The sequence below is a fragment of the Oryx dammah genome, unplaced genomic scaffold, assembly GCF_014754425.2.
Source record: "Oryx dammah isolate SB20612 unplaced genomic scaffold, SCBI_Odam_1.1 HiC_scaffold_18, whole genome shotgun sequence".
Taxonomy (NCBI): Eukaryota; Metazoa; Chordata; class Mammalia; order Artiodactyla; family Bovidae; genus Oryx; species Oryx dammah.
In genome coordinates, this window is record NW_024070202.1 from 117,169,885 (window position 1) to 117,312,024 (window position 142,140).

The 142,140-nt window shown below is 47.4% G+C and overlaps 1 protein-coding gene across 1 annotated transcript; it reads left to right on the forward strand.

The window, feature by feature from the left end:
- Positions 1 to 13,804: 13,804 nt before the first annotated feature.
- RBM33 (RNA binding motif protein 33) lies at positions 13,805 to 120,844 on the forward strand. Its single transcript, XM_040260527.1, has 19 exons — positions 13,805 to 13,926; positions 25,598 to 25,676; positions 32,354 to 32,402; positions 37,806 to 37,882; positions 40,036 to 40,345; positions 43,942 to 44,058; positions 56,768 to 56,939; positions 62,229 to 62,437; positions 66,631 to 66,913; positions 70,288 to 70,346; positions 87,957 to 88,089; positions 88,475 to 88,818; positions 90,026 to 90,298; positions 91,472 to 91,759; positions 95,035 to 95,712; positions 109,856 to 110,065; positions 111,527 to 111,715; positions 118,029 to 118,117; positions 118,241 to 120,844. Exons 1-19 carry the CDS (start codon positions 13,884 to 13,886, stop codon positions 118,287 to 118,289), a joined length of 3,651 nt encoding a protein of 1,216 aa, XP_040116461.1. The 5' UTR covers positions 13,805 to 13,883; the 3' UTR covers positions 118,290 to 120,844.
- The last annotated feature ends 21,296 nt before the right edge of the window (positions 120,845 to 142,140 follow it).

A 142,140-nucleotide genomic window follows, 5' to 3' on the forward strand; every position in this document is an offset into this window, starting at 1 on the left:
ATTCCCCAGGCAGAGTCTTTCCCACTAGCGCCACCTGGGAAGTCCACACTTTGGTCTCATTAGCAACTTTTGTAGGGGAAAGACGGAAGGTCTTTTAACTATGTGTGTGAACTGAATATTTCTTAAAAGTTAAAAACTGTAAAAAAAAAAAAAAAAAGTCCTTACCTCTTAGAGCCTCATTTCCTGCTCCTGTGACTAGCACCAAGGCTGCTTCAACCCCAGGACCACCTCACTGGTCCTCACACCTCCAGGCACCATCCTGCCTCAGGGCCTTGCACTGGCTCTTCCTTCTGCCTGAGGCATCTTCCCCCAGATATCTCACCTCCTCCAAGCCTCTGCTCCAGTGTCGCCTCAGTGAGACCCTCCCCGATCACTGGTTGAAAGCGACAGCCACGCCTCAGTCAGCCTTGCCCTGCTCTCCATCTGCCCTCGTCGTCTCATCCGATTTAGTGAACTTATTTGCTGCTTATTGTCTGCTTGTCCGAGTTAGATCATAACTCCAGAAGGGCTGGGGTCTTTCTGTCTCTTCACGAACACCTGGAATAAAGCAGCGTCTGGAAGATACTTAACAGGCACTGATGGAGTTTCTTGAATATTCTCTACAGATTAGAATGGGTGGATAGACGCTTCACATTGTATCTAGTCTGGTGAAGAGAAGCCGGGCCCGTGGCTCTGCCCTCACCCGAGCCCCTGATTCTCAGGTTCAGGCCGACAAGATGCTTCTCAGAGGGCGGGCCTGGAGCAGAATCACTCACCACGCTCACCACAAAGGCAGGTTCCGGGACTCACCCCAGACCTGCTGACTTAGACTGTCTAAGGGCCGGGCCCAGGAGTTTGTATTGTAAATAAGCCCCATTCCCCACTAACTAGCTGTTTGGACTTTGTGGTTACCAGCACGTCATCCGACTAACCCAGACTTGTGCGCACGCTGCTAGCAACAGCTGAGTCACGACGGCAGTGGAAGTGGTGGTCACGGTGGGGGCGGGGGGGGGGGGCTGAAGCTGGTGTTGGCGGAGGAGTAATCAGGCTGCAGCTGGTTAATACCCACCCAATGCCGAGCGCCACCTGACGCAGTAACTCATTTACTCGTCTCCACAGCCCCAGAGAGCAGCGTGTTACCACTCATCCTAAAAACGAGGAAGGGGGCAGAGAGCAGGGACAGTTTGTTTAAGGCCATGGGCCAGTCCAAGCGAAGCCACGTGTGCTGATCCGGTTTCCTGAGTGTACTAGTTCACTGATAGAATTTGGTTCCAACTGCTACTTCTTTAAAATAAAAATAACATGGAGAGGGGAGGAGAGAGTGAGATGTATGGAAAGAGTAACATGGAAACTTACATTACCATACGTAAAATAGTTAGCCAACGGGGAATTTGCTGTCTGGCTCAGGAAACTCAAACAGGGGCTCTGTATCAAACTAGAGGGGTGGGATGGGGAGGGGGATGGGAGAGAGGTTCAAAAGGGAGGGGACATATGTATACCTATGGTTGATTCATGTTGAGGTTTGACAGAAAACAAAATTCTGTAAAGCAACTATCTTTCAATTAAAAAATAAATTAATTTTTTAAAAAGAAGGAAAAAAGGGAAAAACAAATTATTATATTTTTTGCAAAAAAAAAAAAATCTACGGTGAGGTCAAATAAAATCAAGAAGGAACTATTCAAAGAAGGCCAGTGCTTGTAAACGCCCACGAGCCCACGAGAGGTGGCCTGGGTCTCCTGCCCTACCTTGTCCGAGGCATGCAGGCGGGTGGGAGGCGGCCCCGACGCCCTCTGGCTTGAGGAGCAGCCATGCCGCCAGGCCGCCTGGGCCCTTGGCGGATTCCTTACCAGCTGAGCCACCAGGGAAGCCCAAGAACAGTGGAGCGGGTAGCCTATCCCTGCTCCAGCAGATCTTCCCCATCCAGGAATCGAACCAGGGTCTCCTGCACTGCAGGCGATTCTTCCCCAATCGGGCTATCAGGGAAGCCCTGGAAGATGCAGGTCCCTTCAGTTCTCGCTACCAGCTGAGCTGATACCTGGACTTCAGGTCTGAACAGACTGTACCTGGACACCCCCGCCCGTCTTCACACCTCAGGGCCACCTGGGGGCCCAGACCAGCACTGGCTCACCCCCGAGGCGCAGCTATTCCAAACTCCCCGAGGGCAAGCTCTCCACGTGGGGCGATGGAAGAGCACCCCCTACTGCGGTGTGCGCTTCCTGCCTCCCTCCGCTTGCCAGACCCCACCCCGGGGGCCTTGGACTTCCCTGAGGGACACTTTCAAAGAGCTTAGGGCAGCCGCAGTAACCGGCTCCCTCCATCCTTCCTTTGAAGACATCGTATCCATGCTCACAGTTTCACGTTTCAGTAGGGCACGAGGCCTGTGGGCTGAGAGCGGTGTGAACAGCATGGAATCGTGAAACTGTGTATCCAGCTTGGGCAGAGGGTGAGGACGTCCCTGGCACTGACTAGCACCCATCTGTTTCTATCATTCCACAGGAGAACTTCAAAGATAAAGGGATTTCTTCTGGAGCATTTACTCCCCTGTTTGGAGCAACCACATGTTAATGGTCCAGCCGCCCACTGCAGCTTTCCCATCTCAAAAAACCCTCTGTGCTCCAACACGACCCAACAGTGACAACGATCGAGGTGAGTGTCCAAAGGAAACAGCCGAAGGAGCAGACCCCAGGCCGCCACCTACCCCAGGGGCAGGTGTCAGCGCTGCTGACAAGTCCCAGATGCTAAATAACACAGAGCGCCAGCCCACGAGAAGGAGAGAAATGGTGTGTGTGTGTCTATACGTGGGGATCCCTTTATCTGAGAGCTAAGAATAAGGAAACACGCAAGTTGTCTGTTGCAAAGTAGAAACTGAGAAAAGGGAAGTCAGAGACCATTGTAGGGGATGGTGAGTATGGGGTGCAAAAGATGGGGGATATGGAGGGGTGTCAGGGATGGACAGCGATACCCCGCTGACTATGCCCTTAGCAGGCTTGGGCTTAGAACCAAGTTCATGTCATGTCAGTCAGTAAGAATGGAGGGAGACCTCCCATGAGAACCGAGAGAACCAAAAGGTGTGCTACAAACAAATAACAAAGCAACACAGAAGAGGCGGGACAAGGAGAGAACTAAGACTAGTGTTCTCTAGCTCATCTCGCTGTCCTAGCAGAGCGGACTGCTGTGATAAAGTAGGGCCGGACTGGGCAGCCTGAAGAAAACGTTTGTTTCTCTAGGTTCTGGAGGCTGGATGTCCAAGATCAAAATCCGGCCTCGCGGGTTCTTGATGAGGACCCTCTTCCGGCGGTCAGACGGCCGCCTTCTCGCCGCGTGCTCACGTGGCAGAGAGGACATGGCCTGAGCTCCAGTGTCTGTTCTCCTGAGGATGCTGACCTGTCGTGACCATCCTCACGACCTCACCTAAACCCGATCGGCCCTCAAAGTTTCATCTCCTAACATCACCACGATGCCGGGTGGGGTTTCAACCTAGGGGACTTGGGGGTGGGTGTGAGGTACTCTGAAGCTCAAGGCGAAAGGACACGGGGTACAACTTGAAGGGTTTTCGAATGGCCAAATCTGTGACAATTTGAGCAGGATGAGTCATGATAATAATAGATTATGATCCATAGACTAGCATATGATTTCTTGAGTCTGTCCTGACATAAACAAATAAATAAAGAACCAGTAGTGAAAGGTCTTCCTTACAGCAGTGTCACAAGGGATAAATGTAGAATGTGGAGTTAGAAAAGCATCCTTTAGCACCCAATGTCTTCAAAATCAATTCACCCAAGAAGAATGATGAACAGGCAGGGTTTGAATGGAGACAGCTGATAGTCCCAGAGTAGCCCCTCCAGGCAGCTATCAACTACAGAGGGAAGGGCTAGTGGAGAAACCTGAGGACGCCTCTGGGGTGGACCAGCTGGGCAGTTTCCTGAGGTGTCAGTCTACTTGGGACACACATATCAAAAAGCCCCTCTAGAAATGTAGAGGTGGGCTCCAAGCCACTCCCTCCCTAATCCCAAAGACCCGCAAAGGCAGCCCCTGATGGGGAGGGGTGGGGAGGGGTAGGGTGGGGGTTTGTGGGGGAAGAGTAGCTTCAGTTCAGTTCAGTTCAGTCGCTCAGTCGTGTCTGACTCTATGCGACCCCATGGACCACAGCACGCCAGGCCTCCCTGTCTATCACCAACTCACGGAATCTACTCAGGCTCAGCTCCACTGAGTCAGTGATACCATCCAGCCTTCTCCTCTTAGGGCTGCTCCAAACCCCAGCCGAGAAGCCGAGTGGTCGCTCTCAGATCTCCATCATGAAGACCGCAGTTCCTTCTCTCAAAACATTATTTTTAAGCACTGAAAAAAATATTGAGTCACACCTACTGTCCAGCACAAGGAACTATATACAATATCTTGCAATACCCTATAATGGTATTCTTACTTCCTATAATGGACGAGAACCTGAAAAAAAAAATGTATGTATAATGAATCACTTTGCTGTACGGCTGAAACTAACACAACATTGTAAACTATATTTTAAAATGGTTTAATAATAATAATAAATTTTTAGAAAATAAGCGAGGGAACTAAAAACAATTGGGTCACAGAGGCAAGGAATGAGGACATTGTCCCCATCTGTCCCTGCATGAAAACCACCCCCTCCACCCCGAAACCGCTCATCCGCCATCCTCAGGGATTTCTGCAAAGCTTGGTTCCCATGTGGCCTCCCTGGCTGCCCCGGTTTGGGTTGGAGTGTCCTGTTCCCATAGAGCTCTGCACACCACCCTCCAGACTTCTGATCCCTCATTTCCTCATCTGTCTTCTATTTGTCTGTCTCCACATGAATACAAGTTTCCACTCCACTTCCCACTTAACACCCATGCAGGCGCAACTAGTTCACACCTACTCACCAAACACGTGCTCAGTAGGTGTGTACGTGCCACTCTGCTGGTGGAAAAATACTAGGACCTTAATGTTTTTTGATTTTTCCCCAGAGAAAAACCTAAATGCCCTCTTTTGGGGTTGCTTTTTAGTTGAAAGAACACTGAACAGATCTTTAGTTTGAAAAATAAGCTGGAAGAATCCGACAAAACTCAACCCAACCTAGAGAATGTTCTTCGGCAGTTCTGATTCAATAAAACCTCTCTTTTTTGATCAATTACATCTCAAATTAGCCTTAAAAATCAGCATTTGGGTGAAAAATCAGCAGCTGACTTCATTCTGTTTCTATATTTAGCTCAAAAAACAATTTCTAATAGAACACTACTCTGATTTTCAAGGGTGAAAAATTTCAGACCAGTAAATCTGAGGCTTTTGATATTTACAATGTCAATGTTTACAAGTAAAACGGCTCAATGGAAATTAAAACATTGCAAGAAGAAAGAAGTCAGAGAATTCAGAAGATTAAATTACCATATGAGTGGGAAAAAAGCCTGACTTATTATGATGTGATCTGTCGGATATTCAACACATTTTAGAGACGGAAGTTCACAATATGCCCAGCACAAAACACATGGGATTCCGCTGTGACTGTGCAGCCCTTCCCCCGCACCCTGTCCACAATATTTGCCACATGTGTGCATGTTTTTATACCCTGGCTTTAGAGGAAAGTCTTCTCTATATACATATTTTAATCTTTATTCTTTTTTTGTCCAACTCTCTGATCTGAGGTCTTTCCATTTTGGCATGTTTAGCGCTGGTTAACCACTCTCAGTTCATGAGTATATCACACTCTATTCATGCATTCTTTTTTAAAAAATGTGCATTTCACAGAGAACTATAGTCAATATCTTGTAATCACCTATGCTGCTGCTGCTGCTAAGTTGCTTCAGTTGTGTCTGAATCTGTGTGACCCCATAGACGGCAGCCCACCAGGCTCCCCTGTCCCTGGGATTCTCCAGGCAAAAACACTGGGGTGGGTTGCCATTTCCTTCTCCAACGCATGAAAGTGAAAGTGAAGTCGCTCAGTCGTGTCCGACTCTTAGCGACCCCATGGACTGCAGCCTACCAGGCTCCTCCGCCCATGGGATTCTTCAGGCAAGAGTGCTGGAGTGGGGTGCCATTGCCTTCTCTGAGTAATCACCTATAACGGAAAATAATTTCAAAAACAACATATGTGGATATGTATAACTGAATCACCTTGCTGTGCACCTGTCACGTGATAAGCCAACCATACGTGAAGAAACGTATATATTAAGAAACAATGTGCATCTGAGCCTGTGCTTGTTTGGGGTTTTTATTCGTTTGGAGTTCTGTTTGTTTTTGCTATAATCAACAGTGCTGCAAGCACATTCTGGTCCTTAATGCACATGTGTGAACATCTCTCTAGGGTGTGTACCAGCAGGAATATTGCTGAGTAGAAGAGCATATTCTTTTCTTCACTAATTAATAACTTTATCAGATACCGTCAAATCATTCTAAAGGGCGGCTGTTCCACTTTATTTTTCTATCAGCAGCAGCAGCGCTTGGGATTATTTACCTTTTGAGTCTCTGCCAGTCTGGTGGGTAGGAATTTGCCTCGGCGTGTATACCTCCTGCACGGTTAGGCTTCCCAGCTCCTTGCATTGTCATCTGCCATTTCAGAATTCTCATCTGTCCTCTGTGTGTTCACGCGCTGAGCTGCTCAGTTGTGTCCGACTCCTTGCAACCCCAGGGACTGTGGCCCACCAGGCTCCTCTGTCCATGGGATTCTCCAGGCAGGAATACTGGAGTGGGTTGCCATGCCCTCCTGCAGGGGATATTCCCAACCCAGGAATCGAACCCAGGTCAGCCTTTGCCCATTTTCCTAATGGGCTATTGGTTTTTATTATTATTACCGATTAGTGTGTGTGTATTCTGGGTACTAAAACCTTGTTAGTCATACATGTTGCAAGTATTTTTTCCTAGTTTATTTTTCCTAGTGTCTTTTCACATTTAAGTGACATTTTTAGATGATGAAGCAGTTTCAAATTTTAATGAGCTCCAGTTTACCAATCTCTAGCTGCTTTTGTTTTATTGTTTTTTCCAATTTTTGTTTTTTTAAGATCATTTACCCACTGCAGTAATATAATTCTATGAGACAAACATTTATCAAAGCGTTATTTTTTCCTTCTAATTTCCAGTGTGGCTCAATAAGAGAGATGTGCCAGTGGCTTTCAGGGCTTCCCTGGCGGCCCAGGCGGTGAAGACTCCGCCTGCAAAGCAGGCCTGCATTTGACCCCTGGGTCGGGAAGACCCCCTGGAGAAGGGAGTGCCAACCCACTCCAGCATTCCTGCCTGGAGAACTCCATGGACAGGGGAGCCTGGCGGGCTACAGTCCAAGGCGTCGCAAAGAGTGGGCAGACTGAGCGCCACTTTCACTTACACTCTTTGCCCACGGATGCACTTCGGTCGTCTCCACAGTCACGTAATGTTCTAAATGGCAACACTCTTTCTAGCAGCAAAACCTGCTTATAAGCATGTTTCAGTTCAAACAAGATATCCTATATATGAGTGATTATTGTAAAAAAAAAATATCTTTGAAGTGCTTAGGGACCTGATTCAATACTGAGAGCTTCAAAATTAAAAATAGCTTAGTGTATGCTCTTAGATACGGTGACAGCACAAACCAGGACCTGTTCCCCTGGGTCCAGACAGGCTGCTATTCCCTGAAGGCCTCCCCTCCCCGGCTCCTGGCACCGATTTCTGTTGCTTCACATCGATTTCTCCCTGGCCTGTTTAGCCGTGTTTAAAACTCCCTCTGGCCAGAGGGAACGTAAACTGCTCTTCCCTCCCAGCACTTAGTGTCGTAGCTTATAAATGGCAGGTGGTGAATGAAAAATTGAACAAACATTTGGGGTACGCCATTAGGACAGGATTGTTTAGGGTTTATACAGCTGGTGAATGTTTATCTATGGCGCACAAAGCAGCACTCTACAGTCCTTTCATTTTCTGCTGATGAAGATTCCTTCCTTTGCATTGCGTACTATGTCAGCCTGACTTTGACGTGGCGAGTCGTTACTTTTGGACTCAGTCATTCCTGACTCTTCCTTCACATCTGAGCCCAAGGCTCAGAAGGACACAGTCACTGGCATCTCTCAGGCCACCTTATTCCAACCTCGTTGTGTGGAAGGACGAACCCCTCCAGGTTAAGTGCCCACCCCTGGGGGCAGTATGGAAGACAGAGGGCGTGGGAGAGAGTGGTAGTGGCTTCTGTTCTCTGCCGCTGCTGCTGCTAAGTCGCTTCAGTCGTGGCCGAGTCTGTGCAACCCCATAGACAGCAGCCTACCAGGCTCCCCCGTCCCTGGGATTCTCCAGGCAAGAACACTGGAGTGGGTTGCCATTTCCTTCTCCAATGCATGAAAGTGAAAAGTGAAAATGAAGTCACTCAGTTGTGTCCAACTCTTCGAGACCGCATGGACTGCAGCCTACCAGGCTCCTCCATCCATGGGATTTTCCAGGCAAGAGGACTGGAGTGGGTTGCCACTGCCTTGGAATGGGCCTAGCGTTCTGCCCTTTTTAAGCCCTTTGCAGGACACTGATCCTTCCTCCCATTTCAGAAGCTACAGGAACTTTGTGGCACATTTTCTGTGCTCCTGATACAGCTCTCAATGCCCTTTGTTCATAAAGGAGGAAATGAAGGTCTGGACATGTGCCTGCCACCAGGTTAGACATTTTCTCAGGGTTCAAAATGCTCAGGGCTCAGGCGTGGCTTCATGAGATTTGTCACTAGTCAAAATGATAAACAGCAATTTAATTTTTAGTTGCAATACACAATGACCATATTTCTTTTTCCAATCTGCAGTCAGTACTTGAGGATATTAGCATTAATTGCCAGCTTTGCAACAGGGGGATGGATGTCTAACTTCCTTCAGCAAGAAAGTGTTTTAATAATTTGGTCTTGTAGATTCGCTCTGGGCCTGGGCTGTTCTTATGTGAACCACCTAGAACTGTTGGTGGCGTCAGACGGGGATCCCTGGGGCAGGGCAGCATCCTGGTCATTTTTGTGCCTCCACTGCCTCACCCCATGCTGGCACACCTCCTCTCGTGGTGGCTGGTGGGCAGCTAATGTTAGCAGGAAGCAAATAAGCCAGAAATACGGGTCCTTCACCCTCAGGAAGGTAACCCTGAAGGTGAGGAGGGCACACCCCAGCGACTACTTACCAGTTGGCACAATGGGACAGTGAGTGTAAGGATGATGGGTATTCAGACAACACAAATCGTTTGGACTTGGAAAGATTAAACAATGTTAGCAAGAAAAAAAGATGGGAGCTTGAACTCACACTGAAAGCTAAGGTGTAACAGGGACCAGCAGAAAAAGATGAGTTCGATTCATAAGCAGCTAAATTAAGAAGAATTAATTTAGAAACTTAACGTTCCCATTTCCAGGAGCACTGTTTTTTGTTTGTTTGTTTTTTTTTGCTTTTACACAGATCTCAATTTCATTATTCATACTGTGCAGTAACTACACAAAGCTCTCCACAACGTGGGGGAAGGATCAGACTGGAATGTCTCCTGGGTGGACCGCTTGGTAGTGAGGGAGCCCTGTGAGTTTCATTCTCTGTTAAAACAACTAAGGAAGATGGTAGCAAGGTTGGGAGGCCAGCCACTGCCAGCTGTGATGCCCACGAGCACTGTCCAGATCGACATTTTAAACACGTTTCTGAAGTGTGATTGAACAACAACCAAAACAGCTAGGGCTTTTTCTTTCTCTGCCCCCTTCCCACAGTGAAAATGGGTTCCCTGTTTCCTCAAGGCCACGCTTTTGTTGCTTTTCTGCCCTGAAGATTATAGTTTATTTTGGGGGGAAGAAGAGGAGGAGTGTGTGTGTAGGTGTGTGTGCAGGTGTGTGTGTAGGTGTGAGTGTGTATAGGGGTGTGTGTGTGTGTGTCTGTGTGTGTGGTGGCTGTTCCCTTTCTCTGTGCTCGGGACTCTGCCCATCGTTCTGGTCAATGCCTGATGGGGTTCATGGAGAAGGTGGCTGCAGGATGGTGTAGGTCTTTCTGCCTCTGCAGCTCTGAGGGGCGTCATACTCTCATGTTAGCCCACATGTGGACTTTGGATGTCACTGAACATTTCTAGCTGAGTCTTAGTTCCAGCTTCTAAGATACCTTGACTTGTCTGCTCCAGGTAAGCAAAGGCTCAGGTCCTGCTCTTCCCTGTAGATGTCTGTGTCTCCATTTCCTGTTGGTGGCTTTGGAACACCTTGGTTCTCTGATGGATTGAGAAAATTGCCATTGGTTGTAATTTTTATTGTTATGAGCTTGTCAGTGATGTTCTTTCCAGCTCTCTGTATATCTGAGATGAAACTGGAAATGTCTCATCTGCTTCTGTTGTTCTCCACTGAGTAGTTAATTTCAAACATCGCATTTTCACCTTTGGAAGTTCCACTTCACATCTTCTCTGTCCTTCCTCATTAGGGCCCTATTTACCTTAAGTCCTTGAGCATATTTACATCAAGTCTTAGGAATCCCTGGGCTGATAATTCTGTTGTCTCTGTTACGTATGTTTCTGTTTATTACTTTTTCTCCTGGTATTGGTCATATATTCCTGCTTCTTCCTTTCATTAGTAAATTTTCTTTAAATGCTGGCCTCTGTGAATTTTACTTTATTGAGGGCTAGGTTGGTTGTTCGTTAAAGAAAACTGAAGTTTGTTCTGGTGGGCCATTAAGTTATGCGCTGATTAGCATAAACCATTTCAAGAGTTGTTTAGAAGCTTTGTTAGGACATTCTAGTGCTCCTTTGTCCTAGTTCTCATGCACTGACCCTTCTTGGATCTTTCTGAATGTCCTGGGTGGTCAGCCAGGGTTATCCCCTCTGGGTGGCTGAAGTTTAAACGTTGCCCAGCTCTGCCTGAGCTCCAAGAATGGCTCCGTTTACAGCTTTTGGGTTGTTCTGGTCCTCTGTTGATCTTCATGGGATTTCTCCATGCAGCAGCACATTCAAGGTGTCCCTATGGGGATTCTTGGAGCTCTTCCTAAGCATCGCTGCACTACCACTCCCCACAATGTCCCATGTTAGCCCTCTAAATTCTGGTCTGTCTCAATTCTTTAAGACAGTTGTGTTTTATTTGAGTGTCCTCTCCTGCCTCATGGTCCAGAAACTGTTTTCAGGCAGAAAGCTGCACGATTATAAGGTTTCCTTTCTCTCAGTGCCCACAGGCCTGTGCTGCCTGTGGCCCAATGTCGGAAAGCAATTTTATTTTTGCAAATGTGTCTTTTCAAGTTATGGAGTGAGGGGAGTCTGTCCCTGTGTCTCCATCATGACCAGAAGCAGTTTCTTTTTGTCTGTGTTAAGATCTCTCTTGTGGATGCTGTTCAGTTTCACCATAGACGTCTAGGTGTGGCTTTCTTCTTCTTGCTTGATATTTGTTATGCTGCCTGTATTTGTGGGTTTGTATCTTCCATCTCTTTTCAAACATGGCCTCTTTTCCATTCTCTTTTTTCTCTACTTTTTGCAATGCAATTTCTCATGAATTTGATTTTCTCATTCCAAGCTTCCAGTGTTCAAACCTCTCCTTCACGTTATCCCTCCGCCCCATCCCCCACTTTTTTGGTGGCATATTCTGGGAAATCTTTTTCTGACTTTTTCTCAAGTCTCTTTTCTGTTTTTCTCTTTTGCATTTTTCACTTCAACAATGAATTTTTTTTTGCAGTTTTATTGAGTTATAATTAATATACAAAAAAATGACATAAACTTGATGTATACAATTTGATGTTTGGATATACGTATATACCTGTGAGACCATCATCACAATGTCCTCTTTGGTTCTCTCATTAAATATTAACTTGGAGTATAATTGCTTTACAGTGTTGTGTTAGTTGTGCTATACTGTTTTGAAGCAAAGAGAATTTTCTAGAAAAGTTTCACAGAGTAAAAGTAAAACCTTTAAATTCTGAACCACTTGAGAATAAGTTCCTGACTTGATGTGCCACTGAGTACTTTTGTAAGAAGGAAGAACAAATCTGAGTCCATATCGGATCTGTTTCTTTTAATCTTTGTATTCTATTGTTTTTGCTGTAGTTAAGAATGTTGCCTATAGCCTGAAATATTCAGCACAGCCCATTCTCAAGGGTCTGACCTTAAACTGTATAGCACTTTTCCATTTGTGTAGAGATAAAAAAGTGGCAGAACAGAGTAACATTTGTCTTGCTGGGGTGGTTTACAGGAACACTGTAACCAGACCTTTGCAGAGAGCTGCAAGAACAAAGGATTCTAGACCCAATAAGTTTGTAATAATCACTTCCTCCTCTTTAATATAAAAGAAACCTGAATTCTAACGCATGGTTCTTTGGGACACTAGTCGATCATCTTCTTAGGTCTGTAGGCTTTCCAAATAAAGTGTTAGTCTTTGCCCCAACACCTTGCCTCTTGATTTATTGGCCTGCCAGGCAGCAAGAAATACAAACTTGGACTCTGTAATAGTATTTCCAACAAAGACTTTCTTCCTGCATAGTACCGGCAATCATCAAAATAAGGAAGTTAATTCTGCTACATAACTCCCATCTTATTTTCAGACTCTGATTTTTGCAAATTGTTCCAATAATATTCATTAGCGTGAAAGGATCCAGTTCAGAATCATGCATTCCATTCTGCTGTCATGTCTACTTTTTCTTCAGTCTGAAAAAATTCCTCAGTCTTTTCTTGACTTTCGTGACTTCCAACACTTCGGAAGACCTTTGCGGTACGTCCGTCAATTTTTGGGGGGTCCTTATTTCTTCAAGATTAGACTCAGTTACGTATATGCGACTGGATTAGCACTTAAGTGAGACTGTTTCTTCCTGTTGCATCCTTTCAAGTGGCACAAAATTCTGATCTACTCCGTTATGGGAAAACGTTTACTATCATCAGTTAAGGCGGAGTTTTCTAGGCTTTTCCACCATAAAGCATTATTTTCTACTAATAGCGTTCACGAGTACTGCTTGGTGATTCATATGAAGTCCTTTGGCATCTCTGCGCCTATGTTCAGCCTTCTCTTCCTACCTAAAATGACCCTTTTCTTTCCCCACATTCTTCACATTCCTTGTTCTTGCACCAACGTCTGTAGCTTGTCTGTACTTAAAGGCCTAGTTACATTCACCCCACCCACCCGCCGAGTGAGAAGTCGTCTTCAGACGCCTTCTCCCCAGTAGCGCTCAGCCTCCTCCGCACCCTGGTCCCCTTTCTGTCACTCGTTAGCACCTCGCTCGGAACCCTTCCCGCTCCTCCAGTGCAAACTCTCGCGCACGCGTTCAGCGCAGTCTAAGAGTCTCAGGGCCCACCCGCTCGGCGAACCTGCCGCCGCCCCGCAGGCCGCAGAGCGCCAGCCGGGTGCCGTCCCGCCCGCCCCCGGCGCCCTCGCCCCCCGCGCCCTCGCCCCCCGGCCCCTAACGCCGTGACTCCGCCCCCAGCCCGCGCCTCACTGTCCAAACACAGAAGCCCGGCTGCCGCCCCGTAGCGGGGCGCGGGGCCTCTCCCACTTCCAACGGGACTTCCGCCGGGCGTAAAGCTCGGCGCCAACTGCTGCAAAACGCCTTACGACAGAGCTCGGGGCCGCACTACGGCCGGCAACCGCCGCAGCCCCCGCGTTCAACACTTGGGCTGTCTGGAAGCCCGGCGAGGTGGCCGCTTGCGAGTTTGCCTTCCGCGTTCGGCCTTCGTTTCCCCGGGGGCGGCCAGGAGCCGCCGCGGCCGGCGGGAAGGGCCTGCGCCGGCGCCTCCCGGCCGCCATCATCCCGGCGTGCACCGCGGCGGCAGGCCGAGCCGTCCGCCATGTTGCGATAGTTGGTTGTTTTCTTCCTGCGGAGGAGCAGGCCGGAGGGCCCCCACCCGCCGGCCGCGCCGCCTCCCGCACCCAGGCCCGGTCAGCCGCCCCCGTCCCCAGCCCTCCCCGCGCCCCGCCGCGCGTCCCCGGGCCCCGGCTGGCCCGGCGGCCCCCCCCAGCTGGCTTGGTGGGGCGAGGCTGAAGGCCGGGCCCAGCGAGCACCATGGCGGCCGCGCTGGGAGCGGGCGGAGGAGCGGGCGCCGGAGGTAAATGAACGGCCGCGCGCGGGAGGCTCGGGGGGTCGGGGTCTCTGGTGCCCTTGTTCTCGCGGTGCTGAGGTGGCGGGCGGCCTGCGCGGGGGGACGGCGCCCGCCGCCGGGCGCTCCCGGGGAGGGTCGCGGCCCCGCTGGGGTCGGCCGGGCGGGCTCGGCGTGGTGTCCAGCCCCTCACTGGACCTGGCTGCGGCGCACGTACCTGAGGGGAGGTGTTTGCGGGGCATTTCAGAGAGTAAGGAGTCTGAAAAAAGAACCTCCCGCGACTGCTCTAGGTTACCTGAACTCAGTTGTCTGAATCCGGACCCATTAGTGCTTGGTTGTCAGTGTGTTGCAGAGCGTGGAACTGGGGCAGAAACGGTTTAGATACTGATGCGTTTCCTTCGGGCCATTTTTTGTCTTGTCTTCCAAACATAAATAAGTTTGACAGAGCACCTCACTCACACCTTACCTGTTTTTTTTTTTTCCCAGGTAGAATCACTTTCTGGTTGAAATCACATTTTTGTTGACTGAGGTTGTTTTGTTGTTTTTGAGTAAAACACTTGGAAGTGAGTTTTCTGATTGTTCGGAAACTCTGATAAAGGGGACCCTTAAGGTGGAAAAGGGTGAACACCACCCGCATTCGGGCGGAGTTCTCATTATTGAAACGTTAGGCCATTCTGCTGTATACTCTTCAGTGATAATGCTGATTTAAGACTACATTGTAGCGATCCTGTCTAGGAATTTTGGCCAGAGTATCAAAGCGTTCCTGTGGCAAAATAGAAAAACCTGAGACAGGCGCTGAAATGCGACTTCAGGCAATATGATCCGGTGCCTGCCTTTTTTCTCACGTGGTTCGCCCCGCCACCCCGAGGCTTTCTAGTTAGGGCTTGAAAATATTTGCTTTATTTTCCTTATTGGTTACTTGCTGGAGTTTTGTATCATTTTCAAAAGGTAGGTAGTCTGCATACTCCTGGGTCAAAACTATTTTCATTAATAACACTAATGTAGCTTGGCATGTGTCACTCTTGACTGTAGTGCAGTTTCCCAGAGGCTCTATGTGTCACACGTGAAGACGTTATCATGCTGATGGCTGATGTGATGTGTGCTTGCGTATTTTTAAAAATTTCTCATGAAAATGGCAAATACCATTGAATGCAGTTGACATAAACAAAAGCTGGTTAATGTCCTCTAATAAGTTTGAATCCAGAAAGTTTTTGCGAGTTGCCATTTTAGAGGATTAGGCTTTATCCTTGATGATTTGGAGTTTTTCCTTCCATTTTGCGTGCACATCTGTTCTCCCATTGTTAAAGCCAGGCTGCTTACCAAGGTTTGTGAGTTGTGCACGGCTCAGCCCCCAGCCTCAGCCAACTCCTGTCAGCCAGCTCATCTCCTAGGTCTCAGGCTCCCTGGAGGCCTTCCTTGAGCATTCTTTTTTTTTTTTTTTTTTCCCCTTGAGTATTCTTCTTTGTGTCTGAAGTATGTCCATCTCTTGCTTATGTGCCTCCCTCAGATATCTTTATTTTGTGGCAACCTTGTTTCTTTGTCCTGTGGCAACCTTGTTTCTGGAACATTTGTTGGAGTTTGTGATTGTATTTGGTTACCTGTCTGCTGCTTTTTCAAATCTCTCTTCCCTAGTAGCCTGTAAGCCCCTTGAGGACAGTAATGCTGCCTGTTTTACCTGCTGTGTACTCCAGGTTCCTGGCATGTAGTATATGTTCAGTAAGTACTTGGCAGCCACCCCTTTCTGTGCATCTGTAAGTCGCACAGTTACAGCTGTGTGGCCTCTTATGGTATGAGTGGAGTCACGTGGTGGTCTCCAGTTTGCTTTGTGCACTTAATAGTAGGTCTTGGCAGTCTCTCCTGGGTTAGTAGGTGAGAGTTATGTGGTTCTACCATTTATTGATTAACCGTATTATACTGATGGACATTTCAGTTATATGTCCTTTTTTACTACTGTTGAAGATTCTGCACTAAACGTCTACAGACACAATCGTGATGTGCTGAAGCAAATATTTAGGGAGGATTGATAACTCGCGGAGTGGAAATATGGTGGTGTAAGCTGCATATATTTTAAATTTTGGTAGTTATTTTCAAGTTATCCTCAAAAAAATTGGTACCACTTTATCCTTCCAGCAGTACTGTATGAAAGGACAGTTGTCCCATGCTTTGAGAATCTTTGATATAAGGCAGGAAAATAGCCTCAGTGTTGTAATTTGTATTTCCCAGATCTGTTGAAATTAATCATCTTTTCATGTATTATGTTTATTTTTCTGTGAATTGTTTATATAATTTGTTTTTTATTGAGTGGTTGACTTATTTTAAAGAATTCTTTGTGTATTATGTTATGATTATAGACTTTTTATTTATTGTGCTTGCCCTGTGAAAAGTGGAAGTGAAGTCCCTCAGTCGTGTCCAACTCTCTGCGACCTCATGGACTGTCGCCTACCAGGTTCCTCTGCCCGTGGGATTTTCCCGCCAAGAATACTGGAGTGGGTTGCCAATTCCTTTTGTTTTTTTAAGCTTTTGATTATGGAAGCTTTAAAATTTTACCTTGTGAAAAATGTCATTAAAATTTTTTTTTTTTGGCTCCTCCTCGTGGATTGTGTGATCTCGGTTACCTGAATGGGGTAACCTGAGGTCAAGGTAGTGAAAGGCTAGAATCATAACTACTAGGTCACTAGGGAATGGTGATCCCCTCTGCCCTCCTCCCGCCAAAATTTTTTTTATATGGACGTCTAGTTGATTTACAAAGTTATGTTAGTTTCTGGTTTATAGCAAAGTGATTCATTTATATATGTATCTGCTTGTTCAGATTTTTTTTCTTGTCACTTATTTTCCTAAAATTTTTTTCCTAACGTTGTCCCCATGCCAAGAGTTCCCCTGTGCTTTAACATTTTATGTCTGTGCTTTTTTATGTTTAGCTTTTACTCCATATGGAATTTTATTTTGGATGTGGTGTGAATTTAGGGCTTCTAACAGCTTTAATACAATTTATTGAATTCTTTCTTTTCTATTTTATGATACATTTAAATTCTCATTCTTTCTTTTGTTGTTCAGTGTGTCCCACTCTTTGTGATCCCATGGACGGCAGCACATCAGGCTCCCCTGACCTTCACTATCTCCTGGAGTCTGCGTAAATTTATGTCCATCGAGTCTGTGATGCCATCCAACCATCTCATCCTCTGGCGCCCCCTTCTCCTTCTGCCTCCAGTCTTTCCCCTTATCAAGGTCTTTTCCAGTGAGTTGGCTGTTCACGTCAGATAGCCAAAGTATTATAGCGTCAGTATCAGTCCTTCAGTGAATATTCAGGGTTGGTTTTCTTTAGGATTGACTGGTTTGATATTCTTGCAGTCCAAAGGATTCTCAAGACTCACCTCTAGCACCATGGTTCAAAAGCATCAGTTCTTTGGTGATCATCCTTCTTTGTGGTCCATCTCTCACATCTGTACATGACTACTGGAAAAACCATAGTTCTGACTATATGGACCTTTGTCAACAAAGTGATATCTCTGCTTTTTAATACACTAGGTTTGTCATAGCTTTCTTTACTGAATTCTTTCTTTTCCATTTCGTGACGTATTTAAATTCTCATAATTTTAGAAAATTACTGTTTCGTAGTGTGTGTTTGTCTATATATATTATAGATTTTTTTCAGACATTTCTTGATTAGCTATGCATTAAAAAAACTTCAGAATTGTCACATTCTATAAAGGACTCTGCTGAAATTCTTTGAGGTTGCATTGAGTTTATTAATGCAATTGGGGTTTCCAGGGTGTTAAAGAATCCACTTGCCAGTGCAGGAAATGCAAAAGATGTGAGTGTGATCCCTGGGTCAGTAAGGTCCTCTGGGGGAGGAGATGACACCCCCCTCCAGTATTCTTGCCTGGAGAATTCCATGGATAGAGGAGCCTGGTGGGCTACAGTACATAGGGTTGCCAAGAATCAGACACGATTAGCACACACACAGTGCACCTTGGGGACGATGGATATTTTTACAGTATGTATTTTTTCATCCAGCAATAAGAATGTCTCACTGTCAAGCTCTTTTTGGTTCATCAGTTATCTATCACATTTTTGAGTATTTCCTCCATGCTAAGCACTGATCTAAGAGGTTGGGATATATAAATATTGGAGTAGAAGAGATTGCAGATACGAAAACAGTTTTACTAAGGTAACTTCCAGAGGAGAAGGGATCTCTGCCATCCGTCTAGTCAAAGCTATGGTTTTTTCAGAAGTCATGTACGGATGTGAGAGTTGGACCATCAAGAAAGCTGAGTGCCAAAGAATTGATGCTTTTGAACTGTGGTGCTGGAGAAGACTCTTGAGAGTCCCTTGAACAGCAAGGAGATCCAACCAGTCAATCCTAAAGGAAATCAACCCTGAATATTCATTGGAAGGACTGATGCTGAAGCTCCAATACTTTGGCCACCTGATGCGAAGAGCCGACTCATTGGAAAAGACCCTGTTGCTGGGAGAGATTGAGGGCAGGAGGAGAAGAGGGTGGCAGAGGATGAGATGACTGGATGGCATCATGGATCCAATGGACATGAGTGTCCATAGACTCCGGGAGATGGTGAAGAACAGGGAACCTGGTGTGCTGCAGTCCATGGGATCGCAAAGAGTCGAACAAGACTGAACAAATGAACGACAAATGGAACTTTTTCGTGAGATTTTCTTTATGTAGTTCTTCTATATTTCTTGTTAGTGTTATTCCTAGATATTTTGTATTTGTTGTTGTGGATGGTATAATTTTTTCCTCATACAGTATTCTGGAATTTTTTGCTGATTTGCTATAGAAGAACTGTTTTCTTTTGGTCATTATATATAACTGGCTTATTGGAATTTTGTTTTAATATTTGATGCTTTCGATTTTCAGACTGTTGTATCTGCAGTCTCCTCTGTTTCAGTATTTATGTCTCATTTCTTCTTGTACTTTTTGTTCTAGAAGTTTTCGTTGTCAAGTCCTTCTATATAATGTTTGGTGGTGGGCTGATGACAGGCATCTTTATCTTGCCATTTTGTTAGGAGTTTAACGAGTGTTTGTTTAATGTTTTACCAGTGCGTATGGTGTTTGCTGTAGGTTTCTGATAGTTATTGTTTGTTTAGCTAAAAATGTTTGTATTTTGAACTAGGGTTTTGATTTTATCAAATGCTTTTTCTGCGTCGTAATCATGAGGTCCCTTTTTATTTTTATTTAGTTATCTGGCTATGCCAGGTTTTAGTTGCGGCACATGGGATTTTTGATATTCATCGTGGCATGTGGAATTTTAGTTGCAGCATGTGGGATCTAGTGTCCAGGTGGCCAGTGGTAAAGAATCCATCCACCTGCCAAGCAGGAGATACATGTTCAATCCCTGGCTTGGGAAGATCCCCTGAAGAAGGAAATGGCAGCCCACTCCAGTATTCTTGCCTGGAAAATCATGGACAGAGGAGCCTGGCAGGCTACAATCTGTGGGATTACAAGAGAGAGAGTTGGAAACGATTTAGCAACCAAGCAATGACGTGTGGGATCTAGTTTCCTGACTAAGGATCTAATTGTGCATTGGGAGTGGGTTGTCTTAGCCACTGGACCACAGGGAAGTCCCATGAGGCCCCTTCTTTAATACCTTATTGTAATGCTTCGATAGATATCCAGTGCTGAATCAGCCACACGTTCTTGGGTTCCCAGTCTTCTGGTTCTTCAGGTCTTGTCCTTTTTGGTATTTGGCTGCTTTTCACTTCAGGACTCTCTGATCATAGGAGAGATTGGCTTATACTTTCCCTGTGTTTGTGCTCTTCTTTGTTTTTGTGAGTTTCTAACTACCTAGAGTTGTGAGAGTTGTGAAATTTTCTGGATATTGTAAAAATCTCTTTGCTAAATGTTAAAAGAACTCTTGTCTGCAAAGCCATTTGGGTCTGTTGCCTGCTTAATTTTCGGTTTCTTTTTATTATTTGGTCTGTTTAACTTTTTTAAATCCACGGGTCAATTTTGATAATTTTTTCTGGAAAAATTATTCTTTATGTTTATATTTTCAATATAACAAATTATAGAGTTAAAGGTTTCAGCTTCCTAAGAGTGGGTGTGTTGAAGGTAAATTTTTTGAAAACCCATGCATGTCTGCATGAATTCTTATTTTATTTTCAAACTTGATTGATATGGTCGTGTCTTCCAAGTCTAGCTTTGACTTAGATTCCTTTTCAGAGTTTTGGTGGTACTGCTGTGTTGTTTTCCAGCTTATAGGTCTGCTCTTGAGAAGTCTGAAGACATTCTGATTCTCTTATCATTTGTGTGACCTTTTTTTCTCTTCCTGGAAGGTTTTCACAGTTCCTCCTCATTGTTACAGAATTCATTAGCACAGGTCATGCTATGGTTTTCTTGTACTGCAGTTGGTGGATACTTTGGTCTGGAAATGTGTCCTTCAGTTCTGGGAAATTATCTTGTGGTACTGTTTTACTCTCTTTCTCTGTTCTCACTTTCTGAAATTTTCATTATTAAATTTTGATGCTTTATATACAAAGCATGAGCATGATGAAGCAGTTCATTGAGAATCTTTTGGAAGGATGGGTAGGTACTTTGGCACTTCACAGACTCAGAAAGAGCTGGGCAGCTCAGGCTGTGGAACATCAGACGTCAGGGCTGTCTGGGCCCCTTGCAGGCTTGCGGCTGCTGGCGGGGCTTCTGCGCAGGCTCTGGCTGCCACCTCCTCCTCAGTCCCTTTTCTTACGGATGCAGGAATGTTGTTCGTTTGGCCGGGTGCTGAGCATCTTCACCAAAGTGTGGGTCTACTTTCCAGATCTTTTGATAAGATTTTTTTTTGTTTTTTGAGAGAAGCTGTAACTCTGGTAGTTACATATAGTTACATTTTAAAAATGTTGAGAATCAAGTTGATTAAAAAAAGACAACATAATTCAAAGATAGCATGTTCCTTATGGGCCACAGGATTCCAGCCTGTAGGTTAATAGGTTAACAGTTGATTCTGCCTTCATGATTTTGTAGGTTCCATGGATTAGTGATCTTTCTACCTAAAGACTGAGGAAGTTATGGCTAGCTACCCTTTAATATTTTTATGTATCAGAGGGTTTGTTACTATGCGAAGTGAAAGTTGCTTAATCGTGTCTGACTCTTTACAACTCCATGGACTGTAGGACTGTACAATCCATGGAATTCTCCAGGCCAGAATACTGGAGTGGGTAGCCTTTCCCTTCTCCAGGGGATCTTCCCAACCCAGGGATAGAACCCAGGTCTCCCACATTGCAGGAGGATTCTTTACCAGCTGAGCCACAAGGGAAGCCCAAGAATACTGGAGTGGGTAACCTATCCCTTCTCCAGAGAATCTTCCCAACCCAGGAATTGAACCGGGGTCTCCTGCATTACAGGCGGATTCTTTACCAACTGAGCTATTAGGGAAGCCCCATTGTTACTATAGTTGCTTCCTAAATAAACTCAAGAGCATTATACTTAGTGTTTGGTAGACCTGAGTTTAAATCTGATTTTGCTGTTTCCTAATTTTTGGTTAGTCTTAGTTTTCACATCTGTAAAAGGAGAATGGGGATGGATTAAATAAGAAATGAATATAGCTAGCTTGTTGAAGTACATTGAAGCTTCTCTTCAGTGCTTCAGTAGTGCTAGACTTATTGGAAGTTTTATTATTAGTCTTACTTCAGTTAGGAAAGAAGCCATGCTTCGCACTCCAAGTATGAAGGGTTTTAATACAAGAGTTAGAGGCTTCTACAGCCCTTGGATAGCATCACCGGCTCAATGGATGTGAGTTAGAGCAAACTCTTGGAGGTAGTGAGGGACAGGGGAGCCTGGGGTGCTCATGGACTCCTGGCAGGGGAGTCCGTGGGGTCGCAGAGTCTGGCGTGACTGGGCGGCTGAGCAGCAGCATCATCCCTTGGTGGTCAGGAGTGCTTAGTCTGAGGACCAGAGCGTGACGGTTCAGAGTCTGTCTGGAGGCTGCTGGCACTGAAGACTCCTGTGGAAGTGCCAGTGGCCAGCCTCAGTCTCCAGCACTGGGCGCTGACTTCTGAAGGTGTTGAGTCTCAAGAGCCCCTCTGACTGTCACAGCCCCTCCAGCCAGAGCCACGCATGGTTTTCAGGAGCCCGTTCTGGCCTCTGCGAACCTCGTATCTGTGAGGGGGGTGTGTGTGTGTCTGTCTTTCTGTCCTGTGCCTGTCTCATGAGAGTAACTGAGATAATTGTGACTGAGACTTCGGTGACTGCCTTGCCTCGCGCTCTCACTCAGAAGCGCACAGGGAAGGAGGCTCTGGGAAGTGTGTTCCTTGCATTGCCTGCCCTGTTGTGGAGAGTGATGGGGACCACAGTCTCAGCATAGCTGTGGTTCTCTCCGTGGAAGGAAGAACAGCAGTTGCTGGAAGGACTTTCTCCCTTTCTGTGACATTTCTTCCTTACACTTCACGAAGTAAGCAACTAACCATCAGCATCACTTTTAGAAAGAGGGTCTAGATTTTCGGGAAAAGAAATGGGGCGTTGTTTCCTCTAGATTCTGAGTCATGATGGGAACGTTCAGTTGGCTGAGCTCAGACCATTTTCCTTTCCCAGGTTCCTCAGGCTAACAGAGGACCCGAGAGTCTAGCTTTTATGGCTTGCATATCAGAAGGCAGCTGTCTTCTTTCAGGACTCACTCTGATTGATTCCCAAACACAGGAAGAGACATTGAGTTGTAAGACAGGCAAACAAATGGTCAGTGTGTACCACACTTCAGAAGCAAAGTACAGTGTTTATTTTAGGGAAACCTGTCCAGGGTCCCATGCAAATAAGAGAGTTTTAAAACAGGACTACAAATTATTTTTCAAGTAACATGATGTATGGGCTGTTTCTGAAAATGTCCCTGGTGGTTACTCAGAATTTGAGTTATTTTGTAGGACAAATACGCTTTCTTTGAAAGTTAGTTTGATTCTTTTTTCTCGTTACTATAAAGTTTAAATAAATACTGTTTAAATAAAGGGTGTGGATTTCCTCACCTATAAAATACGGAATTTTGAGTCAATGATTCAGAATATGAGGTGTATACATGAGAATGATGTTGAGGCAAAAGAAGGAAGGTTGAGAACCTTTGGACTAGAGCAAAGATAGGAACACTTTGTAAAGCGCCAAATGGTGAATATTTTAGATTTTGCAGGTCATAAGGCTTCTGTTGCAATTCTCTGCTCTGCGCTTGTAGCTTGAGAGCTCTAGACAGTGTGTAATTGAATTAGCATATAGTGTTCCAGTAAAAGCTTATTTACATAAATCGGGCAGTAGCTAAATTTGGACTAAAACAGGTGGCAGAACCTACATATCAGGGAGGCTGTAGTTTGCTGATTCTTGGATTAGACAGTTGGTAGAACCCTGTTCCAGACAAGTATTGTATAAAGTTTCAAATCTTAAATTCCAGGTTCCTGGAAAAGATTAGAAAGTAATAAGAATGCTAAGCAGAGGACTTGTGTTCATTATAGAGACCTAATTGCTGTGTAATTGAAAATTGTAAAAATTCTAATAACTGTTTTTAGTCTTGCTGATGGGGAACACTGATTCCCTTAATAGCATGTATGTCTAGTGTAACGTTTGCCTTTGGGGTTTCTAGATTTCAAGATATGGATCACTCTTCCCCTTGGAATCCAATCCCGTGCTTTCTTCCTTTAAAACTTTGGACTAGTGTGGACACATTGTGTTTTCTTGGTTCTACTCAGTATGACAAATAGAAACTTAAAAAGGCCTTGTTTGCATTCTAAATAAGAACAGAAGGGGGATGATGCAGAAAATGGAAGAATAGAAACAGGCGCGCAGAGTTCAAGGTCTTAGTTTGTTTCTTAGGGCTTTGCGTTAGGCTTCTTTTTTATTTGTTTTTGCATTCCATACTCCAAGTGGAAAGAGTATGTTTTGTTTTTCTGCTTTATCAGGTGTTTTTTTTTTTTTCCCTTTGCTTATTGTGCTTTTTGTCCAAGCACAAGGTTACCCAAATTTGCAATCATTCTTGTCTCCTTTGGGGAATTACAGTGATTTTGCACTTTAGGTATTTAGTTTCTCTCAGCAGTGTTTCATAGTCCTTAATTAACAGGTCTTTCTCATTTTTTTATTATGGTTATCCCTAGTACATATTTCATATTTTTATGTTATTGCAAGGATTTGTTTTTTAATTTCCAATTGCTCATTCCTTGTATGTAAAAAAAAAATTGTTGACTTTTAAAAACTGATCTCATATTTTACAACCTAATTCAGTTCACTTACTAGTTTTTGTACTTTTTTTCCATAGATCCCATGTGGTTTTCTACATAGCTGATGATGTTTGCTGTGAAGAATGGTGGTTTTTTACTTCTTCCTTTCCAGTCTGAGTTCCTTTTGTTTTCCTTGTCTGGTTGCACGAGGTAGAACTTGGATTACAGTGCTCAACTGCAGTGTTAGGAGTCACAGCCCCAGTCTTGTTCCTGATTCTAGAGGAAAGCATTGACTCTTTACTTGCGGTGGTTGCTGTAGTTTTTCCATACAGATGCCCTTTGATCAGGTTGGGGAAAGTCCCTTCTATACTTAATTTGGTCAGAGATTTTAGGAATGTGGCTATTCGGTTTTGATTAACTTTTAAATTGATTTTCCTCCTTATGTTGAGATGATAATGTAATTTTCTACTTTGTAATATGATCTATTACATTGATTTTTAAAAAGTACTGATTTTTGAATGTTACATGAACCCTTTATTCCTGGGATAAATCCATGTGGTTGTGATGTAGGGTATCCTTTTAATATATTGCTGAGTTCTATATGCTAATTTTTAAAAAATAATTTTCATATATGTTTTGTTTTTCTCGTCTGTTTCATGTGCCTCTGCTCTGATCTTTATTTTCTTTTGCAGTCTTCTGGTTTAATTTCCTCTTCTTTGTCTGGTTCCACAGGATTTAAAGTAAGGCTGTTGATTTGAGTTCTTTCTTTGTTAGCGTAGGCAATAAAGTCCCTCCCATGTACTGCTTTTGCTGCATCCCGTAAACTTCGGTATGTTGTATTTTTGTGTTCACTTTCCTCAAAGTATATTCTTATTTACCTGGTTCTTATTTCTTCTTTGACTTATTGGTTGGTGAAGTGTGTTGTTTAATTTCCATGTACTTGTGAATTTTTAGTTTTCTTTCTAGGATTGATTTTTAGCTTTATTATTGCAGTTGACCGTTGAGCAATGCAGGGGTCAGTTGCACCCCTCTAACTGTTCTATCAGCGAGCTTTCATGCCTAAGAATGTTCAATAAATTGATTTTCTTTAAGTAGATGTGTAGTTTAAAATATTTTAATTATTAAAAATGGCTAAAGTATTTATGGGCTTCCCTGTTGGTTCAGTGGTAAAGAATCTGCCTGCCAATGGAGACGTGGGTTTGATTGCTGGGTTGGGAAGATGCCCTGGAGAAGGAAATGGCAACTCACTCCAATATTATTGCCTGGGAAATCACACGGACAGGGGAGCCTGGTGGGCTCTAGTCCATGGACCTGGCTTAGTGACTAAAAAACAAACAACATGTTGCTCTCTCATGTCTGGCTCTTTGTAACCCTATGGGCTTAAAAAAAAAAACAACAAACAAACAACATTTGTAATTGTTATATATATGAAAGTTTAGTATTTTAAAATGTCCTTTTGGGAATCCTTAAAAGAAACAAATTGTTTCAGTATTTGAATGTGTCTGTTTAAATTGAGTAAGACTGACTCATGGCCTCTCCCTCACAGATGATGACTTTGACCAGTTTGATAAGCCTGGTGCGGAGCGGTCCTGGAGGAGAAGAGCTGCCGACGAGGACTGGGACAGGTGCGGACCCCCCTGGGTACATGCGGGGCCCTTGCCGACTCATCTCCTTCTGCCTCTAGGCCGAGCAGAGCTCTTTCCTGAGAACACTGTTAGCTGCCGATGCTCTTTGCTGAGTAGGTCTGTCCTGACTGGGCTAAAGAAGGGCAGGGGTGGGCGTTCCAGGCAGAAGGCCTTGTGCGGAGCCCCTCCCCTGGCTGGCGCTGCCTGCAGCTGCCAGTGGAGCTGTCTGTGTTTTTACACAGTGATGGTGTTGAGTTGGTGGGCACTGGGAGCTATTTGGAGAATCCTGTGCCCGCAACAACAGCAACAGAGCTCCTCTACACGCTGTGTTGCTGCGAGGACCGCTCTCCAGTTGCGGCGTGTGGTTTCCTGTCGCGGCGGCTTCTGCTACCGAGCACGGGCTCTCGGTGTGTGGACTTCAGTAACTGTGTCGCCCGGGCTCGTGGTTGCTGCTCCTGGGCCCAGGGCACAGAGTCAGTGGTTGTGGTTGGGCTTGGCTGCTTTGCCGCGTGTGGGATCTTCCTGGACCAGGGATTGAACCTTTTCCCCTCTGTTAGGTAGGTTCTTTACCACTGAGCCACCAGGGAAGCTGGATATCTTGTAGTTTAGTTTTATATATTTCTGATGACTAGTAAAGATGGAAAAGTGTGTTTGGAAATCATTTTCAAACTTACAGGAAGATGTAAAAGTAACACAGAAATTCTTGCAAGGCCTCCTTGATCAGACGTAGAGTTGCTTTGTGTCACCCACCCACCCACCCCACTTTTTTCTTTTCCTGCACCATTTGACAGGAATTGGCAGGTATCATGCCACTTCTAAATCTGCAGTGGTTACCCAGGTTTTGTCAGTTTCCAAATAATGTCCCTTTTAGCAAAAATGAGTTTCTTTTTCTCCTCCTTGTTTCTTCATCTGGAAGAATTCTGTCTTTAAAGGCTTCTGTAAAGGCTCTGTAAAGCCTTTGTGTTTAGTGACGTCTGACTTCTTTGAGGAGGGCGCACCATTTCCCTGTGGGCCAGCCCTCAGTGTGGGTTTGCTGGTGTCTCCTCAGGACTAGACTCAGGATGTGCTTTTGGTCAGGAGCACTTTTTGGTGACACTGTGGCCTTCCTGAGGGCGTCTCTTCAGGAGGTGTATGAAGTCACCTAGCTGCTTTCTGCCTTATGTGGGTAAGAAATTCTTCCCTACTCGGTATTCTCTATGTTCCTAGGGAAGTTTTGAAGTGTGTGTATGTTTTTAATAGTTACATATATAATCTACCTGAAATTGATTTTTTTTTAAACTTAGAATTCGAAGTGTGTATGAAAATAGAGTAGTACAGGGTAGGTAATGTACCATCCTTCAGCTTCAGCAGTGTCAGTATGTAGCACAGTTTTATCTATGAGCTCTGTAATTCTCAAATGACAGTCATAATTTCATCTGAAAACATACCAGATTGTATCTCTCTAAAAAATAAACGATTTACAAGTATAGCCATAATAGAGTTATATCTTAAGTCGCTCAATATGAGTGTCTTATTAACGTTCACACTTAGCTGTCCGTCTCACGTATATATAGTTTCCTGGTGGCTCAGACAGTAAAGAATCTGCCTGCCATGCAGGAGACCCGGGTTCAGTCTCTGGGTCAGGAAGATCCCCTGGAGAAGGGCATGGCAGCCCACTCGAGTATTCTTGCCTGGAGAATCCCATGGACAGAGGAGCCTGGTGGGCTACAGGCCATAAGGTTGAAAAGAGTCAGACACGACTGAGTGACGAACACTTCTACACTTTCATGTGTATTAAAATACGTCCCCATGTGCACTGTGTATATGGCTCTGTGTCTTCTCTCATGGTTTGGTTTGGAGTGCAAAAGATCTGTATCCCGTGAGTTTGGGGCTCTGCAGTGCTGTCATTGGCCGTTTGTTTCTCCCGCAGGAGCTTCACGGAGTCTTGCTGACTTCTTGTTGCCCTGTTATCAGCCGTTATGTGGTCCAAGTGATGATGCTCTCGTTCTGTCACTCCTCCTGTTTCTGTTAGTTGCGACAACTCTGTAATTATACTTGGTTCTTTTGAGGTGTAGAGTAAGTGCTGGATTCTTTATTTTTATTTACCAGTTTTCAAAATAATGGGTCAGTTCTTTAGCATCTGCCAGAGGTGTTTTGTTTTTGAACCATTTTGAATTCATAGATCTAAATACTGCATGTGCGGTTTTATAACCCATTGTGATTGTTATCTTACTGATGCTTGAATTGCCCCAGTGTTTGTTCAGTGGGGATTTATTTTGGCTGTCATGACGTTAGTTGGCTCTCTGCTGTGCTGGAGCTGGGTTTTGTTTGCAGTGTGAGACAGGGCTCCCTTGCCCTTTCCAGGGTGACGAGCTCTTGCTCCAGGGTTGTCAATGAACAGTCTCCTTTCCTTTACTTGTCCTCAGTGCATGTTTCATATGGAGGCTCAGTACCATGCGTATTTCCTTATTTGATTTTGCTAAAGCATAAAATAACCTCTTCCCTGTACTGGGTGATAGAGGGTGAATTTTGAAAGTTAGGGAGAAGAAAGAGTCAGGAAATAGAGCAGGCTGTATATTCACATAGGAAGAGCATGTTCAAAAGGTTTCCACTGAAGGTCATTTGATGAATGGTTTTTTTAACGGGGTAGTGTTAAATAAGCAGGGAGAGTCGATGAGGTGTCCAGAATATAGCAGCCGGTCTCACAGGGGAGCAGTGATGTCCCAGGATCCAGCTGGAGCCGCTAGCCAGTGTGGGCGGTGCTGGAGCAGTGCAGGTGGGAGGGAGCGGCCGTCTCCGCCGCCTTGGGACATCTGTTGAGACCTCCGTGGGCCAGGCCTATCCAAAGAAGGGCCAGAGCTAGGAGCCCCTCTAGGGCCGGGAGCTGGCCGGGAGGGAGCAGCTGCGGCGGCCTGGAGTGGGGAGGCGCGTGGAGACTGCCCCGGTGCAGTGTGGTCACTCACATCTCTGATTCTGAAAGGCTGCAGCCTGGTGAAAAAAAGTGAGAGTGTCAGTCACTCAGTCATGCCTGGCTCTTTGCCACGCCATGGACCGTAGCCACCAGGCTTCTCTGTGCCTGGGATTCTCCAGGCGAGAGTACTGACCCCGGGATCAAGCCCTGGTCTCCTGCACTGCAGGCCGATTTTTACCATCTGAGCCATGACTGCCTGCAGAATACCTGTTTCCTGAAAAGTTTCCCATGTAATTCTGTCGGTTAGTAAACATGTACCTGCTCCCAAAGGTCTGATTGTCTTCCTCAACTAGTGGTCGCTGGCAAAGCCTCTCAGGTGCTATGCAGTGGGACGCAGAAAGCCGCCTAGTCCTTTCGGTACTCCTGTCACTTTCTAAGTACCTCTATTGTCTGTGAGCATTACTGCTCACCCTTTTGAAAAGAGGCGATTTGGGCCACTCACTCTCATTAATTCGTTGTTTTTGGTGACCCATTGGTGTCATTTTGGTAGTGTTTCATATTTTACAAATTTCTTCCTTTTTGTGTACCTCTTTATAAGGATCCTGCTTTATGATAACAGTGGAGAAGTACATTTAATTTTTGTGTGCGTAGTAGGTAGGATTTGGACTCTAGCGCTAGACTGTCTCAACTCATCTGGTTTCTGACTTGGTAGCAGGGTAATCTTGGGCCAGTTATTTAACATCTTGAATCCTTGTTTTCACATGTAAAAGGTGGAGAATGACGTATCTGCTTGATGGGGTTGTGTTCTGGTTACGGAGATGTATGTGTGGGGGGTCGGGCTGCTTACCGCTCAGAAGTCAGTAAACAAGCCAGGCTGGTGGAAAGGCAAGTTTGCTTTACTTCAGGTGCCGGCAGCTGGGGTGGGGAGGGTGGCGGACATCTGTGCAAAGGCCGACTCCTCCCCCTGCCCAAGAAGCAGCAAATGAAAGCATTTATAGACAGTGGTGGTGAGGGGGGTTGCACACAGAAACAGCACAGTCCTCTCTAACAGTCATCTTCAGCTGGTCATCAGCGGTCTGAGTAGCATCATCTTGGTGGTTTTAGGTACACTTAATCTTCAGTTCTGGGTGTCAGTTCAGTTCAGTCGCTCAGTTGTGTCCGACTCTTTGCAACCCCGTGGACTGCAGCACACCAGGCCTCCCTGTCCATCACCAACTCCTGGAGTCCACCCAAACCCCATGTCCATTGAGTTGGTGATGCCATCCAGCCATCTTATCCTCTGTCGTCCCCTTCTCCTGCCCTCAATCTTTCGTTCCCATTTCTTTGCAATCAGTTCTCAGAATTATGGCAGCTCAAGTCCTGCGTACAGTCTGGTCATTGTGTAGTTAACTTCTCCACCTGGGCTTTTAGTATCTATAAGACAGCTTACAAGATATGGCTCGGAATATTATCTATAACCCTTGAGAAAGATTCCCCGGTGGCTCAGACTGTAAAGAGTCTGCCCGCAATGCAGGAGACCTGGGTTCAATCCCTGGATTGGGAAGATTCCCCTGAAGAAGGAATTGGCAACCCCCTCCAGTATTCTTGCCTGCAAAATCCCGTGGATGGAGGAGCCTGGCAGGCTATAGTCCATGGGGTCACCAAGAGACAGGACTGAGTGATTTCACTTCACGTGAGGAAGAGCTAAAGGTCCTGACTGTGCTTAGTGACTGCATTGTTACCATTCAGTCTCCTCTGACTGCTTTCCTTTGTTTCAGCATTTCTCACTTCTCTGATTAAACTTACTCTTTGACTAAAGTTTTGCACAGGCAAAAGGCGGGCAGAGGGCATGGTAGGGGGCAAGGGCCATGCGGTCCTGCTCCGTTTCAGTGTGTCAGCAAAAGAGTGAGTATGTGTCCAACGCCTAGAGTGATTCTTGCCATGTAGTATATGGAATGGATGTTAGTGATTGCTTGAGCTGCAGTTGATGCATATTGTTATTTGTGCGGTTAATCTCTCCTCTTGCTTTCTTATTTGACGCTCTTTCTTACTACCTTTGTTAGTCATGGAAACAGCTCTTCATCTCTGTATACTCTGTTCATTTGTAGCTGATACAGTTTTCGTTTATCTTTTAAAAAATGCTCTTGTTTAGGGAAAATAGTCATCAAAGTCACTGATTACCTATTTCCATCTATTTGTCAGCAAAAGACCAACGCTTTCTAGATTTTTGCTTATGTGATTACCAGCACGTGTTCCTAATATGGTTTTGAAGAGTTCTTCCCAGTTAGTGTCCCCTGCGCAAATGATACTACCTTCCGTTTTCAGTTATTTGAGTGATGCTCCAGAGGGGTGCTTATCCTCAAAGAGGTGCTTATACTTTTTGGGTCATCTAGAATCAAGTTCTCAAAAGCAGTTATTGTAAATATTGTGACTAGCAAGCGTTTATTTCCTCACCATTGGAGAGTGAATGTAACAATGAAGATACAGAAATTGTATCTGAAAGATGATTAGATGATTTGAGGATTGAAAATGTTGAAAGAAGTCATACATTGTTCTCTGACAACTGTTGTATTTATGCAGATCCATGAAAGATTTTTTCCATGAGCAAAGTTCTTGTCCTGGGTTTGTCTCTGCTGTGTGACCTTGGGCAAATCATTTAATCTGTTGTCCCTATTTTCTTTATTTATAAAATGATGGTATAGGATTTATGTAAAGTAACTTAATAAAAGAGATACTCAGTGCATGAATGAAATAATTTGTTGTTTCTAGTTCTAAGAGATAGTACATTGAATTTCTGTTGTAACTTCATATGCGCATTCCAGGATATTCTGTCATTCTGCAGAGTAGCGCACTAGAAGTAAACATGCATTTTGGGTAAAATAGTGCTCAAAACCTATAGAACCTATAGAGATTTGTAACCAGAACTCTTATGAAAAAAGTAACAATTGTAATAACATTGGTGCAGTTGAGTCTCCATTGGCATTTGTACCTATAATCATAATCTAATTGTGCTTTCTCTTTCTAGATGTTTGTGCTTAGACATTTGCTTTAAAAAGACATAACTTAATAAGAATAAATACAAAAGTAAGAAAAAAAGGACATAATTTAGTGGTCGCTATCTTCTATCAGTTTAAAAAAAAAAAAAAAAAGGAAGCAGTGGGAAATGTCTCCAGGTTTCTCATCTGCTAAGGGTTTCTATCTTAATTATGAGAAAACCTGCTTTTGATCACTTCAAAACATGAGCATGCTGACCATAAATTGCAGAGAGCTGACGTGACTTCGATGTTATAGAAAAATAATTCCTTTAGTTATTATGATACACTTGGATGTTCTCATAAGCATTGATTTTTCATTTTTAAAGTTTTTGCAGTTGATGAGTGTTAAATGGTCTCCCAGTGGTTTTGGTTTTAATTTTCCTAGTTAATGATACTGGGGCATCTGTCTATTCCTGTTTCATCATAGGTTTTGAAAGGTAAGAGAAAGCATAGATATTATGTATGGTTTCTTATTTTGCTCATTGATGAACAAGTCCAAAGAAATGAAGATCTCGTATTGAGGTGAAAAACTAAGATGAGAAGTCTAGTGAGAGCTACTAGTTCTAGCAAAGACTCCCACGCTCAAAGGGCCAGATGTTCCCTGTGTATTTGAAAATGTGTTTTCATTATTGATAAAGATAAAGGAAAAGATAGCAAACTTAATGTGAAAGTACCCTAACCCTAAAGTCCTGGGTAAATTTCCCCAGTGGTCTGCAAACTTTGCAGTGTTGAGTAGGAATAAAACATTGTCATGGTTTTTATTTCCCCCACAGTGAACTTGATGATGACTTACTTGGAGAAGATTTGCTGTCTGGCAAAAAGGTAACAATACAGGACTTCTTGAAATTAAGTGATATTTAATTGCACTTAAAATAAAGAATACATCTTATGCATGGGATGTGTTACTGGAAAGTTGGGTATAGATTAAAATTTTGTGAATTGATTACTTTTTATATACACAAAGAATTGACTGTATATCCGTAAATTCTCTGATAACTTGTAATTCAGGTAGTAAATCCTTTGAAGCAAACGTTTTAGTTTCTGGCATGTCAAGGCATTTTAGCAGGTATTGAGTGTATGAAAGTTGTAACAAAACTACCACTTGCCTTGAAGGAACTTAACATCTGGTGGTTAATATTTTGAATGCTGAATCTGAAATTTACTTTTTGAGATTCAGAGTAAAGGGTAAAATTATCCTCAAATATGAACTTCTTTGATCAAGTAAAAACTTGGAAGATGTTATTTCCAATGTGTATATTTATGTATCATGTGTTTATATGTATAACGTATCTCTGCTAATATATTTTGAACATTATGAAACATACATTAAAAATAGAAATAAAAAGCCAAATATTGAAGTGAAATATTAATTTTTTTAATATTAACAATTTAAAGACACTTGTTATTCTCACTAAATATCAAGCTAGCCTTGTATGCTTCAGTTCAGTTCAGTCGCTCAATCGTGTCCGACTCTTTGCGACCCCATGAATCGCAGCACACCCGGCCTCCCAGTCCATCATCATCTCCCGGAGTTCACTCAGACTCACGTCCATCGAGTCAGTGATGCCATCCAGCCATCTCATCCTGGGTCGTCCCCTTCTCCTCCTGCCCCCAATCTCTCCCAGCATCAGAGTCTTTTCCAATGAGTCAACTCTTCACATGAGGTGGCCAAAGTACTGGAGCTTCAGCTTTAGCATCATTCCTTCCAAAGAAATCCCAGGGCTGATCTCCTTCAGAATGGACTGGTTGGATCTCCTTGCAGTCCAAGGGACCCTCAAGAGTCTTCTCCAACACCACAGTTCAAATGCATCAATTCTTCAGCGCTCAGCCTTCTTCACAGTCCAACTCTCACATCCATATATGACTATAGGAAAAACCACAGCCTTGACTAGACAGACCTTAGTTGGCAAAGTAATGTCTCTGCTTTTGAATATACTATCTAGGTTGGTCATAACTTTTCTTCCAAGGAGTAAGCGTCTTTTAATTTCATGGCTGCAATCACCATCTGCAGTGATTTTGGAGCCCAAAAAAATAAAGTCTGACCCTGTTTCCACTGTTTCCCCATCTATTTCCCATGAAGTGATGGGACCAGATGCCATGATCTTCGTTTTCTGAATGTTGAGCTTTAAGCCAACTTTTTCACTCTCCTCTTTCACTTTCATCAAGAGGCTTTTTAGCTCCTCTTCACTTTCTGCCATAAGGGTGGTGTCATCTGCATATCTAAGGTTATTGATATTTCTCCCGGCTATCTTGATTCCAGCTTGTGTTTCTTCCAGTCCGGTGTTTCTCATGATGTACTCTGCATAGAAGTTAAATAAGCAGGGTGACAATATATAGCCTTGACATACTCCTTTTCGTATTTGGAACCAGTCTGTTGTTCCATGTCCAGTTCTAACTGTTGCTTCCTGACCTGCATACAGATTTCTCAAGAGGCAGGTTAGGTGGTCTGATATTCCCATCTCTTTCAGAATTTTCCACAGTTTATTGTGATCCACACAGTCAAAGGCTTTGGCATAGTCAATCAAGCAGAAATAGATGTTTTTTTGGAACTCTCTTGCTTTTTCCATGATCCAGCGGATGTTGGCAATTTGATCTCTGGTTCCTCTGCCTTTTCTAAAAGCAGCTTGAACATCAGGGAGTTCACGGCTCACGTATTGCTGAAGCCTGGCTTGGAGAATTTTGAGCATTACTTTACTAGCATGTGAGATGAGTGCAGTTGTGTGGTAGTTTGAGCATTCTTTTGCATTACCTTTCTTTGGGATTGGAATGAAAACTGACCTTTTCCAGTCCTGTGGCCACTGCTGAGTTTTCCAAACTTGCTGGCATATTGAGTGCAGCACTTTCACAGCATCATCTTTTAGGATTTGAAACAGCTCAACTGGAATTCCATCACCTCCACTAGCTTTGTTCGTAGTAATGCTTTCTAAGGCCCACTTGACTGCACATTGCAAGATGTCTGGCTCTAGATTAGTGATCACATCATCATGATTATCTGGGTCGTGAAGATCTTTTTTGTACAGTTCTTCCGTGTATTCTTGCCACCGCTTCTTAATATCTTCTGCTTCTGTTAGGTCCATACCATTTCTGTCCTTTATCGAGCCCATCTTTGCATGAAATATTCCCTTGGTATCTCTAATTTTCTTGAGGAGATCTCTAGTCTTTCCCATTCTTTTGTTTTCCTCTATTTCTTTGCACTGATCGCTGAAGAAGGCTTTCTTATCTCTTCTTGCTATTCTTTGGAACTCTGTATTCAGATGCTTATATCTTTCCTTTTCTCCTTTGCTTTTCCCCTCTTTTCTTTTCACAGCTATTTGTAAGGCCTCCCCAGACAGCCATTTTAGTTTTTTGCATTTCTTTTCCATGGGGATGGTCTTGATCCCTGTCTCCTGTACAATGTCACGAACCTCATTCCATAGTTCATCAGGCACTCTATCTATCAGATCTAGACCCTTAAATCTATCTCTCACTTCCACTGTATAATCATAAGGGATTTGATTTAGGTCATACCTGAATGGTCTAGCAGTTTTCCCTACTTTCTTCAATTTAAGTCTGAATTTGGCAATAAGGAGTTCATGATCTGAGCCACAGTCAGCTCCTGGTCTTGTTTTTGTTGACTGTATAGAGCTTCTCCATCTTTGGCTGCAAAGAATATAATCAATCTGATTTCGGTGTTGACCATCTGGTGATGTCCATCTGTAGAGTCTTCTCTTGTGTTGTTGGAAGAGGGTGTTTGTATGCTTAGTTTTTTTTAAAGTCTTCAGACTGTGATGGCTCCTTACCGTCAGCAGTTACACTCAAGCTTATTGTTCTCTTAGGTGACTGGGTCAGATCAGTTCTCTGATTGTCAGATCTGATGAGATTTTCCTTTTCATCTCATTTATAATTCGGTTGATGAAGGTCCAGTCCTGGCAGGAGTGCCAGCCCCACCCCTTTCCTGTCTCTCACTCCACTGCCTCTGCATCTTCTCTGACACACGAGTTGCTGTAGCTGCTCTCCTTTCCTGGCCTGCCCCCAAGGCCTGCATGTGTCCTGGCTTTGGCTTCCCCCAGCCTTTCCTTTGTCATCCCCTATAACTCTAAAGAAGAATTTGTTCTGTTACCTGTAAACCTGCCCGGTCAGAATGACTGCAAGGGAAGAACCTGTGAGCATGCCCCTCAGCCTGCCCGTTTGTGAGCTCGGGCTGGCCTCAGGATGCCTGTGCGTGGCGTGATTGGGATGGGGGCAGGCCCGGGGCCAGTCCTCCCATGGGGTGGTCACAGAGGGAGAGGGGACTGTTGCCTGCCTCTGGCTTAGTTTGCACCGCCTTAACGTGCACTCCCTGTATTTGGGAGTTCACATCCCTTAAGGTAAACACGTGTTTCCTTTGTAAGGATTTAAAATGGGTTTTTGAGGGATACCGGTTAGATGCGAAAATGTCTACATGTAGTAAAATAATTTTACATACGGTTGGAGTTCTACTCTTGGGCAAGCCTGATGGAGTTTGCCCTGTGTTTCTGTCAGGGAGCCCACCTGGCCCTAATGATTTCACAAGTGTTCACGGCCAGTTTCTCACTCTTCTTGCCCCGCTTTCCTGCCGGCCACCCTGAGCAGAATTCTCCCTAGCTGTTCCCCTCCTGCCTGAGGAGACGCCACTCCAGGTCATCGGGACAGAGTAGTTAGGAACCAGTTGTCGCCTCGGCTTAGTGTGGCCCTCCATTCCAGCTTTTCAAGTAATGTCGGTGTTTTGGTCATTTTGATCGTTATTTGTGCCTCCTGTGTCTATTACTCATTAAGTTCAGAACCGACATAGAAAGTTGAATCCTCAGAACTCAAAAATGTGAGATTTGATCACCATCAGAGCCTACTGCAGCATACATTCTTCTTTGTTTGGTGTGTGATTTAATTGATTTCGACCAATAGTTAGAAGTTTTACTAAAAACCTGATGGGAACAGCCTGTTATTGAATGAAATTTAGCTTTATTGAATTGTTAATTTTTAAAGATTTCTTGTGCTTTTCTTTAGTGATCCTGGGCACCTGAATTTGAGTTCTCCCATAGCAGGCCTGGGCTTCCCAGGTGGCGCTAGTGGTAAAGAACCCATCTGCCAGTGCAGGAGACGTAAGAGACTTGAGGTCGATTATTGGGTCGGGAAGATCCCCTGGAGGAGGGTGTGGCAACCCACTCCGGTCTTCTTACCTGGAGAGTCCCGTGGACAGAGGAGCCTGACAGGCTACAGTCTGGGGGGTTGCAAAGAGTCAGGCATGACTGAAGTGAGTCGGCATGCACACGTGCAGAGCAGGCCAGGCTTGTCCCGTTAATGGATGACAGGTTCTGTGGGAGACTAATAAAAACTACAAAGAAGATGGGTATTTTTTGGCTTATATCAAAATTACCTTAAGGAAGAGTAAATGGAGGTATGGTTGAGAAGCCTAAGTTTATAATCTATAAAATGGCAGGAAAAGATTGCTGGTTTATTTCTTTCATCCTTAGGTAGAAAATCAAGTCTTTTTTTCCCCCCCTTGCGTGCATGTTGTGGAGGACTAGTAATTTATATATACCGTAGAAATAATTTTAACAAGGTAGGAAAGTGTGAAGTTCCCTATCTTAAATCTAAGATACTGGTATGTATTTAGCTTAACAAAACGTGTAACTTTAGAAATTTGACCAGTTGGCACACTCAGTAGACTGCCTCTGCTTACTCATAATATGAGTAGACAAACCTGTCAGGAACAGGAGAGAGAATCCAAGTTGTACTTATTTTTCATGTATCCGTCTACAGGACTAACCAGAGTTTTATTTTAGTCTCTTATCATTTCAGTTGGGCAATCTAGTTATTTAAAATCTGCTTTTTTCTAAAATTCCACTATTTTTTTCTTTTGTTTACATTAAATTTAATCAAGTCTTAAGGATACTATTTTTTTGGTATGATAAGAAAAAATTGTTTATATCATACTACCAAAGGACTTGTCCTTTTTTTCTCCTTTGTTAGAGTTATAATGTGATTCTTATGCCTGCTCCTTCTATATTTACGTGACTGAGCATCTAAAAATTAGTCTGGGGTAGTTAGCTAGTATGCCATATGTAGAACCTTGACTGTCACTGGTTATGTCAAACTGAGAAAACTTTGTGAATGGCAAATGTTTTAATAACAAGGTCAGAAATAATCCAGTCAATGTAATTTTGCACTTTTATAACAAGTTTTCTTATGGAAGTGACATGTATTAATTAGATTTCTTGCTTTAATTAGAATCAATCGGATTTGTCAGATGAAGAGCTAAATGATGATCTCCTACAGAGTGATAATGAAGACGAAGAAAATTTCTGGTACTGAATATTATCTCATTAAAAATGTTCTTTGTTTAAATTTCTAGTAACTGCTTTCTAATTATAGTGGGATATAAATGATAATGTACTGTATCTTTATCATATGATTATATTCTAATATAATTATATTAATAAACTATATGACTATATTAATATAACTGATGTGGAAGCCGTATGTCTTTTACTACAAATAGATCAACTATTTAACATCATTGCTGGTCCTACATTTAATAACCTGTGAACTGCGTTGAATGCAGGTTATAGAAGTTCCAGATAGGTTGTACTGTTCTTGTAGAGAATTCCTTTATTTGGATGGATGGGGCAGTGGCCTCTGACTCAGTAATGTTGGTTGCAGTTTGATGTTGCTGCTTTTGTTTTCAGTGTAGACATTTTTTAATTATGCGTATCAATTGGCTAAATTGTCATCTTGGAAATTCCTTTGGACTGTGCTTTTTCGTAGCTATCTGGATATAACTGATGTAGTCAGTTTGGGCTGCCATAACATGATGTCATAACTGGTGGCTTGTGAGCAGCAGACACTTATTTCTCACAGGTCCAGGGTCAAGGTGCCGGCCTGGTTGGGTGTCAGTGAGGCCCCCGGCCCTCTCACTGTGTGCTCACGTGGCTGGTGGGTGTGCGGGAGCCTTCTGGGGTCCCTTTTATAGGGCACTGATCCCATTCATGAGCTTCCACCCTTGTGGACTCGGCATCTTCCAACGGCCGCACCTCCAGACACCATCACACTGGGTGTTAGAACTCAACACATGAATTTTGTGGGGGATACAAATATTCAGTGCATAGCAGTAGAGAATATCTTTCTCTTGACTAAGAGCTGATAGTAGTAAACTCTGTTATAAAAAGAGGTATTTACTATACTCTTGTTAAGTGAAATAATTTTTTTAAATTTTATGAAGAAACATTTATTGTGAAAATAAAGACGTCTTGTGTATAAACATAATTAACAAATACATGCTATTTATTATTGCGCTGTAGATGTGTAATAGATGTTCTTTAACATAAAGTAATTTTTATGGGTAACAGTAAGTTTTAAATTATTTATTCTACCAGTTGTTTCCCAATTTCATTCTCTGATATCATTATTAGATTTTGATCTTTTGAATTATGTTGCCCTTGAAGTTTACTTTTTAGGAGTTTTTAGCCATGTAGTATCTTCCCGTGTATGTGGAATGTTGAGTTTTTTTGTTAGGATTGTATACTTAATGGGTGCAAACTTAGATTTAGCCCTAAAACCTTGCCCTTTAAATGTTGTTATTATGCGTCTTAATTGTTTGACATTTGGCTGTTGTGATTTAACAGGTGGAATATGATTTTTTTTTCAGTTTTAAAATTGCCTTTGTTTATTTCACTTAGAAATTAGCCAGTTTTTTAAAAATTTGAGGCCAGTATAAACTTGATTTAGTTAAACATTGAAATGTATTTACATGCTGACTTTTAATGTTTTGAATTTTTAAAATACGAGTTTATAGTGTGCATCATAGATTTAGAAAAGCTCTTAAAATTCCATCGGTGTGGGGAGGATATATGTAGACTTAGGGCTGATTCATGTTGTATGGCAGAAACCAACACAACATTGTAAAGCAGGTATCCTCCCAATTAAAAAAAAAGTTCAATCTATGAATTTCTATTTATAGAGTAGTACTCCTAGTTTTGGAGAAGGAAATGGCAGCCCACTCCAGTATCCTTGCCTGGACAATCCCATGGACAGAGGAGCCTGGTAGGCTACAGTCCATGGGGTCACAAAGAGTCGGACACGACTGAGCGACTTCACTTCACTCCTGGTTTTACTTGGATGTCTTAGAAAATGGATACCACCCTCATTCTGAAAGATAGAATGAAAAGTGGTCTATTTTCATTCCTGGACTTTGGCAGGTAGACCTGTTTCTCACAGTTGGTCTGATGGTCCTGCTTGGGCCCCCAGAGTGATGGCAGAGCGGGCGCTCGGTGCGGCAGGAGTCTGGTGCTGGCTGAGTGTGTAGCACATGTGTTTCACTTGTAGTCACTCTTGTAGTCAGTGTGCATTGATCAGTCACTGGATTAGCGTTTCACTGGTCTCTGATAGTAGTTAACTTACGTGATGATTTAGTTTTGAGCTCCACTCCAGTTGCCTGCCTTTCTATTTTTGTCCTTTGTAGTACTCAGGATGTCACGATCAGTCTGACTGCCACGTCAGACATGGTCACGTCGTTTGAGATGTCTGACACTAACGACCAGTCTGCAGAACAGGAATCTGAGTATGAGCAAGGAGAGGACGAACTCCTTTATCACAAATCGGATGGGTCTGAACTGTATGCTCACGAGTACCCAGAAGAAGGGCAGTATGAAGGCCACGACGCTGAGCTCCCAGAAGACCACATTGAGTATGTGGAGGAGCCCGAGGAGGAGCAGCTGTACAACGACGAGGTCCTGGACATCGAGATCAATGAGCCTTTAGATGAATTCACAGTGAGTCATTCTCCTTTGTATGGCTGAAGATAACATGGCTGCCTGGGCATAGGTTTCTAGACTGATTTGAAATCTATTTCCCTCCCCTGGGAGGGAGGGAAATTAGACCTTATTATCACTGTCTGCCAGTTTCTTTATCTGAGCTATGACAAAGTTTGTGTTGACAGCTTGTTTGGCCGGAGCTAATGCTCCTTTGTCATTCTGGAAGGCTGCACAGAATTGTGACCTTGAGGATTGCACCCTAAGGAAGAAAACAGCTTTGTGTGGTGGAGATACACTGTCAATTGTTGGAACTACTTAATGCAGAGCTTTTATCCAGGCTTTAGACAAGATCTGATAAAGTCCTTCTAAGGTGAAAAGATTATTGACCTGCTAAAGACATCTTTAAGGTGCTAATATTCCAGAGTGATTGATGTCCTGCTCATTCATCCTTTTTTGTAACTGAGAACTGTCTAAACATGAATAAAGAGATTGGAGGTTAGTTTAGGAAATGTCACACACAATTTGTTATCTAATCAGGAAGCAGAGATGGTGCTGATTTTTATTTCAGAAAGGTGGTTTTAGTAGGTAGGTTTTTTTTTTAAGGTTGAACAGTCAAGAAAGAAAAAGGTATTAGTGAAAGATCATCTGTCTTAATGATTCATTATTGGGAGAGATTTGTTTATGAAATAAGCACTTAGTGAAATTTCTGTTGAAAGGGCGAGATCGCCATAGATGCAGTGGAATCTTAAGGTTTTCAGCATATTGGGCTCCTGTGGTACCATGTTGGGGGCTGCTGGGATGGGGTGGAGGTCAGCAGATTTAGGGCAAGAATTCTGCCTTTATGTTTTCATTCAGAGTAAATGATTTTTCATTTGAGAAAAAAATTTGTGTGTGTGTGTGTGTGTAGTTTTGAAAGAGATTGTTTACATGGAGCCTTAGAATATTTAGTTCCAGACACAGTTGTGTTTCCGTATCTCAATAGTTATTTTTAAGGTTTGATTCTTTTTGAATGGTTTCTGTTTAGTAGACATAATCACGAAAAGATGTGTGTAGTTTTGGTAAACAGAATCGTATAAAAGGCATTATGAGTCCTTGTTCTTTCGATAACTCTGTAACGGTTTGTTTTGGTAATGTGGACTGGTGATCTCTGGTTTACAGTGTGTTCATATACCGTGTTAAAGTGAGACACTGTAGTTTAAAATGCTCCTTAAAAATTAGGCCAAAATCTTTTAAAATTGTGCCCAAGTATCTGCGGGTTAGTATTGTGTTATTTCTACTACTCATCCCTAAGATGAGGTCGTTAGTCAGTTGTATCCCTTGTAAGTTCAGCATTTCAGCAGATCTTTACCAGTGTGGAAGCAGTGGGGCCGTGAGAATTGTTGAAACATGAAGCATGGCCCCTGCCTTCTTAGAGCTTAGAATTTTGCGGAACAGTCACCTTCTGGGAAGTGCTTGGTAGTACCTACACATGGTCAAGGAAGAGGCCCCCCTCTCTGGTGTTCTCGCAGAGTTTGTTGTAAAGAGGATTTGTAGCAAGTGAGGAATTTCTCTCTCTCGTTTCCAAACTTGGGGTTACATTTAGGCTCCTCATTGTATAAAATCCAACTTAAACCATCTGACATCTTGTGCCTAAGAGTCAGGTATTGGAAAAAAAAAGTGCAAATTCAATACAGTCACAGTACTTTTCTACATTAAAATTAATTTTTTCAGAATTAAAAAAATCTTGAAGTTTACTTAAGAATTCTGAATGTATCTAAATATTTTTATAGAGAGTTATAAAGTTTAAAGGTGAGGTGAAGGTCAGTATCTTTTGGAGCAGTGTCAGCCACCCTCAGGATATCCAGGTTTATCATCATGCTCTTTCTTTTCTTCCCTGTTTAGGATTACCGGTTTCTTCTTTGTAGTTATCACAGTGGTAGACACAGGCACTGCCTGCCACTTCTTTGCATGGGGAGAGAAAAATGCACTTAAGCTGTGAAATACTTCTCCAGCTCTGCAGTGAGGGCCTCTTCCTGTTTTCTTAGGCTGTCACTGGTGCACAGATTAATTAATTATTCATTACTAGACTAACGGACATATGAGTCGATTGTGTCCCTGTATGTCCCAGAGGTATTTTAGTTTATTAAATGGTTTATTTAACTGTGATTCGTGTCCTGGTTAGGCCGTGTTGACTCATACACTGGAGCTGGAATTGAGCTCTCTACTGATCCTGAGTATGTTCTGTTTGAGTTCACGCAGGCCAGACGGAGGATTCTGTAACTGGGAGTAGAATTATAATATTGCAGAATGTTACAGCCAGCAGGGACACTTACCTAAAAAGTTGATAGTAAACTTTAGTGTTCTTTGCTGTTGTACTCAAAAGCAGTTTTTTGACTTTTGCTGTCCTAATCTTGAGAGTGAATTGAGATTTTATATAATCTTGTATTCTTATGTTAGGGAGGGATGTAAATTCTTTATTGTTCAGCAGGGTGCTTGAACATTGTTGGGTCATTTGTACTTCTGAGCATAACTGGGTTTACTTAGTGCCTTTAAAGTTAACGTAGATTGAGATTTTGTAAAGCAGTGTTCTGTAAAAACAGCTTTAGATTGGTAATTTGTGTAACAGCGGATTTTTGTTTCCTGGTGAGAGTCCCGTGGTGTGGACTGTTCTCCCTTGTGTGTTTGCTAAAAATGTTGCCTGCCTCTTACGGCTTTCTTTGAACTCTGTCAGTTCTGCTCTCAGTGAGTCTTGGGTAGTGGTGGTTGCTCTTGTGGGGGGATGGCAGCAGTTTCCTTGGGGAAGTAACTGCAGTGTGCAGGGGCCGTCTTGAGAGACGGTTGAGGGGCCTCAGGCAGTCCACCCCGAGTGTGCTGCTGCTGTGCTTTGCGGCGAGACTGCTGGGCCCCGAGCGGTGAGCTGTGCAGGCCCCGCAGCTTGCCTGCTCTCCCCCTGCCTTGCAGCTGCTGATGGCTCACTTCAGCTGATGGCCAGGGACGCTGGGAAGTCCAGCTCCCCTGGAGGGAAGCGGTTGCACGTAGTAATGCCTGCAGGTGCTGTTTCTAGCCAGTTTGCCTGTTTCCTTCCCTGTGCTTTTAAGAGCTGCCTGCCTGCTGCCATGCTCCTTATATTCCACGCGAAGCTGAGACTGTCCTTCTAACTGAAAGGAACGGCTGATGGAGAAACCAGCCCTAACATGCAGTTTTCACACAGCTCCTTGTTGAGCTGAATTGGCCCTACTTTTGTTGTCTTCTGCTATGAAAATAGTTCAGGTTGGGCATGATTCCAGCCCCAGTACTGCTGCTGAGCTCCTCTGTGCAAGCACATGCACGCTTTCTTTTTTAAGATTACATCTCCTTGTTGTTGATTTTGAGAAGAGCTATGTGTCGGGTCCTTGGAGGTAGAGACAGAGTCCGTGTCATTGCCCGTATCGACCAGGCTGGCATACTGCACTTTGCTCTCGGTAACACTCAGGGGAGGTCCCATCCTAGTTTTGCGCTTCGTGCTTTTCTGCTCAGTCTGGTGATTGTCATAGTAAAGTGTGCTAACATAGCTAAGCATGAATCATGAAGGTGAGAAGTGCTTAAAAGCCCCGAAGCAATAAGAGAAAACTTATTTTCTGTTTAATGGCTGTTAGGATGAAGAATACTTGCAGGCTTGTGGGCAACAAGGGATGAAAGAGCAGGAAGACTGTGTTGCTGAAGAGGAATTAGATGAGATTACTGATTCCCAGGTTGATCCTGAAACCGAAGAGGTATCTATTCATCTTTTTAAAAAGAGTCCAAAAGTTTGCTGGTTTTTTTTTTTCTCTTCTGTATTTAAAATGAGCATCTTTTTAATGTTGGTGAAAAGTGAATACATCTCCTCTTTGAAGTATGAGTGTAGTTAAAAAAGCGGAAACCAAAATCCCTGAGCTTGCAAGAATCTTTGGACAGTGACTTCTGGTGAGCTGTGGTCTCCAGATAGATGTCTGCCCTTTGGGTGTTAGAATGTCTTAGCTGTTTTATGGGGTGTAGGTAGGAATCTTTTGAAATGCGTAGTATGTGTTAGTGCTTTGAAAGAAGTACTGGGATTATCTTAAGTTAATTAGCATCAGTTAAATTTGACCATTATTCAGAAAATACTGCAGACTTCCCTGGATTTAGGTGCTGTGTTAGGTGTTGAAGAAGCGGGTGGTTGAGAAGCTTGGTTCTGGTGCTCATGGAACTTGCAGGCTGAAATAGGGGAGAGAAGACGAGTTCCCATTCCAGTGAGGGAAAGACAGAAGACCTGCCGGAGGAGGCTCTGGGGCCTGCTCAGGGGCCTGCGCTGGGGCCTCCCTGGTTGGGCGTGTGTCTTGAGGGTGGGTTGGGGTGTTGAGGCTTTATGGAAGAGGTGACCTGTGAAGCACGTCCAGAGGACTCTGTGCTTTCGGGACAGATTGGGGTGTGCTGTGACGTGGAGGCCAGTGAGTTCTGTTTCCAACCTTAGAACTTGTCTCATGGGCCAAGTGTGTAAGCCATAAAGCCATTCTGTAGTCTTAAACTTGTTGGCTTAAGATTTTTTTTCTTCTTCTTAATGTTTTTTCTCAGTTATTTTTCTTAATACTTCCCCCCTCTTTTCCCTAAGAGATCATGAAAAGTGGTATTTCACTGGCTTAGGTCATTTACATTAGGTCTTACAGCAGTGCTTTATGAACTCAGTATACAAAGCATTACCCTTTCTTTTCCCTAATACAGTGGGGTGACAGTGTGTGGACATGTACAGACACTTTCTGGGACACATCCTTGTTCTTCGCCAATAAGCTAAATTTGATTTCTGTGCTGTGTCTCTCGTTTGCTCTTTGAAATATTTGAAACTTAGAGAAAAGATAGAAGAGCAGTAGAAAGATCGCTTTGCCCAGATTCTTCAATTTTAGATACATTTAGCCGAAGGAACCAAGACAAAGCTAAAGGGAATGTTAAGAAGTGGTTCTCCTCCTGATAGCTGCTCTGTTCTGAGTAATGAGCCCCTGCCGCGAGGTCCAGGGAGACTGATTTACGCGGGTCATGCTTAGCACCGCATCCTACGTGCTCTTTGCCCAGCGCAAGGCCAGTATGAGCCTCGATTAGGTCAGACTTGTGAAAGGGTGGTTTTGGCAAAAGATGTCTGAGAGAAAGAGAGCTAAAAAGTCGTTAAAGGGTGGTGTGTGGGTTGGGGGCTGATGCAGGTGGCTGTGGGGGTTAAATGGTGGTGGTGGGGGGCTGACGGAGGTGGCTGTGGGGGTCATTCAGGGTGAGTAGTTGAAAGGGAAGCTGAGGAGTCTAGCGCCCGTTAGTCAGTTCATGTCCTCTTCATTAATTTGTAATACTTTGTAGTTGGAAAATTAATTCCATTGATTTTTTTTTTCCCTGTAACTTCCTCTTTCAGTATTCTAGGTAGTACTTCTCCTTACTGTGATAACATATTGTCTTTGTAGTATATTGTAGAGTGAGGAAAGGTTTTGTAGGTTTTAATCTTTAGATGATCTCTGGAAATACGAACTATTTTATTGTAAAGCAGTTAAATAATAAGAATTCTAATCGGTGTTACACTTTAGCTTGAATGCCTTCTGGAACTGATAGAGGGTATGACTTGTAGATTTAGATATTTCAAACTTTTGTTCCTGAGCTGTATTCATTAAAACATTGAAGCAAAAGTGGGTTATTATTTAAAAATGGTAATCGCTCCTTCCATTTTCAGTGTCTGCTGAACAGAGAGATTGAGGGAGAGAGATAGGTGTCTTTGGAGGAACATTAATGATCAGTCCCAGCCCTTAAAGTAAATGAACTCGTGACATGTATGAATTAATATGATAATATCTCAGATATATTAATACTTAGGAACGCTTAGTAAGTGGGACAGAAGTTAGACCCCTTCCTTGAACCTTACGCCAGTATTGATCTGAGATTAATTAATGCCAGATTTTATATGTATTCAAATAAAATGTTTTAATACTAGTGTGCTAGCTTTAGGCTGACCTATGAGACAGAAAGCTCACCGATTAGTACAAGTTTATTTCTCACTAACGTAAAAAAATTCCCCAAAGTGTTTCAGATCTGGTGTGGCCTCACTAGGCAGCCAGGTGCCCAGGCTTCTTCCAGACTTTAATGCAGTCCCAGGGCTCTGTGCTTGCCATGGTCCACATCCAGGCAGTGGATTGCAGTGAGGCTGAACAGGCCCGTGCCCACCGTTGAAGGAGACATCCCAGAGTTCTCGAACAGCACTTCATAAACATCTCATTAATTATGCATTAGTCACATGGCTGTATCTCACAGCAAAGGAGGCTGGCGAGTATAGTGTTTTAGTAGGTGACAGCATGTTCAGCTAAAGTTGGGAGTTTCATGGTTAAGGACGTCCTAGGGAACGGGGAACAGATGCCCGCCAAGTTGTTTTGGTTTTACTCTGCTGTTCTTGGTATTACGCCTTTTTAAGCCATAAAGGAAAAGAATGATTTGATCATATACAAATACCCCGAAACAGTATGTACAGGTTCAGAGAAATGGCAGTATGGGGAAAGAATATACATATAAGACTAAGAATTAATGTATTTAATAAAGTTAACATATTCAGTGTGTTCTGTATATACAGATGAGCACTCTTGTAAAATGAAGGGCAAAAAATGTGAGAAGGTAGTACAAAAATAAGACAGATGATTACTAAGTGTATAAAATCTATTTAATAAAATTAAGGCAGTTGTGAATTCTAACCTGTCTTAATATTGGGAGAAATAAAAATACGGGTCAGGTGTGGTTTATTCTGTTGGAGGACTGTCTTGGAGATGGGAGACAGTCTTCCACGACTCTGTCATGTCTGTGCATGTTTGTGGAGCAGAGCAGACTGCCCTTTGTTCCGGTCTTTTCAAGGAAAGAAGTGTCTTTCTCTGGAGCAGGGGCCAGGCCTGCTTTCTGCTCCTGATGACAGTGCCCTGAACCCAGGTCCCCCCGTAACACGGCTCCCTCTGTGCAGGGTCAGCTGGCTCTCTTCGTCTGGTAGCCTGCTGGTAACTGGGGCTCACGGAGCTGGCCCCCACACGACACTGCTGCTGTTAAAAGTAGTAAATTGTCCTCGTCTGTGACTAGGAGTGTTGTGCCTTCTCACAGCCTACGTGAAACAGTGGCAGGCTTACCTTCTTAGCCTGCAAGAAGGGTAAAATTGCAGACCCTTCACTGTTTGTGACAGTATCAAAAGCCTGAAAGTGCCTTGGCTCAGTTATTCCAGGTTAATTAAGTCATCCAAGAGCTAGCCTAAGATGTGCTCAAGGACACATGTACCAGCTGTTTGTCTGCAGCCTTGAAAACAAGTGGGCCCACTTGTTTTCTGCAGGGTTAAATGAATGATGGCCAGGGGGCTACACGTTCCTAAAGGATGCCCTTGCCCTCTTGGACATGGAAAGAGACTTGTGATGTGTGACGTGAAAAGAGCAAGCTAGTGGGGTTCCTCCCCTAGGTCCTCCATAGCTGTGCATGTATAAACGTGTGTGTGTGTGTCTCTCAACACGTGTCTGGGAGGATCAGGACAAATGGTGAGAGTGGTCACCTCTGGGTGGTGGGATTATTATATATTTTGTACATCAAATACTGTAAAATATTTTGCTGTGAATAAGGTAACTTTTGTGAACAGGGAAATACAGAGCAGTTAAAATTTGACCCTTGGTAATTTGGAAGGCAAAGAACTGGGGTGCATTTGTTTAATTCCTGTGATTTCTAGTTGATATTAACCCTAACTTGAAACATCTTAACGGTGGTTTTCTGTATGTACATTTTTATAGAGAAGAGAGTAAACTCTCAGCCAGATTACATAGTTTATCTTTTTTATACTGTCTCTTAAGAGGTATATTGTTTGCTTTTTCTTCTAAGATGTATGTCCCATAGTTTTAAACAAAATATTTCAAAGTATTTTTAAAAAGTCATGCATTTCTCTTATGCTCTGTCCTTGATTGCTGGTGTGTTTACCTGGCGTGTGTTGCTTGGTTTTGTGCTGATGGAAGCTTCTTCGTCTTGCCCTTTGCTCTCAGGTCTTAGTTGTCCTTCTTGGAGGCAGGTAATATGCTGGACTTCGTCCTGGCAACAGACGTCTTGGTGGTGTTTTCTTCCTCATACTGGGATCACTGAATGTCCCTCAGATAGATCATTGTTGAGAACTTGTATGCGTGGTATTTTTGTAGGTGCTGGGAGTGAGTCTTACATATTATTTTGGGACCTTTTGGTAGGCTTCGCTTTTGGAGGGCTGTCCTCCCACCTTTTTCAGTCATATAAATAAATTACGTAGTCCTCGTGGGAGAGCAGCAGTTTTACTTTGCCATGTACACCTGTGTTCTGGTGTCTTTCTGGTCTTTTGACTCATGTTCTTGGGATTAACTGTAGGATGTTGGGGAGCCAAACCTTTGCACTCCACCCTGTGTTGTAGTGTGCATGCTCTGGGTTGCGTATTGCAATTTTTCAGATAACTTCTTTCTCACAGTTATGTTTAAGTACACATTAGAATCTGAATTATGGAACTAAAAAGAAATTTCTGTTGAAAAGTCTATTTTCGATGACTCCTTTTATTTAACTAGTGTTCCTTCTTGGTTAATACAAAAAGAATCACTGTATTTGGAACAAGTTAGAAAGATCTAATTATGAAAACTAACTCTTGAGTCTTTCTGATTATATGGTCTTGTCAGTGCCAGCGATGCTTCTGTTTGCTGTGTGATAGTTTTGGCTTGTATAGAGGAACAGGTGAGAAGTTTAAATAACATCTTAGTACCATTTAAAGTTGAAATACTTTAAAAATTGTGGTAACATTTACATTCAGTGGTATTTATATCTGAGGTATACAGTTCGGTGTGTACTTGAAGATCAAAAAAGATCTTCATGACCCAGATAATCATGATGGTGTGATCACCAACCTTGAGCCAGACATGCTGGAATATGAAGTCAAGTGGGCCTTAGGAAGCATCACTACGAACAAAGCTAGTGGAGGTGATGGAATTCCAGTTGAGCAGTTTCAAATCCTAAAAGATGATGCTGTGAAAGTGCTGCACTCAGAAGCCAACAAATTTGGAAAACTCAGCAGTGGCCACAGGACTGGAAAAGGTCCGTTTTCATTCTAATCCCAAAGAAAGGCAATGCCGAAGAATGCTCAAACTACTGCACAATTGCACTCGTCTCACACGCTAGTAAAGTAATGCTCAGAATTCTCCAAGCCAGGCTTCAATAGTATGTGAACCGAGAACCTCCAGATGTTCAGGCTGGATTTAGAAAAGGCAGAGGAACCAGAGATCAAATTGCCAACATCTGTTGGATCATCGAAAAAGCAAAAGAGTTCCAGAAAAATATCTTCTTCTGCTTTATTGACTATGCCAAAGCCTTTGACTGTTGTGGACCACAACAAACTGTGGAAAATTCTTTAAGAGGTGGGAATACCAGACCACCTCACCTGCCTCTTGAGAAATTTTTATGCAGGTCAGGAAGCAACAGTTAGAACCGGACATGGAAGAACAGGCTGGTTCCACATCGGGAAAGGAGTATATCAAGGCTGTATATTGTCACCCTGCTTATTTAACTTCTATGCAGAGTACATCATGAGAAACGCTGGGCTGGATGAAGCACAAGCTGGAATCAAGATTGCCAGGAGAAATATCAATAACCTCAGATATGCAGATGACACCACCCTTATGGCAGAAAGTGAAGAAGAACTAAAGAGCCTCTTGGTGAGAGTGAAAGAGGAGAGTGAAAAAGTTGGTTTAAGGCTCAACATTTCAGAAAACTAAGATCATGACATCTGGTCCCATCACTTCATGGCAAATAGATGGGGAAACAGTGGAAATAGTGACAGACTTTATTTTTTTGGGCTCCAAAATCACTGCAGATGGTGACTGCAGCCATGAAATTAAAAGATGCTTACTCCTTGGAAGAAAAGTTATGACCAACCTAGATAGCATATTCAAAAGCAGAGACATTACTTTGCCAACAAAGGTCCGTCTAGTCACAGCTATGGTTTTTCCAGTGGTCATGTATGGATGTAAGAGTTGGACTAGAAAGCTGATCACTGAAGAATTGATGCTTTTGAACTGTGGTGTTGGAGAAGACTCTTGCGAGTCCCTTGTATAGCAGGGAGATCCAACCGGTCCATCCTAAAGGAAATCAGTCCTGAATATTCATTGGAAGGATTGATGCTGATGCTGAAGCTGAAACTCCAATCCTTTGGCCACCTGTGCAAAGAACTGACTCATTGGAAAAGACCCTGATGCTGGGAAAGATTGGAGGCGGGAGGAGAAGGGGGCGACAGAGGATGAGATGGTTGGATGGCATCACCGACTCAATGGACATGAGTTTGAGTGAACTGCGGGAGTTGCTGATGGACAGGGAGGCCTAGTGTGCTGCAGCTCATGGGGTCGCAAAGAGTCGGACACGACTGAGTGACTGAACTGAACTAACTGATACAGTTCAGTAATTTGATAGATGTGTACAACCAAGTTACCCTCATTATCCCCGAAGGTCCCCCCCTTGTTTCTTTCGTTAGTGCTGACTCCTCTCAGAGGTGAGCCATGTCCGTGGTTCTGTGTATTTAGTCTTTCCTGGTCTAGAACTAGCATTGGCGACTCAGCAGGTGTGAATGTGAGCACACGTTAGGAGGTGGTGGAGGATGAAGGAGCCTGGTGCAGCGCAGCCCACGGGCTCGCCAAGAGCCAGACAGGAGTTGGCAGCCGCGCAGGGCAGTGATGCTTTGCTGTGTGTCTAGCTTCTTTTGGCCACCATAATGGTTTTTGAGGTTCACCCAAATAGTCATTTATGCCCATAGTCAACAGTTCATTCCATTTGATGGACATACCTTGTTTGTTTTCTCTTGATAATAGGTAATGTTTGGGTGGTTTTCAGTTTTTCTGTTATCATGAATAATTAAAAGAGCTTATTTTACTTATTTTTTTGTGGATATATATATTTTTTCCCTGTAGCATTAGGTAGAAGTGGTACTCCTGAAACAGGGTAGAAGTATGTTTGATGGTGTAAGAAACAGCCAATGGTTTTCTTGTGTTTGCACCGTTCATGCCACCACCAGCCATGTATGAGAGTCTCAGTTCTCCCACTTGTCTGTCTGGTGCTTGTATCAGTTTTGTCTAAAGGCGTCCCTTCCCTGTTGAGTCCCTTAGTGCTGTGTGAGGCTCGGGCGCCGGTGGCGTCTGAGTCTCTTCCTGGAGCCCCTCTGTGCCCCCTCGCCAGCCCTGCGCTGTCTTGGTCACTGTGGCGTGCGACCAGGCAGTGCGATCCGCTAGATGTGGTGCCTTTTCAGGGTGGTTTTGTCAATCTAAGTCCTCTGAATTCTGTATATAAATTCTGTAATTGACTTGTCAGCGTCTATTAAAAGTCTGGTTGGCACTGTTTTTGAACATTGCATTGTATATTTAGTCCAGTTGGGGGAAACTAGCATCTTAATAACCACATTGCCTGTTAATAAGCACAGGCTTCCCTCGTGGCTCAGCTGATAAAGAATCCGCCTGCAGTGAGGGAGACGTGGGTTCGATTCCTGGGTTGGGAAGATGCCCTGGAGAAGGGAAAGGCTGCCCACTCCAGTATTGTGGCCTGGAGAATTCCATGGACTGTGTAGGCCATGGGGTCACAGAGAGGCCTGACTGAGCGACTTTCCCTTTCAGTCGCTTACTGATTCTTGGCATTGGGCAGGCCACTTAATACTCCATTGCCTTAGTTCCCTTTTCTGGAAAAGTTACAACCAGTTAATACAGTTCACGGATCTGATACATGTGTACATCCAAGTTATCCTCGTTATCCCCAGAGTCAGTCCTGACTCCTCTCAGAGGCGGGCAGTGTCCTTAGTTCTGTTTAGTCTTTCCTAGTCTAGAATAGGAAAGTTAATAATCACAGTTTAATGGTTCTCACTTGTCTTTTTATTTCCTTCTTTTTGCCTTGTTGACCTCCAGTACTGTGTAGACTAGAAACATCGAAGGCATTTATTTTTGCTTCATTCTTCATGGTTCAGTTCAGTTCATGGTAGGGGTGAAATACTCAGTATTTTATCAAGTAAGTAACGTAAGCTACCAGAGGTTTTTCAGTCAGATTGAAGAAGTTCTTTTCTATGTCTAGTTTGCTGAGTTCTGTTTTTTTTTAATCAGAAATGAGTGTTGAATTTTGTCAGTGCCTTTTCAGTTCCTATTGAGATAATCTTGTGTCATCCCTTGTTTTTTTAATGTGCGTTAAATTGACTTTAAAAACTATTACCTATATTCTGGACTTAGCCTCTGTTTTGGAGATCTTCCCATTAATGTCCTCTTTCTACTCTGGGGCCCAGTCCAGGGTACCACGTTGCTGTCCTGTCTCCTCTGGCCTGCGGCAGTTCGTGGGTCTTGCCTTGAGGTCCACAACCATGACAGTCTAGAGAAGCGTCCTGCCCAGGTGTCCCGTGGAATGTCCTCTAACCTGGCCTTGTCTGGTGCTCTTCTCACGGTTAGACTGGGCGGTGGGAGTTTTGGAAAGAATGCCGTGGAGGTTAGGTGTCCTCGTCCCATCCTGCAGCTGTGTGCAGGGCCTCCCCGGCAGTGTCAGCCATGGGCAAGTGCTGAGGTGGCCTTGGCCAGTGAAGATTGTCATTCCGTGAAGTTCTGTCTTTCTTGTTCTGTACTCTGTTCTCTAGGAGCAAGTTACTAAGTCTAGTCCTCACCCACGGTGAGCGAGAGGGACTTAAGTGCCACCTCTGGAAAAGGAGAGTATGTGTACGTATATTTGGAATTCTTGAAGGGAGATTTGTTAAATTGACTGGTTTTTGAATGTTAAATCAACCGTATGCTTCTGGCTAAACCTTCACTTGGTCATGACATATTTTCCTTTTTTGTGGGATTCCATGTGGACAGAGAAGCCTGGGGTGCTAGAGTCCATGGGTGGCAAACAGTCGGCTACTGCTTAGTGATGGAACAATATGCACTTTTATTTTATCAAGCAATTTTGTGTCTGTGTTCACGAAGGAGATTGGTCTCTAATTTTCTTGTCTTGTAATTTTTGCACAATTATTAATAACTACTAGTCTTTTCAGTTTGTAAGTTTTAACTCTTGGTGGTATTAGAATCGATTTTTATTTATGATATAGATATGATAGTATAGAATTATTCTCTATCAAGTATTTTATAAGCACTAAACACTTGTGGGAAGCTCTCAGAAGCAGTGGTCTCCAGAGCCTTCTATTCCAGAGAGCTGCCCAGTTCCCTGCCCCACCCCCTCAGATGTGGGATGGAATATTGAAGTTTCTTTCAGAAACTGAGATCACAAGTTCATTTCAGAGTTACCTAGTGAATGTAACAAAATATATAAGTCTGGGGCTTGCTGCCTCTTAGAGTTTCTAATTATGTATTAATGTATGTATGTATGTTAAGACTGGTGGACTTGTCTATTTTATAAAGAACTTTCATGATGATTTTCATATGCATCCTCTGTTAAGCATTACAAATATATCTTTCAGGTTTTTAAGATAATTAAATAGCTAAAAGTCAAACCTTTGAATATTTTTGGCAGTGTCTATATAATGAAGTCAGGTATTTACATACAATTTAAATTCTTACAAAATATAATCAGGGTAACTTGATTTTTATATTGTTATCCAGCACTGCCCTTCAGTGGAATTTTACTTGTGAATGGGATTTTGTGAACATTCCATTCATAAGTATTTCTCTGCAGAGACAGTCAACATTATGGCAGATAGGTAAGTTAATTCTATGTCCACGGCCAGAGAAGATGCCCTTTTTTTGAGCCTAGTATTTAGAGGAAGAGGTAGTGGCCAGTGGCTGAAAGAGTGAGTCTAACTTAGTCAGTGTTGCCAGGCGACCTATACTTGAGGCAGCTGATGCCAGCAATTTTTCAGTTTCAGCTCAGGGCTTGTGTAATCCTTGATGAAGTTCACGTGGAACTTGACCCTGAGTGTGAACCAGAAGTTTGCATCCTAGGATATTCCATCTCTCCAAAAGTTGACCTTGTGCCATCCTTTTTGTAGTCAGGCCCTCCCTCCATTCCTAACCCTCAGTGACCCGTGCGGCTTTGTCTCTTGGAGAGTGTCATATGTGTGGAATTGTCGCAGTGTGTCCCCTTTTGATTGACTGATTGTGCCTTTTGACTTGTGTCATGCAGCATGATGCCTTTGTGATTTCATCCCGGTTTTTGTATAGTTCCTTCCTCTCTTATTGCTGAAAGAGCGTTCCATAGTTTGGATGTACAACAGTTGTGTATCCATTCACTGTTGTCTCTATTTTTGGTCATCCAAAATAGAACTGTAACACTTTCCCTGCCGGTGTTCACATGAGTGTAAGTTTTCATTTTCCCTGAGTGCACGTCCAGCAGTGGCGGCCCTGGGCCGTAGACTGGCACTGTTGGTCGATTTGTCTCTGGTAGCCTGTAATACCTGTTTCAGAGAAACAGTCCTCAGCTTGTCTTTGTTATATTTGGATTTCTTAGATGGAGAGTGTGTGTAGAATGAACTGTGTTCGTTTCAGTACTGTCATGTTTCACTTTAAACTTGCTTGTAAAGTGTTTGAACTGTAATTATTGTTAATGGTTGAATTAGAAATGACTACTGTAATAAAATCTTTGCTTTCTTGGTAACGATTTCTTTTCCTCCTCTGGCCTTGCTGCTTAAAGTGTGGTCTGTGGACCTGCATGTTGGCTTCACCTGGAGCTTGTTGGGAATGCAGAATGTTAGACCCCCACCTGCAGAATCAGAATCTGCATTTTGGCAGGATTCCCAGTGATGAATATAAACCTTCAATTTGAGAAGCACTGCTCTGGAGATTAAGAGGTGGAGAAGAGTCTTTTGTAAAAGAGCTGACTTTTTGCTCAGCGTAAGTGTAGTGCAGCACAAATGTAGCTGGGCCCATCTCATACGTCATCCCTGTGGTCTCAGATGTTCAGTCAGACCGAAGTAATGGTATCAAACCAGCAAAACAACAAAACGCCACGTTCTGGTGCTTTAAAATTCTACAGCACACTGAGATCAGAGTACTGAGAGGTGGGTTTGCGATCATTAGGCTAAAAGTTATAGTTATAGGCTATAGTTATATTCAGTATTTTATTTTCAGGCATTGATTCTCTACCATAGGGTTTATAGCAACGAATGTGTGTATTTTTTACACAGAAAATGTTGGGGAAAGAGTCCAAAATGATTGTATCATTTTCTTTCCCTTGCACATTTTCTAGTAAAGTGGTTCATTTTTGTTTCTGTTAAGAGTAAAGGACATGTAAGAATTAGGAGTGATGAGACTAAAGGAGCAGTTTTTAAGTTTGCAAAAAGCATAGATTAATCTAGCAGTCATAGGTACCTATCTTATTACCTGACAGTAGGTCACTAAGATCTAACACGAGATGAAAGTGATTAGTGTCAGAAGGGACATGAGTTAATCCAGTAAGAATTGTTGATAAAGAAATTAGTTTAGTTTGGGACTAGAGTAAATAAAATTTTTGTAGGAATCCTGATATAATGAAATGCAAGATAAAAACTGGTTTTAAGGACTTGGCTGGTGGCACAGTGGATAAGAACCCGCCTGCCAATGCAGGGCACAGAAATTGCAAACCACTTGCTGCTGGTCAGTTAAGCCCAGGCACCATGGCTGCTGAGCCTGTGCTGCGGGACCTGCGAGCTGCAAGTGCCGAAGGACGGGTGTGTATACTGCAAGAGAAGGGTAGCCCCTGCTCACCACAGCTAGAGAAGGCCTGTGCAGGGCAACAATGACCCCGCACAGCCATAAATAAATGAATGAAAAACAAACAAACCCCAAACTGGTTTTAGTGTGAAGCGAATGAAAAAACTAGTCTTCTGGTTGATAGTGGTTGATAGTCTGAACCAGAGGTAGTCACTCACAAACCCTGGACAGTGGGATGAAGTAGAAAGGGGTGCGAGATGATGCAGGGAAGATTGTGCAGGCTGAGAGAGCCAGAGAAGCCAAGCAGCCCAGCAGTGGGTTTGGAGCGCTTGGCTGCTTTGGAAGTCAGAGTAGATGGGGTCAGGAGTGCCAGGAAATGTGGGGCCTGTCGAGTGGGAAGGAGTGTGCTGTCATCTAACGGGAGCCACAGGGCGGCTTCTATGCTGAAATCAGGCTCAGGGACTCTAGGGTTAGTTTAATTAACATACTGAACTTTGTTTAGATCTGAATTAGAGTCTAGGCCAGCACGGGTGTTTGGAAATCATGTTTGTTCTCTTAGAAGTATAAGTAGTTACAGTGTATAAGACTGTGTGTATTAACTCGGAGTAGGAGTTTGGGTTTTTTCTAACATCGTTAATTTTTAATATTAGAGGTTTTTTCTCATAGGATCAGTTTAATGTTTCTCATGGCTTTATAAATGGGACATTGTGCTGTATTTTTGCATCTTAATTATAAAGAGCTTTTATGTGTGTGTACACATACCGTGTATGCGTAACTGTTGTTCAGTATTTAATTCAGAAGAGTATGGGCTCACTTTCCCTCCTTGCTCTTTTGTCTGTCTGCCATGTAGGGAGGCATGGAGACTTTGGAGCTGCAGAAGGACATCAAAGAAGAGTCAGATGAAGAAGATGACGATGATGAAGAATCTGGACGATTACGTTTCAAAACTGAAAGGAAAGAAGGAACAATTATTAGGCTCTCAGATGTAACTAGAGAGAGAAGGAACATTCCAGAAACGTTGGGTAACATTTTTCACCTGTCTCACATCCTCTTCCACTCCCATTTCAACTTCCTCTATAATACTGTTAGGATTAACGAAGTAGATAAAGAACAGCTGACTTTATAGACTGTTAGCATGGTGTCCAGAAGCTGGATGGTCTGTATGAGGTGAGAGCTGAGTTAATGGTGCTGTAAAAGTCATTCTATAAAATGACTTGTCTTCTGGATTAAAAAATGTTTGAATAAAATATCTGTTTTATGACATAGTTTTCCTTTTGTAGTCTGTGACTTAGGCTTGCTCTCCTGCATGCCGTGTGGTTCTGCTGGCTCTGGGAACATGGCGTCCGGGTGGGCCAGGGGCGTCTCGCCTTTCCCAGGTTGCCAGGGCCCCTTTTGGGCCAGACTGGTTTCCTTTTGAGCCTTTTAGTGTCGTGACAGCCGTGTCTTTGGTGTGTGTTTCCCTCTGTGCCGCCCCGCTCCGTGCTCAGGGAGACAAGGGGGCTTGTCTGTCGCATCGTCAGTTGCACGGCGTTCTGTTGCAGACCCACAGCAGGCTGTTGCTGATGAACAGAGCCTTTTCCAGTGGTGACCCTGCCCACACTCTTCTGGAGTTCTTTCCAGTGCCCACTGCAAGGAATAAAGCAGTGGTTCTCAAATTTGAGCAACAGAATCTCCCCAGAAGACTTGTTAAAACACATACTTCTGGATACACTCTCAGCTGCTCTGATTCAGTAGGTTTAGGAGAGGGCCCAAGAAAGTTGACTTTCTGATGAGTTTGTAGGTAGTGTTGTTCTTATTGCTCCAAAGTCCATACTTTCAGAACCACTGGGGTACTGTCCTGTATTCCAAGGAGTAGGGTGGGAGGGTGGAAGAACAGAGTTATACCTGTTCTCTGGTCTTGGTCAAAGTGAAATCAGTTACTACCTTCATTACTTCGTAAAACCATTATTTGTAGCCACTTGCTGTTGGAAGCCTGGGCATGTGTCTTGCAGTGGCAGAAATGAATGCTCTGTGAGAACACCACGCTCTCAAGGTGCCCATCATAACGGTAGTGAGCCCATCTTGCCGTGTGACATCCCCAGGTGAGGTTTGTGGAGAGATTGACCTGGAGTCTCAGTGTTCTCTATGTCTTTCCCTTCTGGTTTCCTGCTTCTAGCTTTTGGCCCAGGCTCTTCCTTGGACTTCGCTCAGGTTATGGTATTAAGTTGCTTGTTGGTGTGAACCAGTACAGCATAGGCTTCTAAGAAAGAGCTGAGAAGTTGGCCTTGGGTAAAAGGAGATAGAGCAAGCTTAGGTCTTAAAACAGAGGGATGGGAAAAAATGAAAAGTATTGTCAGCAGGAGTGATTGGCATTGTTACACAGCAAGCACATTGGAATAGGCATCTCCGTCTTGGGCTGGGGTAAGACGGACAAGGGAAAGATGGCGCCCCTCACTGCTCACAGACAGCGGTGGGCCTGGCTTGTTAGGGAAGGAGAGTGCCGTCGCGGGCCGGGGTGTGGTGAGCATCCCTTCTGCTTCTGTGTAGCTGAGCTGTGGCTTTATTACATAAGTCTGGGAACCGTACATTGTGTCTTAATAACAGTGTTAGCTGTACTTTCTAAGTGTGTGAAGTCAGCTCTCAGACACCGTTAGGAATGGTGGCCTTGGCTCTCTGCAGCCAGCTGCTTATGGGCTCTGGTGCACTTTCTAGATCACCCTCTCTGCACCCCCAGAGCCCCGGCTCCTCAGCTATGGTTATCTCACCTCTGTCCACTTGAACTTGACCGAAGCACTGACAAGTGCTGAAGAGTCCGACTTGCCTGTGTTCATAATTTGCACTTGTTTTATCCCCTCGTCCCTTTCTTTTCAGGATCTTTGCCTTATTTGGTTCTTCACAGGGTCATTTGTACTTCTTTTATTAAAGAATTTGTGTTGCCTTTTTTTTTTTTTAGTCATTTCTTAGTTCTATAGTCATGTCATCCTGAGACAGGAGGCTGGAAAGGGTTAGTGATGGGCAGCTTGGCCCTTTAAATACGGGCGGAGAGGCAAGAGTGGCTGAAGCATTAACACTTCTACCATTTACCGTTCTTTTAAACGTTAGGAAAAAAGCCTTTAAATGTATTTGTGCAGAATGTGGTTCTTTGGCAAGATAATAGGGCAAATAAAATTGATGCTAAGAAGTATCTTTCTCTGTTCCCTATTTGTCAGCCAGTATAGGAACGCTACACTGGGAGAGCTTGGTGTTTAAAAACAGGTTTTCATTTTTCTAGAAAAATTAGGATTATTCCCAGTATAGAAATGATTTTTCTATTTATTTTAGAGTTTGATTTCCTAAAACAGGGAGCTCCCTTGTTTCCTTAACACCCCTCACCCCAACAAAAAGTTAATTTTATACAGAAGAAAAATATTCATTGAGAAAGAGAAGATCCTATAGTATTTGGTATACTAGAAATTCTCATGAATTTTTACTCATCACTTTGTGTACTCCTGGTGATAGAAATATCAGTTTCAGGTTTTGTATACAGGCGCTTGCATTGATTTGACTGTATAAAGCTGCTCACATACTCTTTGTAATGGGATTAAAATATCTTGCTACTGGAGTATGTATATCATCTCCTGTGATGGATTTTTCTTGACAGTTGATATCTTTTAACATTCTGAATACAAATAAAGGCAGTTTATTTTGTGATACCATTGATTACTTTTGAGAACACTCCACTCTACAAAGAAGAATGAAATAATGCTCTGGCCTGGGAATAGTGAGTTTTCTTCAGAATCTGGAAGGGTATTCAGTCACTTCTAGTCTTCTTCTTATTCAAATGTATGATGTCATCCTTAAGTAATTCATATTTGTGATAGTCTTGACCATTATGAAGCCTGAGACACAGATGTTGATCTGTATTTTCAGTTCATATTGGATTAGGCATAGAATTTTGGGCTGTTACCTGAGTTATGATCTTAAGTACTGAGCTTTTGTCCTCAGCCAGGATTCTGGGAATTAAATACCTTAGAGAGAATGTGACATCATCAGTTTTCCCAAGGATACAGAACTATATACTTAGGAGGCAAATTTTTCATTATGTAAAAAGGATCCCATAGGATATGAGGGCTTAATTCTCTCACAGAATGCAGTTGAAAAGGGTTTCTAGAACATGCATGTGTAAGAGAAAGATTTATTTTGAATGGCAACGTCAAAAGCCATCTCTAAAACATGGGTGTCACTGACCAGTTACCCTGAAGTGTCAGCACAGAGGTTCAGAGGGGCCACTTCTTTTGCCCTAGGAGATGGACCTCAGATTCTCTCTGGAAGCAGTACCAGTGGAAAATGAAAGACTGTGCTTATTTTAGTTAGGCTTTTATAATTTGTAATCTGTGAGTAAGCTGCTGGGTTTTGCCATATTCTAAGTTTCATTGGGCACAGGTAATACATTAAATTACGTTTCATTGCTTTAGCCTGAAGAACATTGTTGTTAGGCCCACATAATGTTCTCTTGAAATAATATCCTTGGTTAATTTTGCTTAAGGCAAATGATCTTTGGGGAAAACAGTTTTTTTTAAATTGATATACAAATTATGTATTTATACAGTAGAATACTCCAGTAGAGAAAAGAAATAAACATCTGCAATAACATACAATTTTTTCATCTATTAATAAACAATTTAAGATCAGTAGTGCCAGCAGTAAGATAACTACCTTCAGTTTACACAATAGTCCTTGCATTTGCAAGGTTTTAAAAAATTTCTTGATTCAGTTATCTTGTTTATTAAAAAAAAAGAGCCACAAGCAAAAGTAAAAACCCCAGACTGCCATTTGTTCTTTCTGTTTTGCCAAATAAACTGTATATTGTAGATATTCGTTATGTATTAGTTAAAGTATTTTTATGTACATGTATTTTTCTTAAGCACATTTTAGAAAGGGACAGCACAATGTAAAACTTTGTTACATTACACTGTCTCTTTACTTTGGAATATAGACCCAGTTCAGAAAACACTTAAGCAGAAATTGACATTTCAGTCGAAGTTAACAAATGTAATTTCCATCCTGTCATATTTTGGTGACCTTTTGTGACAGCTTGTCTCAATTGGAGGAATGCATTTTTACTTGCTGATTAAAGATGTCATTTGAAACCATTTTATTACTGGGGATAGTGAAATTAATCTTGACACTTAGAACCACTAGAAAAATAATTGCTGATTCACCGCATAAAATGTGTATGTGAACCTATCATGTAGTCAAGATTAGAATAAAAGTCTGTGCTTGTTAAGAGGAGATTAAATTTTCTTTAGAATGGAGTCTAGATCCGTTTGAAGGGAAGGGGGCTACCTTAGAAACAATCTCAAGAAAATGAAATGTGGCTTAGAGATTTTGGAAGAGTTTGGAGATGATTATTAAATCCAAGGTAGGAGAAAAACTGGTAATATTTAAAATGTACCCTTTGCTGTGGAAGAAGGCATGGGAATGCTTCTTAGTAGGATTCAGTGAAATCTTGAAAGGTGTTTACTAATAGAGCATATATTATCATAACTTAGAACTGTACTTGAATAAGTTAGCCCTTTTCTTCTAAGAATACAGAATAATGTGCCTAGTGAGTAGGGCCAGAAATTTTGATTGTTGCCCCACAGCATTGGTCAGAGGGGAGGGCACGGTTTTGTGGCTTTGCTCTCATTTGCTGTAGCTTCCCTGCAGGTGGTGTGGATGTAGGTCTGTCTGCACAGAGTAAAGTTGTTGTTTTTAAATAAATCAGAAAATCTGACTTGGTGTAGTACTAAATGAGTTTCCATTCTTTATGAAATTTAAGTCTTTGGCTTGAGAGTGATTTTATTAGTAGGTTTGCTTTTAAAGCAGAACAACCAGTGATTTGTGATTTTTGAGTCTCTGTGCCGCTGTGACTCAATCAGTCCTCACACTGGATCTGCGTAGGCGAGTGTCCTGGTTCAGGACTGGGGTAGCCAGGCCTTGACCAGCATCATCTGCCATCAGTGAAAGAATGTGATGAGGAGTGGTGATTGGCCGGAACTTGGTCAGCTCCTCCTTTTTAGCTTTCCTCAGCACATTTTAGTGGTCTCAAACGAAAATTCAGATTTGCAGGAGGTCCTTGTATCTGAAGGAAGAAGCGTGTCTTCATGTAACAGGTCTCACTCGCGGGGTCCCGGTGTCTCTGTATCCTGCCCCCAGCTGCTTACTGCTGAAGTGGAGTTGGTGGTTGTTGGAGAAGCACGCACTGATCCTGAGTTTCCTTGTCACATACTTGTTTTTTTTTTTTGTTTCTCCCTATAGATCTGATTCTGCCTCTTTGAAGGTATCTAACGCATATGCATCTTTTTAAATAGAGCTTTCAGCAGAAGCCAAAGCCGCGCTCCTTGAATTTGAAGAGAGGGAGCGGCAGCACAAGCAGGGCCGCTATGGCTCCAGGCGGGGAGGAAGGAGAGGAGGCTCGTCCCTGTGCCGCGGCGTGGGAGACCAGAGGAGGGAGAGCAGCGAGAGGGGCCGCGCCAAGGACCACAGGCCCGCTCTGCTGCCCACGCAGCCCCCTGTGGCGGTGAGTCGCTCAGCTCCGTCCTGGGAGCCTGCACACTGAGAGCAAGTGACAGTTCTCTCTGGTGTGGGTTTTGTATTTTGCATTTGCCTTAGTCTGAGATGGAAATTTAGTAAAAGGCGTCATGGCTGAAGTTTCTTTATAGCCTGTGGTATGATTTCGTTGTTGTTCAGTTGCCAAGTCGTGCCTGACTCTTTGCGACCCCATTGACCGCAGCACTCCAGGCTTCCCTGTCCCTCACCATCTCACGCAGTTTACCCATGTTCATGTCCATTGAATCGGTGATGCCATCCAGCCGTCTCCTCCTCTGTGGTCCCTTTCTCCTCCTGCCTTCAGTCTTTCCCAGCATCAGGGTCTTTTCCACTGAGTCTCCTCTTTGTATCACGTGGCCAGTGTATTGGAGCTTCAGCATCAGCCTCTCCAATGAGTATTTAAGGTTGGTTTCCTTTTAGATTGACTGGTTTGATCTCCTTACAGTCGAAGGGACTTGTTAACAATCTTCTTCAGCACCATAGTTCGAAAGCACCTGTTCTTTGGCACTCAGCCTTCTTTATTGTCCAGCTCTCACATCTGTTCATGACTACTGGAAAGACCATAGCCTTGACTATACAGACCTTTGTCAGCAAGGTAGTCTTTGCTCTTAACACTCTGTCTGGGTTTGTCGTAGCTTTCCTGCCAAGAAGCAATTGTCTTCTAATTTCATGGCTGTAATCACCATCCGCAGTGATTTTAGAGCCCAAGCAAAGGAAATCTGTCACCGCTTCCACTTTTTCCCTTCTATTTGCCATGAAGTGATGGGAGCAGATGCCAAAAAATCCCAGTTTTTTAATATTGAGTATTAAGTCAGCTTTTTTTCACTCTCCTCCTTTAGTCTCATCAAGAGACTCTTTAGTTTTACTTCACTTTCTTCAATTAAAGTGGTATCATCCGCATATCTGAGGTTGTTGATATTTCTTCTGGCAATCCTGATTCCAGCTTGTAACTCATCCAGTATATGGTCTTAAAAATCCAGTCTTCTAGTATTGAGGTAGTGAAGACTGATTCTTTGCCAGTACGGATGAAGAAAGAAGCAGTGACAGAGCTGATGTCTTCCAGGGGTCGAACCACAAAGGAACCTTACTCATCTCTTCTGCTGGTGGATGGGCGCTGCTCCTGTGAGCACCATTCTGAAAACACAGGCTCTGTTACATTGAGAATATAGCCATAATGGTGTATTTTATAAAATATTTTTTCTTATATACTGCTTACCATAGGTTTTTCCTTAAATGTAGCAGTTTCTCTTACAAATAACTGTCATCTCCTCTCCATAGAAACAGAGATTGTCATATCCATAAAAAATTTTCATAATTTAGGACTAAATCATGTAATTGTCATTTCAGCTTCGTTTGAATTTCTCTGTGTTTCAGGAACAAAGACAGAAAGTGTAGTGGTTTTTTTTTTTGGTTGTTCTTTCAGTTAACTGTAATATTTTATAGTTTTTCCTTCAGAAGTTAGTCTTTAAAGACAGATTTATTTAATGTAAATATGTGCTTATACTGCCTACCCTCCTACATTATTACGTGAGTGTAGGGGAAAATCACACCTGGCCTCGGTGTAGAAAATTGTGTTTTACGAGGCATTCATTTGTGAAACAACAAAGTTGAAAAGATGATATACTATTTTTGCATGAGAATTCTAATTTCAGTGAACAGGGAAGAAAGGCAGGTGGGTTGATCACAGCATAAAGAGATTGATGATATTGATAGCTGCTCTCTGCTCATACAAACCATTTGTTTTTAAGCTTCTCTGATAGCAGGAAGATTGGCCCTTCAGTTTTTTCGTTTTCTTCCCCATCTTGTGTCCTCGCCCCCAACTTCCATTGTGTGTGTTAAACTGCCAGCTCCATGATTTTGGCCTCTGAAGAGGGGAAACAGCCAGTAGAGGACCAGTTTTTACATAGCTGTTCCTCCATGATCCTGGAAAAGTAACCGAACTCCCTACTTTCTTACCCATATAGAGAGGCTTAACTGGGGGCCCTGAGTGCTCTAGAAGTGTTGCCCAAGTATCAGTTGACCCAAGTCCCTCCTGACATCAGCATCGTGTTTGGAATTCCCTAGTGCCAGGGCTTTTCTAGGTGCCAGCGGGCTCAACCTGCTGCCGGTCCGACTCAGCCTGCTGGAGCCGTGGCTGGTGAGCTGTGCGCGCGTCTTGGCCAGCAGTGGTGCTTTGGAGCTGCAGGCAGCTGAAGCAGTCACAGCTCTCCGACATGGCCTCAGCCTTGCTCTGGTTGTGCGCATTGTGGTCCCGGCCGCACCTCCCCAGAGCGGCCTGTGTCTCCGGCTCCTTTCCTGCCGTGGCTTTGCCTGCATCTGGTTTCTCCTTGGTCCATCTGTTGGGGCTGGCGCTTTGCTCCCGCCAGTCCCGAGTGCGCTTGGAGAGTCGCCTCCTCACCTCTGCAGTCTGTCCTAGTGGACTGCTCTCTGGGCCCTTGGGCATCACCTGTGAGCTCCTCTTTCTTGAGGCTCTCTTATTTTGAGTGTCTTGAGATTGGGGTGTAGTCTCTTCTCTTCCAATGAGACCCCTTCTCTCTCTCCTGTTTCTTTGGCTGCATTGTTCTCAGGCCAGTTTCTGATCAGAGCTCTCGCTTGGCAACATTGTCCTTCCTGCCATCTGCTCTCTCCGCATGAGTCTGGGTCTCTAGCCTGCACCTCTTGCCAGCTCAGTTTCTTCATTTCCTAGCTGCCCTGGGCTTCTCTGCATGGCTGTTGCCCAGGCCCTAAATTCCCCTTGTTTAGAACCTGTGATCTCCTTAAAAGTCCCTTGCGTGGCCGAGTGAGGGGCCCGCCCTGCGTGCTTTCCCAGCTGATCTGAGGTTTAGTTTAGCTGTCCCTCTGTCAGCACGCTGCCTGTGCGGATTCGGTGCTGAGCGGGATAGAAGAGACTGCTCACGCACAGCTGTGCACGCTACAGACACCGTGCGTCAGAGGAGAGCATGTATGTCCAGGAATTTATCCTAGCTCTGCATCTTCAGGAAAGCCTTCCTCGAGGAAGGGTAGGTTCGACAAGGTTGTGTACACTTGGGTTTCAGAATTCCCAGACCACGGCTGTTTCTCTCCTTTAGCTCCTGGTGTCTGTGGCCTGTTAAATGGTCCATCTTTTTCTGTCCCCTTTCCCCTCGTCTGTCACACACTGTTAGTCATCGTCGTCAGACACTGTAGAGGCTCCGGAACGGAACTGAGAAGCCGCTGAAGGCTGGCGTCCTCCGGGCGGCCATTGTGCAGGGTGCCCTGGCCGGTGGCGGCCTGTCGCCTCTGCCGCCGTGAGCGGCCGGCTGGATGAGTGCTCATAGGCAGGGCTTCTGGAACCAGGCTCTCTGCTCCTCTGCTCACTGGCTGCTCGATCTTGGAGGAGGAGGGTCACGACAAGGGCTGGCTTCATAGGCTTGTTGAGGGTGAATTACTCCACATACAGACCTTTCAGTGTGTGCTTAAGACACCGGCGGAGGGGAGGAGGACCAGTGCTCTTGAGGCTGCTGCTGTGGTGGGGGTCTCCTCCTCTCTCAAGACTGTTGCACTGAGTAACCCCGAGATCCCTGACCGCATAGAGGGTGTGTGTTCCCACTCTCGGCCCTCCGATCTTGGAGTGCTGCTGCAGACACGCTGGTCTGCGAGTGCGCCTCCAGGCCTGTGTTCCGCCTCCGCTGCTCTCAGGTGATGCCACCCCACCCCTCGCCTGGCTCCTTCCCCTCCTTCCTGGTTCAGAGGCCGCTTTCTCAGGATCCGCCCCCTCCCCTCTGGGAGCCCTTGGGCCTCTCTGCAGCCTGCTCTCTAACAGGGCTGCCCCTGTGCTGCCCGCAGTCTCACAGGCTCTGGAGGAGCGGGCCACCCAGGCAGCTTGTGCCCCGCCCACAGCGCATGGCTCCTGGCGGGCAGTTCTGATGGTTGAGTTGCAGTTTTTCCCTTTTGGAATCCACGCGTCGTGTTTGGGGGCTGCGGTCTTCCCTCCTTGTCCTGATGTTGGCTCTCGTTGTCAGACAGTAGCCATAACCGTGAGCAGGCGGAGCAGCTCATTTATCCTGCTGTTCTATACAAGTTGTTACTAATAAACTTATTTCTGAGTCAACTCTTACAGTGCAGTCAGTGTGAAGTCTGTAAGGCACTGGCATTTTTCCTTGTAAGCGTTGATTGCTGTGACTTTGTCTCTTTTGATGGTTTTAGACGTACTCTCCAAGACTAATTCCTCCTCCACAGCCTCAGCCGCCGCCGCCGCCACCGCCGCCGCCGCCGCAGCCGATCCGCAGTCTGTTCCAGCAGCAGCAGCTGCAGCCCCTGCTGCCCCTGCAGCACCCGCACCACCCCTCGCCTCCGCAGGGCATGCACATGCCGCCCCAGATCGAGGCCCCCCGCGTGATGATGACCCCTCCTCCCGTGACCCCACAGCAGCCCAAGAACATACACATCAACCCCCACTTCAAAGGGGCCGTGGTGACGCCCGTTCAAGGTACGTGTCTCCTTTGCTGCGGCCAAGTTCCAGGTGACTGCCTAGCCCTTCGTCACGTCCAGGTCCATAAGGACGCCGGGGCTCCCTGGCTCCTTCCCGCCGCTCTGATGCGTGCTGGCTGGCGGGTCAGGCCCCTCTCAGCTTGTGTGTCTTCCGTCACGGCGCCCCGGGGAGGGCACTGCCAGCGCGTGGCAACAGTGCAGGGCCTTGGAGGCCACTGTGGAGGGCTCCGGGGGCCTTCCTTGTCACTTCCTGGGGGGGCTGAGTGCGAAGGGCCCCTCCCCTCAGGTGCCACTTGCGCTGCTTCCTTTGAGTTCCAGAGGTGCACACCCGTCTGTTCGTGGTCAGTTCTGATGGCATGATCACAGACCACGTTCCTGGAGCGAGGGGACTCGTTCTAAGTAGTGAATACAGAGCTTATCTTCACGCACCTGCTCAACGCAGCATCGATGGAGATGCTGCTCTCCGTGCTGTTGGAGATCTGTCGGTGAACACAGCGGTCCGCACTTGCTGTGGGTGTCGTCTAGCACCTTAGCAGCGACACTGAGCCGTGAAGATGGTACACGAGGGCCCTGTGTGGCGCGTTGGAGGGAAGCGTAGTGCTGAGGAGAGCACAGAGATCCCGTGGTGGCGGGGCCCGACTGCGCGGAGAAGGGAAGACCCGAAGGGGTGGGCCTGCTGGCGTGCCTGCCAGCGGAGGGGTCTTCCAGGCAGAGGGGCCGGCTGGTGCAGGGGTGCCTCTTTCTGATGCGGCTGTGCCTTTTGTGCTCAGGTAACTAAAGAGAGGCCAGGTGACACGTGGTGGAGTGCGGTGGTGGAGAGAAACGCGGAAGCTTGTCATGTGAGGCCTGGGAGCCATCCTGAGAACTGTGCTTCTGTTCCGAATGAAGTGGGCTGTGATTAGAGGAGTCTGAGCACGGGAGTAGCAGCCTTGCTGTGTGTTTGACAAGGCTTGTTCTTGCTGCTGTGTTGAGAGGGGGCTCGTGAGGGCGCAGGGGTGGAAGCCAGCAGGGAGGTGAGTGCAGTGGCCCAGCTCAGGGGTGGCAGTGATTGGGTCAGGAGCCAGGTGTGCCTCAGGGCGGGACTGATGGATGGGCCGGGTGTGAGCTCGAGAGAGGACACAGCTACGCAGAAGGAGCTCTAGCGTTGGAGGGCGGGGTTGCCGTCTCAGAGAGCGCTCGAGCCCTGAAGGCTTTCAGGGGAAGACCGCAAGTCCCGTGCTGGAGGTGCGCCTAGACGCGCGGGCGCAGGTGTTTAGGGTGAGGTTACTAGGGAGCATGCAGACGAGGTCTGGGTGTGAAGCTGAAGTGGGGCTCTGTTGGCATCTCGATGGACCTGGGGCCTGGAGCCTGGGGCTCGTGACATGCCAGCTGGGGGTATGTAGGGAGGGGGAAGCCGGGAGAGTGTGGAGGACGGGGGCCGGCGGAGCCCAGTGCTCTGGTGGCTAGGGGCGGCCTGCAGGCTGGGTGCTGGGCCCGCAGTTGCCAGGTCTGTGGGGTTCGGACAGGGTGCTTTTGGTGACGTGGAGGCGGTACATGCCTCATTGACGTGGGCTTTAGCGGGAACGGGGTGCTGGCGTGGGGGACGAGTATATCGACAGGGATGAAGAGTGTTTTGCCAAGATGGACGTTGTGGAGCAGGAGAGTGGGAGTGTGGGGTCCTGCATTTGGGAGGTTAGGGTCATGGAGGGAGTGAGGCAGGAAGGTTGAGATAGCCTGAGGTCATGGAGAGCAGATCTTGGGGGCTGGGGCAGCTCTGGAAACAGCAGCTTGACTGCACTTAAGTTAAATAGAAAGCCACTGTTGTTCTTGAGAGAGGCTGGTTGTCTAGTTGTCTCCTGTACGCAAAAGATAGAGTAACCTCACACAGTCAAAAGGTATTTTAAAAAATTAAAAAGATGTATGCACACCTTTGTCTGATAGCACCTACTTTCTTTTCAAGGATGAAGAGTGTTTTATCATATTGTAATCAACCAGTTTTGTTGGAAATTTAACTTGTTTTCCAGATTTTCAGTATTAAAGTTGAAAACTTAGTCCATTAATTCATGGGACAGTGTGGGATATAAATATTGAATGTCAGATGTAAAGAGTTCACAGTTCAGCTGGAATGGTTTCTTAGCATCACAGGTTGTAAACTGTCTCCTGTTCACAGTGGGGGAGGAAGCAGGTAGGTAGAAGTGTGATCGTAATCAGAAGTCTAATGTACCGATTTCTTTGCTTAATCATAATAAGTAAAAAATAGTCTGTCTTAGTGCTCTATTTTAAAAATAGTTTTGATTGACTTTTAAGCTATGTTACTTCTGTGGTGCTGATTTACCAGAACTTTTTAAAATTAAAACTAAATGCTGTTATATTGTTCTTGCTGAGTTCTCCATGGTATCCCTTTGTGTCTGTCTGTGTTTGATCTTCTCTTATTAGCACATTGGTCATATTGGATCAGGGTCCCCCTGCCCTGCCCCTGTGACCTCATTTTCCCTCCATCACTTCTTTAAAGGTGCATTTCCACATGACCTTCCGGAGTCCTTGTGCTGAGGGCTCCGGAGTGTGAAGCTGAGAGGGGGCTGCAGGTCAGCCCTCGCACTGGCTGGCCGAGACCTTCCTGGACGCATCTGGCAGGACATTTTAATGGAGGGTTAGCATGCTACCATAGAGTGGGCACCTCTTGCGAGGGGATTTTTTTACTTCCCAAATCAAAATCAGTATAAGGCGCATGTATGAAACAGCTTAAACATGCAGGGTGTGGAACTAGCATCTGGCTTTTTCCCAGTTTTTGAAACTATTTGACCACTGTTCTGGCAAGTTGATGGAATTGTGCCTCTTGAAACACAAAGACAGACGACAGGTCTCGGCGTGGCAGGTTGTCGAGTAGGCTGTTCTGTGCTATAACAACCAGCACAGATAGCCACACAGTGTGTGCACGTTTTCTATTCTCTGCCCGCTTCACTTCATCTCCCGCCTCCCTCCCTTGTGAGCCTGGAGGAGTTGGATATAAATTTGTGTTCGATGGGCGTCGGAAAATGTAACTCGGCTTAGATACCCTGGATCACCTGCCTATGGATGCCGAAAACAAAGGAGGTTTCTTACTGTACAGGAGTGATGTCTTCCTGGTGCGAAGTAGTTCAGCTCTGAGTAAGAGCTCACTGTTGAAGTGGAAGCTTCTGCTTGTACTGTTGTGCACTGAAGACAGAAGCTCTCTCCCCGGCCCTTTATGGGCCTGTGTCAGTACAAACATGCAGCCTTTGCGGACGTGTAAGCGTGATGGGTTGCGTGTGTTCTGCACACAGGCTGTGTTCCGTGTGGCGCTTGGTGTGTCCTGCTCCTCTCCGGGCGGGTTCGGGGTGAAGTCACGTGTAACGAGTGCTGTTTTCCTCACAGTGCCCTTGCTGCCAGTCCCGAGCCAGCCGAGACCTGCGGTGGGACCCCAGAGATTCCCAGTGAGTAGCAGCTGCTCCTTCTGCTCTCGTAGGGATGAGCACACATTCACCAGGAAATATTAATATGGCAAATACAACTGGTTCTAGCCAAATACAAGTTTAAGGATTTGTAAATATTGACAATAATTTTTGCAGTGGAAAATGTTTGTTAAAAGCTTAAGGTCAATGGATTTTTGAGAATGGAATTAATTTTGTTTAACTGTAAAATTGTTGAATCAGGATCATCAGTAGAATGCCTTTGTCTTAAAGAATATGGATTTTGGTTTTATTCTTGCCTTATGTTAGGTGAGGAAGGGCCTTTATTATCGTGTGTGTGGAGCCATGTGTGCACTTGGGTAAGTGTGAGTGTGCGTATGCAGTTTTAGGGAGTGATAATAAGATGTCTACTTGTTTAAAAAAAACAAGCTCAAAGGTCTTCATGAGCCATTGGTTTTATATTTTAAAAATACAGGTTTTCTTTTTAAAGTATCTTTAAGACACCCCTCGCCCCACTTTCCTGTTGTTTCCATAATTTTATCCATTCTTCTGATAATGTTTTAATTGGAAGAAAAATGTCCATTAAATATCCATTTAAATAAATAAATTTCATTTTATTTGACTTTTTGGTTTGATTTGTAGTTAGTTCATAGTTTTATTAAATCAGTGAGAATGTGTTCTAAGAACAATTTGAGGGGAAAAAAGGACCGCACCGTAACATTTTAGTTTGTATTTAAAACAGATATAGTTTTGTTGATGCTAAATAGTCTGATTTCCTGGAAATACCTAAATGACCTGTGTGACCCTGGCTTAGATCCTCAGTAGCTGACATGTTTATGTGGGTCATAAAGGAGTGTGCAGTCAGATGATTAGTCAAAAAGACAGTATTGGATTTAAAGGTTCAGAGTTTTTCTAGGAACTTTCTTGATTTGTAGTTAATCTTTATGACATCATATTGTTTCTAGAACTGATTCCTACTGGTTTCATATGCTTTATTAGCTGATTTTTTAAAATTAACTGATCAAGTTCTAAAAACTAGTTATTTTAAAAATTAGGTGACATTTATTGAGTACAGATCCTTACTTGAAACAGGTGTCTAAATAGTGAAGATTTATTAATTACATTACTCAAGGATAAATATGTGTGATTTTAGTCATTAGATGTATTTCTTTTGGTAAGTAATTTAACTGCTAGTTACTATAAAGCACTAACATTTTTTAAAATGTACTTTTTCTTATTTTCAGGGTTGTGAGCTTTTGCATTAGAATCATAATTGATTTTGTGTATATATTTTATTAGAAATGCAGAGATAAAATTTGATGATAGCAAATGTAGTTTAAAATTATAAAGCAAGGTTGTGTGTAAATATAAAATTAGAATAATCATTTGCAGTTTTCAGCTACTTATAATTTCACTTGTGCAAACATTTGTATCTGATACTAAAACCTTGTATTACTTGAGGTCATTACAAAGAGGATAATAAAATAATTTGTGAGAAATTAAACTAAAAGTTATACTCTGAGGGTGGTAAATATTACTGAACTGCTCTTGGAGCAGTTTTTGCAAGGTGTAATGTTTTGTTCTTATTTTTAAGGTGGATTATGTGTACAGATGATGGGAAACAGGCTAGAGATTAGTCATATGTGTGATATAATTTGAGAAATAGTTACTGCCGTTTAACATGTATCTTTAAGCCCCAGTGCTGGCTCTTAAACTGCGTGCTCAGTCGCTCAATTGTGTCTGACTCTTTGCACCCCATGGACTGTAGCCTGCCAGGCCCCTCTGTCCATGGAATTCTCCAGGCCAGAATTCTTGAATGGGTAGCAGTTCCCTTCTCCAGGGGATTGTCCCAATTCAGGGATCGAACCTGCGTCTCTGGCATTGGCAGGCAGATTAAGTTACAATAGAGGGTTTTTTTTTTTTTAAAGTTCATCAAAATATTATTGGGAAGGAGTCTACTCTAGGCTGTCTCCTGTTGTTTTACATACACCAGATTTTTTTTTTTTAATTTTAAAATATCTTAATGAGTGTTAATTTGTATATAATTTTAAAGGTTATTTCTCTTTTACAGTTATTACAAAATTTTGGCAATATTCCCCATGTTGTGCAATACATCCTTGAACCTATGTTACACCCAGCGGTTTGTATCCCCCACTCTCCCACCCTTATTAATCCCTGCCACCCTCTGCCTTGTAAGCACTGGCTTATTCTCCATATTGTGAGTCTGCTGCTTTTTTGTTATATTCACTAGTTGTTTTTTTTAGATTCCATATATATGTGATTTCATACAGTATTTGTCTTTCTCTGTCTGATTTATTTCACTTAGCTTAATATCCTCCACATCCACCTATATTGCTGCAGATGGCAAAATGTCGTCCTTTTTTATGGCAAAGTACTGTTCCATCGTGTGTGTATATGTGTATACATCTTCCTTATCCATTCATCTGTTGATGGACATTTAGGTTGCTTCCGGTCTTGGCAGCTGTAAATACTGCTGCTATGAACATCGGGGTGCATTTATCCTTTTTGAGTAACATTATTTTTTCCCTTTTCTACTGATCGGTTCTACTTTGCGTTTTAATCAGTGTAGATGTGGTTTCATGACCACTCAGTGAGTTTCCCCCGTGCTGAATGTTCTGTACAGTGCTAGTCCTTAAACCGTGAAATGTGTGAGCGCAGGCCCACGAAGCCTGGTTTCCTCCTGAAGAGAGGGTACTGTTGGGGCTTAAGAAAGTCCCTTGGCGATTTCGTACTGATGGCATTGTACCCTGTGGGCTCTTTCTTGGTTCTTTTCGATAGAGGAGTTTAGTCTTAATTTTAAACTGAATTTTGCTTTGTAAAGTGAGTACACACACACCAGTTGATAAAACACATCTTAGGAAAGCTGGCTTCAGTTTCGTCATAGGGTCTGTTTGAATCAGTGTGCTTTCCTGGTACACCGGAAAGATTTGAATTACAGACTGTGGCAAGTGGAGCAAAGTGCATTTTGATCGGGCCTTTCCCCTGCCTAAACCCCTTTAGTGAGTTTCCATTTAGCTGCTCCTGGACAGCTTCGTACGCTTGCTCACATTGTGTGAGAAGCGGATTCGTGTCTCTACGGAGTCCCAGTCATCCTGCGCTCAGTGGAGCCAGCCTGGCCCTGGGCCTCGTGTGCACAAGTGCAGATGAACAGTGGCTCACTGGGGAAGTCCTCAACTTTACTTTCTTAATAGTCTATTTTGTTGGACAGTTTTGTAAAAACTTGAGAATTCTCAATTTAGCACTAGTGTGCCTAGAAACTGTACTAAGTGATAATACCTCCAGTCTTAGAATTAAACAGTTAGAATTCTAGGGGCCTGAAGGGCTACAGCCCGTGAGGTCAAGGAGTCGGACATGCCTGAGTGAGTGAGTGAGCACACACAAGCTATGCTTAATGTAGCAATACTAATATTTAAATTTCCTGTTAATGAATTTTATTTATAGAATTGAATAAACATTTTCTAAAAACAAAGATTTGAATGTCAAAGTAATATCATAAGAAAAGGATTCCTTACTTTTGATCATTTTAGAAGCTGCTACTTAAGCTCTCAGCAGTGAGCTGGCGCTTCTTCTGCCATGCTAGTCCCTGTGTCCAGATGGGATTTTTCCTTCATTCCTTCGTTTATGGAATTTAGTGAAGTGCTCTGTAATTTAAGTTTCTGTCTAAAAATTAGATTCACGTATTTAATTTTAGTTACAGATATAGCCATTAGTGCTTTCTTCTCGCTTAAGCTTTTATTCCCAGGACTATTTTATTTTTTCAGATCAGAATTGTGAATCTTTTTTTAAACTATAATATGTCTCAGTTGATAGCACACATATCAGAGAATGAATCCTTTTCATGCTTACTTTCGTATCAGAATATTAATATGCTGAATGTAAAATGTACCTTAGAAGTAGTGACTGCTTACAAACGTGGACAGACACAGGAAGAGACCGTGTGCTCGGGAGTCCAGAGTGCCTGTCGGTCCCTCCTCCCTTTCAGCTCCTTCAGTCCTGCCCAGTCCTGCCATCTAGCCACCTACCATCCCCCAGTCTGCTCCTGAAGTGTTTGCATTCCTGCCAGGACCTTTGAGTGGAATTTCGCAGGACAGTTAGTGATTTTCTCTCTTGTTTTGTTTTTGCAGGGGAGTGGGACTGGGGAGACTGTTCACCTTTCTGCAAGTAGGCTTCTGTCTTTGTGTCTGTTAGAAGTCTGTTCTGAGTTCCACTGTCTTTGTTTTACACATTAGTTTCATAGATTTCTCTTTCCACAGAGGCTGTCTCTGATGTTTTTGTCGTTAAAGTTTTAAGTCCTTTCCTTATCCATAAGTATGGCTAGTCATTTATGTATTCGTCCTCAGAGAGATTTGTTGTTTTTAAAAGTTTGTCCACTTAAAAAAGTAACACTGGAGCGTTGATTAATAATATTTTCAAAAGTGTTGCTTTGAGATTTTGCTGATGTAATTTCAGTGTTGGGTAAAGCATATGGATAAATTTTAAGTAACTCACATTGTGAAGATTCTTGACTTAGGGTATTTTAAAACCTGTTCATTCATTCTGCATTGGTGTTTCTGTCAGGGCTGGTGTTTTGGGGTAGCTAGTTACTGAATCATTTTCATGCTTGCTTGCTTCTTCACGCTTGCATTCTCAGTGCTGGTATTTCAGGGTAGCTAATACTGAGTAATTTGGCTGCTGAATAATTTCCTAGTGATCTTTGTTTCAATTAAAACTAAGTTATGTTCGGAAAGGCCTAGCATGCGGAGTTTGAATTAGGCTTCTTAGTGATTCCTTTGTGAGGTAGACCCTGATACCTGAGGCTGCGATTTGTGTCTCCCGTGTGATCACAGCACCTCACAGGTAGGTCTGACTGTGCTGTGCCTCCATGGAGCAGGGGCCTGGGGTCAGGTGGCGGTGACCGACACTTTTGGATGCATTTTACAGGGCGTTTCATGCGAACCATGTCTGATGAGACTGCTGCAGCAAATTGCATTTCTTTCTGATTACAGCCCTTGCAGGTGTGAGTCCAGACTTCATTCCAGCTAGGAAAAAGAAGCCTTTCTTTTGAACCCTCACTGTTTTTACAACTTGCCTTCAATGCCCTGTAATTATTAGCACTTAAGATGGGGAAGTCATGATGGGCATTTTCTCTGATCAGATCTGTGAGTAGTAGCAGGCAGCTGTGGGAGGAGACTCTTCCTGCTGTCAGACATTATCAGGCTTGCAGTGCAAGAATGCATTTTAAAATGCAGATGACATAATACCCAACATCCTCCATTTGCTAGTGGGTTTCTGATTAATCATGATTACCATACATTATCATACCATCAAATTCAATCATATCAGTGAATTCCCATCTGCAGCAGAAACAGGAGCAGCTTAGCACTGTGGTACAGCTGTTAAATATGGTGGCTGCAAAGCCGAGCGCCCCGTTGACTGGACTCACGTGTCCGGTCGGTGTGCATTGTGTGTGTTGGGTGGAGAGATGGTGGTGGGAGTCCACACCCATAACTTGGAGGCAGGAGTGCTCAGCTGTGCTCAGTCTGAACTCCTGTGACCCCATGGAGTGCCGCCCGCCAGGCTCCTCTGTCCGTGGGGTTCTCCAGGCAAGAACCCTGCAGTGGGTGCCACTTCCTTCTCCAGGGGGTCTCCCGCACCTCCTGCATTGGCAGGTGGGTTCTTTACACTGCGCAGCCTGGGATCCTGCAGGAACACTCAAGAGATCACCAAGCCAAGCCGTTAAGTCTCAGTGTAAAAACTGCACTGGTAAAGTGTGGTATACTATTTTATTTAATTTTGAGCTAAGTAAGAACGTCACGTAGTTGATTTGAGTACCTTTCATAAATCCCGAGATACATAGTTCCATTGTACTTTGAGTATGACTTGCCCAGCTGTAATTTAATAATTCAGCCAGTGAAATACAACAGCACAGACTTTCAAAGTCTTAGAACGACTTCTGTGCAAAGAAAATCTCTGTCCTGTTTTTACTGATTTGTCCTTCAAAGCATACCATTTTTAAAATTAATGTTATTTTTCCTGGAGTCCTTGAAGAGCCATAGTTCTTTTCAGATAAATTTTGAAAGTGACCTTATTTTAAAGTACCTGAAAGTGCTTCTTACAAAAGACTAGAGGTTTTGTTTTGTTTTGTTTAACTGGTAAAATTTAGTCCTTTTGATGCATAGTCTGATCTTTCACAGCTACACATAGGAGTGTCATCACTGCCGTTGACAGCAGTTCCGTCTCCCCAGACGACATCGTGTGCTGCCCCTTGTAGGCAGCCCTCTCCCAGCCCAGCCCCTGGCAGACCCTCATCTGGCTTCTTCTCCTGAAAATGTGGATGAATGGAATCACATGCCTGGCTTCACTGTGGGTCTTGGTTCCTGCACGCAGCACAGTGCGTTTGAGACTCGTTTACCCTTTGGTCACAACAGCCAGGGGCTGTCCTTTCGTATGGACCAGCAGTTTTCCCTTGGGCAGATGTACCCCCGTTAGTCTACCCAGTTGCTTTTTGGCCATTTGAATTCTCTGTGGTCATAGTGGGTGTTAGGAGGGCGGGTTGTGAGCCATACGGCAGATACGTTCAGATGAGAATTTTGAAACAGACTGCGTGCTTTCAGTTCGTGGAGCTGGTCCTGCTGTTGTGCTCAGTCCTTGATTCAGTGAGGAGATACCGTCTTCCTGGAGCACGTACTAGTGACCGATTGGTCAGTGGAAAATGAAGAGTATCATTGAGTAATTATAGTATTCCAGATTTTGTGCAAAGCTTGCATTCCACAACCTTAAGAGGGTATCATTTTCTCCACTTTACAGATAGAGAAACTGAGTCTTGGAAAGGGTAAAAGGTTCACATTCACATAACTGGTACAGGAGGTGGGAGTGGAACCAGGTCAATCTGAGGCTCTTGATCGGGCTGAACCTTCTCCTTTTCTCTGAAAATATTAAAACCCACCTCAATAAACCAGAGAAAGATAATTGCATCTGGTAGGTTGAATCATAACCATAATATATAAGATTTTGCTTCTGAGGAGCGCTGCACTGGAGTGTGTACTTCGTATGGTAGGGCCTGTCATTGGGTGAGCTTGTTAAGAAAAGGTAAAGGAGGGGTGAGATGCAGGGATAAAGAGTTTTTCATTTTATGAAAAAAAGTAGCAAATAGCCTTTAGTAGGTTCCTCAGAAGCAGTATTTTGTACTGAAGTGTTACAACTTGTGGTCCTGCTCCTCCTTGAACCAGTAATGTTCCCATGGCACATGTAAGTTCCTGTGGTGGCCCCCCGCTCCATTCAGAAAGCTAGGGCTGGCTGCTGGTGCTTCAGAATGTTTAGAATGCATCTGCAAATAAGCGAGTACCTTCTAGGAAAATGAATGTAGACATTTAAACAAGGCATAACCTGAAAGAAAAAAGGAACCTATGGAAAACACTGAAATAAGAGGATTAACATTGTGACAGTGGGCTCTAATTCTAATTGTGTTGGGGGTCGCCAGTGGTCTGCATTCCTTTCGTTTAACCCATTTAATCAGAATTAACTGAGAGGCATTATTTAGTATCTGTTGGTTTCTTATATAGTTCTTTGCATTTTAAGTGAGATTAATAAATGAAAACACATTGAAGCAGCAGGCTGTAATTTATTGAAAGATTTCATGAAGTTTCAATGACATTGTTAAGGTATTCAATTAGTCTTACTAAAATATACCAACTGACCCTTTCAGGGAAGCTGATAAGTCACATAATAGCTGTTAGAACCTCTTTATTCTTTGCATTATACGATTAACTTTGTGCTAAGCAATTTATGCAAAGTTTTCATCTTTTTTTTTTTTGTAACCAAAGTTATCAGTTCTTCCTGAATAGAATTAACATAGATAACATCATATAATTAACAAGAGATGCAAAAAGGAAGTACAATTTGTATAAGAATTACATGAGGAGGAGGATAATTTCTTACCTTGGACTTTTAAAGGGATATAAAAGGAAAGCAAAACAGAGCAGTTATTTGAAAAGATTAAGGTAGCTTTTTCTTTCAAATGGTTGAATGACAATAGTACTAGAAATTCTGTTAAGTGAGGTATTTACAACTCCCTAATAGTCTTAAAATAATTCTGCATTTGCTGGAGAGAATTTATTATCCTTTTTACTTGTGAAATGATAGACATTATTGAATGAATATTCACATCAGGAGAACGCCTGACTTGGGAACCTTGGTACCTGAGGATAGATTGGTCCCTGGAGAAGCAGTGTGTGAGAGGAGAAAGCTCTTTTAAGCCGGGAGTCTGACAGTGTGGGTTCATGTCATATTTATTGACAGTGGTGGTGTTATTCATTTGCTCATTTGTGTCCAACTCTTTGTGACCCCATGGACTGCAGCAAGCCAGGCTTCCCTGTCCTTCAGCATCTCCTGGAGCTTGCTCAAACTCATGTCTGTCGAGTTGGTGATGCCATCCAGTCATCTCATCCTGTCATCCCTTTCTCTTTCTCTCAATCTTTGCCAGCATCAGGGTCTTTTCTAGTGAGCCGGCTCTTGGCATCAGGTCGCCAAAGTATTGGAGCTTCAGCTTCAGCATCAGTCCTTCCAATGAATATTCAGGGTTGATTTCCTTTAGGATTGACTAGTTTGATCTCCTTGCTGTCCAGGGGACTCTCAAGAATTTTCTCCAGCACCACAGTTCAAAGGCATCAGTTCTTCAGCACTCAGCTTTCTTAATAGTTCAACTCTCACATCCGTACAGGACCACTGGAAAAACCACAGCTTCGACTGTACAGACCTTTGTTGGCAAAGTGATGTCTCTGCTTTTTAATTTACTGTCTAGGTTGGTCATAGCTTTTCTTCCAAGGAGTAAGCATCTTTTTACTTTCGTGGCTGCAGTCACTGTCCACAGTGATTTTGGAGCCCAAGAAAATGAAGTCTATCACTGCTTCCATTGTTTCCCCATCTGTTTGTCATGAAGTGATGGGACCGGATGCCATGACCATGATCTTCATGAATGTTGAGTTTTAAACCAGCTTTTTCACTCTCCTTTTTCACCTTCATCAGGATGTTCTTTTAGTTCCTCTTTGCTTTCTGCCATTGACAGTGTAACTGGCTAATGCAGTTTAACCCTGTAAACCTGAGTTTCTTCATCCCTTAAAGGAAAAGTGATTGGTTCTGCTGTATTTATGAAAAATACAGTTCGTACTAGGTTTATCAGCCAGGATGTGAATGAGGCTGCATGTAACAGACAGTTCAGCTAACAGTGGCTTAGCAGACCTGGTGTCATATCTTTTGCATGAAAGAGAAAGCTCTTCCGGCTTGGTGTAGCAGTTCTGTATTGCCACCTCTGTTGTTAATCAGTCCTGTGTTGTCAGTTTTCCCCTGCCCAAGTTTCGGGCTGAAAGAGAAGAAGGGCAGGCGGCAGAGGCATGTGCCTGCTGAGGCCGCCCCGTCCAGCAGCCAGCTCATCTTGCCTCAAGGCGGGCCTGCTGATCTCGCAGCTGGGCACCCTGTTGTCCCTCCATTACTGAGCGAGAGGTGAGAGTTCATACTCGGGACGCAACTCACAGGCTTTTCCACATGGATAAAATACATGTTCAGAGTTTTAAGTTGTATAAATAGAGAAAAAGAAAGTGACGTGTATTCAAGACAGAACAGAAAATGGTGAGGGAAAAATGGTGTTGTGAACTTAATGATACCTATTTGTTAAAGTATTTTATATAGCCGATACTTACTGGTAACAGTCAGCAGCTTTTGGGACCTTCGAGCTGAAAATTTTTCTGTTTAGATATCTGGACTCCAGTTCTGTTGCCCATCAAGGCGAATGGAGGCAGTTAGGGGCCTGTGCGTCTTTCCAGATGGTCTCCCTCGTGTCCAGCACTGGCGGACATCGCCAGAGAGGGAACCCTTGTCACCGTGCATGTCGAGTATCAGCCTCTGTCTGTCTGTCTGAACCATCTGTTGTTTTACCTGCCCTCTTCCTCATTCTGCTTCCACCTGGCTCTCCTGCAGGCGTTTGTCATCCTGGAAGTGGCCTTCTTCCCGGTTGGACAGGATTTGTGTATCGTTAAGCTGGCTCTGTCCTGGTGTTGGCCTCTCTTGTTTGTCCTCCTCAGGGTGGCTTTCCTCTCCTTTGGGGCCTGTGTGTGACCTGCCAAGACCTTCCCTGGCACCCACTGCCCCCACCTGGCTGTCCTAGGCTCCTGCACCTTGCCAGTGTCCCTTAGTTTCAAGGTGAAGCCCACAAAACCCCTGTCCCCATTGTTACTCTGTTGAGCCTCTTCCAAAGGCAGAGATTTCCTTGTTTACTCAGCTTGAGTCAGCTGTTTCTTTCTAAGCTGTAGATCGCATCTGTGGCCTTCCCTCCTTTTATCAGTGCCTCAGGTTGATCAGATAAGCACCCCTAATTTGTTTTCCCCGTTCAGGCCAGCTGTGGAATCTCCATGGCTGTCTGACTTTTGACTTTAGAATTTACTGTTTTTCCTGACCTTAAAGCATGCACATGCTCTCCCTCGATTATATACCCATAGGTGACTGTGAGACATTGAGACAGAAAAGGGGATGTGAATGGAAGCCCCTGCCCTTGCTGTGCATAGCCCGCAGTCGGCAGTGTCGTGGCTGGGTGCCCGTGTCTGTCCCTGTGGTGAGGCCCGGCTCCGGTGCGTTCCCGCCTCGTGCTCTGTGCAGGGTGGGTGGGCGCTCGGAGGTGTCATGAACAGGAGCTGCCCGAGCGGAGCTCTCTGTAGTGTGGGCAGCAGAGCCTGGGGGGTCGGGTGCATGGGGCTAGGAAGGGCACGGGGTGCAGCACAGGAGCGGTGGAGCTGGGCTGGCATAGAGTTTCTGGTCAGAGGCCCCCGCCCTGGCCTGACCTCCGGGGGCAGGGGCAGGGCTCCGCAGTGTCAGTCCGACCTGAGTTGTCCTTCCTGGGAAGAGTGTGTGGCTATGGCAGGGAGTCCGCGGTGAACCCGCCGCCATCTGCCAGGGTGGCACGCCGCTGTGCGGCGACGGCCCCGGAGTGTCCAGCACGGGAGTGTCAGCCGGAGTGGACTGACTCCACAGCCATGAGCCCTCGGTGGCTCACCTCGAGAAGCTTATTTCTCACTCATGCCCCGCTCTGGGCATCTTCCTCTGGCCGCCGGGTCTCTCTCCAGCTCCGGCAGGTGGGGGGAGAGGGAGGGCTATCCATGAGCAGTTGTCTTGGAAGCGGGCCTGCAGCTCGTCCCCATCACCTGTGCTCATGTGCCGTCTGCCAGAAAGTTGTTGTGGGGCCATGTGGCTTTAGGATCGTCATGCGTTTTCCAGGGGCGTGGTTCTCCAGTTGGCTCTGCAGCCAGGAGGAGGACACTGGCCTGGGGTGTGCTCCTTCACAGCTGTGTTGGAGGGTACCCACCCACCTCCGTCTGTTCTGCAGGGAAGGTCCCTCTTCTCTAACCATAGGGACGTGGTTGCAGGGTGAGGACGTGCGTCTCCAGGTTCGTGTTACCTTCTCTCTAACCGTGTGATATCATTACGTGCAGGTCATAGCACGTTGCTCTCCTGAAGTTAGGTTGGGGGAGCAGGGGCTGTCGGTCTTGGCTGCTCTGTGTTCTGACTGCCCTGTCTGTGCTCCGAATCTACCAGGCTCAGGAACTTGGGGCCGGTCGCCAGCTCCTCGGCCAGCATGGCCTGCCTCCCTTTCTCTCCTCCCGGAGGCTCTCAGTCAGTGCAGGAGACGGAGGTTCGATCCCTGGGTCGGAAAGATTCCCTGGAGGAGGAAATGGCAACCCAGTCCCATATTCTTCCTTGGCTGGGAAATCCCATGGACAGAGGACCAGGTGGGCTGCAGCCCATGGGGTCACAAAGAGTGGGACAGGACTGAGTGACTAAGCACAAGCCCAGCGTGATTATTAATTATACTGATGATAAGCTAACAAAGCTGTACTGTGTTTGCTCACGGTGGAGTGCCGCCTCTAGGGGTGCCAGGAAGGGTGACAGCGACGGCACAGTGCGCCTCTGCCGCTTGCTGGGCACTCCTAAGTGCTTGCATGCGCTTTGTTTTCCCCTGCGAGGTGGGTCCCACCTGTATCCCCGTCCTATAGATGAGGACGAGGCCCAGAGCGATTTGATGGTGCGTGCTGGGCTGTGAGCGTGATTGTAATGGGAGGGCTGGGAGACACGGGCAGAGACTGTCAGTCCAGCCCTGGAGTCCACTTTCTCAGTCACTGATGCTTTAGGCTGGAGGATCATTTGGAAGTTACAGTTATAGGCCAAGAGTCAACTCTTTGCATGAGGTGGCCACAGTACTGGAGTTTCAGCTTTAGCATCATTCCTTCCAAAGTATTGCTGCTAAGTCACTTCAGTCGTGTCTGACTCTGTACGACCCCATAGACGGCAGCCCACCAGGCTCCCCTGTCCCTGAGATTCTCCAGGCAAGAACACTGGAGTGGGTTGCCATTTCCTTCTCCAATGCATGACAGTGAAAAGTGAAAGTGAAGTTGCTCAGTCAAATCCGACTCTTAGCGACCCCATGGACTACAGCCTACCAGGCTCCTCTGTCCATAGGATTTTCCAGGCAAGAGTGCTGGAGTGGGGAGCCATTGCCTTCTCCGAAATATTACTGATGCAGAAAGAATTCTGCGGCTTTGTTGTGTATTGCTAAAGAACACCTGAATGCTTGTGTACATGCTGTTAGCACAGGGATGATTAGTAAAAGGAAAGGTTTGGGAGGGAGCTAAAAAGCACAATCTGAAGATTCCAAGGGGGGCAAGATTCATAATCCCATATATGTTCAGTTTAATATCAAAAATTGTCCTTAGAAGTTAGAAATATTCAAAATAATCTCCCAGGAAATCTGAAAGTGTTTAGAGACACTCAGGCAGCTTGGAATTTTTTTCTGAAAGCTAGCTACATCAGTCTCCTTTGAGGTCATTCTTGTAACTCTAACAGCTTTCTTTTAGGAAAGGCTGAAGGGGTTAAGGAGGGGATATGTGCCCTGCTTTCCTCCTCTGCAAAGTTAAAGTCAAAAAGTAGCAAGCTTCCTACTAACTTAGAGTGGGGAAAGCCAGTGTGTTTCTCCACAGACACTTTGCCTAATCTGTCATGAGAGAGCCTGTGTTTGGGCGACTTGAAATCTCCTGTGTGGCGGAAGGAGAGAGAGGTGGTAAAGAGCTCCGTTGCAGCAGCCACACGACCAGAGCTTCATCTGCGGGGGTGAGACTTGTGGCTCTAAGGTGCGTTTCTAAACAAAAGGCAGAGTTTATAAATAACCGCAGATGTCAGAGGAACACACTGAGTGTTTTCCCAGCGTGATGTGAGCCTGATAGGAGAAATGCTGTGAAGTATTGTGACTTCGCATGTTAAGTAACGAAGAAAGCCGTGTTTGTTGGCAGGACAGAAAAGTTAGGAAGTTCTTCAAGCTTCTCTAAACTGTGAGCAGAATCAGGGAAGCAAGACAGAGAGAATCCGCCACTGCTGGCTTCTGGGGAGCTGAGCGGAGGTGGCAGCTCTGGAGTGATTCTTCCGCACGTGCGGCTGTTCCGCCTTCCAGGCGTTGACGGTACAGCCGGTGACACTGCAGACCTCGTGTGTCCTTCAGTGGCCGCTTGGGACCGAAGCGGAGGTGGGCTGGGCTGGGTGGGGTGCTGGAAGCCCTGGACGAGGGGCTCTGAGCACAGTACTTCTGAACAACGGAAGTTAAGCTTTGTCTTACTTCTAGGGGGGCCGGTGGGAGCTTTTATAAAGTTAGTGAAATCCCCCTGAGCGATGCTGCTCTCCATGATACCTCCAGAACAGCGCTGAAGGGCTGAGTGGAAACAGCCGTACCGGACTCTCTCTCTCTTTCTCAGAAAACGCTTTTACTCTTCCCATCCTTCTTTGTGATACCGTCTCTCTATGTCCGTCCTCTTTTGTCAACTTGCTAGCATAGCAGTGACTGATGCAGCTAATGAGTTGCTAACTGTAGTTCAGATTGAAAGCTTGTCAGCAAGTCAGTAGTGTGATAGTTCCAACTGCTGTTGTAATTCAGCATCTTGTTCCTGGTTTTTACGTGAAAGCTGGCCAAATGCAGTATCAGAATGCGAATAAAAATTTCTAGAGTACTGCTAACATTAGCCTGGAGCACATGATTCATAGCAGAAAGTTCTCTGTGGATGGAGGTGCAGCTGGGGAGGAAGCCCGAGGGGCGGGAGCATGGGAGAGTGTCCCGGGCAGCCAGGGAGCCGCGAGGGATGCTGCTGGGCCTGTCGAGGAAGGGGCAGCTTGGCGGGCGTCTGACGCGCCGTGTAGAGCTCCACCCAGGAGTGCTGGGGGTTCTGTGGGGACGCAGGCTCAGGGGCCCACCTTGGCCCGGGTGCACACAGTGTCTCCCGGAGCAGCGCGGCCCCAGGACAGACCAGTGGCAGGAGAGTGAAGGAGGGACAGGGAAGAGGAAGTTTCTGAACCAGGGGCTTAAAGGGCTCACATTTTGGTTGAAACAGAAGCACAGAGAGAACACTTTGCTGAAGAAAGCAGGATGTGGACGTTTGTACAGAATGCAATGGTTTCCAGAACTCATGTTTTGCATAATAGTTATCAACTGTGCTTTCCATGTCTGAGTCGGGAAAGTGTCATTTTTAGAATCCCCAGATTTAGTCATTCTGATGACTTCCGTGCATGGAAGCTCCCCTCCTGTACTTTAACTTGCTTCTCTTGGGCCCTGAATCCACGGTTAGGAAGTGAAGTACAGCAGTGCCGCATGACTGGGTTCCCTTGGCTGTGAGGCTGGGGGCTCAGGCGGGCGGGGTGGGAGCCGGCGGTGGAGGGCGAAGCAGGGGCTCGCGCCGGCTTCACACAGTGCCTGGACTCCTGGCCGCTGCTGCCGCCCCCTGGGAGTGCGCTGGAAGCAGGGGCTCTCGCGTGGAGAGCGAGTCCTGGGAAGCAGGGAGGGTTCTCTCTCCCTCTTGTGATGGTGCCCAGACACGAGCCTCGGTGCCGACTCTGGCCGGGCCTCACTCGGTCTCCGGGTCTCCCACCGCGGTGCCCTTGGGGCTATCAGACTAGCCAGGGAGGCAGGACATCGACCCCAAGTCCTGGTGACAGCGCCAGTAAGCCCCCCTGGGTCCAGCCCTGGCATCTCATGCCCACATCTCAGCACATGGGTGGGTCAGCCAGAGTGAGGGCCTTTCCTGGCACAGCCATCCTCCTGCCAACGACGGGCACTTCCACATCCACATGGCTTTCCTGAGGCCTCTCGGGGTGCTGTCTGCCCCGCCAGACCTGCGTCCAGGCAGACCCTGCCCTGGTGGCCTGATGCAGGCCACATACACCGGCTTACACATGATCCCTGTGCAGTTATCTGAAGGGAGCTAACATTTCTTAGGATGCTGTAAAGTTGAAAATGTTTTTTTACTTGTCTTCAGGTATGTGTTAATGTTTTACTTTTTGTAAGCTAAAACCTCATGAAAAGTACATGTGTTTCATTTTTATAAGGCTTTAAATTTAGTGATTTCTTTTACCTTTTACACCCAGTACCTTGTTTGAGGCTGTGGTGTAGTTAATGTCTCTTATCTGTCCCTTCTGTGTTGGTCTCTTTGAAACTGTCTCTTGGTGTTCCCTCCTCCAGAGGAGGGACAGGCAAGTATACTCCATAATAGCTTGAGGAAGCAAGCCGTATAGTTGAGCCCCGGTTTTACTTAGGTGAGCGTTGCTAATTTGTGTATCACGTTGCACAGATGGGAGGCAGTGTGACAAGTCAAACCTTGTCATAAAACAGAGGGCAGACAATTTTAAATTTTATTTTCTGGGCCACTCCAAGAAAAATGATTTAAGCATTAAAAAAAAATGATTGGACCTTGATTGCTAATGTGTTATCCAGAAAGTTTTGAAATACATTTACGTGTGAGGAAGAAGGTCTATAAAACTACAGACAGGATACTAATGCTGTATTTCAAACTTTATTAATAATGGTCCTTTTTAAGTTACTTGACAAAATACCCATGTAAATGCACACTACATATTTCATTGACTGCACACAAAAATATGAGTCATTTTAAAACAGGGGGAAAGTGGCAGTGGAAGACAGAAGGCAAGTCCATTGGGATTCCTAGTGTGATCTGACCAGTCAGTATCAGTGCAGGATAGCTGTTGCTGGTAGAAATAGGCTTTTCCAGCATATTATTGCGTTAGTACAAAAGAGTGAATATTGAAGAGTATCCATATCACAGCATCATATTAGAAGTTTCAAATTAACATTGTGATAAAAATATATACATTTATTAGGGGTACAAAAATGTGATGATTTAGTCTGAGAGTATACGATTATGTATTCTCAGTTATAAACCCGACATTCGTCAGTTCCCGGTATTTATTGCTTCAGCTGTATCTTAACTGATGCCTTTATCTAGAGTGAGAAGTGATGTTCCCTTGTGTCAGCTGTCAAACATTGTGAGGTGAGAATGTCCTAGATTTCACCCACATAGACACAGACTACAAGAATTTCATCTTTGTGGCTTTATGACCACATGTCTCTGTGTCTTTTTATGAAGATGTTTGTGTCTAAATATAATTTTGTTGATGTCATATAGCCAGTGGCCTCACAGGTTTGTGATGTTCATTCTGGTGTTCATTTTGCATTATCTTTAAAACGCTGTGGAGAGAGCAGCTGTTTAAAGAGAGAAGGAAAGCAAATGTAGTTTGCAAAAGTGTTTTCAACATTGTAATGCCACATTTAGAGAGACTAGCTAGTTGTATTAGTAATAAAAGGACAGGAAAATCATTAGAGTTTCAAGTTTATGGGAAAGTGATTTTTAAGTTGAGAAATACTTAATGAAGTGTTATTGAATGATAGTATATATAATTATTGAATTTCTGGAAAAATAAAATGTGGGGCTTTCTTAAGTAAATGTATTTTTTAAAATTCTCCATAAATACTTGAAAAAAATGACTTTTTAAGAATAAGATATAGTTGATTTACAGTATTAGTTCCGGGTGTATAATATAGTGATTCAAAATTTTTATAGATGATATTTCACTTAAAGTTATAAAATACTGGCTGAAAAAGGAGTAAGTAATTTTAGGGTTTTGTTTTTTTTTTTTTTTTTTGTAAATTTTTACTAATAACATGTAGTTCTTGAAAAATGGTAATCTGTAAGAGTTCAGAATTTTTTAGCCAGTGGAATCTGACTGTAGTATTTCTTTTGTAGAATGTGGTTTCTTAAACATTTCACATTTTCCTATTTCATCAGACATGGCTGATTTTTGTTACAGTACACATTCAATTTCTTTTTCTTCTTTTGAAGTAAAGCAACTTCATAGCTGTGGCTGATGGTCCTGTCAGAAAGGTAGCAAAGAGTAGCATGTTTGAAAAGATAAATGTCAGCAACGCTGGAAGTATACATTTAGTCTTTCAGATTAATGGGCAAGAAGGTCAATAATTGCGTGGATTTCAGTAAGCTTAAAAATAATATTCTGCTGGTTCTGTAGTGCTGTGCGAACACTGAGTTAATTTTTAGGTGCTGCATTTTGAGGGTTGACTGTGTGATCATGGGAGAGAGATGTAAACACCCCTGCTCTGTAACATGAGGGCGTATGTAGATGGGGGTGGGGCTGCAGGGGAACAGTCACTTGATGTTTTCAGAGGAAAACTTAACACAGACGCACCTTTCTGAACAAAACCGCTTATTTTCCCGCCTCCCATCCTGTTTTCCTGCTCTTCTTTAGGGCCCTCCAGAGTTCCCGCAGCACACGCCTGGCCCCGTCCCCAGCAGCTTCAGCCAGCCCCCTCGGCTTCCTCTTCAGGACCAGTGGAGGGCCCCGCCCCCGCCCCAGGAGCGAGACCCTTTCTTCTTAGGAGGTAAAGGAGGGTGCGGAGGACGGGAGCAGAGCTGTGTGGGGCCATGTGCCTGGCCATGGCCGTGCTTTATCCGTGCTCAGTCCCTAGCCAGAGATTCTCGGAAGAGTCAGGTTTCTGTGCCACAGCCCTGCCTGTCAGTTCAGAGGCTGTAATCGGACACTAGTGGCATCTGAAATGGGAAGACCTCCCATGAAGGAGGCCATCATCTATAGAGGATAACTAAGGAAGCGATCTGGAAACACAGAGGCAAAATCTAGTGTTCTTTTCAGATACTCACCTCCAGCCACCGCGTGTAACTTCTGTCCTTAGCAGGACAGTCCATAAAGCGGATTTCTACAGAGTGCTCTGTGTAACTAGAGGCAATTAACGTTGCAAATCCCCTCAGTTTCAGGTGAGCCAAGGTTCCCGAGCCATCTCTTCCTGGAGCAACGAAGTCCCCCCCCACCGCCTCCTCCTCCCACGCTCCTCAGCAGCGGTCACCCTGTGCCCACGCCCAGCCCCTTGCCGTTCACCCAGCCCGGCCCAGCGTTCGGTCAGCAGGGGCAGCAGCCTGTGTTCCCCAGAGAGAGGCCCGTGAGGCCAGCCCTCCAGCCGCCAGGGCCTGCGGCGCTCCTGCACTTCAGCCAGCCGGGCTCCGCGGCCACGAGGCCCTTCATCCCTCCTCGGCAGCCCTTCCTGCCGGGCCCGGGACAGCCCTTCCTGCCCACCCACACGCAACCCAGTCTGCAGGTGAGTGCCTTGTGGTTCAGAATCCGAAGGACAGGCTCCACCTTTTCATTCTAGTCCACTGAGATGTGGAGAGTGTTTAGAGAACAGAGGTTAAACTTAATGTACTCTTGATTAAAGACAACTTTCTTAATATTGTTTCTTTTCTTAACTATAGGAAAAATGGAGATAGTGATTTGTCATTTTTTGGGGAAATAAAAAAAATTCAGTATTAAGATTTTGTAAAGGATGTTCTATATATTGCTAATAAAATTAGGACATGTTTTGATAATACCTTCGCTTATCACTGCAAGATTCTCAGAAGGTTAACAGGAAGTCAGCTTCTTTGTCAGATCACGTTCCTTCAGTGTGTAGTGGGGAAAAACGGGTTGCTGCTGCCATATTATTTGAGAGATTTGAGTGCCCTCTGCTGGTGGGTTTTTTCATCAGCTGCTGGAGTGTGCTCTTACCCAGAAGCTTTCATTGTGTATTTTAAGTTTCCTGTTAAGGTGTGTAATGATGATATGCTTGAACTAATTGTTTAGAAACCACATAGAATATGTACCTAAAATAAAAACAGATAAACGGTTATTTCTTAAGATGTTAAAGTAAGATAAAAATTTTCTTCCTAAATTATTTTATTAAAAAAATATAATTTGGGAATTCCCTGGTGGACCAGTGATTAGGACTCCTCTATTTCGCTGCCACAGGCATGGGTTCACTTTGGTTCCCCCATCTGGAAACAGTCACCCCAGACATCTCTCATTCTTCTCAGTGCTGGCATCCTCATGATGCTCTCTTTCCCCAGTTAGCTTCTCACTCCCATCTTTTCATGGTGGTGAGTATCTTTCGCTGCTGCAGCAGTTGGCATTATCTGGCTGTCCACAGCGTAGGCACGCGTTGGTTCTTTCAGTGCTTGGGTATTAGACACAGTGCTGCAGAGAGCGTCCCTGAGGCTGTGCTTCCTTCCTCCTTAGTTATTTCCTCAGAATACATTCCTGGAAGTTCAGAATTTGAGGGTTTAGAGCAGATGGAAAATGCCAGATAGTAGCTTTTGGCTTATTACTGCCTTTAAGGTATCACTCACCTTTACCAACCAATCTGAAATGAAACTTAGAGCCGCTTGAAGCTCCTGCTGGTGTTGGGGTCCTTAGGGAAGGGGCTGCGCTGGGGCGTTACCAGTTCACACGTGGTAAACTGTCTTCTCTCTCTCTCTCTCTTGGCCTGGAAGGGGCCGCTGCACCCCCCGCTGCCCCCGCCACACCAGCCGCAGCCGCAGCCGCAGCCGCAGCCCCCGCTCCAGCCCCCGCTGCAGCCCCCGCTCCAGCCGCCCCCGCCGCACCAGCCTCCGCACCAGCCGCAGCAGCACCACCACCACCTCTCCGTGCCGCCCCCGCCGCTGATGCCGGTGGCTCAGCCCCAGTTCAGGCCTCACATGCCGGCGACCCAGCCTCAGCCCAGCAGCAGCCGGATGCAGTGCCCCCAGCGCCCGGGGCTGCGGCACGTGAGTGTCCCAAGTCCTCAGCTGGCTCCGGGGACGCCTGTTCTGGCACAGGACTTTGGTGTATCTGCCTGTTTCTGTAGTGATGATTGACGCATAACTTCAGAAAATATTTTTGGGTGATAGTCATCCTACCTTTGCCAGTGGATTATTCCTTGGTACTGAGATTATCTCTAACTCCTTGGGCAACTAATGCATATGTGAGTGAATTCAGGAGGAATTTATTGGACATCCATTGTTGTCAGGCGCCTCTCTAGTTCCTGGCAATAGAGCATTGCACAGGAGAGGCGCCGTTCCTGCCTCCATGGAGCTTAGTCATGGGAGAGCGCCGCATTGACTCAAGCGCTGTCAGCAGATGTGCGGCTTGTCAGGCATCGAGAGAGACTAGCCTGTTGCTTTGAAATTCAAAGATTAGTCATCATTACTGTCTTGTCCCCCATTAGATGCACTCATGCTAAGTCACCTCAGTGGTGTCTGACTCTTTGTGACCCCATGGACTATAGCCCACCAGGCTCATCTGTTCATGAGATTTTCCAGGCAAGAGTACTGGAGTGGGTTGCCATTTCGTTCTCCAGGGGATCTTCCCCACCCAGGGATTGAACCCAGGTCATTTCCATTGCAGGTGAATTCTTTCTTGTCTGAACCACCAGGGAAGCAAACCTGTGTTTTTCTTTAAGTAACATAGAGACTAAAATGATATAAAAAAATAGGAAAGAATTTCTAGATCTGGAAAGAGGGTGCTTTGTAACCTGGACTTCATCTTATAAGCAGAGCGGCAGACGATGCCCCCAGCCTTGAGCTGAACCGCTTGGGTACTCCCTAGCTGGCCTCTCACAGATCTGCATGCTCCTCTAGCTATGAGGTCTGTTGAGAATCCTGAGAATGAGCATGACTGACAAGTGTCCTCTCCGATGAAACCCTTCGGGCATCTTTCTCCTCCTTTTTTTAGGGCACTAACTTAATGCTTCGTTCTTTGTTCTACGTGGAATTTAGGGGCCCGTTGACCTTGGGGGTGCCAGTAACCCAGCTGACTCCTCATGCGGGAGTTGATTGCTCTGTTGATTCTGTTAAAAATGTCCCTGTCCTGTGAGGCACCCCAGTCAGATTGAGCTCGTGTGCCCAGCTACTTCCTCCGAGTCTCCAGTTGTGATGAGGATTTCTTGCTTCCTGTGACAGAACACCACTTCTCAGAGCGTGGCCAAGCGGCCAATGCAGCAGATGCAGCCAACGGCTCCGAGAAATAGCAATCTGCGTGAGTTACCGATTGCACCGTCTCACGTCATCGAGATGAGCTCCAGCCGCTGCTCCTCCACACCTGCAGCTCAAGTGAAACCCATCATGAGCACGTCTCCCCCCTCGAGGCCCGGGCTGGGGCCCAGGAATGCGCAGGGGAAGGCCGAAGGGAGAGTCAAGCCGCTTAGCCCTGTGGGTCAGCCGAAAGAGGAAGCAAAGACCGAACCAGAGGTGGGGCTTTTTTTTTCCTTTTTAATTAAAAAATAATACTTGGACTCAAACAGGAAGATCTTATAATCAACCTGTGCCTCTTAGGTAAGAGGTAAGTACTTCTTACCTGCTTAGAACACACTTAGCGTCCAGTGTGTTCTTCCCAGGATCTTCCCACTTTCTTTTCACCGGTTCCTCCTTGTAGCCTAATCACCATATTCATAGAAGATAGTTTCATTCTCACTGGCCCTGTATTAGATTGTGTTTATGTATTTATACAGTTGCAGTTACATGTTGCACAGTCTGTGTGTATCAGGAATCTTCACAGACGGCTTCTCTAAAAGGCCCAGATGATAAATATCTCAGGCTTTATAGTCCGGATGGTCTCTCAGAATGACTCGGCTCTTTAGGGTTAGCACAGAAGCGGTTATAGATGGCTCCTGCATGGGTGGGCACGGCTGTGTGCTGTGAGCACTTTGCGTGAAGAGTCGGTGCTGGGCTGAATTTGGCCCATGGGCCTTAGTTAGCCGACCCCTGACATACACTCTTATGTTCCTGCGACTTGCTCTGCTTTTATACTGGGGACTACCAGGAGGTAGGACCAGTTTTACTATGGACCTTTAAATAAGATGGGGGGTGGGCGTATTTTGTTTTGAATTGTGTATATTATTGCTGATTTCTAACTAGGTATAAATAGGTAAAAATAACTAAAAATGCACGTCAGTGTTCTGCGTGATTTCCAATTGAGATGTTTTTTGATACAGTTTTGATTGCTTAGTCATGAAGCTTAAAATTTTTAGAATATTTCTTTCCATTAGTAAAATTTATTAGCTTACTCCTGGGACAAGCCTCTTCCGTCCATTGGTCTCCTGTCCAAGCAGTGAGTGCGCTTATCGAGTGCATCCCTGCAGCTTCCCTCTGGGACGCCTGGAGTTCCCTCGGGGCTCCCCTAGAATTATAGACACGGAGGCTGGGCAGTGGCTCACATGGTGCACCCCTCAGAAAGCCTGGGTGTCCAGTGTCGTGCAGGCCAGGGCACAGCCCTGCACAGCCCACTGCCGTCGCTGGCGGAGCGGCGCTGGGCCTGTGCCTCCACGGGACCCTTGCTGTTGGGTGCATGTGTCAGACATGGCGGAAGACCTGTATGTGAAAGTTAACGCTGATTTTATAGTGCTGCATAGAATGTGAGAAATAAGTATTGTCTGCTAACTTAATGTTAGTCGACTTAATGTGTAAAAGAGTAATGACACAGAGACTTTCCTCAGGGAAGAGTATAAGCAAGTCATGTTTTCTTATTAGATTGTCTTCTAATAAGTTATTGTAGCAGCTAATGCTTCCAAATCAGAAGTGTAAATATAAAGTAAAAATATTGAGCTAACATGTAAAAACATACTATTAGAAGAAGGGTGACATTACGGTTTTAAAATCAATATATGAAAAAATAATGCAGATTTACAAAGTGGACTGGGATAGTTTAGAAATCTTTGCTAACAGTTTTATCTTGCTTTTAGTTTATGTAGGTAGTTCCTAACTCACGCATAAATGGATTTGGCTCAGAAAAGTGAGGTCACATACACTTGTACGGTGACAGTGGCTAAATAAAATGAGAAAAGTGGCTTTTCAGGCACACTGTTGGGCACACCTGCCCGTCCCTTACACAGTAGTTGGTTGAAGCAGGCTTCTGAAGACGTCTTCTCTAGAGGAAAATGGGCACTTCGTACCTGGAGTGGAGCTTGCAGGTGGCCGCAGTGCACGTGGAGTGGAGCCAGGAGTGCAGGGTTTTGTGGGGGGTGTGTTTTTCTTTTCTTTTTTTTTTTTTGGCTTTTTGAAGTCTTTTATTTGTTTTGCTTAGGTAGATGTGAAATGTGATTTCTCTTATATTCACCCAGTTGATAATGATATAATAAAGGACAGGTCTATTTCGAAATATTTCTACCTATATTCTTGAACATACTGTAACTGTTTTTTGACTCCTTGGGGAAAAACCGAGTGGGTGTTAACTGCCCTCTGGACCTGTTACTGTTGCCCCAGGATGACCTGGCTCTTGGGCTTTTTGAACGTCTGTTTTCCTGTCTTCCCCTAATGTCCCTTCCAGCTTCAGATTTGCTGTTTGAAGTTAGATGACCCAGTTGGTCAGAATTGCTTCTGAGATGCAGGTAGCGAAGCCTCGGCTCTGTGTCTTGTGGGTCCAGTGCATGGGCCCTGGGGGCACCAGCAACCTCAGCAGTGTTTTAGTCTTACGGTGCTGGTTTAGTCGCTCAGTCGTGTCTGATTCTTGCAGCCCCATGGAACTGTAGCCTGCCACGCTCCTCTGTCCATGAGATTCTCCAAGCAAGAATACTGGATCTATTCCCTTTTTCAGGGGATCTTCCCGACCTAGGGATCGAACCCAGGTCTCCTGCCCTGTAGGCAAATTCTTTACCGAGTGAGCTGTGAGGGAATCTTTGGTCTTTTAATTCCAAACTTGTAAGGTTTATTTGTTAACAGTGAATTCTGGGTAGATTAAACCCTATTACATTCTCTTGTAAAGGTTCTGTGAGTGATGATATCTATGATTTTTTTGAGAGAAAATTATTACAATTTTAAGCATGCTTAACTTCTAATAAAGTTTCCTCTCTAAATGCTTTTTTTTTGAAAATTATTGGAGTTGATAAAGATTCTTCTGATAGACTTAGAGTGGTTTGAGGCTGGCATATTAAAGGCATCCCTTATATACCATTAATATTCCAATACTGCAATTGGTAGCATTTTGATTCTGAGGAGAGTACATGAGTTCAAGGTCAGAGAGATTGACTTGGCTGTTCATTATAAGCAATTATTCTGTGACAAATGAGTTTGAGATCAGACTGAAAATTCTGTACGAAAAATCAATAGTTCTAATCAGGCCCTTTCAGGTCATTTACACCCCACCTTTTGTTGGTTCGTCAGAGAAGAGCCAGATAAAACCTGTGTGACAGCAGGGCCTCCCTGCTGCTGCAGTTTCCATTTCAAATATATTTCGATATCGTGAATGAATAGTTTAATTGATTTAAAGTTGTAAATGAGTGGAAATTTACATTATTTCATTTTTAATATTCTGATAAGATTTTCCAAATTAGCTTTAGCTGTGTAAATTTTTTTTCCCTCCCTCGGGGAAGGAGTTCCACTTAAAAGTGTATAGGCAGATTTGAATGGTTTCTTTCAGATCCTGAATTAAAGGGTTTTTAGAAAGTGCCTTTTCTTAAGTTTGTTGAAACAGACTGGAACTGTAGCTCGCCTCGTACTCCAGAGTAAAGCACGTGTGTTTCTGGTTTCAGTTTCCTGATGAAGATGAAGAAACGAGGTTGTACCGTCTGAAGATAGAGGAGCAGAAGCGCCTGCGAGAAGAGATCCTAAAGCAGAAGGAGCTGCGGCGGCAGCAGCAGGCGGGCGCCCGGAAGAAGGAGCTGCTCGAGAGGCTGGCCCAGCAGCAGCAGCAGCAGCAGCAGCAGCAGCAGCAGCAGCAGCAACAGCAGCAGCTCTGTGCCCCGCCCACCCCCGCCGTGCCCGGCGAGCAGACGCCCGCCCCGCTGCCTGCCAATGGTAACCCGCTGCTCCCCTTCCCAGGGCCTCCGGTCAGACCCAATGTGAAAAACAGACTCCTTGTCAAAAACCAGGATGCGGCCGTTGCAAACGTTCCACCCAAAACGTCGGGCTTTGTGCCGTCTGGTGCTCACACACAGTATCCAGGACAACAGATGAAGCCACTGAAACACTTGAGACAGGCCAGAACCATACCTCAGAGCCCAGCTCAGCACAAAGTCCTGCAGGTGAAGCCCGCCAGCGGGGAGGGGCCACTGCCCCCCTCGCAGACCACTCGGGCCGCATCCCTCCAAGGCCGGCCCCCAGAGGCCAAGCCCGGCGCCAAGAGGACTGTCATGCACCGGGCCAACAGCGGCGGTGGAGACGGGCCGCACGTCGGCTCCAAGGTCAGGGTGATTAAGTTGTCAGGCGGGGTAAGTTGACGAGGTCACCGGGGCCTCTTGGACTCTGTGTTTCTCCGAGTGTGTCCCAGCTCCCAGAGGGTCTGTGAAGGTGGGGTCAGGTCACCCTCTGCAGTCCCGGGGGCAGCCCCTGTCCCCCGAAGTGCTGTGGGAGGGTCCTTGAGATGCCGCTGCCCTCTGGGACCCCTGCTTCAGGTCTCTGAGTCTTAGTGGAAAACCAGTGTGACAATTCCTAAAGTCCTGATTTAGGAGTTTTGTAGAATTTTTAACTTCTTTTTGTAGATAATTTATAATAGAATCCTCAATTTTGTTTTAAAAAATTTCCTTTACCACAAAAAAGATAATCTGCTGCGTGTAGCTTTAGATTCAGTGAGTGCCTGTGGGTGGGGAGGGAACAGTGTGTGTCGCTTTTAAGCACCTTTGTCTCAGACGCCATTTCCGGTCTTCCAGTTCAGGCTGGTTGCTCCACCCCCCCATCCCTGTTTGAGGAGAAAGGGGGTCTTCCCGCGGTATCCTTCAGAAGTGGGGTGCACGTCACTCCTTGCCTCACCTTAGCTCGGAGCCTGTCTTAGAGCGTCTGTGGCAAAGCAGCCTGCCTTTGCAGTCTGGGTAAGCCCAGCGCTTAAGCCGAGCAGGCTGGCTGCAGATAGGCCCTGCTGCAGGAGACTCTCCTGTCAGCCCGCGCAGAGCGCTGCTGCTTGGCCGCTCAGTCCTGTCCGACTCTGCGACCCCATGGCCTGTATAGCTGGCCAGGCTCTTTTGTCCATGAAATTTCCCAGGCAAGAGTACTGGAGTGGGTTGTCATTTCCTTCTCCAGGGGATCTTCCTGACCCAGGGATCGAACCTGCGTCTTCTTCATTGCAGGCGGGTTCTTTACCACTGAGCCACCTAGTGCTTTCTTAACCCTGCCGTGCAGTCTCTACTTACTGTAGAAGGTACGCCCACCTCTTGCTTTAATTGTCATCAGTTAACCACAAAATATTTACAGTAGGGAAAGTGCGTGCATGCTAAGTCGCTTCAGTCGTGTCTGACTCTGTGACCCCAAGGACTGTAGCCCGCCAGGCTCCTCTGTCCATGATACTCTGCAAACAAGAATACCGGAGTGGATTGCCATGCCCTCCTCTAGGGGATCTTTCCAACCCAGGGATCAAACCCGTGTCTCTTACGTCTCTTGCTTTGGCAGGCGAGTTCTTTACCTCTAGTGCCACCTGGGAACCCTGTAGGAAAAGTCAGTTCAGTTCAGTCGCTCAGTCGTGTCCCACTCTTTGCAAAAAGGACCTCAAATTCTCAGTCCCTCCGGGGAAGGCAGCACCACTAGAAAGTGGAAGGAGTGTGGAGTCATTTGCTGTGCTGAATTAAGGGCAGCTCGTCCTTAGCCGTTTCGTTAGATGTGTTTCCATTGCTTTTGTTGCTCAGTTTGTACGCTAAAGATGTGAAGTGTTTCAAATGCCGTAAGAAAATTTTTGATAGGCCAAATCTGTCTTTTCTCTCCTCCATTCATTGTGATTCAGAATGTTGATAAGTAACTGGCCTGTGTTGTATCAGATTGCTCTATCTCTAGGTGAAAACCCAAGTGCTCATCAGTTCCCAGCGCCTCTGTGGCTCCTGCTTCTGACCTTGTTTTAATCATGGTCTTTGTCAGTGTCTCATGCTTTTACTGGAGCTATAAACGCAGAGGACGGGCCCTGGGGCCTGGCTGGGAGTAGGCCTTTTGCCTGTGCAGTCAGGTGGCGCCCTGCGGGCCAGTGCACTCTGGGCTCTGGGGGACTAGGAGGGGCAGGGCGCGGCTCTGCTATTACGGGCATTCAACCGATGAACACCTTGTCTTCAGAAGAATTTATCTGCTTCAGTTTTTGCTCTTTTGCTCTGATGGAAAACAGTATGTTTTGTATATGAGATCATATTCTAAAATCATGCTATATGATTTTACAGTACACAGGAAAATAACAAGAATTTTACATGAAAGTAATTATCTGCCAAACGTTGAAGTGGTTTTTTAGCTCTTCTTAATCCTTAAGTTTTAAGTTAACTACCCAACATGTGTAAATCTGTGAACTAAGACTTTTTTTATTCCAGTAATGCCTCCATATTGGCAAGTCCGCCTTTTCAGAGGATAGTGGTCGTTTGTATCTCTCTGGAGTGGAACCGTGTTTCCCTCATGTCCTGGGTTTTTGTTGTTGTGTGTGTATGTGTGTATTTTGGTGGGTAGGAGCTGTTTGTAAGAGAACATACCCATTGTGCAAAAAGGAGACCGTTTAAGAGCTAAAGTAAGTGTGCTCTCATTTCCCCTCTTCCTCTTGCCCCTGCTGGTCTCGGTCCCCTTGCAGGGACTGAGGTGTTGATGCCCAGGACTGTGCTGAACTGGCTGCCCCCGTGAGGGTCTGATGGGGGCTTCCTCTCTGGGAGGATTGACTTGTGTGCTGCATCTGTGGAGAATGTTATTTATGCATTTCAGGTTTATAATTACTTGTTTAATAAAAGCATCTCCTTGTCAGTCAGCCCATGTTCTTGTGTTTTGCTATGATTCCAGGCCTTCTTCACCTTCTCTTAGTACCAAAATATATGTTTTCTTCATAAGATTTCCTAGAGAAGTTTACTCTTCAGAGAGTTTTATTTCCTGCACTTTTTTTTTTTAACCTAAACTGGCAACTAATGTATTAGTTAAATTAATCTTTGCATTCATTGGTCTCCGTACAGGACACTGAACTATCATGGTACATAAAGCTGTTTAGAAATTATGCGTTGGTGGTGATCAGAGTCAAAATATGCATCTACAGAATTGTTAGGAAAACAGAATTTTCTTGGCAGTCTTATCCTGATATACAAATTGAAGATACATTACAATTTAAATCAGGTTTCTCTAGGTGAGCTTTCACCTGTGGGGCAGTGGCGAATCAACAAGAACTTCTCTTTTGTCATTTTCCATATTTCATTACCTCTAAGTAATTTGTCTTTGGATTTTATTAAATTGAGTTTTTTGAAAGGTGAAAGAGCTTGAGTCTTAAGACTAGGTTTTTCAGTCTGCCCTTTCATTAATCATATTGTCTTTAAAGTGATTTTAATTCATACTGATCATCCAAGGAGACTCTCTGGTCTTTCTGTATTGTTCCTCTTTGTTAGAGTTAATGCATTATGGACATGGGAAGCGTTTTCAGGAAGGACGTAACAAAGAGTCTTTCTTGATGTTGGCTCTCGCAGTCAGGTGAGCAGGGTCATGGTCTGGGTTGAAAGCTTGCAGAGCCGTCCTTCACTTTCTTCGAGGGCGGCCACGGCATTATGTGTGCTGTTGGCCATCCTGAGGTTGTGTGTGTGGAGTGTGGAGATTGAGGCCCTTGTCCCCGGGACAGAGTGCACACGTGTGTACCCGAGGGCGGGACGAGGTGAAAATGACAGGGCTGTGGATGAGAGACCCGTGGCTGGATGCTGGTCTCTTATTTCTTTGGGACCTTTCTAACACAAAGAAGGTACTTTATAAATGCCCATTTTCTTTTCAGAATGCTCCTAAGGCCCCGTCTAGAAACGCATTCCATGATTTTATGCCGTATAATAAGTGGGAGCTACCGCTTATCAAGTATTACCAAGCACACTGCTTACCAAGCATAGTTGCTGCTTAGTGTGTATTCACAGCAGCCTTACAGGTTAGCTCTATTGTTTCCCTTTTACAGTTAAGTAAATTGAATGTCGGAGAGGTTATGTTAGTTGCCCAGGGCCACTCAGCTACTAACTAACGGGTAGAGAGGGTGAGGCCTCTGAGTCTTGTGCTTTTTACTGTTATTTATGATGGTTGTTTTGCTGCTCCTTTTCCCCATGTGTTCCTTAGTTCAAAGCAAGAATAGTCTACAGTAGTTTCCGGTGAGTGTATGGTAATCAGGGTTGATTCAGAACATCTTTAGGGGGCTTTCTAGAGTAAGGGAGTGATCATGTTTCATGTCGCTTGCCAACCCTGGTTGGTGGCGACCAGTCCTGAGAATTTTGGGAAGTGTTTGAAGGTACAACAGAGTACCTTGAGTGGTGAGTGGTGTCAGGGCTGGAGGGTGAGTATGGAGTGGCCTGGTACGTTTGGGTAACCACCTGGCCACTAGCCTGGTATAGTGAATTGAAGTGGGTGACGGTGTACCCCGGTGGAGGGTGGCTGTGACTTGCTTTGTGCTATAAATGTGTCTTAGAACATTTCTGTATAAATCAGAGTGGGTCAGATTTTTATTTAAAACTTTGGGTTGAAACCATGAAGGGAACTTGAAATTTAAAGAGACCTTTTGTTATGAGGCACATGAAATCTCTCTGAATTTTCATTTTCCCCCACTTATATTTTATTGTCTGGATTTGTTAGGTGAGACTTAAAAAGGAACACATTAACACTGCTTTTAAAGAGTATTACATATTGTCAACTGTTGCTTCTAAAATTTAGTGTGCCTCCCCGAATATTGTGATCAACTTAAAGAATTTCATTTGATGAAATGGTTCTATTTTTATTACGTAAAACATACGAATATTCTACATTTGCTCACTTTTCAGAAAGCTGCTTTTAAGTATTTAATTCTCATAAACCGAAAGAGAGCAATCTTGTTAAATCATAACTGCAGATGTCCCCTGGTGGACCAGTGGTGAGGACTGCACCCTTGCTGCCGAGCACCCAGCTTCAGGCCCTGGTCGGGGAACTAAGATCCTGTAAGCCCCGTGGCACGCCGCTCCTCCCATCGTTATAACTGCTCATGACCAGCACGTAGTCCAGTACAGCTCCTCAGGTACTAACCGAGCATATGGAGAAATACAAACTGATCAGCATAACTTACTGTAGTCATCCCCAGCCATGACTTGTGATGAAACACCAGAAAAAAGAAAGACGAAGCGTGTGCCAGGCTAGATTCAGGAGTTTAATTGGGCCTGCAGCTCTGTCTTTCAGTTCAGGGGAAACGGAACCTGTGAGGCGTGTGTATCGGGTCACCCGGCCTGTGTGAGCACCAGTGTGACCCAGGGTCTCAGTGTCACCGGAACTGAGGTTCTCACCTGTGTTACTCAGGAATGCTCAGTATTACTACCTTTCCTTTAGTTAAGGACAGGAAGAATGTGTTCTTCCACTGTTCTTTACTGGAGGGGGAAATGGTGACCCTCTCCATCTTCTTGCCTGGGAAATCCCAAGGACAGAGGAGCCTGGCGGGCTACAGTCCACGGGGTTGCAAAGAGTCGGACATGGCTGTTCTTTAAGAAAGTGGAAGCAAATTTGGAATTCAGCTGCTTTATTCTGATTGAGGTAATGAAACATTTAAGAATTGGCCAGCAGGTTAAGTGAGGAGCCCTTTGTTGTGCCGACCACTCAGGAGGAGGAGAGGAGCACCGAGCGCCTGAGCAGGAGAGCCCGCCATCTGGGCGGGAGACTCAGAGTGCTCCACGCAGGCGGCCCCGGCTTGTGTGGGGCTCTTGCTTCAGGGGCTTGCCCTGAGTTTGTAGATTTCTTCGTCCTCGAAAGTTATCGTCAGGTTTTCTTTAGAGGTGGTAGAAGAGGTAAAATGTGTACAATCCTGACCCTCTTTTGTGGAATAGAGGCATTTTTGGATAAAATACAATCTCAATTTAAGAGGCGCTGCAAAAATAGTACAAGATTTATCAGATTTACTAGAGAGAGCAGTGTTGGTCCACGCTTTGGGGACTCTGGTCTGAGGAGGAGTCGCTGGCGGAGGTGGAAGCAGCCCCGCTCGCTGCCTCCCGCCCGCTCCCTGCCCCGTGGTCTCTGTGGTCCCAAGGTCCGGCCACTGCTCCGCCAGTGCCGTCTCTCTCTCTGCCCGGCCCACACGCACATGCCCGGGCTCCCGGTGCAGCCTCTGCCCTCTCTCAGAGCTGTGTCCCAGTCAGTGCTCCTGACTGAGGCTGGGTTTCCTCCTTGGCTCGTTTTTTGTCTCTGAATGTAGTTTAGACAGTTCCAAGTGTGTTCTCTAAGAAGCACCGGCTGAAGGCACCAGTGAGCAAGGTCGCACTGTGTGCGCGCGTGCCCAGTGGGCCCCAGCTCTCTGTGACCCATGGACTGCAGCAGGCTCCTCTGTCCATGGGCTTCTCAGGCAAGGATTCCAGAATAGGCTGCCATTTCCTCCTCCAGGGGATCTTCCCACCCAGGGGTCACGTGCAGTCTACTTGACAGGTGGAGCCGCCAAGGAAGCCCTCTCTAGTAAGCAAAGGTAATGCCAGAAATAGCACGAACCCGTTAGTCCTTTTGGCTGCCTTTTCATGCTGAAATTTATAGTCTGCTCCCACACTCCTCTACTCCATTTGCAAGGTGGGATCGTGTCTCGCATCTCATCTGGCTGCTGTTTGGCGAGTCGGCGGTGATGACGCGTTCTCAGGGAGCCCCAGGCCAAGGCAGGGCAAGTCTGACCTTGCGGGTGTCACTGCATCACGCAGCCAGCTGCCCGACCAGAAGGGCTCAGCTGACCAGCTCACTGGTTTCTGGCAGAAGCCGATTTGATGCCATGGTTTCACGCAGTACCCGGGAGCCGAGAACATGCTAGAGGACCAGGGTAAAGCAGGTCTGGTGGAAGTGAGTCAGAAATGAGGCAGTCAAGGACAGGACTGCAGCGGGCTTGTGACAGGGAAGGCCTTCTGGCAGGCCGAGTTTGGGAAACCGTGCTGACACGAGGAGGAGAGCCAGGAGACGCCCTGCCTGGGCAGGTGGGGCGGGGGGAGTGGCCGACTCCCGGCTTGCTGACCGCAGCTCCCCTCTCCCTGCCGTCCGTCCCTCTCCGGTAGGCGGAGTGGTGTCTTCTGCCTCCTGACCACTTCCCTGTTAGAGGCGCTGGTGAGTACAGACGGTGGGAAGGTGGAAACACAGGCCCGAGGAAGAATGGGTCATGTGTTGTGAACAGTCCCTTGTTCGGTAAAATGTGTATTCTAGACTTTTCTTGGAGGACAAGCCGCTATATGGTAATACTTATTTTTAAGAACTTTGAAATACTTTAGTGGGAAGAACTGATAACTTCTAGAGACATGACCTTTTAATCATTCTTAAACATGTGACCTCTTCATTTGGGCAAAGTGGACTATAGTCCATTAGAGGACAGAAGTCAGTCTTAATGAATCAGAATGTCTGCACATTGATTTATAGGTGTTTTTATGCATATGGTGTTTCCAAGTGAGATGAGTGGTTAAATCAGAAATAGTTCGTCTGTAATTAGGAATCAGGATTTGCTCCCCCAGCTTTTTCAGCAGAAAAGGAACCTGCTTCCTCCAGTGACCTGGGTGCCTTCCCTGTCCTCACGAGGAGCAGCTGGCAAGAGCGGGAGCCAGGCCCTCCGCACAGGGAAGTCGCCCCGCGCTCTGAAGGAGCTCCTTCTCCGCTGCCTGTCCTGGGAAACTGGAGACTCCTTGTCGGCCCAGCTCCTTGCTTTGTTTCTCCAAAGGCCAGTCAGTTTTGCTTTTAAGCGATTTCCCGAAACCTGCCTAGTCTCAGAAAGGAGAATGTTGAGAGCGAGAACACTTGCGTCGCTGTGCTGTCGTAGAGCCCTGCAGAGAGATCGTGTGCCTGCCGCTGGGCCCTTTTCCTTTCTCCAGGAGAGCCCTTGGGCAGTGCCCCTAATCTCAATGGATTTTGTTTCAGTTCAAGGGATGTAGACTGTTAGTGGAATTAGGAAGCGTTTTAGGTTTAAGTTGCTGGTTACACGTTTTGCATGCTTGCCGTGTGTAAGGATTTATTGCCGAGACTAGGTGAACACTGCACGTGTGGAGTGTTCTCACTTTGCATCGTACTGACCCCGGAGCCTGGAGAACAACGTCGTTTCCATTCTCTCCTCCTTTAAACAGTAGTCTCAAAGACAGAACAGAGCCTTACACGCACTGGCGTCGAGAAACTTTGCGTAGCATGCACATCATTTATTGCCCAGGTTCCGAGTGAGCTTTCTGAGGATCACCGGTTAGACGCAGCATTGTTGCAGTTAATAGGCACCTGTTCTGTGAGGCCTGTGGGCTGCGGATCAGCAGTGCTGCGGTGACAGTGGAGTAGGCCTTATCGGCGGGAGAGTGCATAAGAGGCTGCCCTGGGACCCCAACCACTGTCCTTCTGTGTGTCCCGACAATGTTATCTGTCCTCTCAGCACAGAGTATCACATGTCTGTCATGAGGACAGAAATTAATTTAATGTCACCTGAAGACATGCAATTAATCTTTTAGAGGTTTTCATAATACCTTTACAGAAAGAGTTGCCAGTTTGGCGGATTTGGATTTTGGGGTTTAGAAGAAGATAAGGAAAATTAATTTTTCATCAGGGTTAATACAAGCTAGCAGGGCCACAAAGGCTGAGAAAAACGGTTGGGGAATTTGTCAAGTGTTGTCACTCTAGAATAATGCTGCTTAGCGTCTGATAGGTGTGATCAAGAGTTGAGATTTCTATAGAGAGGGATTAATCAATTTGCTCACCAGTGAATGCAAGTCAGTGATATCACTTCTTCATGGGATTTAAGAATGAAAATAAGATTTGATCTGTCAAACTGCAGGACGCCCTGACAGTATCAGTCGGCATTTTTATCTATACATTTAAGCCATTTGTTATAAGTAAATTTGTCCTGCTAATGTTGGTGGCTACAAGCCTCATTTTTGGGTAACGATGAAGCTGATAAAAAGTATTCCTTAAGCTTACTTAATTCAGGAAGTGCCTCTTATATTTAAGAAAAACTACTCTCAAAAGGTACTTTTTACAGTATTCATTAAAAGATAAATCATTTGTGGAAAAGAGCCAACAAAATATTTCCAGTTTGGTCTAAGACAGCCCAAACTTCTTTTCTCCTCATCTATTCTGGAGGAAGTAAAAGAAGTTTAAGAACATGTCTAAACACACTAGTGTGTAAGGAATTTAAAAGGGAACCGTGCTGCCCTAGAGAAATTCATTTGCAAGATGGATTTCCTTTCTTTGAGTGGATGGAATCTGCCATACACAGATGACTAGTAATTTCCTTACATTAAGACAGTGTGTTTCTAAAAGTCCTCGTTTGAATTGACAGTATTTTTAAATTTACATAACTGAGTACTAACAATTGTGGGATGTCTTTTCAGTGCTGTTAACTATTATGTGTGAGTTGTAGAAGACTTGTAAGTAAATGGGTGGGTTCCTTTTGGGTTGGTTCTGAACAGTCACCATTTTTCTTCTGTGTCTCTGTGTGAGAGTAGGTGTGAAAATATGTTTCTGGCTGCAGCCTAGAAATTCGTAGGTTGACTGTTTGCTAGTGTTAACTGGAGTAACTCGGGGATTTAGAATTTCCCCTGAGAAGTAGCTTTTCATAGTGCTGTTTTGAAAGAAAATAATTGTTCTCTCAGTTGGAAGAAAAGCAGCACTGTCTTTCTTACAAAATAAAAAAACTTGATACTTATATTCAAGGCTTGAGTCCTCAGCAATGATTTTCAGAAAAAAGTCAAAGCAGCATATTACAGTAACCCTTCATTTACTTAAAATGATGTGACTGAGTGATGGTCAGCCCCTTTGTTTCCAGCCCTGCTAACAATCGTTATGTTGGATGTGAAGAGTGAGCTCCTGCCTACGAGGTCGTGTGAAGTCCATGCTTTGGATCCACCAGGACAGGAAGTCCTGGTAGCACTCAGAGTGTGACCAGTGAGGACAGGAATGTTTATTTTGAAGGAGGTGGAGGGAAACAGATCCAAGTGTGCTTCTTGTCAACTGGGAGACATGCAAAAAACAGCTCTGTCCATCCTCCCTGGGTAGGGCATGGTGAATGATACCAAGACTCTGGTGATTAAGAACCTAGAGTGCCTTGGACATTGCTGTTTTGAAGTTTCTTCCATCATATGTAGCTATGAAGTGAAGTGAAGTCGCTCAGTCTTGTCCGACTCTTTGCGACCCCATGGACTATAGCCTCCCAGGCTCCTCCGTACATGGGATTTTCCAGGCAAGACTACTGGAGTGGGTTGCCATTTCCTTCTCCAATGCATGAAAGTGAAAAGTGAAAATGAATTGCTCAGTCGTGTCTGAATCTTAGCAACCCCATGGACTGTAGCCTACCAGGCTCCTCTGTCCATGGGATTTTCCAGGCAAGAGTACTGGAGTGGGTTGCCATTTCCTTCTCCAGGGGACCTTCCCAACCCAGGGATCAAACCGTGGTCTCCCGCATTGCAGGCAGACGCTTTACCCTCTGAGCCCCCAGGGAAGTGACTCCGTAGGTAGCTATAGGGGGTATAAAGCACTGTCCTGTTGTGAACGTAAGTGACTCTAGAGCTTGCTCAGGCCTTCCCCCTACTCGTGTGAGCAGACGATAGCCGTGTTTCCTAAAAGTTGGGCTTCTGTCATAATCCCTGCCTGAAACATCCCCGTGTCTTGCTCCTCTGCTCGTCATCTGCCTGCTCTGTGCTGATTGTCTTCAATCTCTCTTTGGTCCTGAGGCTGCTTGGTGACCGGTGTCCCTGTGGGGCTCCCCTTCTCATGAGCGTTGCAGGACCGTGAGTGCAGATTAACCCTGAAGGAAAAGAGTGCAGTCCCATGGCCCCGGCAGCCTGAGGGCTGGAGGCGCTGCTGTGGCTCCCCACGAGGGCGGGGTCGGGGCGCTCACTGCACTGGGGAGAGGCAGGCACAGTGAGGGGCCCACGTGGAGGAAGCAGCGCCCGGGGTGCGGCCCAGACACGGCTCCTGTGCCATCGCAGGCAGTCTCAGAGAGTCCTAGACAGAGCGGCGCTTGGGACACTTGCTGCCGGTGTTTCTGAGCTGTAGATGGAAAACAGCCTACTTTAAACTCTTTCTTGAAAGGACAATAAAAGTTTAGAACTTGGGTTTTGAGGGGTTTTACGTGACCGAATATTGTCAGGCGTGCATTATCAGTCTCTGACTCAAAATGGCAGTAAAGAGAATTTTTATTACTTGCCAGCGTTTGTTGACTAAATGTTTATGTTCTCAACTCCTAGTTTAAAAATCATCGGATCTCTACAGTATTGTATATTTATCCCCCAAATGCATATACAGTGTATACCTTAAAACAGACACACCCTGCTTTTGGTACAAGCTATTCGTTTTAAATAAAAGTTACTGTCTAGATCGTCTGCGTTTTCAGTTTTGGGTTGCTGAAGAAGAATTTTATGACAGCGCTCTGCATTGTCCGTCGTCTGTAGGGACGTCATTCCTTTTAGGGCACTCGTACTAGCTCATTGCTGATTTCTGCAGCATGGCAGAGTGTTTTGTGATGCCCACATCACGGCACTAACTGACAGGGGCTCTACCCTAGTATCCTGATGGTGCAGGCTTTTTTCACAGCACTTTCAGAACGACTTAGTTTTTAGATGCCTGGTCTGCTGTTTATATTGTTTTATTCAGGAAATAGCTCAGTGCCATCTGCACGCACCAGAAATTTTGGCTTGGTGAACAAAAACAGACTCACCAAAGTGCAACTCACTGGTTTCTCTAGAGACTTAAAAATGGCATATGCTTTAGTTGTCCACAGACTTCATTCAGCCTCTTCTCGGGAGTTTCCAGGGAGCCCATGAATGGAGGAATCTCCCATAGAGGCAGCCATACACAGCCACCTCATCGATCCACATTTGTGAGAAAGGTAGACGTTGGAGGAGAATTGGTCAGTAGACTGGGGAGCTGAGCTGTGGGGAGGTTTAGTGGCCCGGTGCCTCTTGCGTGTTTGATGCAGCCTCTGGTGGGACCTGGGGCTAGTGTGATGTGTCCGCCCCGTAAAAAAAAAAAAAAAAAAAAAAAGATGTTTTAAAGAACAGCAAAACTTAACCCTTGCAGAGTGAATTTATGAACCGTTTACTAACATAATTTCAATGGGATTTTAGGGAGATTAATAAGTAATGGATTACTGGCTCTTAACGATTAGGAGTATGTGTGTATATCCTAAAAATTTTTAGCTTTTTAGTATAGAAAGATTTCAAGCATATAAAGAACTGGAGAGAGTTCACACAGCTTTTCCAGACTTCTCATTAACTTTATGTGGATTGTGGTCCCACAGAACGGCCTGGCCTGCCTTTCCGTGGGGCTTCCGTCTTCCTTTGGGCGTGCTTCTCCATCAGGCTGGAGTGGATCCACTCACTGCAGGATCACATTTTAGGCAGTTCCTGCTGACACAATGTAGGGGTGCCCTCCGCTTCAGCTGTCCTCAGCCCTGCCTGGACGTCACTGGAAGAGCCTTAAGATACGCTCGCGTCTGGGCTCCAGCTCAGGACAGTCTGACTGAGTGGCTCTGGACTAAAGCCCAGGAATAGTAACATCTGAAAGGTGCCCAGGTGACTGACGTGCAGGTCGAGGCCCTTGGCTAGTCTCAGGCCAAGTGTGACGTGAGCTCTCGGCTTTGGCAGATGTCCTTTATCAGGTTGACGAAAGACCCTTCTGTTCCTAGTTCATGGAGAATTTTCATGATGGATGCCTTTCCTGTATCAGTGCAGATGGTCATATGGTCTTTTCCTCCACTGATGTGGTCTGTAAATTGATTTTTGAGTGTTAAGCCAACCTTGCATTCCTGGGATAAATCTTACTTGGGTATGGTGTATGATCCACTGAATTTAGCTTGCTGACATTTTAGTGAGGATTTTTTTCATACATATATACACATTTATTTATTTATGAGGGATATTCTTCTGTGGCTTTTGTTTCTTTTTTGTCTTTTATTTTTGTAAATCAGAAAAACAGGGTTCAAAAAATGAGTTGGAAAGTTGTTCCTCCCCTTCTGCCTTCTGAACGAGACTCTGTAGAAATGGGTAGTCTGTCTGTCTTAAATATTTGATAGAATTCACCAGAGAATCAATTTGGGCCCTGGTTTTTCTTTGTGAAAGGTTTTTAATGATCGATTCAGTGTCTTCTTAGATTTCCAGATTTTCTCTTTCTTCTTGAATCAGTTTTGGTATCTTGCATCTTGCCTGGAAAATCCCATGGACAGAGGAGCCTGGTAGACTGCAGTTCACGGGGTCTCAAAGAGTTGGGCGCGGCTGAGTGATGGAGGGTGCAGCACATCCTTTATGGAATTTGTCCATTTCATCTGAGTTCCCTGATTCTGTTGGCATAAAGTTGTTCAAAATATTCTTTTATATTTCGGCAAGTGCCACTTTTGATAATCTCTCTTTTATTTCTGATTTTGGTAATTTCTGTCTGTCTTCTCTTTTCCTTAGTTTAGTTAAAGGGTTATCAGCTCTGTTGGTCCCAGGAGAGTCGCCGTGCTGGACTTTCCCTGCTGTCTCTCTGTGTGCTGTGTCCTTGCTTTTCTCTCTGATCTTATGTCCTTCTCTCCAGCTTTGGATTTGGCTTCCTGTTTGTTCCCTAGTTTCTTGTGATAACGGGTCAGGTTCTTGAGTTTAGATCTGTTTTCCTTCCTGATACCACTGCTTTAGTTGCAGCCCCTCGATTCTGATGTGTTTGTTGTATTCTTATTTTCACTCAGAATGCCTTCTGCTCGGGGTCTGTGCTCGTTTCCACCTCCGAGCCCGGTCTCCTGGCCGGCGGCTGTGGCACCTCGGCCCTGCGGCCCCTGCTATGCTCAGCTCTTCTCCCTGCTGTCCCTCGCGGTTCCCTGTCTGCCCTGGGGGCTTGTCTAGGCCTCCAGTAACTGATTTCTAGAGGCTCCTCTCACCATTCTGTGGATTCCCAGCTGGTCTGTTTTCGGCCCAAACAGGACTGAGGCCAGAGGCCAGCATTCACCTGGAGACTTGTGACTTAGAGGGGAGGGGTGACTGGGTGCTCTTGGCCTGTGGTTGCTGCGGGGAGCCCCACTGTTGAGGGTTGTATCTGCAAGGAGGACGTGCTGGGATGTGCCTGGGGGTGGTCAGGAAGATGACCCACTTTCGTGAGGTTTGAAGGGGAGTTAAAAGTTTAAAGCAACTGCTGATGCATACTATCAGATTTTCATAAGGGTGCTCCTGACAATGGAAAAGGCATGTTAAATGTGAACTGTTTTTAAAGTTAAGCAATATTTCATTGAACTAAAGAGGACCCACTTTAATAATTACAGACCTCTTGAGTGGATCCAGTAATTAAAGGTCTTAGATTTAAATTTGATAAAGGCTCTTTAACCCTAATGCCTGTCAGGTGAGTGTGTCCTTTCCTTAGTGGCCCTCATGAGATGGCAGGTGGGTGGTGCTGCCCCTTGGTTGAGCACTGATCGAGGTGGACCCTGGTGCTGGGCAGGGAGGCTTGCCTGTACAGACACTGACCAGCATGCTGCCTTGTCTGTTTCAGCAGGGAGGAGAGAGTGACGGCTTTTTTCACCCGGAGGGGCAGCCTCAGCGGCTCCCTCAGCCCCCAGAGGCGAGGCAGCAGCCCGCCCGCAAGGTGACGCTGACCAAGGGGGCGCTCCAGCAGCCGCAGCACCCTGCGGCGGGGGCCCACATGCACACGGCCGGCCCGCCAGGCATCAAGAGCATCCAGGGGATCCACCCGGCCAAGAAGGTGCGGCCCAGCCCCATCCCCGGGAGCGCTCTGGGTAGAGGAGCTGGAACGCCCCCGTCCCTGGGTTTGAAAGGTGATGTGCTCACAGGCGCGCTTCCCTCCCTTGGCTTCACGGTGCGATTCTGGGAGCTCACCTGGAGCCCAGGGTGTGGGTTTCTCCTGCAGCTTGGTGTGCACGGTGGGCGTGGCTCTGCATGGCCCCTGCCCTCCCAGCTGCTCCTCCAGAGGCCCCTCCGATGTTTCTTCCTCAATACCTCGTTCACAGATGGGAAGCCTTTGGGGTGAAGTCCCCTGCCCGAGAAGGTGCCCCTGGCCCCGGTTCTTTCTGCACCAAGGGATGCCTTGTCCGAGCTCCGTGTGTGAGATGAGAGCCGTGGCCATCTTTCCAGGAGAGGAGTGTGTGCCACACCCCGTCATGTCCTGCAGCTTCTAGTGAGGGGCGTCTTCATAGCCCTCCCAAGGCCCCTGCTCTCTGCCCCACAGCCGCACACGTGCAAGGACTCAGACTGCTCTTGAGTTCTCCTGGAAGCAACTGGACCCTACCAGTCCCTCCTCTGCTGGTCTTGCTGCTGATACTGAGGAGTAGTGTTAGTGTGAAGACCAACCTCGGTCTTTGAAATGTTCAGATCACTTCGTGTGTGTTGTCTCATAAATACCTTCTGATGCAGGAGCAAACAGATGGTCCGTTTGTGCTGCGAGAGGCACCCGCGCAGTCACATTCGTCATACCTTTGGGTCAGAGCCCTAAAGAATGTTCCAGTCTGAGTTTCCTCAAGTCGGGTGTTGTCCCTGGATGTATGATGGGAAAGACCTTAGGGAGGGCGCCCCCGCCCTCGCCCTCCCCCACTGTAGCTGTACGCACAGATAGTGCACTCGAGGGCCTTCAGTCACTGTAGTTGGGGTTTTGGTTTTGCTTTGAAAGCCCCGCCGAGGAGTGTTGTGTGTGGAGGGTGGGGGACCCCTGCTGCAGAACCTGCCTTTGAGGAGGGATACTGCTGTGGCCCGCAGTGATGGGGAGCTGGCTAGGGGCAGTGCCGCGCAGGTTCACTGACGCTGCCCCCCTCCCCACCGCTGGCCTGAACCACAGTGGGGAAGTTCGGGCTCTGGGGCCTGTAAGGACAGACTGGACCCACATCTTTGTGTCAGTCGGTTGCCTTTCTGGAGCCTGTGGTCCTGCTGCTTCGTGCCCAGGATGGCCGTGTGAGCAGGTTGACTGGTACACAGAGTGCCCACCTGGCACCGTGCTGGATGCCCAGGCTGACCGAGACTGCACCGCCTCCTCTTCTCTTCATGCGAGTGTGCTGGGTGTTGCGGTCCTGTTTAGACACTCGGGAACAGCTGCAGAGGATCCTGCAGCTCGTGGTATATTTTGCTGGACTCTGACTGATGCGCTCGCTCTGTGTCTTGGCAGCTGTGAGCAGACGCGCAGCCTGACCCTGAACGGTTCTTCTCTCTTTACCAGGTGCTCGTGCATGGGAGAGGCCGAGGCCTGGTGGGAGCCATGGGCCGGGGCCGCCTGATGCCCAACAAGCAGAACCTGCGGGTGGTGGAGTGCAAGCCTCAGCCCTGCGTCGTGTCTGTGGAGGGCCTCTCCTCGTCCACCACCGACGCCCAGCTGAAGAGCCTGCTGACGTCGGTGGGGCCCATCCAGGTGGGCCACCCTGCGCGTTCGGTCTGTGCCTCCATCTTGCCCTCCCAAGATTCAGTTCCTTAAAGCCCCTGAGAAGAAAGCTGAATGTTTTACCATTGTGCACACTTGGTATCAGAACTTTTTGCCTGAGGGTTAGGGTGTTTGGAGTTTTTCAGGTGCTCAGAAACTTCATGAACTATTTATTCCAGCTGAACAAATTATCCTTTGAAATCCTGAAATTATCCTTGAATTATTGAGGAGCGGCTTGTCCGTCATCAGACACGTTAAGCTTGTGTCCACAGAAAGCTCTTCTTGGACAGTCTGTCATAGAACTGGTTAATCTGCAGGAACACAGCTGGCGTCAGAGAGCTTATGGTGCTTTTAAAAATACAGGTCTCCTGAGTGGAGATTCTCCAACAAATGGTAGTTGAAAACCTGGGATCAGATCACAGTTGAGTAGTGAGCCTGGGACCCTGGGCGGGGATGGGGCGGGGTGGGTGGCAAGTCCAGGCTGTGCCCGGGGCCCCTGCTCCTGGCTGGCTCCCGGCCCGTGTCAGGGTGGGAGGTGGTGGCGCTCTTGCTCTCCACGTGTGGCCTCTGGTCGGTCTGGGCCGTGCTCCTGCCCCACGGTCCCGATGAGTCTCCTGTGCATCCTTGAGCGTGAGCCTGTGCTCAGGGTCAGCGCGTGACGGCAGAGCCACTGCTCACAGCGCTGCGCGACTGGCCTGCAGGAGTTGCAGTTTGAGAGCTGCATCCGGGGGCCGCTTTTCCATCTGCCTTTCTTCTCCTTCTGTTCTGGAAAGAAGGATTAGAGACCATTGTGTTAAAGTTTAATGGAGGGCACTTTATTGAAGCAGAGCAAAACTGATTCTGGGTATTTAAAGGCTTCTTTTTATTAGAGAAGAAGACAGGAAGATAAGAGTGGTTACATGAGGCGCCCTCAGAATGTTGCCGGAAGGAGTTCCGGAGGGTGAGGAATTCAGCAGCTGCCCAGTAGGGCCTGTGGGCCATCCCAAGGGTCCCAAGGAGCCAGCACCCCTCTCTCCTTGCCAGTCTTAGGTCCGAGGGATGGTGTTGAGGGGTGTTCACAGGTCTGTAAGCACTGTGATCACAGAGTGCTAATGTAACAAACTTTGCCAGCATTAGGTAGCTGAAGACCAATATTGGTAAGTTTAGATTGTGAGAATATGCTTATAACAAGACTTCGATGTGGTTTAACTTTAAATACACTTTAAGGGGGGTGGTGAGGAGACCTAGGCCTCCTGGCTGCAGGAGAGGCAGACGTCAGGCCTCCGGTGGGTTGGGCTATGGCGCCACCTGGTGCCTGCGTGCCCTGAGAGCAGGCGGTGTCAGCACCCAGAAGGCCCTGCCCGGTGCCCACTAGCAGAGGTGTGGGAAGAACCAGAAAGAAGGGCCTGTCCGCCCGTCCACCATGCCAGGGGTCCTGCTCTTAGGGAAGGACGGGCAGGCTGGGGCGGAGTGAGACTGCGGTGGCTAGCTTAATGTGGTGGGTGGTGGTTGGGGGCTCCGTGGACAGGTGAGCCTCGTCAGCTGCCGGGCCCTCCAGGACGCAGCGGGGCCACGGGCATTGGGCTTCGAGAAGGCTTCCGTCTCGGTCCTGAGTTTGCCACTTCTTGGGGTGCAGCTTCCCAGCCGAGGACTTCCCCCAGGCCCCGCACAGTAATCCACATGTTGTCTCTGCCTCTGCCTCCACCCCTGGAGTTACCACAGAGGTGGGGTGAAAGAAACGCGAGGCCTCTGGGTGCCGCGGAGGGAAAGCGTGTGCCCGCGGAAGGAGGCCTGTCCTCCCTGCGCGAGGTCTCTGGGGTCGCTTCAGGCTGCCAGTGCTGCTGTTCCGGGGCGCAGGCACAGGGGAAGCCCTTGTTCTGGGGGTATCTTAGGTTACCTGCTGAGGAGGAGCCCCTCGGAGCCATCGTGTGAGGTGGGGTTGTGTTGGAGCGTCTCACCTCCTGTGAGGAGCCCTCCTGCCTGCCTTGTCTGGTTTTGACGGACCAGGAACGTCTGGGGTGACCTGGAGGAAGTCGGGATCTCAGTCGAAGCAGTTTAGTTATTCTGGAGTTGAGGACGTTTGGGGAAGAAAACACTAGACATAGTTACATGTTGCTGGTGAGCCGCTCAGTCGCATCCGACTCTTCGTGACCCATGGACGGCAGCATGCCAGGCCTCCCTGTCCTTCCTTCACCGACTCCCGGAGCCTGCTCAGACTCATGCCCATCGAGTCGGTGATGCCATCCAGCCATCTCCTCCTCTGTGGTCCCCTTCTCCTCCTGCCTTCAATCTTTCCCAGCATCAGGGTCTCATCTAGTGAGTCAGTTCTTCACATCAGGTGGCCAGAATATTGGCGCTTCAGCCTCAGCATCAGTCCTTCCAGTGACTATTCAAGAGAAATGTAGACGTTCCCAAAACTGATGTTTTGAGCTTTAAAGAAAACAGGCGTGGCCACACGATCTGAAACTGTGACGGGAAAATTGTTGACCAGAGGCTCCCATACACAGTTCTGAAAACACTGTTGTAAATAATTGTCCCCAAAAAAGAGGATTCCAGGCAGAGTGCATGGTAACCCGACGGCTCTGATCTGTAGGGTAAGTTTGTACAAGATGAGAGCGGAAAGGGGCCTCAGAGTGTCTCTCAACTGTGTCAGAACAGAAGGAACAGTGCTTATACTGTGGGTGAAAGGAAGCCCAGACGTTGGAATTGAGGAAAAGACAGACTTGGCATCAAAAAAGACCACATCTAGTGTAAACATGAAGAGGAAGCAGCGTGTGATGGAGTGGTCTGAGACGCTAGAGTCGCTGTTTCAAACACCCCATCGCCAACGAGAGGGTTGGGTGACCCGCGTCCAGAATGAAGAGGGCGGTGCCCCTGCACTCCAGCCCAGCTGTGGGCCCAGGGGAGGAGAGCTGGAGTCGGGCAGGCCCGTTGCCTGGCACGCCCCAGGGCTGCCATGCGAGAAGGGGGGCCCCAGCTGCCCCTGCAGCCTGGCTGCCCAGGGACCGCTGTCACTAACAGCCTGATGGCTTACCCCTGGGGCTCTGTCTGAGCAGGTTCGTGTGTCGAAAACACCGAGCATCAGTGTTAGTTTTGCTTTGCTCAGTTCCTGAAGGCGCTGGGAGCTGTTGGTCAGAGTAGGGAGAGTAGTGTACCTGGTTTTCAGGACTGCAGGTTGACTTCAGAGCCCCCAGCATTGTCACTTATTCATGAGCACAGACGCGAGAACACAGGCTCTTCCTAGAAAGAGGAGGAACTTTCCCGAAACAGGGAAAAGAGACCTGGAGCCGTGTGGGCGGTTTTCTGGACTGTGACTGTCCACTGTCCCTGCGGTGCTTGTGGCAGCTCAGTCCCGGCGTCCCGAGTGGGGTCGCTGAGCATACATGCAGGAAGCCGCCACGGGACGGGCATTGAAGCCTGTATTCTGCTGCTTACAGTAGCACGGTGCTCTCGGGAGTTGTCTGCAGGTGTCTTGTCTCTGAAAAATGACAAGTATATCTGGGTGAGGTGGGCAGTGAGCCTGTCCCCATGGGCCAGCAGGTGCTAGTGGAGGCAGCCGGGCAGGGTCAGGGAGTGTGGAGTGGAGACAGAGTCTACCTCTCAGTTTGTTCCGGGTGAACTAAAGTGCTTCCTTATTTGGAGATGGTCTGCTGATTTGCAGGACATATTTTCGGAGTGGAAATTGGTGATTATAATACACGCCCTTTAGTTTATAGTCCACGGTATCTTTTTCCATCTTCCTAGTAGAGTGATAGCTAATATTTGTCACTTTGGTAGGTCAGAAATGGTTAAATATTGACTGTTTTGGCAGTGTATTAATCTTTTATCTGAAAATAGCCTCTGTATTTTGAAAAAAAAGGTGCAGAAATGTCAATAAGGGGGAGGGAAAACAGATTTTAAGACGGTGTTCTTACTGCTTCTGTTGACTGTTGAGAAGCAGCTCACTCCTGTGATTTAAGAATTTCATTGAAAGTTTACGCTCTTTTGATTGATCCTTTCTCAGTCAAATTGAGCTTTAAACCAGGAAGATACAGATACCTCAGATGCCATTTTATATGATAAGTGGTAAACAGGAAGCATCATATTTCATTCCACATTGTGAAGTCACCCAGAGGAAATACAGTCTCAATATGCTTTTTCTCAGAAGAGCATGGTGTTTTCAAAATCCAGATTCCATCTGTGAATCGTAGAGTGCGGATAATTATTTGTGCCATCATAACAAATTAGTTTTCCTTGTCTGTTCCTAATTGAGTGATTTTTGTAGTTTCCGACAGAATAAGTCTAGGTGAGCTGTGGTTCTTGTGAACTGCCGTGGTGCTGGCAGCAGTTGGCACGAAGCTGTGCCCGCATGCCTGGGTGTAGCCGTGTGGCGGAAGTGGGGGCCGGGGTCAGGAGGCGGGCCTAGCGGGGTGTCTGCTGCGATGAGGGGCTGTCCTCGCGGCCGGAGCATCCTCCTACCACGCTCCCCTCGGGGCTCCGCGGGTCGTGGTCAGCACGGCCTTTGCTCTTGCCTCTGCTCTTCGGGGGCAGCTCTAGAGTGTCAGCAGTTGGAGATGGTTTGCGGAGAAGACAGCGAGTGTGCGCTGAAAGCTGGCTGGGGCCGGCAGGCCTCTGTCGAGTAACGCACGTGGGATTTCAGAGGCCAGGAAAGCTGTGTGCTGCTGGCATGTCCCAGAGAAACGAATATTGAGCTTTACTTGTCCAGCTTTACTTGGAGAAGGGAATGGCAATCCACTCCAGTACTCTTGGCTGGAGAATCCCATGGACAGAGGAGCCTGGCAGGCTACAGTCCACAGGGTCGCAGAGAGTCAGATGCGACTGAGCGACTTTACTTTGTCCAGTGAACTTAGTGATCAATGAAATTATCAAGAAAATTCTTGTGCTTCTGGGTTTTGTATCTGACAGAAGAGGTGAATCTGCTGTTTGCTGAGCTGGCGTCAAGAGAGCAGGCAGACGAGCCTGCTGGCGGCCGCCCTGCACCAGGCGCCCTGGGCCTGCTGCTGGTCAGGGGCGCCTGGCGGCGTGCCGGGTGACCCGACTGCCCCTCCGTGTGGCCGGTGTGAACCTCGGCGCCATGCCAGCTGGGCACTGGAGACCGTTCGTTTCTGTGTAAGCTCCAGAGAGTGGCTTTTGGGAAAGCGTTTCCTTAGTGCTCTGCTCACTGCTCTTACTCGTGGGGTGCTGTGTTTATGGGAGTGGGGGGCGCCTGTTCTGATACACAGCATGGCTTTCTCAACGTGTTTCAGAGAATTGATGTTTTGGCTAGGTACTTCTGTTGGAGGTCTTTGAACAAGTGCTTTAGAACGAAACCGCCGCATGTGTAAACCCTTGTCAAGGGTGGTGTGTTACTGCTGGCTATGTTTCTGCCTGCTGCACTTCACTGGACAGAAGCCCAGACACAGCAGACGGCTCTTAGCCACCGAGTCCTTGCAGCTTCCTCGGGTCGGGTCCTCCAGGGAGCAAGGTCTCCGCTGCCCCCCACCCCACCGGGCACTTGGTTCACTGCCCCAGACACACGTGGCCAGTCACCAAAATGCTTGAGAAGGATCAGACTCTGGAGAGTGGGCTGGATGAGAGATCCGAGTCCTCCTTCGGGGCGTCCCTCCCAAATCCTAGAGTGCTCTGTCGGAGCACAGAGCTCCCCTCATCCTTGGGGCAGGTGTGAGGACCTGCTGTCCGTTCACAGTCCTGGCACTGGTCTCCTCGCTAGACAGATCTGTCGACTCCACGCACGCCTCTGGTCTTCACTCCAGAGAGTAGCCTCGGAAATGGTGTTTCACATCCTAGGATATAATTTAAGGAGCTGCTTCACGCTCCTCGACATTTTAAAGTGCAGAGTGTGAGCAGACAGAGCCGAGGGCTGCCCCGGTCCCAGCCGTGCCCCCCGGCAGCCCCGCTCTGTGTGAGGACCTGGGTCTGCCCCAGCGGTCCTCGGGGGAATGCCGCCCCTCCGCCCCGAGCCCCTGGCCAACCTCGTCCCTCCTGTGTGAGTGGGGCCTGGGGAACGTCGCCTGAGGGGAAGGGAGTCTCCGAGGCTGGGCGCCTGCCCCAGACCTGCGTGAGCAGGTGGAGGGAAGGGGGGCAGCTGGCGGGCAAATGAAGGAGGGTCTTCACACTGGGCCTGGAGGGTGCTGAGTGCTGCTCAGGGCGGGGGCGCGGGGCTGTCTCGACAGGGAGCTGGAGGTAGCTGGCTTGTGTCGGGGACCTGTGGTCCGCCTGGACGGGAACCTCGTGTTGACCCCGAGGGACCAGCGTGTGCGACCCCCCCGTGCCGCGTGTCGCGTGGTGCACAGCCCCGCTCTGACACGCTTCTGTCCTCCTGCAGAGCCTACAGATGCTCCCCCAGCAGCGCAAAGCCATAGCCAAGTTCAAGGAGCCAGCGCACGCGTTGGCGTTCCAGCAGAAGTTCCACAGGTAGCGTGGAGTCCCTGGCGCCAGACGAGGGTGGGCGGGCTGCAGGACGCGCTGCGGAGCGTGCTGTGGGCGGTCCCGTGGGGGGCAGGGGGCTTCACGTGTGTGCTGTGTGACCTCCTGCAGGCACATGATAGACCTGTCCCACATAAACGTTGCCCTGATTGTCGAGTGACCTCCGCGGACGGGCTGACCGGGATGCCGCACACACACTGTGGAACTCCTCCGGAGCCGCGCGCAGAGGCCCCACGAGCCGAGTCTCTCCATCCACAGCCCTGCCAGGCCGCTGTCTGAGATGCCCGACGGCCCAGAGTCGATTCCAGAAGAGCTGGACTTGCGGGACGCGGCGGACTCGAGTCGCTGTTGGAGCGTCCACGTTCTGTCGCCACCACAAAGAACTGCAGTTTGGTTTCCTGTTGTTCTCCAAGTGCTTACAGTGCATGTAGACGTTGTTCTTTGTGATCTTACTGTATGACCGATTCCAGTGACTTAGAGTCAGGAGAGACCATCACCGTCACAGATTCTCAGTATTTTTCACAGCAAAGAATACTTGATAATGGTTGCACTTATCTTCAGTGCAGGCTAGACGAGTGTCTTCTCACCCAGCTTCACTCGCGTTCCTTTCTCAGAAAGCCCTCCAGGGCTCTTGTGGAAACGTAGAGGCAAATTCGGGTGGCGATATCCTGGGAAGCAGGGCGTGCGGGTGGCTGGGAGTGGTGCCAGTTGTGCGGCAGATTCTGCTTCTTGTAAATATTCCCAGAGCGCCAGCCCAGTTCCAGAGGGAAAGCCCCTTTCTATACTCTGCCCAGACACCATGCAGACACTGGTGGGCACTGGCGTGAGCCCCAGGGCTGAGCGCAGGTTTTGGGGCCCCGCTAGGGGAGGGTAGGCCAGCTGGAAGCTTGAAAGGACCTGTTTGGTTTCTTCCTCTTTTTAGACATAGCCCCAGGGGGCATAGTCATGGCACCGGCTCTGGGATACGTACGTGACTGTTGGGAAGCCTGGTTGACTGCTGTGATGAGCGTTTTCTCTTTTGAAGGCCTTTTGAGCAGGGTCTGCACTGTCCTTCAGTGGGCCCGGAGCAGGGGCTTGCTCGCACGGGCGTGTGGGCGGGCGGCTCCGGGGCTCGGGGTAGCTTCACACAGGTGAGACGCTTGCTCCCCGTAAAGTCATCTTCAGCAAAATCCGTTCTGGGCAAACGATGACAGAAGTGCCTTACTGCATTTGTGCTCACGCAGGAGTCTCACTGGGTTTATTCTAACAGGGGCCTGAGCTGTTGGAGCGAATGATAACTGGGGCAGACTCAGACTTTTTACCTGAATTTTATACGTAAAATTTCCTGTCACATTTATTAGTAGAATTAAGGGAAACAGACGCCTGTTGCTGGTTAGCACAGCGAGGCCCCTCAGCAGGGCACCCCTTTCTCCGCTTTCTCGTGGGGAGCTGAGACACAGGTCGTGATCTTGTATCTTCTTGTTTTCACAGTTGAACTTTTATGTTTTTCAAATTAAGTCACCAGAACTGCAGGGGAGTGTGGAGACCCACTCCACAGTGCGCCACGTGCTAGAAGGGAGCCTGCAACGTGAAGGTGGGTGCTCATGGCCGCTGCTCGGAGGCTGCAGTTCAGGAAGCCGTAGGCACTGGTAGAACACGCTAGATCACCTCTCGCTGGGGGCGCCCGGCCACTGGTGTGCCCGCCCCCCCCCCCCCCCCCGCCTGTTTTCACAAGTAGATGCAGGTGTGTTCACACGAGTGTGGCTCAGTCCACAGAGAGCTGGGTTGAAGCGGCAAGTGGGGTACTGCAGGCGCCATGCAGGGGCGTCCAGGCCACCTACCCCCCCCCCCCCCCCCGGCGGTAGGAGGCTCACAGTTAAGGGACTTGTTCAGGGCTTGATGACGCAGTAAAATGAGCCTGCCGATTTTACCGCTTTTTGAAATAGTCTGAGTGTGCTATGACTTTGAAGCTAAAAATCTGCCTGTTGTCTCCATAATGTAGCTAGGCACCGTTTTTTCTGGTTAGCGATAATAAACTAGCTAGGCATCCTTTTTTCGAGTCAGTGATAATAAACGAATCCTATTTGGGCACCTTGTTCACGGCGGCTCTCATGGCTACCCTAAGGGCTGCTTTTGTGTTGTCTGAGCCTGACATGGTGCCCCGGGATGCGTGTGCGTCTGTAACTGTCTGCACACACCCGGAACACGCTTTCTATGGATAGAACATTCTTGAATGGCCATCGGCTAAGTTGGCCAGGCCTTCCATCAAGGCCTGGTTAGAGAGGTTCCCCGTGGTTGCCTCCTGACACGCTGGGCCCGTGGGCACGGGCTTTCAGTGCCGGCCAGGCCTGAGGACGCAGCCTCAGTTTCCTTGAGGAAACTGGGAAAGGAAGGAGCAGAGTTAGAAAGGAGCACTATTGCCACCTCGTGCACCGCGCGGTGCAGTGCAGTCAGCCCACCGCCCGCTGAACCCTCTGGGAAGATCTGTTGCAACCATTATCTTTGTTCTTTATTTATCATGCATTTAAAGTGAGATGCAGAAGCAGTTAACACACTATGTAAATATGGACCTTTTAAAATTAAATCGTTACGGGAAATGCTTTCAATTCAGCAACATCGTAGCTATTTGTTAGTTCTTTTGTGTTGTCTTATCAAAGTTTAATGGATACAGTTCCATAATGTTGATGTGTTTGTGTGTATATTCGATTTTTATAAAGATGGTAGTAAGTCAATACATTTATCCTGATCTGTGTATTATTTGTTCTCAAATTCAAGAAGCCAGTGAATATCATTATATTTCATAAGGTAAAGACTTTAGTGATTATGTGGAGCTCAGGTACCCTTTCTTTTCATATTATCTTGTTTTGATTTTAATGCTGTAATATAAGTTCACTTAGCTACTTACTGAGGTAATCTTGCATTTCCCTTGGTCTGGCCCCATCTGTTAAGTCTTACATGATATCCTTCTAAGGGAGAAGTACTAGCTCTTTTTTCCGAAAGCAGTGTTGAGGGTTCCGCCCTTTCTGCCCGGGCAGCACCCTCAGCAGGGGCCTGTGCCCTCTCTGCACCGGGGGTGGGGGGTGGGGTGGGGCGGGGCGGGGGGCTTCATCGTAACTGTTTCTGACTGGGGTCTTCTCGTGATTTGTAAAAGGTCCTGGATGAACAATTGTTTGTGCTCAGTTCCGTAGAGTTTCTGAATTGTGGCAGAGCTTTGGATCCTGCACTCAGGGGTCTTCTTTTTTAAGGGCGTTTTGCTAATGACGCAAGCAGACGCTGTTGCTGGAGGGAGGCTGGGGAGGCGAGCAGGGTGAAGAGGACAGGGCGGAGCGCAGGGAGTTAGAGCATGCAGAGCTGGCCGGGAGCCCGGTCCTGAGCCCAGTGCCGAGGAGGAGTCAGCTGGGGCGGCCATGCCAGGGCCGTGCACTCTGCACGCAGTGGACCGCCAAGCTGGCGGACGAGAGGAGGCCCGGCTGGCTGGCTGGTAGATGAGACTTAGGACCAGGCTGTTCCGAGAACCTGTCACTTCCTTCCTCTTTTTTTTTTTTTTTTAATCTTTTCTAGTTTTTGTTGTTTGTTTTTTGCTTTTTATTTTTTAATTTCTCTGTTGGTTTAATTGAAGGTAAGCTCAGTGTGCTTATGGACCATTGACTGCCAGGGACCCTGATGAGGACAGTCAGGTTTTGGCTGAGGTCTGTGTGCAGAGCGCCTAGAGCCACACATGGGGCGGGAAGCCCCCGAACCCCCTAGCTGCTGGCCCCCAGTCCCTGGAGTGGCAGCGTGCCCCCCGGGTGCACCCCACGGGGAGCCCTGCTTCTACCTGCCCCGTGGTCAGACAGACCACGCCCCCACCTGCATCCCGTCCCGGCCGCCCAGCTCCTTTGTCTCTGAGGGGGTGGGGTGCTTGAAAGGCATGGTTGATTTTTTTACAGGTTTTTCTAAGTGACGGTATTCTGAAAGGGAATTAACTAACCAAAGGGGTGGACGATACGAAATGGGACCAGGAGACACCCCTGTCCCCTTGGAGGAAGCCATAGGAATCGCATCCGTTACAAGGAGAATGTAGACGTTCTGCTGTGCTTAATGAGCAGTTAATTTAGCCTTCTCACCTCTTTTTAAATCATGTGAGTGATGTGTTGTTTTGGACATCAGTAAATATGAACTCTGCAAAGGCAGTGAGCCTTGACTTACTATTAAATCCTAAGGATTTTGTGTAAGGTTTTTTTGCAACCTGTTTAATTTTCCTCATTTAAAGGGCCCATGGTTCTGTGTCCTGGAACCAAGCAACTCCCTGATTCATATTGGATCCCGGGTATACCTGCTGGTAGTGTTTGATGGGGAAGGGTCTTTGGTTTTACATGTGTAAAAAACCTGGTCTTTTTAGAAAATGTGCAGAAAATCTTACCTCTCTTTTCTGTGCTGTATTTTGGTAGGAAGTCTTTTAATTAAGATGAGGAGGCAGAAGAGGCATTTTTAGTGAGAAGTTGCTTCTTGCTTTCATTTCTAACCAACTAAAATGTAAAAAGGCCTTCATGTTGGTGCTTTATTTTACTAATTTTGAAAGGTATGTAGAAAAATACAGGCCTTAAAAAGAAACATGATTGTAGTCTTTGAATTTTAATACTTTCCACAGGGTGGACAAACAGATGTACTGTTTTAATATATTTTGTATTTAGTAATTTAATATACTCTAGAAAGTAGACCTCTTGACATTCTTCTAGCAAGATTTTCTTTTAAACTATTTTTCATTTTAAGGGCATGTAATGGAACCTGATTTTTAAAGGACTGTTTAAGTTCTGGGCTCTCTGCAGTGTTGTCTCAGGATATATAATTTATGTTTTTAAAGCAACATTTATACGACACACATTTATAACTATTGACCAAAGAGCAAATAACCACTTGTTTTGATAACTCAGCTTTGCTTTTCACAGGCGTGGGATCCAGAATTGTTTTTTCCTCTGTGAGGATTTTAACTCTAAGGCTTTAATTCTGCTGTTTAATTTTCAGGTTCACCAGCAACGCAGCCTGAAATCTGATTTGTTTTTTTTTCCTTTTCATTTTTGAGCTGGTTCTCTTTGCTGGGCTCCCTGTCTGGTCTCACTTCTGCTGCTGAGAGTCTGGGCCCCGTCAGCCAGGCCTCCCGCACACCTCTTCCTCTCCTCGGGGTTCCCTGCAAGCCCACCCCCACTGTCCCCACAAGCATGCCCTTCTCTCACTTGTGTTGCCGGCTGACCGTTCTCTCCTCCCGCCGCCGCCTCCGGTGACTCCGTCCTGGCTGCTCTTTCCCGTGTTGGCGTTGAGAATTCCACTCTGCTGTCGCGAGTGCCCTGTGCTGCGTCGTCTCACCCTTTGCTTTGACAGGTCTGACTCCGGGTTTGTTCCCCCAGGTCTCCGGCTGGCAGAGTAGCGTCTGGGTTCTGTTGTTTGCAGTCTCCCCAGGGGCGGCGCCCCACGGAGGCCGGCCCGCGCCCAGGGCACTAACCAGCGCTCTGTTCCTCCCTCTCCTTTTGCAGGACCTCTCTTGCATGCCTCAGTGTTAGTGGTAGCGCGCCTCTTCTTCTGCGGGGAGGCGATGGCCCGTCGGGCTCTGTCGCCGCTCTGGCTGGCTGTGACCTTCCTAAGCGTATTGCTAAGTGCCGCGAGCTGGCCTGGGCTGGCTCAGCGCAGCGTCTGCAGCTGTGTTTGTGGGGCGCACACTAGGATTGAGGAGTCAAGAGCTGAGCGAGTTGCTTTCTTCTGGGTGATCTGCTCCGTGTCTCCACCCAGCCCACCACTCTCACGCTTGCGGGCAGGGATGTTGCCTTGTTTTACCCCGTTTTCCACTTTGCGCTAATCACTGTGACAGCTTTATCAGGAATATGTGTGAAGAACAGTTGTGACATAGTTGGAAAAAATGTATTCTGTGTGTGTCATCTATGTGATTCCATACCAAGAAATGTGTTTTGAGCTGGATTGTAATCTGAAAGCTGTGTTAATAAATGCCTTGCACTTTCTGCTTTTGTCTGTGGCTTTTATTCCCTCTCCCACTCGGGCGTGGTCCGTCCCACGTCTTCCCCACGTGGGCAGAGGCACTGGGACCATCCCTCAGTGGGCGGGGGTTGTCCTGAGGCCCCCCCAGGCCCGCCCCCTCTGGTCAGCTCTTGCCCTGATCAGGTGTCCAGTCAATGGAAGGTCAAGGTGACTGACTTGCTCACAGTCCAGGCCTCATGAGTCTACACTGACCAAGCAGGCAGGCTCACTGTGTTTTGTTAGTTGGAAGTGGGAGACTTACATTCTCCTTCTAAATGTTTTGAAGCATCAGAACTAATCTGTAGCCATTTTTCAGAGGAAATCGGTGACCATGACCCTGAAAGTGGGGAAGGTCACTTGCCGTTGCCCGGTGCCTTCCTGTTTCTGTCACGAGAAGCTGCATGTGCCCATGAACCCGCGCTGTGTGCCCACCCTCCAGTTCAGGCACCCTTGGCCCTTCCCAAGTTGCTGCAAACTGCTCATAACTCGTGGTCTTTCTTGGAAAATACTTAAAAAATAAAGCACCTCCCAAAAAACGTTGTTAAAGGAAAAGCTTGAGGAAAAAACAGAGCTTCCCCCCTACACACACACACCGTCGTTCCCCCGGCGCTGTACAGGCTGGGCCTGGGCTGCACCCACATGCACCTGCCGCACTAAGCACAGGAGGCCTGTCCCTACAGGTGGCCTGAATCTTAGCACCGCTCTCCCCAAGGTACGGATGAGAACGAGCCCAGGTCTCAGGGAAGGAAGAAAGAAGGTGAGAAAAGAGGCTGGTTTGGGGGAATACAGATTAAGAGGAAAGAGATGTCTCACAGAGACCAGTTCATCTGATTTAATGGAGTTTTTAAAGTCCCTAGTGATTAAAGACCATTTTCTTCTATTTTAATCCATATTTCATGGATAAGTCACTGTTTTTCTACAACCTGGCCTTTGCTTGGAGTGATGGGGATCTCAAGAAGATGGACCGAAAGCGCCTGGAGATGTTGGGGGCCAAGCGGGCTTCTCTGAGTTGGGGGAGCTCCTTGTGGACGGAGCCTCTGCACCGGTGCGCCCCATGCCCGGGGCCTGGACGGGGCTGCAGGGGGAGTGTGCGTGTCCCGGGTGCGGGGCCTCCTTGCACACCTGAGGCGCATAGTGCGTGTGCGTCCTTCCCTCCTGTGGAAAGGCCGTTCTCACTCCGTTCTCGTCTGACAGGCTCTTCCTCAAAAGCGTACCTCCCCATTTTCCAGGAAATTATTTATAGTCAAGTCTGAAGGGAAAAGCACCTTGTGCAGTTCTCTAGGTGAGCACAGTGCTTTCAAATTGTGGCTCCAAGAAGGAAAGCACGGGAGGAACTTGTCTGCAGCTTGGGTGTGGCTTCCAGACTCAAAGACTTGGTGATGCTCGAGAGCCAAGTTTCTCAGCTGCACTTCCGGCGTCACCTGAAGACGGGGTGAGAGGCAGAGACGTTGATGTTAGATCCAGACGGGGAAACAGACACTGAGCTGGCCGTGTAGCCCCCTTCTCCCACCAAGCACCCACCTAACCCTTGGGCACACCTGTGCCTGGGTGATAAAGGGGGCTTGCAGGCGGGGCGGGGTGTGGGAAGCCTCGCCCTCAAGCCTCTCGGTGAGGTGGGTGGGCCGGGCCTGGCCTCCAGCGCCTGAACAAGGTCCAAGATCCGGGCAGGGGTGCAGGTGGGCGAGGAGGGCAGCGGTTTGGAGGGAGAACAGCCCACCTGGGCCTGATCCCCGGCTTAGGTCCCCTGCTGGCGGCCTGGTGGGGCGGGGTCCTCAGGGGGTCGCGTGGGGGCCTACCTGACCAGGCCGAGCCCTGCCGCTGCGGCTTCCAGCTTTGAGCCCTGCCTGAGGGTGCAGGCCTCCTGGGATGCTCCTGCCTCGGTCACCGGGAGGGCAGAACCACGGGACCCACCCAGCACCTGCCAGCCTGAGGCCCCCAGGGCGGCCAGTCCCCAGCCCTCCATCCGGCAGAGCTGGAAGGGGGGCTGTGCTTCAGTGCCACAGCCCTGGTTCTTGGTCTTGGACCCCCTCCCTTTCTCAGGGCTATTTGCCTGAGGCCCGAATCCTTGGAGGAGCTACCGGGATCACATCTCCAGGGCACCATCCTCCCCGTGGTCAGCCCCCACCCAGGGTCACGCCCTCCCTTAGGGCCACACCCTAAGGGTCATCCCTCCCAGGGCTACCAGCCACCCCCCACCTCAGTCCCTTCTGCCACAGGGTCACAGCCCTTGGGGTCACACCCTCCCCCAGGGCTGCCCCCTTTCCTAGGGTCACAGCCCCAGAATCACATCCTTCCCCCAAGGTCAAGGCCTCCCCCAGGGCCACACCCCCAAGGCCACACCCCCGAGTCACCACGTCCCTAGGGTCACAGCCACCCCCCGGGTCATGCCATTCCAGTTGGCTGACCTGACACCTGTTTCTCTCCAGCATCACTCTGGACATTAGGAAGTGTCGTTTCCACAACATGATCGGCAAGGAGATCCAGTCAGTCCATCCTAAAGGAGATCAGTCCTGGTGTTCATTGGAAGGAGCTTAAATTCCAATACTTTGGCCACCTGATGCGAAGAGCTGACCAGTTGGAAAAGACCCTGATGCTGGGAAAGATTGAAGGCAGGAGGAGAAGGGGATGACAGAGGATGAGATGGCTGGATGGCATCACTAACTTGATGGACGTGAGTTTGAGTGAACTTCGGGAGTTGGTGATGGACAGGGAGGCCTGGCGTGCTGCGGTTCATGGGGTCGCAGAGTCGGACACGACTGAGCGACTGGCCTGAACTGAACAACGTGATCTGACATGGAGACTCAGTCCTGTGACTCCCCCTCCTCCTTGGCTGCCCCTTACGCAGGCCTGGGCCATGGCCTGTGTGACCCTTCCTGGACCCTGACCTGCTGAGCCCGACTGGCAGGCCCGCAGGGGCCCAGACGCCCCGTCCTCAGCCCCGCCTCCCCTGGCTGCCTCCCGCTGGGAACCGGCTCTTTGGCCGCCCTCCCAGTCCATTCCCTGCCCTCGTGCTCATGGAGCCTCACCCTGCTCCTCAGGACACTTGCCTGGCATCCCGGCTGCGGGCAGCCAGGCTGGCGGGCCTGCTTTGAATTGGCAGCTGCGGACCTCAGGGCAGAGCCCAGGTGCCCGGGAGGCCCAGCTGCATCTCCCGGTCAGGCCAGGGTTGCTCTCAGGGTGTCCACGGCCTCTCGGGCTCCCCTTTGAGCATAAACTCTCCCGCTCCCTCACCACCCAGCCTCCCAGCCCGCTCTGCGGTGCTCCCATCCAAGGCCAGCGCCCTGCCGGTACGGCCCCCACACAAAGACCTGGGGCCTGCGTGGGTCTCTTCCTCTCCGGGACTTTCCCTTCTGCCCCGGACCTTTCCTTTCAGCAGCAAACGTGCAGGAAACAGTCTCCAGTGGAAAAAAGAAAATGTCCTCCCTGATCTTGTAACCACTTTCAGCAACCGGTGCATAAGTCTTTCCCCATTTTTGTAAAGCTCTGGCGGCTCAGACAGTAAAGAATCTGTCTGCAGTGCAGGGGACCCGGGTTCGATCCCTGAGTCAGGAAGATCCCCTGGAGGAGGGAATGGCAGCCCACTGCAGTGCTCTTGCCTGGAGAATCCCCAGGACAGAGGCGCCTGGGGGTGCTACAGGTTTGTGGGGTCGCAAAGGCTGAAGCGTGACACTGTCACTGAGAGTTGTCTCTTTTTGCTGCCTTCATTTTCTCTTTTGAATATTCTCTCTTGAATCTGCAATAATCTGGGTTTCGACCCCTGCATTTCCCCAAGACTTCTCTTGCTAAAGATGTTCCTGGTACCCGTGTCACCAAGTTCAAGGATGGAGCCTCAGGACTCATCTCAGGCCATCGGCACATGTAAAGCGGTTGATGTCCCTGGTGTCCAGGGCGCCGCCTTCTCTCCATCTTTCTCCTACCCCATCCCACCCCTCTGGGCTTGCCTGGTGGTTCAGCAGGTAAAGAATCCGCCTGCAATTCGGGAGACCTGGGTTCGATCCCTGGGTCGAGGAGATCTCGGGGAGAAGGGAAAGGCTGCCCATGCCAGTATTCTGGCCTGGAGAATTCCATGGACTGTACAGTCCAAGGGGTCACAAAGAGTCGGACACGACTAAGTGACTCTCACTTCACTCACCGCCACCTCTATGTGGTCCTCGGAGCTGCTGCTTGGGCTCCCGGTGGGGCCTCACCTCCAGCTGAAGGCTGGAGCCCTTGGGTCTCTCCTGTCTCAGTCCCCGAGCACTCCCCATGACCTCAGGCCATTCACTGGCCTGCAAGTTCAGCCACGGGCCCCTGAGCACCTTCATCCTCCCGTGGACTCTCTCCTGAACTCCAGACTCGAGCCTGCGTCCCTGCTGAGATACCCAGATATCCAGCTCACACTCGGTCCAGCTGAACTCTGACCTCTGCCCTTCAGCCCCATCTCGGGACATGGCAGCTCATTTCTTGGGGGCACCCAGACCCCGAACTCCAGCGCCCTCTCTGCCTCCCCCTCCTCTCTGACCATGGCGCACCCAGCGACCGTACCCTCCAACGCCCTTGGAATCGCACCTCTTCTGGCCGGCAGCCGCCACCCCAGTGATGCCCCCAACCTCCCACCCGGATGGCCAGCCTGGGCTCCGACGGTTTCCCTGCACCCACTCTTCCCTTCCACCGGCCGTGAGCAAACATCATCTGGAAATGTCTTCAAGGTGAAGGTCAGATGACCCCACTCCTCTGTGGGGGGCGCTCCAGGCATTTCTCATCTCACCCAGGCTAAACCCCCCGACCACGGCCTCCAGGCCTCGGGTCCGCAGGTTCCCCGTGGGACTGCACTCCCTCGTACTGGCCCTACGATGCCTTGCCTTCTGTCCACGGACGTTGGTTTGGCCTCTCCACGCTCAGGCCTCTGTGGAGGCGGCCACCTTCCGATTGCTGTCTCTAAGTGATCTCCCCTTTCCCTTGCTTCCATCATTTTACTCTCCTTATACTGTTATTCTCCTGGGAGATTTTGCCACACTTTCTTCTTTCTTACAATGTCCAACAATTTTGGATTGTACTTGAGACACTTTGGACACATTTTTGGGAGCCTGAATTTTGTTGTCCTGACATTTAAAGAATGTTCATTTTTATTCTGGAGGCAGCCAGCCTAAGGGTCTGGTCTCTGAGCTCTGGTCTCATGAGCCTCTTGAGACCTGGTTTCCAGCTTGGTTCGGCCCATCTCGGATGGCCCTTGCTTGGGGTTCCTATGGCCGGGGTCTCACATGGGCCACCAGGACGTTCTGCGACATTTCCGCTGGGTCGGGTCTGAACCCTCTGAGAGCTCCCGGGGACCCTCTGCACAGGTTTGGACTTCCTCCTCTGGGTAGCTCTGTCCTCCCCAGAATCCTGTCCCACAAATCCCAGTCTGCCCAGCCCAGCAGAACTGGCGTGCTGCATTCGGGGTCTACGCCTCTGCACTGAGGTCTGGGAAGTTCCTCCAGGCAGAAAGCCTGGGGCTCCTGGAGCCAAGCTGTATGGTGACAGCCCGGGTGCCCGTGTCCAGTGCCTGGAAGAGACACCAGGTACCTTTTTCCCTGCCTCACACCTGTCACGGGCACAGCCAGGCGGTCTGTGGTGGTCCCTTTGGGGTTAGAAGCAGAGCTCCTATCCTGTTGGCTTATCTCTGTAGACTTTATTACTGGGAGACCCAGGTTCAGTCCCTGGGTCAGGAAGATCCCCTGAAAAAGGGCACGGCAGCCCACTCCAGTATTCCTCCCTGGAGAATCCCATGGACAGAGGAGCCTGGCGGGCTACAGCCCACGGGGTCACAGAGAGTCACACGCAACGGAGCGACTAGTACACACACGCTTACACATTCCCTTTTGTCTGTTTTGTTGACCACGTGCCCATCTTCACTCTGTAAGTATGTTCTAGAAAGGAAGGACACATTTTCTGATTTTTTTTTCCCTGATGTGTCTGGAGGGCCCAGGATTGTTCTTGTGACTCCAAAGCTGCTCAGTTCACAAGTGAACAGGTAGGACCTGTCCCCAGGTGGCACCCCAGCGGTGCCTTGGAATTCAGGGGTCCCCACCTGGGCAGGAGCGGTAGAGCCTGAGTTGAGGTCCCGCCACCCACAGACATGTCTTCCCATGTTCAGGGCCCAGAAACCGCCGTCGCCTGAGGCCCAGGGACCAAGCAAAGCTGTCAGCCCTTCAGTAGAAAGCAGGTGATTTCTGAGATGGCCGGTGGGCAATCGACGTATGAAGGGCCCTCTGGTCACACTGGACATCAGTGACTTCTGGGCCTCACCTTCCACACTCCTCCTCCTGGATTTCATGGTGACTTGTAAATCGCAGGTTTCAGGTTAAAAAAGCATTTTTAATATATGTATGTAAATTTCCATACTGATTTTTTTAAAACATGGCCTTATATCTCTTGTCCTTTGTAAAATAAATTTCAAGTTCTCTAGAGAAGACATCTATGGGCTTCCTTGGTGGCCCAGTGCTAAAGAATCTGCCTGCCAATGTAGGGGACATGGGTTCAATCCCTGGTCCAGGAAGATCCCACATGCTGCTGACCAATTAAGGCTGTGCCACAACTGCTGAGCCTGCGGTCTAGAGTCTGGGAGCCCCAGCTACTCTGCAACGAGAGAAGCCACTGCAATGAGAGGCCCGTGTCTTGCAGCGAAGAGTAGTCCCTGCTCACTGCAGCTACAGAAAGCCCTCGCCTAGCAACGAAGACCCAGCACAACCTAAAAGAAAAGGGAACAACATCTGTGGTGAACTGAGTACACTGATTGTGAGACACTTCTTTCACCCTTGACGCCTCTGAGATGGGGTGTGTCTGACACTTCTCATGGAGGCACTCAGGACACAGTTGCACACACTGTTAATCTCGAAGGCATCATCAGACAGCAGCAGGCCTTGACATTTCAGCAAACCACCACTGAGGAAGGACCGTGTTGTTCAACTGCTAAGTCATGTCTGGCTTTTTGCGCCCCATGGACTGCAGCACTACAGCCTTCCCTGTCCTTCACCATCTCCCAAAGTTTGCTCAAACCCATGTCGATTATGTCAGTGAAGCCATCCACCCATCTCATCCTCTGTTGTCCCCTTCTCCTCAATCTTTCCCAGCCTCAGAGTCTTTTCCAATGAGTTGGCCCTTTGCTTCAGGTGGCTAGAATATTGGAGCTTCAGCTTCAGTCCTTCCAATGAATATTTGGTGTCGATTTCCTTTAGAATTGTCTGATTTCATCTCCTTGCACTTCCAGGGACTCTCAAGGTCTTCTCCAACACCACAATTTGAAAGCATCAATTCTTCCGTAAACAGCCTTCTTAATATCCAACTCTCACATCCACACATGACTACTAGAAAAACCACAGCTTTGACTGTGTGGACCTTTGTCAGCAAAGTGAAGTCTCTGCTTTTCAATATGCTGTCTAGGCTGGTCATAGCTTTCCTTCCAAGGCAGGGTGGAAGACCCCGCCTGCGCCCCCACAGGTAAGTTAGGCAGCTTCGATCGGATAACACGTGTAAGAGCTGCTGTCTGCCGGACACCTGTAAGTGCTGGGCGCCTGCACTGTGCACCGTGTCACTTGTAATCTCTAGCACACGCACTCCGGTGTCTAACGTGCGTTGTCAACTCATGTCAGCGACTGCTGCGTCCGAGTGGAGGTCACACTGTGTGGCTCAGTTGTCAGGTTAATGCCGTGAAGAGTCTTTTGAAGACACACAAGAAGCTCATGGGGAATTCGGAGCTTTGGAAATCCCTCTTTGGGGTTGAAGATACAGAATCTTACTAAGCGTGCGCCCAGGCGAGGATGGAAGGGCGGGGCTGGGCGGGGCTGGGCGGGGCTCCCACTCCCCTTGAGGCTCCTCCCCTCCGCTTTGCCGGCCCCCCCGGAGCCCCCACGTGTCCCAGCATCAGTACCCTCTCTGCTCCATTCCTCTCCAGATCGGTCCTCCCTTAGAGGAGCTGATGCTGAAGTGAGGACAGGACAGCCTGCATTCCCTGGGGGCGCGGCGTTTCTCTGCAGGGGGACGGCTGACTTCCGCTCTGCCGGCAGAATCTGGAATCTGGCTGCCATCCCCCGCCCCCCTCCCCCGAGTCCCCGCCACTCGCGCAGACACATGTGTGCACACACACAACTCAGGCAGCATACTTGCAGACATGCCCACACACCAGTCACACAGGGCACACGCTCAGACCCACACACTCACACGTACACCCACTCACGAGTACATTCACGCTCATACCCACACGTTCACACATACGTACACTACGAGTACCCTCACATTCTCAGACCCACATGTTCATAAGTATGTACATTCACGCTCACAGGAACACACACGAAGACACACTCTCATACCCACACACTCCTATATGCACACTCACGAGTACACACACATACACTCAGACTCACATACACATATGCACACTCATGAGTACACATTCAGACCCACACGCTCACATGCACACTCATGAGTACACGAACATGCTCAGACCCACATGCTCACACATATGCACACTCATGAACACACACACACTCAGACCCACACACACGTACACACACAGGGACACACAGACTACACACATAAACACATAAGGACACACATGCTCAGACCCACATGGTCACACATATGCACACTCACAAGTACATTCACATGCTCAGACTCACACATATGCACACTCATGAGTACACACATATGCTTGCGTGCACAGCCACACCCTCAAACACTGTCGTGATACCAGTGTGTTGAGCTGTGTATCTGCACATTACTAGGGTCAGGGCAAACAGCAGGGCCTTGCCCTGGGGGTGTCTATCTGCCCTGGCGGTGTGTGTGTGTGTGTGTGTGTGTGTGTGTGTCTGTCTGTCTGTCTGTCTGCCCTGGGTGTGTCTGTCTGCCCTGAGGGGTGTCTGTCTGCCCTGGGGGGGTGTCTGTCTGCCTTGGGGTGTCTGTCTGCCCTGGGGGATGTCTGTCCATCCTGGGGTGTGTGCCTGCCCTGGGGGAAGTCTGTATGCCCTGGGGGGATCTTCTGCGAACCTGGGGACTGAAGTCACGGCTGGCAGGAGGGCCAGGAGGCCCCTTGGCCTGTACCCTTGAGGAGCAAGGGCCCAGGCGCGTACCCCTACCTCCCTGGGCTCAGCGGGGAGGCTGGCCCCCGGCCTGGGGTCAGGGGGTCCACCTGGAAGAGGCTGAGGCTGGGCGGGTGGGGGTGGGGCTGTGCCCTGCCCACACTTGCAGACAAAGTATTTTTAAGCTCATTTCCTTGACCTAAAAAGGCTCTTTTGGGACTGAACACCTAGTCTTTGGACAGACCCTGACACCGCCTATAAATAGCTTGGGGCACCCAGGGAGGCGGTGATGGCGTCCAGGGGCCCCGGTGTGCCCAGGGTAGATTTCCTTTATTTTTTCACTATTGTACTTCATTTATTCACTTGTCTTTTGGCTGTGCCGGGCCTTCCTTGCTGCTCACACGTCGGCTGTCTCCAGGTGCGGCGCGCGGGCTTCTCGTTGTGGACTGCGGCCTCCAGGCGCATGCGCGCGGTGGCCAGTGGGCGGCTCCGCGGCTCGTGCGATCCTCCCGGACCGGGGACCGAACTCGCGTCCCTGGCATTGGACTGCTAGTGAAATCCCCGGGGTGTTTTGAATCGCAGATCCAGAAGAGACGAAACGGAGCCAGGCCCACAGGGGCCTCCCAGGGCAGGACGAGGGGCTGCAGGGAAGAGGGCAGCCCGGCCGCACTGGCGGGACCTGAGTTCCTGGAATTTACAAACCCGCTCCCTCTCTCAGCGATGGAAGTGTGCTCCTTACACTGAACTAGGAGAAAGGAGCACATCTACGTATATCCACAGAGCTCCTCACACCCCGGTCTGTGCCGGTTGTGTTTCCGAGTCCCCGTCCCAGTGGCACCGGAGACCCCCCACCCTGGGGCTTCCCCTGCCCGTCTTGGCCACCTGTCCCCCTTGGGGCATTGGGGCTTCTTGGCTGAGGGCGGGCAGTGCTCCTCAGATGCACCTGGGCCCACCCTGGCTGCCTCAGTTTCCCTTCTCACCCTCGGTGCTGCTTCCTCGTGGGCGGGGCAGCGGCCAGGAGGGGACAGTGGGGATCTGGGCTGCAGTGAGAGCCGGCCCGTGAGGGGGCAGAGAGCTTGGGGCTGCCTGGAGGAGGTGCCCTTTGCTCCTAGGGTGCAGGGCAGTCACTTGAAAGCTTCTCCTGCAGCCCACAGGCCATCCTGAGGTCAGTGGCTCCCTCAGTTCAGTTCAACTGGTCAGTTGTGTCCTACTCTTTGTGACCCCATGGTCTGCAGCATGCCAGGCTTCCCTGTCCTTCACCAACTCCCAGAGCTTACTCAAACTCATGTCCATCAAGTCGGTGATGCCATCCAACCATCTCATCCTCTGTCGCCCCCTTCTCCTCCCACCTTCAATCCCTCCCAGCATCAGGGTCTTTTCCAGAGTCAGTTCTTCCCATCAGGTGGCCAAAGTATTGGAGCTTCAGCATCAGTCCTTCCAATGAATATTCAGGACTGATTTCCTTTAGGATGGACTGGTTGGATCTCCTTGCAGTCCAAGGGACTCTCAAGAGTCTTCTCCACACCACAGTTCAAAGGAATCAATTCTTCGACACTCACCTTTCTTTATAGTCCAACTCTCCCATCCATACATGACCACTGGAAAAACCATAGCTTTGATTACATGGACCTTTGTTGGCAAAGTAATGTCTCTGCATTTTAATACGCTGTCTAGGTTGCACTCAATATGCCAGCAAATTTGGAAAACTCAGCAGTGGCCACAGGACTGGAAAAGGTCAGTTTTCATTCCAATCCCAAAGAAAGGCAGTGCCAAAGAATGCTCAAACTACCACACAATTGCACTCATCTCACATACTAGTAAAGTAATGCTCAAAATTCTCCAAGCCAGGCTTCAGCAATATGTGAACCGTGAACTTCCTGATGTTCAAGCTGGTTTTAGAAAAGGCAGAGGAACCAGAGATCAAATTGCCAACATCCGCTGGATCATGGAAAAAGCAAGAAAATTCCAGAAAAACATCTATTTCTGCTTTATTGACTATGCCAAAGCCTTGGACTGTGTGGATCACAATAAACTGTGGAAAATTCTGAGAGAGATGGGAATACCAGACCACCTGACCTGCCTCTTGAGAAATCTGTATGCAGATCAGGAAGTAACAGTTAGAACTGGACATGGAACAACTGACTGCTTCCAAATAGGAAAAGGAGTATGACAAGGCTGTATATTGTCACCCTGCTTATTTAACTTCTATGCAGAGTACATCATGAGAAACGCTGGGCTGGAAGAAACACAAGCTGGAATCAAGATTGCCGGGAGAAATATCAATAACCTCAGATATGCAGATGACACCACCCTTACGGCAGAAAGTGAAGAGGAGCTAAAAAGCCTCTTGATGAAAGTAAAAGAGGAGAGTGTAAAAGTTGGATTAAAGCTCAACATTCAGAAAACGAAGATCATGGCATCTGGTCCCATCACTTCATGGGAAATAGATGGGGAAACAGTGGAAACAGTGTCAGACTTTATTTTGGGGGGCTCCAAAATCACTGCAGATGGTGACTGCAGCCATGAAATTAAAAGACGCTTACTCCTTGGAAGAAAATTTATGACCAATCTAGATAGCATATTCAAAAGCAGAGACATTACTTTGCCGACTAAGGTCCATCTAGTCAAGGCTATGGTTTTTCCAGTAGTCATGTATGGATGTGAGAGTTGGACTCTGAAGAAGGCTGAGCACCGAAGAATTGATGCATTTGAACTGTGGTGTTGGAGAAGACTCTTGAGAGTCCCTTGGACTGCAAGGAGATCCAACCAGTCCATTCTGAAGATCAGCCCTGGGATTTCTTTGGAAGGACTGATGCTAAAGCTGAAACTCCAGTACTTTGGCCACCTCATGCAAAGAGTTGACTTATTGGAAAAGACTCTGATGCTGGGAGGGATTGAGGGCAGGAGGAGAAGGGGACGACAGAGGATGAGATGGCTGGATGGCATCACGGACTTGATGGACGTGAGTCTGAGTGAACTCCGGGAGATGGTGATGGACAGGGAGGCCTGGCGGGCTGCAATTCATGGGGTCGCAAAGAGTCGGACACGACTGAGCCACTGAACTAAACTGAAGTGAGGTTGGTCATAGATTTTATTCTAAGGAGTAAGCGTCTTTTAATTTCATGGCTGCAGTCACATCTGCAGTGATTTTGGAGCCCAAAAAATAAAGTCTGACACTGTTTCCACTGTTTCCCCATCTATTTCCCATGAAGTGATGGGACCGGATGCCATGATCTTCGTTCTTTGGATGTTGAATTTTAAGCCAACTTTTTTACTCTCCTCTTTCACTTTCATCAAGAGGCTCTTTAGTTCTTCGCTTTCTGTCATTATGGTGGTGTCATCTGTGTATCTGAGGTTATTGATATTTCTCCTGGCAATCTTGATTCCAGCTTGCGCTTCATCCAGCCTGGCATTTTGCATGATGTAATCTGCATATATGTTAAATAAGCAGGGCAACAACAACATACAGCCTTGATGTGCTCCTTTTCCGATTTGTAATTCTTACGATTATACAGTGGAAGTGACAAATAGATTCAAGGGATTAGATCTGACAGACAGAGCGCCTGAAGAACTGTGGATGGAGGTTCGTGACATTGTACAGGAGGCAGTGATCAAGACCATCCCCAAGAAAAAGAAATGCAAAAAGGCAAAACAGTTGTCTGAGGGGGGTCTTACAAATAGCTGAGAAAAGAGAAACTAAAGGCAAAGGAGAAAAGGAAAGATATACCCATCTGAATGCAGAGTTCCAAAGAATAGCAAGGAGAGGTAAGAAAGGCTTCCTCAGTGATCAGTGCAAAGACATAGAGGAAAACAATAGAATGGGAAGACTAGAGATCTCTTCAAGAAAATTAGAGACACCAAGGGAACATTTCATGCAAAGTTGGGCTCAATAAAGGACAGAAATAGTATGGACCTAACAGAAGCAGAAGATACTAAGAAGAGGTGGCAAAAATACACAGAAGAACTATATAAAAAAGATATCCATTACCCAGATAACCATGATGGTGTGATCACTCACCTAGAGCCAGACATCCTGGAATGTGAAGTCAAGTGGGCCTTAGAAACCATCACTATGAACAAAGCTATTGGAGGTGATGGAATTCCAGTTGAGCTGTTTCAAACCCTGAAAGATGATGCTGTGAAAGTTCTGGACTCAGTATGTCAGCAAATCTGGAAAACTCAGCAGTGGCCACAGGACTGGAAAAGGTCAGTTTTCATTCCAATCCCAAAGAAAGGTAATGCCAAAGAATGTTCAAACTACCACACAATTGCACTCATCTTACATGCTAGCAAAGTAATGCTCAAAATTCTCCAAGCCAGGCTTCAACAGTACGTGAACCATGAACTTCCAGACGTTCAAGCTGGATTAGAAAAGGCAGAGGAACCAGAGATCAAATTGCCAACATCTGTTGGATCACGGAAAAATGGAGAGAGTTCCAGAAAAACAGCTATAGCTGCTGTATCGACTATGCCAAAGCCTTCAGCTGTATGGACCACAACACACTGTGGAAAATCCTTGAAGTGGCTCCCTGGGCGCAGATAAACAGGAGGGCGGAGGTGGTGTGCACTGCAGGCTGCGGGGGGTGGCAGTGGCGGGTGTGAGGGGAGTGGGCTGCTTGTGTGGACGCACCACGGGCTAGTCAGTCGTGATGGTCAGCATGCTGCAGCCCGGAAGGAGCTCTGGGCGAGTGGTCAGCGTCGGTCTGCCAGGCTTTTCCTTTCTTCTTGAACGTCTTCCTTGGAGAAGAGAAAGGGCTGAAAAGATGTGTTCCTGACAGCAGTGGCCGCACTAGGCTCTTTGCGGGAGGGACCGGCCGTGGATGAGGACCAGGGGCTTCTCCCACCCGAGTCGCGCACCAGCCAGCCCTGGGTTCAGGGGAGAGGGGTTCTCTTAGTGCCTCTGGCCCCTGCACGCAGCCACAGGGGACACTGGCACAGGGCAGATGGCTCAATCCCTTTCCACTGAGAATGTCGTCCATGCAGGGACGGTCCCCGGGGAGGCCATCCAAGGGAAAGGTTCTGGGGGGGTCCTGTCCCTCAGGAGACAGCTGGCGATGGCTCAGGATCTCCACGGGGTCGACCCTGAAGGCTGGTTCACAGAGACTCAGAGTCCTTCATCTGGAATTTTCCAAGACTGCAAGGTCATTCTTTTTCTTGAGTGAAGACAGTGTGGCCGAGTCCAGGTGAGGCCCGCGCCTGGGAGGCGCTGTCCAGCCTCAGAGCAGGCATGTTTCTGAGTCGGAAGGGTCCCAGTGTCCCCAACCCCGTCTCCCCAGGGATGGAGCAGAGAGGGGGGTTAATGCCCCCGGCCAAAGGGCCACGGCGGGGCAGGGCCCAGCTTCCCCCGTCCCGGTGGGAGCAGAGGCTGCTGTGACCGTGGTCAGTGTCTGTGGCCCTTGCTTCCTACCAGCTTCGCACAGGCCATCTGCTCAGCCCGTGGCCTTGGGGACTCCTTTCCAGGCCCTGGGAGCCCCGCGAGGATCCACATGTCCAGGAACCCGGGCCCTCAGGAGCAGGGCCTGGTGGGTCGTACCCCCGGCTGCGTGCCTTGCTCTGAAGGTGCTGCAGCAGGGCCGGACGCAGGGCCCCCCAGCCCTGGGAACCCTCAGCCCCGGTGAAGGGAGACGAAAGGTCTGAGCCTGGAACGGCCCTGAGGGCCCCGCCCTGCCCCGCCGCCCGCGTTTCCAGCCTCCGCTTTTTCCAACACGGTCACCTTCTCCCCTTTCCTTTTGTGACCCCTGATATCCTTCAGAGCACCCGCCCCGGCCCGGGGCTCAGGGGCGGCGTGAACGGCTGGACTTCAGCTGGGGCCACTGAGAGTGTAGGGCGGGGCGGGGGTGCTTCCGCTTCACCCCGACACGGCAGCTCTCCCCAGGGCCTGCCTGGCCGCCGCCGCCCTCTCCTTGAAGGTGCCTTCGACGTTCGCGATGCTCACGCCCCAGCCGGCCGGCTCAGCCCTGCGGGCTCCTCCTGGCCACCAGCCCGAGTTCCGCGCCGTGACCAGCAGAGGGCGCTCGGACACCACGCAGCGCGCCCGTCCCACCCGCCCGCCGCCCTGCCGATGCTGGACCCCGGGGAAGCTTGGGCGGAGAGGAGGCTGCTCCCGACGACGCACGGTGCCGCTTCATCCAGCACGGCCGCCGCTCCGCGGCCCGGGGCTGTGGCCAGGGGGACGAGAGGCCGCCCGGGAGTCCCGGCGCTAAGTGGAGGGGCCCGCACCCTCGGGAGGCGTCCACGGGAGGGGCAGTGGCCGCCCAGCGCTGGAAGCGACGGGGCGCTGACCCTCAGAAGGATGCTGTCTTGTCCTACAGAGGCCGCGGAATAACAGCACCCGCGGCGACAAGTCGCAAGGGAGCGGACAGGCCGGTCTCCACCCGGTCACCCCGAGCTGAGGCCTGCGCTTCAGGGCTCTGACGCAGCCCCCTCCACCCCAACCCCCTGTCCTGCCTCTGCCGTAGATCTTGTTTTCTGGGCTCCTGTCTGCTGGGTCTGGCTCGAGGGTTTCAGCTGGGATGCTGATGACATGGACCAGCTGGGTGACAGACACAGGGACCCAGAGCCCAAAGCTCCTTTCCAAGACTCAGGGCTGGTTTCCCTGCCTTCTGGTTGCCTGGCTCAGAGAGGGAAGCCTTGAGCCTTCCTGGGGTGTGGAGAAGGGGGAGCTTCCTGCCTGGTGTCCAGCAGAAAAGGTGTCCCCCTCCCATGGAGGCAGACACACAGGCCCCGGGACCCAGGGCAGAAGGTTCTGTTCACCAAGCAGCTCGGTCAGATGGGGGAGCCCTTGGATTTCTGGCATCATATTTCTTCGAATTTATCTTTTGGAAGTTCTGGGTCCTCTTATCTAAACCAGTCTCCCCCGTCTGAGAACATAGTTGCCCTCATCCTGGAAACCAAAGATCCCACTGAACACCCAAACCTTCACACAGTTCCCTGGTCTCCTCACTGAGGCCCAGAGCCTGTGTACAGAGGTGTGGATCGCCGTCAGTTTCTTCTTCATCTCAGAAAATCAAAGCTCAGCCAAGAAAAGCCAAGAGGGTTACCTCCAGATGCAGGCTCCCTAGTTTCTCAGCCGGGGTGGTTTTCACCGGGTGGGGTGAAGCCCGCGTGGCTTCTCGCATCTGCCCGTGGGTCTGTCTCCAGTTTATCTCCAGACTGGCATCAACTTCACCTGTTACAGCAGCAGGTCTTCCTGGATTTGTTACACAGCAAGGAGCATGGCAGCCTTTGAACCCCAACAGAAGGTGCACTGTGCTGGCCACACCCCAGAATCCCAGTGCACTCCACTGCCGCCCCCCACCTCCACCATGTGACAGTGTCAGTCACTCAGGCGTGTCCGACTCTCTGTGACCCTATTGACTGCAGCCCCCCAGGCTCCTCCGTCCATGGGATTCTCTAGACAAGAGTACTGCAGTGGGTGGCCATGCCCTCCTACAGGGGGTCTTCCAGCCCAGAGATTGAACCCGGGTCTCCTGCATTTGCAGGCAGATTCTTTACTGTCTGAGCCACCAGGGTTTCCATGTGAGATTTGCAAAGACCCAGAGAGCACACATTTCAGGCTCTGCGGGTCGTGTGGCCTCCAGTGCAGCTTCTCAGCCATGACGGCCCTGGGTGGGAGAAGGCAGCAGTGGGCAGAGGAATGAGCCGGGCGGGGGAGATGCAGGCGACTGTGGCTCCAAGAGAAACTTGCTGGTTGGAAACTGAGTAATGAGTTTGATAGAATTTTCACATATGAAATATCCTTTTTCTTCAGCTGTTTTGTTTTCAACCACTTAACGTGGAAAACCCCATCTCAGCTCGCGGGCTGCGTAAACACAGGCCGCTGGCCAGATTTGTCCGGGGGCTGAGGATGGCTGATAAGAAATCCTGAGAAGGCCACTTCCCTGGGCCTCTCCGCCCCTTCGAGTGGACTGTTCTTTCACAAGGATGCACTGGCCACTTCTCTGCGTCACTGGGGAACCCAGCTCCTCCCCACCACCCCCGCCCCAGGCCTGGAGCTGGCTCACGGGCAGGCCCTGTGTTGACTTCTGGCCACATCTTGCAGCTGGCCAGCATTCTTTGCATGTCAGCCCACTCCATGCGGAGGTGGCGCTGACAGCCAGGGGTCTCCACCAGGGGAGGAGGGGCCTGTCTCTCCCAGCGGCCCGCTGGCCGCTTGCTCAGATGGATGGGCTCTGGCTTGGTCCCAGGGCCCGGCCCTTCCCTCCCCGGATGGTCTACAGTGTGCGCGCTCCATGAAATGTTTGCTTTCACGTTTTGGGGACACAGTCGTGGAAGAACGCATGAGCCGCGGATGACAGGAGGGGACAGGGGTCCTCCCACAGAACAGACATGGCGCAGGGTCTCTGTGACTTCTTTAATTTTTCAACCAATAGAGCACAAAGACAACAGGTTCAAGTACATTCGGATACGCGTGTTTGACAAACAGACGTGCATTTAGCCACGAGGGAGGCGGGCAGCAAGACCACACACACATCTGGCACCAACGGTCGGTCGGTCCCGTCACCCCCGACCATGGAGAAGCGGGCCCTGGGCTGGCGTCAGCCTGCGCTGATCCTTGCTGGGTGCTTGGTCTGTCTACATGGTGGAGGTGGAAAAGGGAATTCTCACCAAGAAGCTGGAAAGGACCTTGAAAGGTGGGACCCCCGAGGGGCAGGACCACCTCACCCGGCCAGGAGGGGGCCTGACCTCTCTCTGACTGCTAATGAGTCAGGGGGTCACCCAGGCCCAAGCCCACGGTGTGCCCAGTTAACTGAACACTCAGACTTGAACAGTCACCAGAGCAGAAATCCCCAGACTCAGCAGGACTTGCAACCCGGCTGACCCCCAGGAGACCAAGGAGAACCAGGGACCGCTCCTCCCTGGACGGCGAGCCCCGGGCCCCAGCCCTGTCCATCGGGGCCCCGGCCTCCTGAAAAAGCCATGTCTCACCAGACCTGGAGCACAGAGGCCCCTGGGGGCCTCAGGAGTGGCTTTCCCAGACCCTGCCCCGGG

Coding starts and splice junctions, on each gene's coding strand:
- RBM33 (XM_040260527.1), top strand. CDS start 13,884: ATGGCGGCCGCGCTGGGAGCGGGCGGAGGAGCGGGCGCCGGAG. Junction 44,059..56,767: donor TTGATCCTGAAACCGAAGAG/GTATCTATTCAT, acceptor TCTGCCATGTAG/GGAGGCATGGAGACTTTGGA. Junction 66,914..70,287: donor CGTGGTGACGCCCGTTCAAG/GTACGTGTCTCC, acceptor TTTTCCTCACAG/TGCCCTTGCTGCCAGTCCCG.